At 48.7% G+C, this 144,179-nt stretch overlaps 1 protein-coding gene across 2 annotated transcripts; it reads right to left on the bottom strand.

Moving 5' to 3' along the window:
- Positions 1-44,533: 44,533 nt before the first annotated feature.
- Positions 44,534-117,594, bottom strand: COL6A3 (collagen type VI alpha 3 chain). Of its 2 annotated transcripts, XM_079783228.1 has the most exons (43): positions 117,383-117,591; positions 105,144-105,261; positions 97,777-98,379; positions 93,076-93,660; positions 90,723-91,322; positions 88,751-89,311; positions 86,421-87,029; positions 83,871-84,476; positions 81,875-82,489; positions 80,376-80,975; positions 79,387-79,724; positions 78,728-78,806; positions 77,635-77,780; positions 76,473-76,565; positions 76,002-76,055; positions 75,085-75,156; positions 74,298-74,324; positions 74,146-74,190; positions 73,976-74,029; positions 73,459-73,521; positions 72,801-72,866; positions 72,331-72,384; positions 69,759-69,794; positions 69,099-69,161; positions 68,268-68,330; positions 66,897-66,959; positions 65,976-66,038; positions 64,437-64,487; positions 64,221-64,256; positions 63,716-63,778; positions 62,622-62,684; positions 61,408-61,440; positions 61,288-61,324; positions 61,176-61,187; positions 60,589-61,082; positions 59,024-59,120; positions 57,609-58,307; positions 55,940-56,042; positions 53,000-53,574; positions 51,489-51,752; positions 50,388-50,486; positions 45,999-46,163; positions 44,534-45,253 (listed from the first exon to the last, which is right to left on the bottom strand). In XM_079783228.1, exons 2-43 carry the CDS (start codon positions 105,229-105,231, stop codon positions 45,213-45,215), a joined length of 9,078 nt encoding a protein of 3,025 aa, XP_079639354.1. In that variant the 5' UTR covers positions 105,232-105,261; positions 117,383-117,591; the 3' UTR covers positions 44,534-45,212. The 2 variants fall into 2 exon arrangements, with proteins under 2 accessions (XP_079639354.1, XP_079639353.1); XM_079783227.1 differs by lacking the exons at positions 44,534-45,253; positions 45,999-46,163; positions 50,388-50,486; ... (5 more) ...; positions 60,589-61,082; positions 97,777-98,379 and having other exon boundaries at positions 61,106-61,187; positions 117,383-117,594.
- Between the last annotated feature and the right edge of the window lie 26,585 nt (positions 117,595-144,179).

The raw sequence follows: 144,179 nt of genomic DNA on the forward strand, positions 1-144,179 counted from the left end.
TCACTAACTAGTTCTGTCCTTGCTGCTTGTAACCCTGCCTGTGCCTCTGCCTTCAAACCCAACCCCCCTCACCCCACCCCGCCTGAACCTGGCACAGACCCCCCACCCTGTGTCCCATACCCAGAGAACCCCCAGGATAGCTCTTGTCACTTCTCAGATCTCTCCTCTTCCCAGTGGATAGTGAACCCCGTGGGACACAGTCCAGTGATCAGCAACATGTGATTTTTGAGTGAATGACGTGAATGAATGAATGAAAGAAAGAAAGATAAATGAGTTAGTTCTGGATGACCCTTTTGCCTCAGATGACCTGGATGTCCAGCCCAAATTCTCCTTTCTCCTGATGCCATTCAGACTTTGGAATCCTGACACTGTCCCCACAGTGAGAAGCAGAGCCTAAAAGCATCATTCTGGAATCAGCCACCACAGCCGCATTCCTTCCCCACCGCTTCTTAACCGCTGTAATCTCGGCTCAAACTCAGTTTTCCCATCTGTAAATCTGACATATGAAGAGTACTAACCTCATGAGGCCATGGTACCCAAATTATGTGCCAAGGATGTCACTGCAAACTCACAAAGGCACCAAGAGACACTGCACATTCTCAAGGAATCATGGAGATGTCTGTCAATATACAAGGACTCTCGATGGACCCTCGATGGGCGGTCCTCCCAGGTCTCTATCACGGAACTGCAACTCCTGAGTGGCGTAGACCCAACAACAGGTAACGGTTTGGTATTTCTCTGGTTCCAGGGGCCCTGGGACAACTCTGAGAAAGGTTGGGGATCCATGGTTACTGTGGGATCTCAGGATTACTGTGAGAATTTAATGACAAACTATAGAACACATTTGCTACTTGTTCGGTGACCCTCAACATGACTTATAATCCTTAATCACCCCCATTCTCTGGACAAACTTCATCATGGGATTCTACTGGTCATGTAAGTCATCATTTAAATGATGATCAAACTAAAATTTAAGCAACAAAATTATAAATAACTAGTAGCCCGTTTGCACGAAGATTCGTGCAATAGACCTTCATTCACCTGGCTGCCTGCACCAGTTTTCTGCTGGCACCGGGGACCCAGGCCTTGGCTGTGGCCACCGCCTTCTGCCTTCTTTCAGGGTCGGGGCTTGGCCCCGGGCGGTGGCCTTGGGCTCGGCCGCACCCAGCATCCCTGCTAAGGATCGCAGGAGCCGACCCCCAGTGGTTTCCTGCGATCCGTGCAGGCTCCCCGCTGGTGCCCAAGGCTGGGAAAGCCTCGGGAGGCTTTCCCGGGCTTGGGCTCGGCCGCACCCAGTGTCCCTGCTATGGAACGCAGGAGCCGACCCCCTGGTCGTTGCCTGCGATCCGTGCAGGCTCCCCGCTAGTGCCCAAGGCCGGGAAAGCCTCCGCCACACCCCAACGTCCCTGCAACAGTTTCCTGGTGGGCGTGGCTTGGTTGGTGGGCATGGCTTGGGCGTAGCGAAGGTGCGGTCAATTTGCATATTTCTCTATTATAAGGTAAGATAATTCAAATGTCCTTATCTTCCCCAATTACAAATTGGAATGACAAAACAGTTTAAGAAAAAATATCTACGTGGGAATGGGCAGGCAGAAGAACTCCACAGGGCGTTTCTTCTAGGAAATAAAGCCCACAGCACTACCCAGACTTCCCGGGGCACAGACCACAGAGGAGAGTCAGTCACCCCGAGCCCGCTGCGCTGGGAATGCACACCAGAAATAGCCTCAGTCCAATGAGAGAAAGTCTCTGGACACAGACCATTCCAAACAGTAATCTGAATAACTTGCTGATTGTTATTAACCCAAATGTCAAGCGCTCTGCTTCTACAACACTAAAAGTCCTAGAAACTGTTTATTCCATTACCTTTTTTTTTTTTTTTTAAAAAAGGGGGGGATGTCTTGTTTGTTTGTTTCCAAGGTATCCACCATTACGTTCACTGCTGTTTTTAAACCGAATGCCGTGACTTGGTCAGTGATTAATAATATGTAAACGGTGTGGGCTTAGGTGGGAGTTGCCATGTCATTTTTACAAAAAGATGCTCAAGAATCACTACAGCCAGAAATTAGCTCTTGGTTCAAAGGCACAAGCACCAAACAAGACGTGCTGGCTTTTTTCTTCCCAAAAATGTCAAACTAAGTGCTTTGTTAAGTCTTTCTTTTAAAATGGAAAGACTAAGCACATTCAGTTATCTTGGAGTCCTGACTCTGGTCCGAGCCCCTGAGGAGCGCAGGCAGGAGTGGGAGGAGCCGGCCTCTCACTTTCCCTGCAGGCTGTGCTGCCTTGGGGTTCTGGCTGCTGCGTCTCTTGTCTCTTTGTTAACTGTGCAGAGACCCTTCCTTTTCACAGGCCAGCAACTCCTTGAACCAGGAGTGCCAGACGTGGAAGATAAAAACCTTAGATTCAGCCCTAGCCAGTTCGGTTCAGTGGATAGAGTGTCAGCCTGCGGAGCAAAGAGTCCCGGGTTCAATTCTGGCTGAGGGCACATGCCCGAGTTGCGGGCTCGATCCCCAGAAGGGGGCATGTTGGAAGCAGCCGATCAAAGATTCTCTCTCATCATTAATGTTTCTATCTCTCTCTCCCTCTCCCTTCATCTCTGAAATCAATAAAAAAATATTTTTTAATTAAAAAACAACAATCTTAGATTCAGTTTGAATCTAAATTGACCTTGAACGGTTAGTTGGTGTTTGTAAACACTCAAACATTTCCAAACAGCAGATTCTTATATGATAAACTGTAAGTGTGAGGAGCATGCACACCTCAGAGATCTGAAACCTCTACTCCAGCCTGTTGGTTCTATGTTATTAATCATCCGGTAAGCCCCGGAGACGAGCCCATACAGCCACAAATATATACTAAGGGTTGAAGCACCCTGATATCTGAGATTTCAGTGCTAGAACCAGTTCTGAAATCATTGCCTCTGAAAAAACCACTGGAAGTTATGCAGTCATGCAGGGAGCTTGTGTACCTTTGCCTTATGACTTGTGTCATCAGAATGTAAGGATGTTGAGGGTGTGTGTCACGCCCTCCTTTCTTACTGCCAGGGGTCTAATGTGTGAGTAGCATCAGGTCCATACTGAATGCTCCATAAACAGTGGTGAGGTCAATAGTGTTGGAAAGCAGGTTCCAAGGTCATCCATTCAGGCCTGAATGCATCGCTTCATTTAACATTCACAACACTCTAAAGGAAGTTAACATCATCTCCATTTTGCAAATGATAAAGCTAAGATTCAAGAAGGCAGTGCGACCACCCTAGATCACCCAGCCAGCAAGCACCAAGCACGGGCCCGGAGCCTGCCACATGCTCGAAGCTCGAGAAAGCTCTGTGGACATGAAAAGAACCATCCCTGCAGGACCACACATCTCCTGGTTCCACGGCTGTTTCCATGAGTTAGGGTCTAGAGCTTGTGGAGAGCCATAGCCGGAGGCAGAGTAAAAGGAGTGGGAATATGGTGAGGAGGCTGGTGAAGGGCAGCCTCTCCCCGCGTGACTGGGAATCGGGAGACACATCTCCCCCAACGACCTTGTTTCATAACCTGTTTCTTTTTTTTTTTTTTCTTTTTTTTTGGAAAATGGCAGGATCTGGCTAGATTGTGAGGGGTTCCCAGGGCTGGGGTCTCACCATCTCCTAAGAGGATTGGCACACTCCCACAATGCACTCTGAGGGGCTGAGGAATGAGGCACAGCAGGGTCTCCCAGCAAATTCTCCAAATCCCACGGGAACTGTGCTTGCCCCCGTGGGAATGGCAAAGCTCTCACCTGCCCCTCCCCCCTCACAGCCCACAGTGGACCCACACCTGAGTGCCAGCTGCCCTCCGTCCCCAATCCCGACCCACTCGGAGCCTTCTGCCAGTGGACTTCCAAAGTCTTGATCACACACTTCACCTTTCCACTCTTCACAGACCTCCTTGGGGAATAACGTCCTTTAAAAACGTGGTCATCTTTGTCCTGCGGGTTGGCATAGGGGAACGTGGTGTTGCGCACATCTCACAAGCTGCGCTTACCGTTGGCAAGAGGAATCAGTGGCTTGTTGTTGCCACGGTCTTTCCAGGGTGGAGTTCTTGACAAGGAATTTGGGAGCAAACATCAGGTAATACCATTCCCGAGCTCGAAGGAATCCTAGCCCCTCTCATTGCCAGTGTGGACACGGCGCAGAGCAGGCAGGCAGCTCCCCAAGCTCGCACGGTGAGTTCACCAGGGGGGAAATTCATATTTTCCTCCTGACACACCACACCCTCGTCTTCCCAGAAAAATCCCAGACGCACTGGGAAGAATGACAAGGCTGCAGAAGGCACGTGGACGTGACCTTTCTGGCCATCATCGGGGAGGTGCTGACCCCTCTCGTTTCAGTTCGCTCACCTGGCATGCGCGGTCTGTCCCCAGCTCGGGAATAGACACAGCACACGCATCCATGTTTTCTGCTTCTGATTCGCAAAGCAGATGAGAAAAGGGCTGTGAGCTGATCAGAGGGTGCAGACAGGACCTGGGGCGGTTCAGGCCCATGAATTCTACAAGCAACACAGCTCCCTTAAAAAAAACAACAGTGACAGATAGTATTTTATTTAGCAGGTGGGAGAAAGTAATGCCAGCCTCCCTGGGAGAAAACTCCCAGAAATCCAAATCAGAGGTCTGTGCCGGCCTGGCTGCCCGTGAGGGGGGCTCCCACCCTGGCAGTCGCGACGGCGGCCTCAGAGGCCGGATGTCACGAGTGCAGGGACTTCCCAGATTCATATCCGGTACAGCTGTGCGGGCTTTGCTCTCAACTGCCATCCACCAAGAAATTAATAGGCAATTTTCCTTTGAAGTCCTGGGCTTTTTTCTTCATTTAAGACTACAGCTGGAGGTCGGAAAAGGAGACACGAGGCTTTCACAAACACGCACGCATCCTCCACACCCCATTGTCAATGGTGAGGGCCCAGATGGCTGACCGCTCGCCACGCTCAGACCTGCACGTGCTCGGGGGAGGGGCGCACCGCGTGTTCCTGAAATGAAGGGACCTTATGCATCCCGCTGACGGATGCTGAGGAAAATAAAGCCTCGGACAGCCCTTCAATCGTATTTTGTGAAGCTAGTCTAGAGATCAGAGCAGAGCAAATCACAAGTAGAGCCCCTGAAGAATGTTTCCCCTGGCAGCCCTGTGAGCACCAACCACGTTGCCTGTTCAAGCAGAACTGATTTTTAAATTTTTCAAACTTTCATTTTTTTCTCCTCAAAAGATTATAGTCTTGTGTCAATTATAGCTCAAGCAGGAGACAGAAACCACATAGCAATTTAGACAGGGAAAGTCGAGTTTAAAGAATTAAATAAAATGGGAGGTTGGAGTAGCAATGGATTGGCTAGTAAAGAGTAAAAAGGCTCCTGACGAACATGGGATCAGCAGGCAGAGAGGGCACTCTGTCCCTGGGGCTGAGGTCCAGCACTCAGGGAAGTCCTGGCCCCACCAGGACTGAGGAGGCCCAGGTTTGTTGGAGAGGGCAGAGTCCTGTCTCATTGGATAGCAGAGTGGTTGCTGTGCTGTGAACCAGTAGAACTTGCTGGAAACCAGCCTCTAGGACTGGCTGGAAAGGTGTTATGAGACCGTGTGCTGATAGAGGTACTGCTGTCAAACCACAAACACCGCGAGGGAGGTGCAGAGAGGGCGTGGTGGCCGCGGTGCGTGAGCAGGCACCAGGAAGCTGTCCCAGCTGCAGAAGACGCAGGACAACCCCGCATGTTGCAGGAGCTGGGATTCTGGGAAGCCACACACAGCAAGGGAGCCTGCCAAGAAGACATGCTAGACCCACCAAGGAAAGTCCCTTCCTCTGGAAATGTCTCCCCAGGGGTTCTACTCACAAATATTGTGATAAATATGAGCAAGGAAAAGTATTTAAAGGGTCCCGAAAAGGTAGATTTGGAGCTGAGAGGCAACAAACTGATAGCCGACACAGTCCACCCCTTTGCCTACTCAGCTTTCATGGGCACCTTCTGCACAACTGTAACTACTGTGTAACCACAAAGCAAGTCTATATTTCTTCCTACGAAATGCAGCTATGTGTCTCATTCTTCAAAATGTAGAGGCATGTCATCCCAATGCTTGCGTCAATTGTTGGCTATTTTAGCCATTTCTCAAATTCAGTCACAGCCTGAGTTTTTTTGCATAAATTATCAAATTAATGTCCAACAACTTGTACATAAAAAAAATGGGGAAGGGTGTTAAAAATTATTAACATAGGCTTGGCCAGTGTGCTCAGTGATTAGAGTGTTGACCCACACACCAAAGGGTCTCAGGGTCAATTCTTGGTCAGGGGCAAGTACCTAGGTTGCAAGTTCCATCCCCAGCCTGGTTAGGGTGCATGTGGGAGCCAACAATCGATGTGTCTCTCTCACATCAATGTCTCTCTCTCTCTCTTTCTCCCCACTCCCTCTTTTCCACTCTCTCTGAAAAGGCAATGAAAAAATTTTCTTCAGGTGAGGATTCACACACACACACTAATAACATAGAAAGAATCTATAATAATAAAAGAGTAATATGCTAATTAGACCGGACAGCCGAATGACCTTCCAGACATCACTCCGGACATCCTTCTGGATGAAGCTGTCATGGCAGGGGCCGAGGCAGAGGCAGTTAGGGGCAATCAGGCAGGCAGGCAAGTGGTTAGGGGCAATCAGGCAGGCAGGTGAGTGGTTAGGGATGATCAGGAAGGCAGGCAAGTGGTTAGGGGCGATCAGGCAGGCAGGCAGAGGGGTTAAGGGCGATCAGGTAGGCAGGCAAGCAGTCAGGAGTGATCAGGCAGGCAGAGTGGTTAGGGGCAATCAGGCAGGCAGGCAAGAGGTTAGGAGCCAACAGTTCCAGATTGTGAGATCCCACTGCGGGATAGGGTCTAACCAGCAGTTGAACATCCCCTGAGGGGTCCTGGATTGCAAGAGGGCGAAGGCTGGGCTGAGGGATTTCCCCCCTGCCACCCATGCACAAATTTCGTGCACCAGGCCTCTAGTACTTACATAAAGAGCAAATAGAAAACATACAAAGCACCTCAGTCCTGTTTCTGTCATTGGTTATGAAGTCTATCGATGTCCACGGCTTCTTTCTCCCACTAGCTCTGGAGAGGCTGCTCTGGGCTCTCTCTGTGTCTTCACTCCAAAGGGTACAAGTCCTCGGCCATCCTCCCTTTCCTTTGGTTTCTCTAGTTTTCCATTAAACTTTAACGTTAGTTAGTTCTTACATGGAAGAACTAAGAGGCACTCAGAAGATCCTTGGTTCCAGACTCATTCCTTGGAGCCCCACTGGGGTCTCAGCAACCCCATCTACCAGTGACCATCAGAATCAAGAGCTCTGGCCAGGAGACTCACTCTTTTCGGCTGTGGTCCAGTGGCATCAGGACCTCACAATGCCCACATGCAAGTCTCCTCTTCCACTTGAGTGGAGTCGTTGTCATGTCCCTGATGGAAGCTCTCTCACCTGGGAGCCTGAGACCTCCACGCCATCAGGACTCTGAGTGCCAGGATGTCAGCTTTCTTCTTCGGCCCAGAATGGCTACCATAGTCTCTGATTCTAAGCACATAGGGGCTCCCCTAAGACAGAGCCCTGCCTTTGCATAATACTGATGACGCTCTTTCACAGATGCAAGCAGAACAGGAAGTGACTATGAAAATCACTCAAAAACACTTCAGATTCTGAATGTTGTTCACTGGTGCTGATTTTTTAAAATTTCAAACTTGTGTTTTTCCCCCTCACATCACCATTGCCTGTAAAAGGAAACGCTGAGACAGCCTCCATCCCGGGCTCTGTGCTTTGGTGCCACATTTGCCATCTTATTTTATCATCATAATCCCACCTCACGAACCAGCACCAGACTCCAAGTTTTGCAGAAAACCAAAAGGCTCTCAGATTAACTTATTATTTCTGTAATCATAATTTATGTCACAACTTGGAAAAAATAACATAAGTAAAGGCAAAGTAAGGTCAAATTTTAAAATATGGTTTCATAACTGCAGACTTCTGGGAACATTTTTATGATTCTGGCCAGTGATCCTGACAACCATGGCTCCGAGTTGCCTTCGGTAGGAGTGGTTCTATCAGCAAAGATTTGGGTAAAAGGATGTGGGCCGGGCTTCCACAACCACATGGACCCTTGAGGAAAGGGGGGAATGTAAAATGACCTCACTGGGGGAACTCCTTTGATGCACGGGGACGCCATTTACTGATAAGTCTCCAAAGCCTGAGGATTCCCAGGATAAAGTGTTTCTCATTCTATTTCCTTCAAGAGGTAAAGGAGGAGAAAGTCAGGAAAAGAGGGAGGAGGGGGAGAGAAAGAAGGCAGGCAAAAGAAGCAGGTTTGCTGCACCTTGGCTTCCAGCCAGACCACTCACAGGGGCTGTTCTGCTAGAGGGCATGTGCCCATACTGCTCAGGCAGTTGTCACTACCCAACCCGCATCTTGTTAGACTTTTCTGTTATATTTTCAGACGCACTGCTAAGAATTCCCGTCTCCGAGAGATTGGATCACTTCCTAGGAGTGGTGGAGCCATAAGTTATAACCTCAAGCCCGTCAGAGGCCAAACCCGTCTTCATCTGCCCGTGGCTTGCTCGGTGGGTTGGCGAGTTGGTTTCCCCTCCACCCTGCTGTCAGTGCCGCACTTTACAGGGGACTATCCAGGGCTCTGCACGGTCAGCTCTTTCAGGACCACCTTCCATAAAACGATTAAAAGTGAACAGAAGGTGAAGTGGGGAGGCAAAGGGACAAGTGGCTTCCAGGGTAGCTCACTAAGGCATTTATGGTTTTGTACCCCGTGGGGTATGACAGCAAAGCAAAAAGAGGAGGAAAACAACATGGGTGAAATCATGCGGTTCTTGACTTTTTCTAACTTATTTTGCTTGGCATGCTGTCCTCAGGGTCCATCCATGTTGTCACAAATGGCGTATTTCATCTTTTCTGTGGCTGAGTAGTGTTCCCTTGTGTGTATGCGCCACATCCCTGTGTCCAGTCATCTATGGGTCGTTTCCATGTCTCCCTGCACCTTGGCTTTCAGCCAGACCACTCACAGGGGCTGTTCTGCTAGAGGGCATGTGTCCATACTGCTCAGGCAGTTGTCACTACCCAACCCGCATCTTGTTAGACTTTTCTGTTGTATTTGGCGTTATTGATGGGATCCCTCCTCTTTCAAACTCTAGGGCCTTGGTTTCTGAGCACCAGTCTTGTGGTTTTCTTCCTTCTCTGACAAATCCTTCTAAATTCACTATCTTCTACCTACTCCATAAACATTACCATTTCCCAAGTTTTCCCTCCAGAGTGACCTCAACCACACTCACAGTTTTAGTAACTATCTGTTCTGGCAACTCCCCAAATCATATCTCACCTCTGATTTCAATTCAAACAAATATTCTTCTAGCCTGCAGGACACTGAATGCATCGTCAGTCCCCAAACCCATTTCCCATCAATAAATGTCATCCCCATGCATCAAAGAAGTTTCCCGAGCAAGGACATTTTACACTTCTCCCTCACACACAAAAAGGAGGAAGAAAACAACAGCTTATTCCAAAACACACGTGGAGAGACCCAACAGCAAAGGTACTACAGGACAGAACGAACATGGTGGGCGATGGCAGCCTCATGCGTGAGCTGGCCCTCACTGATGAAGAGCTAGTTTCTGACACCCACCCTCAGTCTGGCCTTCAACGATAAACTGAACCCTTATGTTTTACAAAATAACAAAACTGGGCATCTACTCTGAGCAAGGACCTTCTGAAGCTGGGGCCACCCAGAGTCCTCAGGGATAAGTAACGCTTTACTTGCTCCCCAGTGGTGGGTATGAGTATATACCGTGTTTAGGAGAGAACGAGGGATGATAGCTGAGTGTCAAGGGGACGCCACAGACCAGAGCAGGGTAAACAGCCTGTCTGTAGCTTCTCCCTTCTGGAATGAGCAGTCATGATTGGGGCGGGTTGGGCAGGAAGAGCCCAGAGGTCCTTCATGGCCAAGAAGATGCAATACACCTGTTTCTCCAGCAGAGGTGACAGAGCAGCTCACTTTAGAGGTTCCTCTTGCACATCTTGAATTGGAGAACAAGTCCAGCATTTGGAAGAACTATTGAGGGCCCCCAGCCCGTGATCACATACATTAAGTCTGACCAGCTTATGTTAAACTTTAAGATTATTCTCAATATTTCAGACCAAGCCACTTCTCAGACAGCTGGGCCTTCTTACATGTGGCTCCAAACGTTCTGTACTCACAAAGATTCTCCCTGACACCGGGAATGAATATGGCTTCCTGGGAGCATTATTTATATCTGGACCTTCTTCAGTTATTACAAAATGCTGCAAACTATTATAACTTCTTCTTTCTTTTTCTTTTAACTTGGACTGTAAGTTCTTACCATGGTTCTATCACACTGACAGCAATATTTCAGTTATATTTACATTTCTAAATATTTTTCTCTGTGCAGAACATATCATTTCTGCTGTGCTCAAGCAACACTCTTTAATGAACTTGCCATCATATCTGGGTGATTTTTCCACTTAATTCATGTGCACATTGCCCAGCCACATCAGTTATTCAATTAAAATTAAAAGGGCAAGTCAGAGAAAGACAAGTATCACATGATCTCACTTATATGTGGAATCTAATGAACAGAATAAACTGATGAACAAAATAGATACAGAGACATGGAAGCATGGAACTGACTGAGTAATCTCAGAGGGAAGGAATAAGGGGTAAGGAAGACATTAACCAAAGAACTTATATGTATACTAGAGGCCCAGTGCATGATTTAATCATGCACCTGGTGCACCAGCGGGCTGGCTGTCCGCCGGTGCCCCAGGCCTTCCGAAAGCCTCCGGCGCTGCGGAGGGTTTCGAAAGGCCTTGCGCTGGAGCAGACAGCCGGCCAGGTCCCCCGCTTTGGCCTTTGATCGCGGGGGACCTGGCCGGCTGTCCGCCGGTGCCCCAGGCCTTCCGAAAGCCTCCGGCTCAGCGTCCTGCTGGCCCAATCAGCTACCCCGGCCACCCTGAGTCCCGCCCCCTGTGCCTCCTGCTGGCCCAATCGTGGGCGTAGCGGAGTGATGGTAATTTACATATTACCATTTTATTATGTAGGATATGCATAACCCATGGACACAGATGATAGAGCAGTAGGCCTAGGGGTGGGGTGCGGGGTTAAAGGGGTCAGTGGGGGGGAGAGGGACATCTGTAATACTTTCAACAATAAAGATAATTTTTTAAATTAAAAATTAAATTTAAAGGGCCTCTTAAAATTTTCCTTCTTTATTATTTATTAAATTTTCCATGATACATCTCTTCCTTATATTGATCATAGGTCTTATCCTCATTATTTGTTTCATGCTATCTTAATTTGAATTCATTTTTTTATTTTTGCACATCACTTGGCTTGCTCTAATTTTTCTTCTTGGAACTTACATTCTTCTTGTTCTTTTATTTTTGCATTTTTAATGGGGCTCAAGAGTATATATGAAATATCTTCTCATTCTCCTTTTCACTGCATGAGAAACCGTTTTTAAAAAACACAAAATGAAACATAAAAGGAGGGACATCAAAATGACACCTAGAGCCAAGGCTAGGTTGTAGAATTTGGGCTGCTTTTTATTTTCTCTTTCGTGTTCTTTATTCTTCCAGTGTTCCTCAATGAGTATTTATTACTAATAAAAATATTGTTAAAAATCCTTCTTACCTCCACTTCTTTATAAAAGGAATGAAATGGCCTGGGAAAGGACACAGGCAGCATTTGCATAGTCATGGGAAACAAATTCTACTGTTCATACGTTTACAGGTTTTCTTTTCATCCAACAAGTTGTTCAGCCTCTAACGCATGAATCTCACTTTTCTTTGATATTCAGTCCTTACGCTTCATCTGCAATAAAATGATCAATCACTTTCTTTTGGAAGGTCCTTCAGATCCACAAGTGTGATGAGAATTTATATACTTGGTCCTCATGCACACGGGCAGAGTCTCTTATTCTTCTACCAACGGACAGAAATGCCTGCCAGTTGCTTTATTCAGGAACAAAAAAAAAAAGGTGAAACGGTTCTATTTCTGTCCCAAGTGACCTCAGGCAGTTTCTCTGGTAAAGAGTCTGTTTCTATGGAAAAGGTTTGCAGAGAACACTGGGGCTGCCCAGCTCAAACGTGGTGCCCTTTTTGGAATCGTTAGGAATGGATGATGGTGCGTTTGGATCAACTTCAAAGTATCATCTGCCAAAGAAAATAACTCGGACGCTGTCACGTCGGGCAAGGCATTTGCCTCTTCTGGAAGTTTCCAGACCTCCTCTCTTACTTACCAGAGACAACCCTTGACACCCTGATCCAGCTTCGGTGCAGCCAGCTGCCCTGTGAACAGGAACGCGGGGACCTCTTCACTGAGCAGTCACCCCGAAGCTCCTCCTTTAGTCAGGTCCCAGGACTCTGTGAAAACCGGCTCTCCTCTCTAGTGCCTCCCCAGCCCCTGTCCCCACTCCCCTTCGCACCTCTGGGAACAATCCTCCCCAGCGCCCAGAGGCCAGGTCTGCCTTCCTCTGCAGGCACAGTCTCCATTCCTGTCTCTTTTGCACTTGACTGCTGTGTCCCTCGTATTGGGTCCTTCTGGCTGGTTGTGGGGTCCCTTACCCAGCAGACTGCTTGTTTGCATAAGCTCCTGAGAAGGCAAAGAGCTGGGGCTCTGGGGTCAGATCCTGGCTCAGACCCTCAGTGGCCATGGGGTCTTAGGAAAGTCCCTCAGCATCTCTGGGAAAGGGGATAGTGATGGGCCCCGCCCCACAGAATCGCTGTGGGAACAAAGGTGAGGAAGCTCAGAGCGCTGGACCCGGGGTCTGAGAGCGCCCAAGACTGCGCCAGCTGGAAAGAACGAAGCAGCCAGCGTTTACTGAGCATCTAGTTACGTTTCATGTAGTTCTAGTTCATTCCTATAAGCCTCCTCTGAAATGTGTGTTACCGAAATGCTAAACAGAAGACTGAGGTTCAGCGAGGTTCTGTGAGTCTCCACTCCCAGTGACAAGAGCTAATGGGGTTGCAGCTACACCTTGTCCCAGACTGTGCTCCTCTCTGCTTCTCTGTGCCCTTCCACTCAATCAGAGGACGACTTCCCAACACCGTGTCCCCCAAGCGCTCTGCTGGGTATAATTAGACACAATAACCATCGATTCATTGGGTGCAATTACTATTTATCCACTTGGCTAATAAATAATCACAGCTATGTAAAAAAAATCCCAGTTAATGACTATGTAAATGCAGCCACGAGGAAGCACCGCCTGGGATGATGGTTGACAAGGTGAAGTGCAGTGGCCTCCTCTAGTCACAGTTTCACCTTCCGAGGTTTCAGCTCCACGGTCCCAAAGTATTAAATAGAAAATTTCAGAAATAAGCAGTTCTTAGGTTTTAAACTGCTCACTGTTCTGAGTAGCATGATGAAATCTTGCCCTGTCCCACGCCATCCCGCCAGGGACGTGAGTCACCCCGTCGTCCAGCGTCTCCACACTGGACGCTCCCGGCCGTGAGTCACTTAGTAGTCGTCTCAGCTAGTTGCCAGGAAGAGAACGTGAGAGGCCGCATTTAGATAACTTTTATGACAGTGCGTTGTTATAATTGTTCTATTTTGTTATTAGTTATTGTTAATCTCTTCCTGTGCCTAATTTATAAATCAGACTTTACCATAAGCATGTATGGAAAGGAAAAGCATAGTACCTACAGGGTTCAGTGCCATCTGCGGTTTTGGGTGTCCACTGGGGGTCACGAGACGCATCCCCTGTGGAGAATGGGGCTCCTCCCCGTGAACACAGGCTCGGGGGCTGCTGAGCTCCGGTGGCCTGCCCCTGGCCTTTGCATCTGTGCAAGGCTGGCTGCAAAGCTGTAAATGGAAGTTTGGCTTCTTTCCCATGCTGGGCGCTTTGCTGCCAAGTGGGGAAGGAATTAGCCTCCTGGTGCCAGCTGGCCAGATCCCGGGAGGCCATGGTGTCCAGTCTGGGAGAGGAGAGAGCGTGCTCAGCCCTCACCCAGAGGTCAGGCTACCCAGGCTTGCGAGCCCCTCTTCCTGTGTGTGCTGGTCCAGGGAGGAGCGGGAGTCCCGCAGATGGGAGAGGACCTGACAGACTCCAAGGAAGCCACAGACTCAGAGAGGTTTCCTCTGCCCTCGGTCACGAAAGGAGGCCGGTGCCTGTGTCCGAAATGCTGACCTGTGTTCATTTGTGACCCCCACTTCGGGAGAACAATTTTATAGAAAGAGGTGTGCCTACTGCACGTCGCTTTGTATGTGACCCCGCAACGCTGCCTTGGAGTTGCTTTGCAGTGTATTTAAATACCGAGTGGGCCGTTGCTTCACGTCACACATCACATTCGCAATCCTCAGGTGTGTACTGAGTGCTGCTTCCTCCGCCGGGGCATTTGTGACTTCAGAGTGGGGGGGGAGACCTCTCATTCTATCTCTTACTGCCTCTCAGATCTGGGGCTGGTTCCAGCTACCCCAGAACCCCAGTAATGGCACAAGTCCTCCATCCCTCCGGCACAGGGAGTGAGAGGAGACTAGAGACCCACACACAAGCCCGATGGGGCAGGGCTGTGCAGTGAATGGGAGGAAGAGCAGGAGACAGCAGTCATGGCCGCTGAGGGAGGAGGACTTCAGGTGGTCAAGGGCACTAAAAGCCACACAGTTTAGGTAAAATGACAGCAGAGTCATATCCATGGAGTTTGGTGACATGGAGGGCACAGGTGATCTAGGAAAGAGCCACTTCAGTGGGCACAGAAGCCCGAGTCTAGCAGCTATTTATAGCAGAGCCTAGAGGCCACAGGTAGCTGGAGAAGTTTGTGGAATTAAAGAAATTGGCCGCACATTGTCTTGTTTTTGTTTGTTAATTTAGGACAGGGGACACTAGAGCTCATGTTGCGGATGGAATGATGGGAAGAACATGCTGATGGTGTAGGAGAGAGAACCTGTAGGATCCAGTTTCGCAGAAGGAAGAGAGGAAAGGACTCAGAACTCTGATGGGAGCAGGCGCCACTGCCAGGTGAAGGCGGGCACAGGTCTCCCATGAAGGCGGTGAGTCCTGAGGCGGCACCGTAAGAAGGGCCTCTCACTTCAGGTGCCGGCTTTTGTCAGAGATGGCTGTAGACTCATTCATGTGATCTGAGCCAGGAGCCTATGGGAGGGGTATTTAGCCCTTTGTGATGGCCTGTGTCACGCCTCCATTAACTAGCATTCATTATGATTGGGTTTCTGGTTCATTTAACTGGGTGTTATTCAAATAACTTGTTTGTTTCAACCTATGCTTAAAAATATCTATAATGTTTATACACTTTCAATCATTGGTGACACCATCTTGGGTTAGCTCTCGCTGAGTGGAGGGACACGGGACACAGGGCCAGGCGTGAAGGTTGGAGGTGAACTGGAAGGATGTTGGCGTCATGGAGATGAGCACCATGGAGACAGGATCCTTAGTGCAATGCGACTTCCCTTCAGTAGCTACACAATAAATATCTGTTACATGAAGCCGCTCCTGATGTTAATCTTGTTTTTATTTTTTTTCTTCTAAAATAGAGAATAATTAGTAATGTTGATATTCTAATAGGTTGAAATAATTTAGGTTCTTACCATCTTCAGGAATTAATACCTTTCAAATGGAAAATCAGAATATTCAGAGAATGACCATCGATTACCCTGTCCACATAAATCAAAGGGTAAAGTGAATTAAGACCGTTTAAAGCAATGAATACTAATATCTGGCATTATGGCAGCAAAACCCAGAGGCTCTCCTGGGCCTGGGGCAGGAGTCAGGGTCCGAGTGGAAATGTGGGCGTGAAGTTGGACATCCACAATGGGCCAGGTTAATGATGAAGATGAGAAAAGTCCAGACAGAAAGAGTCCCTAGGAAAGCCATCCTAGAGGAAATTCTAGAGGCCTGAAAAAAATTGTCTGCATCTTCTAATATCATACAGTCAGCATCAGAATGAAATTACCCTAACTTTGAAACAATGGAACCAGGCAACAAAAACCTTGCCCTAAGTGTACATGAGAAAGGGTCCCGCCTTAGCATCAGGGTCACTTAAATGTCGGTTTACTAATAATGGTTCAATGTAAAATGTAAGTCATTTTGCTTTCAGAATGGTCTCAGGCACCAAGAGTGTAAGCAAAGACATATGGTAAGACTATGGCTGGGTCCTTGGCACCTTCCCCGAGGAGCCCCCATGACCACAGCTCAGTCAGAAGCTCGGCCACTGCTGCAGGGTAGGGTTTCTCAAAGACAGGCGGGCTTGGAGGTGAGCCCAGGAAATGCATGTCCAAGTTCCTTGACCTCAATTTGGAAATCACTCATGTCTCATCTTACAGGCAAAGAAGCCCACACACAGGGCACTGGATTATAGGATCTAGACATCCAACCACCATTTAAATGCCAGAAAGCTCACTAGATTGGCAGTTTCAGCTATGTCTACATGGGTAATAACATACTAACTTGTGAGCTGTGCACGCAGTTTCAGCTATGTCTACACAGGTAATAACTTCCTAACTTGTGAGCCGTACACGCAGTTTCAGCTATGTCTACACGGGTAATAACTTACTAACTTGTGAGCCGTGCACGCAGTTTCAGCTATGTCTAGAATAAAATTATGGGACACCTCAATGCTTAGGGTTTTATTATTGTGGCTTTTTAAAGGAAAAGGGAGATAATATATGGATCATAAAGATTTATTTTCGGTTCCTTTGCACCCTGCACATTTATGTCCCAGCACTTCACACTGAGCCTTTCTACGTTAAGAAGCAATAAAGACGGTGGGCAAGAATCTGCTCTGAGACCACGGCCCTGCCTCTGAATGGCTAGACGACTTTGGAAATGCTACTTTGCCTCTGAGTCTGTTCCCTCAGCCTCACAAGGTCATTGTGAGAATTAAATGTGATAATTCAGGGGAAGTGCTTAGCTCAATGTCTAACACGATAAACACCCACCAATTTTAGTTGCCATTAGATAAATACTGTTTTTGCTTATTACACTATTATTCTCATCATTATTAGATCAGAATCACTTGCGTCTAAGGAAGCATATAATCAGGTAACTGCCTGTCTTTGTGTGCCTTATTCTTCAGGTCTGTCCAAAGCCCAAGGCCCATTCCCTGGTGACTTTCAGGCCCCGTTCTTCATTCCCGTTTATGAGGTTTGAGAGGCGAGAGCCAGCTCTGCACTTGGAGCCGGCACAGCTCTGCACAGACCCGAACAGTGTGTGCTTTCCCTGCGACCCCAGAGAGGACCTCTCCATCCTGCCTCTCCAGGAGCCTGCGCTGCCTGTCAGTCTTGCCCAATTTTGAGAACAAAGCACAGTGCCTTAGCATGAGGTGAGCAAATGAACGTTCACCCACCACGCCCTCTGGGTCTGTAAAAGGATTTCTAAGAACCATTTCATTTATAGTCATTATCACGCTGGCCGACGACACATGCTAGCTTTCCTTGCCATGGCGTACATTTCAGACCCAGACCCAGGGTTAGTCAACTTTCCTACAGAGGATGAGATAGTAACTATTTGGGGCTTTGCAGGCTACACGCAATCCTGTTTCATCATCTTCGTTTCTTTTCCCCCACAGCCCTTTAAAGATATAAAACCGGTGGACTGCATGTAAACGGTCTCTGGGCCAAAACTGGCCCACGGGCGACAGCCGCGACCCCTGTTCCAAAGCCCGGTTTCCTTTGTATCAGACCGCTTGGCCCTGGAGGGGAAGACGCACTGAAGTTCTTCTCTTTGCCAGGTCACACTGAAAGGCAGTCTCCTTGCAGCGGCAGGAAACGGGGCCCTTCAGAGATTTAATTGGAAGGGAAGAGGTATTTCATTGCAGTGCATTCTGAAGCACGTGGTGTATCTTCACACGCGCTCGCACACATATGGTCTCCGTCTTCCACGTGAGTAGAAACATCTGACCTTTTCCAGCTCGTTTCCCTGGGAACAAATGTTAAAACACAATGTATATTCTCAACGAGCTCCAGGCTTCTGGCTGATGCAACGTTTTACGAGTGGACCCTGGAGGGTGTTTCATTTCCATTAGTGCCTGCCTGGCTGGCTCTCCCTCCCACCCCGTCCTCTCTCTGTGTGTCCCTCGGTCACATGTGCTCCTCCCATCTCCCCCCTCCATCTCCTCCCTCCTCTCACCGCCTCTTTGTGCTGCTCGCTCTGCGGCCTCGGAGCTCAAGGGCCCACATCTGGTTTCCATCCACCGCGCTGTTTCACTGAAGCCCGGCCGACCCAGGTTTCCTGTTCATAAATCATTACTCATCTGGAACGCACTCGGGACCACTTTCGGGGGCTGTTTACTCAGCGCAGCTCCTTTTTTAGAAGAAGTTTCCCTTCCCCAGCATTTCAAGTTGGCTGCCATCTTCTCCGTTGATCATTTTCTCAATTTTCAGTTTTGAAAAGTGAACAAAAGGGGAATTCACTTGGATAAGGCGTTAGAACAAATTGCATAAAAATTAGAGCTGGGTAAAACATAAGAGTTTATAATACTAAAAGTGGTAAAAGAAAAAAACTGGAAGTACAGATACTGTACGGAGGAGATGTGATATTTGATATTTTAAATAAACTTTTCGGAAGTGGAGGTCGTTAACACAATCATAGCTTTGTGCCAGGTCATGCTGGAACTCATTGAATTCTCTCAAGAACCCTACCCAATAGGCACGATGGGCCTTACTTTACGGACGAGGAAACGGAGGCACAGAAACGATAAGTAGCTTGCCCGTGCCGCTGGTACGTGGCAGTCCTGTGGCAGGTCCCAGGCAACCTGGCACCAGAGCCCACGACCCCAAGTGCCTGATGTGGTTTCTTCAACTGTATGGCTCAACGTTTGGTGTTGTCTCTATCCTGACCTTTATTTCTTCAGTCTCTCTCTTGCTCTGCAAATATCTCTTTCATTGGTTTGGTTTCTTTAATATAATTTGTGCCACTTTTACTGTGTTAAGTGGGGTGCATAAATCAGGGTGAAGGATGGACACGTAGAATAAAAGCAGAAAATTAGCTTCTATTTATTTATACAGACAGTATCCAGATGGTATTTAGTCTCTCTAGTCTCTAGTTTCACAAGCCAACTCAAGAATCATCACAAATTCCTCTATTGCTTAGTGATTTCTGTTATTCATAAGCAAAATATTTATAACTAAGAAAAATCAGCCATTAGTTATCAGTAACTGATTCTAACATGGGGAACTGGCTCAGTAGAGGTGGGGCAATAGTCCTCCAGGTTTCTCCACCTCGGAAGGAGAGCTGGCAGCTGCTGTGATCCCCTGGGGCTCGGATGGCATGCCTAGGACTTCATAATACATGATAGCAAATCGTGCTTCCTTGCTATCCATGCACTTGGTCATATTAGGAGTGGGTAAGTAAGTACTTGACCCAAACCAGGCAGCTGGACCACTTCATCATTCCCCAGAAACTGGCACGAGGGAGTCCCGTAGCCATGGATCTGTCTCCCAGTGGTGAACTTTTCGGATGCAGGTAAGACAAGCCATGTGTTAAGAGGTTCCACAAGATGAAGGAGGAGGACACTGATGACTATTACGGGATTTTGTGATGATTGGGGCAAACTCATACATAGAGCCTGTTTTTCATAATAACAATTGATGGTGACTGTCTTTTTACTGAACACACACAATGTGTCAAGTGGGGTACTAGATACTTCACTTGCAAGAATTCTAGAAATAGATATTATTGCTATCTCCACTTTATACATGAAAAAACTGACTCAGAGAGGCCACACTAACCCAAGTGGATTAATATAAATTGATGCTGTAACAAGTACCACAGAGGTAGTGGCTTCAAGCAACACAAATGTATTATTTCACAGCTCAGGGGGTCAGAAGTTCAAAATGACCTCACGGTAAAGATTAAGGTGTGGGAGGAGCTGAGTCCCTTCCCGAGGGCCCCAGGAGAGATTCTGTTCCCTTGCCCTTTTCTTCTCTAGAGTCTGCCAGCATTCCTGGGCTCATGGCCACCTCCTCCACCTTCAAAGCCAGCATCATAGCACTCTCTGGCCTTGCTTCCATTATGATACCTCACTGACTGACTCAATCTTTTGTCTCCTTCTGCCGCTTTGAAGGACCCTTGTGATTGAATTGTGTCCAACCGGATAATCCAAGATAATCTCCCTATGTGCCATCTAGTGAACTTAACTCCCCTTTGCTATATAATGTAACATATTCACGGGTTCTAGGGATTAGGACATGGACCTCTTTGGGAGGCCCTCATTCTATCTACAACACCAAGGTTGCATAGCTAGCACCTGGCAGAAATTAGATTCAAACACAAGTCTGACTACAAAACTCATATTCAAAACCATCCCATTCTCCAGCCTCTCATCTGGTTTCCACACTGCTCCTTATGCCCCTTGGGTGACTTCCTGAGACACTGGAGCATCCTGCATCCAAAGCCTCCTCATTCCTTAAAGTCCCAGGTGACTCTCATCTCTGCTGTGGAGACTTTCCTGAGTAAACTCTCCCACAGAACGTCCAAGTCATGCAGTCAAACCCCCGTCTGCAGTCTTCCAAGTGTTTGTAGAGTCTGGAATAAAGGACTGGTTGGTCTCTGTGCTACACACCCCATCTTCTGCCATCTAGTCATCTGGCTTCACGCCTTAGAGATAAAGAGAACACAAGTAATCTTTCTTCGGCAGGAAAGCTATTCACATCTATGAAGGAAATGGCCAATGACCTCTCACCCCGCATCTTCTCTTTGCCACATGGGAGAGCTCTGGTTCTTTCAGCCATCCACAAGGCCAGGACACATTCCCCTGCACACACTACAGTTTACCAGTGGCTCCTTACAGAGTAACAATTCCTTAGGTCGGTATAATCAGACCTCCACTTAGATACCACATTTCTATAAGCCATGTGAGGGCAAACTAGCTGTTCAGTGGGTCTATCATGATGTTTACTCAAATTTAACTAATACTAACATGAATTAGAAGCATTAAGATATTTTCAACATGCAACCACTACAATACTATTTTTTATCTTATATTGGGAGGTAGTTTATTTGTGGGGTGAGCAGACCTAAATAAAAGACCTTACATTTATGCCTAGTAAAATGTATTTTTTCAGAGTCAGCCCCCTTCCACCAACACCTGATCACTCTCCCTCCCAGCTTCACGCCATTTATAAATATGAAAATCATGACTTATGTGTTTCTGTCCATGAACAGTTTGGAATTGGGTCAGAGCTCTATAACGGAAAGATCAAAAACCTTTGGGTTACTGAGTCAACAATTCCACTGGACCATCAGCCAGTTAGTAATTCACCTCATTCTACCAGCCTCCACCTCATATTTCTCCAGCGTGTCCACAAGTAGATCATGAGAAGCTCTTGTCAAATGCCTTGATGAAGAACAGATGGTGCCCTGTGTCAACCCCATTCCCAGCTAAACTTCTGTGAAAGAAGGAAATGAGATCTGTGGGTAGTGGCAGCTGGAATTAGAGGAGTTATTTCCCCCAAATCTCCCACAAAGTGAAATGCACTGATAGGAATGATTGCCAACCTTACACAAAATGACAATTATAACCTTTAACATTATGGAAACGTATAGAATCAATGAGCACAGTCATATAACCAGCCCTGCTTCCTGTGCCTGTGGACATGTCCCAGAATATCTTCGGTGTCCTGTCAATGAAATAAGCACAGTCAGCTCTTCCTGTCTCTCTGGGTTGTGGCATCGCTTCAGCTGAGATAATGAACATTTGCTATAAAAACCACAGACATGCCCTCCAGCTCTGTGTATTTGAAGCAATCTTGACATCATTCAAGCACACCTTTCATATCATCAACCAGCTCAGGAATGCCATACATCTGGCTGCAGACCTCAAGGAAGTTCTAGATGCAATAACTTTCTTCAAAATGCACTTACTACTTAAGGACAGTTTGGAGGTGAAGAACAATTCATATAGCTGGAAGAACAATTCATATAGCTGAAAACAAATAGAAAAGCACTATTCCCAAGAGAAAGTTAATGTCACTTTATTTTAATAGAACAACTTTCACACTTCACAACCCAATTTGTATTTATGACATAGCTCTGGCATCTTTGGAATGGCTCATCCAAAGAAAGGTATTAGCCAGTCACATTGAAAGGACACTTCTCAGATATGCTCTGTCACACCTGGTAGTTAGTGCCAAAGAGATGATAAACACAGAGGATGAGAATGTGTTTTCTCCCCTTTCATTTGAACACACAGAGCAGTTAACTGGAGGTGTGTGAAATATGGTGAAGCAAAGATCATAAGCAAAAGACCAGCATACTTCACTCATCAAGTGTGTGACCTTGACCTGGCCACTCCAAGTCTCAAAACTTAATTTCCTCATCTGTAAAATGAGTTCTTTGTACCTTCTTTACCATGCCAGCTTCTTCTTCATAGTACCTTCTTCATCATTCCACATTCTTTACCATTGTACTTCTTCACCATTTACCTTCTCTAACATCTTAAGGAAAACATTTGTTGCTGTGTTAGTCATGGAAAGTCCTGTGGTGTAGCCTGGCTTTATTTACCTTATCCCTCACAACACTACTGTACTTTCTCCAAATTGTACCTTCTCCGCCATCATACTTCTCAACACTACTGTACTTCTCCACCATTCTACATTCTCCACCATCGTACCTTCTCAACACTACTGTACCTTCTCCACCATTCCACCTTCTCCCCTATTGTACCTTGTCCACTATTGTACCTTCTCCACCATTCTACCTTTTCCCCCATTGTACTTTGTCCACTATTGTACCTTCTCTACTATTCTACATTCTTCGTCATTCTATTTTCTCAACACTGCTGTACCTTCTCAAAACCATTCTACCTTCTCCCCCATTGTACCTTGTCCACTATTGTACCTTGTCCACCATTGTATATTTTTCACCACAGCACTTCTTTATGGAACTGTTGTGAGGGGTAAGTGAAATAATGTATATAAAATTGCCAACTCTAAAGCCAGGCTAGACCACAGGACTTTCCATGACTAACACAGCAACAAATGTTTTCCTTAAGATGAATCATAGATAATTCATACAAGACCAGCTTCTGCGGATGAGTGAGTATTGCCTTTGATCCCAAGCTCACCATTTGTCATGCTGTCAGAGCTTTCAGTCATTATATCATAATCTCAAGCACATTGACTTTTAGTTAAAATAGAACCTTATATGATGTATAAGCACTGCAGGATAAACTGAGCATGTCTGTATTTACAATAACAAAACTCCAAACTTAAGTAATTTGCAACAACATGGGTAGATCTGAAGGGTATTATGCTAAATGAAATAAATCAGACAGAGATAGACAAATACCATATGATTTCACTTATATGTAGAAACTATAAAACAAAATAAACAAACAAGACAAAAATAAACTCATAGATACAGGAACAAATTGATGATCGCCAGATGGAAGGGTGGTTGGCAGGATGGGTGAAAAAGGGGAAGGGATTAAGAAATACAGATTTCCAGTTATAAAATCAGTCATCTTACCTTATAATAGAGAAACATGCAAATTGACCGCACCTCCGCTATGCCCATGATTGGGCCAGCGGAGGCTGAGGGCGGGACTCCGGGTGGCCTGTCAACCGTTGATAAAATCAAGATGGCGGTGCCCAGTGGCCGCGCCAGAGCCGCTGCTCCCCGGGGTGCCTGGGGCGATCGGCACCCCGGGGGGCGTGGCCGTGCCCGTGCCTGCTCCCTGGGGGTGCCTGGGGTGATCGGCACCCCGGGGGGTCGGGGTCGCGCCCCTGCTGCCGCTCCCCGGGGGTGCCTGGGGTGATCGGCACCCCGGGGGGGCGGGGTCGCGCCCCTGCTGCCGCTCCCCGGGGGTGCCTGGGGCGATCGGCACCACCGGGGGGCGTGGCCGTGCCCGTGCCTGCTCCCTGGGGGTGCCTGGGGCGATCGGCACCCCGGGGGGGCGTGGCCACGCCCGTGCAGCTGCTCCCCGGGGGGGCCTGGGGCGATCGGCACCCCGGGGGCGTGGCATGGGGGCGTGGCCGCACCCCAGGGGGCGTGGCCGCACACCTGCTGCCGCTCCCCGGGGGTGCCTGGGGTGATCGGCACCCCGGGGGGCGTGGCATGGGGGCGTGGCCGCTCCCTGGGGGTGCCTGGGGCGATTGGCACCCCGGGGGGCGGGGCCGCACACCTGCTGCCGCTCCCCGGGGGTGCCTGGGGTGATCGGCACCCCGGGGGGGGCGTGGCCACGCCCGTGCAGCTGCTCCCCGGGGGTGCCTGGGGTGATCGGCACCCCGGGGGCGTGGCATGGGGGCGTGGCCGCTCCCCGGGGGTGCCTGGGGCGATCGGCACCCCAGGGGGCGTGGCCGCACACCTGCTGCCGCTCCCCGGGGGTGCCTGGGGTGATCGACACCCCGGGGGGCGTGGCCACGCCCGTGCAGCTGCTCCCCGGGGGTGCCTGGGGTGATCGGCACCTGGGGGTGCGTGGCCGCGCCCCTGCTGCCGCTCCCCGGGGGTGCCTGGGGCGATCGGCACCCCGGGGGTGCGTGGCCGTGCCTGTGCCAGCTCCCTGGGGGTGCCTGGGGCGATTGTAACCCCGGGGGGCGTGGCATGGGGGCGTGGTCGCTCCCTGGGGGTGCCTGGGGCGATGGGCACCACGGGGGGCGTGGCCACGCCCGTGCAGCTGCTCCCCGGGGGTGCCTGGGGTGATCGGCACCCCGGGGGCGTGGCATGGGGGCGTGGCCGCTCCCCGGGGGTGCCTGGGGCGATCGGCACCCCAGGGGGCGTGGCCGCACACCTGCTTCCGCTCCTCGGGGGTGCCTGGGGTGATCGGCACCCCGGGGGGCGTGGCATGGGGGCGTGGCCGCTCCCTGGGGGTGCCTGGGGTGATTGGCACCCCAGGGGGCGGGGCCGCACACCTGCTGCCGCTCCCCGGGGGTGCCTGGGGTGATCGGCACCCTGGGGGGGCGTGGCCACGCCCGTGCAGCTGCTCCCCGGGGGTGCCTGGGGTGAGCGACACCCCGGGGGGCGTGGCATGGGGGCGTGGCCGCTCCCTGGGGGTGCCTGGGGTGATCGGCACCCCGGGGGGGCGTGGCCGTGCCCGTGCCCGCTCCCCGGGGATGCCTGGGGCGATCGGCACCCCGGGGGGGCGTGGCCACGCCCGTGCAGCTGCTCCCCAGGGGTGCCTGGGGTGAGCGACACCCCGGGGGGCGTGGCATGGGGGCGTGGCCGCTCCCTGGGGGTGCCTGGGGTGATCGGCACCCCGGGGGGGCGTAGCCGCGCCCCTGCTGCCGCTCCCCGGGGATGCCTGGGGCGATGGGCACCCCGGGGGGGCGTGGCCACGCCCGTGCCCGCTCCCTGGGGGTGCCTGGGTTGATTGGCACCCCAGGGGGGCATGGCTGCGCCCATGCCCGCTCCCTGGGGGTTCCTGGGGTGATCGACACCCCGGGGGGCGTGGCATGGGGGCGTGGTCGCTCCCCGGGGGTGCCTGGGGCGATGGGCACCCCGGGGGGGCGTGGCATCGGGGCGTGGCCGCTCCCCGGGGGTGCCTGGGGTGATCCGTGTGAGAGGGATGTCCAACTGCAGGTTTAGGCCCGATTCCACAGGGATCGGGCCTAAACCTGCAGTTGGACATCCCCCGAGGGGTCCCATATTAGAGAGGGTGCAAGCTGGGCTGAGGGACACCCTCCCCAGTGCACGAATTTCGTGCACCGGGCCTCTAGTAGGGATATAAACTATAGTACAGGAAATATAGTCAATAGCATTTCAATAACTATGTGTAGTGTCAGGGGTACTAAACTTATCAGGGAATCACTTCATAAGTTATATAAATGTCTAATCACTATGTTGTCCACCTGAAACTAATACAATATTGACTGTAAACTGTAATTGAAAAATAAAAAATATTTTTTTAAAAAAGTCGAGTGCAGTGAGATCATTCACTCTTAACTAAGGTATGAATTAACATACCTTAGTTATTGATAATGAGGAAAAATAGTATTCTATAATAGTAAAATATTTAAAGTAAAAATTATACTGAACTGTGCAATACAAAGAACATTCCACAGATATTAGCTCTATGAACAGCTTTTGCAGCTGGGAAGACTGAAGCTTAGAGAGGTTAGGAAGCTTCCTCAGGGCCACAGAGAACTTCTGAGCCAACCTTGGGATTCAAACCCAATCTGTCCTGCTCTGAAGCCCTGGCCTTTCTGCTCTGAGCTTGCACTCCTCCCAGAGGTGAGTTAGAGCTGCCTTCAACCTCTAACTCACCTCTTCCCTGTTCCTTAAAATGCCTACCTGAATCCACACCATTGTTGTCTCGCTTTCTGGTTTTTATCAAGAGGACTCAGGCACCAGGACAGCTGGAGGTTAGGATATTAGCCACACTGAGACATGGCTGGAGGCAGCCAAGAAGACCATGCCCAATGTCCAAATGGAGGAAGTGTATTCAGACGTGTCCAAGCAGATGACACCACCCAAGGATGAGCTGTCAGGTTGGTCCAAAAGTGGATCGGCTTCCTTCCCGAACAAGTGGAGTTGGTGCTCCTCACCCACCTGGTTCAGGTAATCCGCAGACAGAGACTGGAGCAGAGGAACCAAGGCCCCCATTGTCCTGGGGAGAGCAGGAGTCAGGCCGGAATCAGGACCTGAGCCAGGAGACGGTGGTTGGGGCTAAGCTCTGGAATCAGGTGAATGGCAGCACCAGACAGACAGGAAAATAAGAAGGTGCTGTCACACCCCATAGGTCTCACTAGAGGCTGGAGAAGCAGGAATTGGATATCAGTCAGAAGAATAATTCAGGAACCTGTGGTGATCAGCCAAGGATGCTGACATGTCGCCTGCCCTGGTCAAATCTGGCACAGGAAGAGTGAGAACTGGTCCATCCAAGGAAGGAGTCAAGGTGAGTACAGCTTGGACAGGTTGAGAAAGGAGGGGCTCAGTGCTCATCCTGCCCCCATGACCCTCTTCACCTCTGCCCGGTGAACACTGTGTGTTATTATTATTATATTGAATTATATGTTCATTTATCAACCAAGAGCCATTGAGTTCCTACAATAGGCCAGGTGGAATTATACAATGTAGCGGAAGCAGACATGGTCATGTGGTTTTTGGTTTTCTAATTAATAGACTATTTTTTAAATATATTTTTTATTGATTTCAGAGAGGAAGGAAGAGGGAGAGAGAGAGAAACATCAATGATGAGAGAGTGTCATTGATCGACTGCCTCCTGCATGCCTCCTACTGGGGATCAAACCCGCAACCCAGGCATGTGCCCTTGACCAGAATCAAACCTGGGACCCTTCAGTCTGCTGGCTGATGCTCTATCCACTGAGCCAAACCAGCAAGGGCTAGACATTATATTTTAGAGCAGCTTTAGTTTTATGAGAAAACTGACCAGAAAATACAGTGTCTATGTATCTCACTTAGATTCCCTTATGTTAACATCTTGCATCAGTGTGATACGTTTGTTACAATTGATGAACTCAGTTGGTTGAGGTTCCTAGCAAAGGAGGAGCCTTTTCCTCCATGAGTGAGGAGTCTGAGCCCTTGGTGGTCCTGCCTCCATGTAACTGTGCTCAATCCCTGCTCCTGATGATCCAGGAGGCACCACGGGGAATCCTGAGGGCTGCATCCGCACTCCTCTCCACCCAGGTTGGGGAACATCTGGTTTGAGACTGGTACCCTAACTGACATGGCTACATATCACCCACTAGTATGACAGCAGCTGTTTCCAAAGGAGAGTCCTTATGTGCTCAAGAGGGTGCGGATGGGCTCCCAAATCACAGGAGCACTGCTGTGACTCACCAGTCCAGGCTTGTCACGGCTCCTCGAGGCTCGCTCACACCCATAGTTTCGGCAGGACGCTGTGCTGGATCAAAGAGACACAGCACGGCCTCCCAGCTGGTCCCCATCTGCCACCTCCAAGTGTCTGTCACATGATCAACCAAAAAGTCTTTAAAGAAAATAAGCTAATAGCTGTACAAATAAATTTAAAGATACAAGCCCTGAAGTTCACAAAGTTAATTTTCAAAGAAATAAAAAGAAGTAAACAACCTAAAAAGTGTTTCAATTTAGAAAGGCAAAATGAAGTAGCATAGACTGAGGTTATGAACCACCAAGACACCATTGGAAAGGGTGAAGAGGTTGCCCAGGTAATGCTTTGAAATGATTCAGAGGATAGAATAAAAGTAATGTGAAGACTAAGGGTTATGGAACACTGCTTAAAAGAACAAAGAGACGGTAGTCCAATACGATGGCAGGTCTAATGCCAACGCTTTACTTGATAAAGTAACGGTCCACACGACCCCTCTGACCTCTGGCTTAGTGAAGGGCCCAGGCACAACTCTCAAGTTCGGGTCAAATCAGATACTTGGCTTCCTGCCTCACCAAGGAAGGATTTGGAAGCTGACAGCCTTTGCAGTTGAGGCAAGTATGCCCTCAGAAGCACTTTGCCTCACATCCCAAGTGTCCCTGGAGAGGTCCCTATGGCCTTCAGCACCTAGAAGCCTGCGTGCGCTCATTCGCTCACCATTCTGTGCCTGTGAGCTGAGCATGAGGCTCTGTGGGTCTGTGAGGGCCATGCACAGGGACTAATCCACGCCCTGGCTCCCAGAGAACCAGGAATAACAAGAAAAACCTCATATATGAAAACTACTGAAACCCAAGTGTTTTTACCCACTGGCCTTCAGCCTGAATCTACTCCCATCAGCAGCGTGTTACTTTGCTTTGGTTCCACACCAACTTTGAACTAATCAATGTTATCGAGTTACTTAGTTTTACTCAAAATCCATGGACTGATAGGGGGCAATCCATTCTTTTGGAGCATGTCACTGGAGCAGTCCCTTCCTGACACCTTTGCACCAGAGCTCCCGGCCAGTGGGTGTGTCCTTACACCACAGGTCAGGCGTACAGACCCGCTATCTGAGATGGAATCTGCATCAGAAAGGCACTGGGATGTGCTGGGGGGAGCAGTGCTGTCATCTTCAAGGATGGTCACAGGTATTGGGGTGGAGGAGACGCGGTGAGGGAAGTGGCAAAGAGGCGGGCAGGTGATAGCCATCAAGTGGAAGAGAGTGGTATCTATGAGGTTGGGGGAGGGGCGGTGGCTCTGGGAGGTGGTGATGGGGAGAAGGTGGCAAGTCCCTCCTCTGGGCGGCATAGTTGAGATTCTGCTCCTGGAAGAGGTACTCGGAAGGCACAGTGGAGAGGAGGGAGGAAGTGGGCGCAGAGGCCAATTAGGAGACTCGGGCGCTGATGGTGGATACTCCTGGCCCCTAATGAAAGGGAAAGAAACCTAAGCTCTGAGGTGTGGGAATCAAGAAACAAACGATACAAGTGGCACCAATGGCACCTTCCCATGTCCCCACCAAGGACATGTTCTCGGTCTGGGCGTCCTGCCAGCAGGGCCGAGGCTGGGACGGATGCTCTGCTGTGCTGTGTCTGTTTCCGACCCTGTTTTTCGGCCCTAGCAGGCCATTGAGAGCTGCGGTTGGCCCAGAGACTTTGGTGCCCCCGATAACCTGAGATGCTGAGACACCTGAGCCTCAGTTCACAGCACCTGGGGTTTCCCTGCGACAGGACCTTGGGGAGCTGCCTCGCAGCTTCAGCTGTGGTACCCGTGGTGTCTGAGCCAGGACCTGAGACCGCTGAGTCAGCCACTCTACATCCGCATCGACCGCCTAACGTGACAATCAAAATTCACTTTGCCTCAGGTGGTTAGCTGACCCTTTTGCCCTTTGTTGCTCTTTTGTCCCTGCTGTGGTTTCTTGAGTAAGACAGGCCCTCTGACACTGGGAGGGGGGACCTCAGGTAGGTGTCAGAGAAAGGCCCTGGACAGGAGCAGATGTTCCAACAGCAACTACTGCACTGCTTTTGAACAGGAGCGAGAGAGAGGGCATTTGTGAGCGTGGCAGCAGAGAGGAAGTGTGTAAGGGGAAGAGCAACAATAGATATGAGTTCATCACGATGTAAAGCCACATAAATAAAAGAAAAAATGCTGCCCTGGCCGGGTGGTTCGGTTGGTTGGAGCGTTGTCCCGTGCACCAAAGGGTTGCAAGTTCGATTCCTACTCAGGGCACATTTGGGAGGCAACTAATCAATGATGTTTCTCTCTCACATCAATGTTTCTCTCTCTCCCTTCCTCTCTCTCTAAAAATAAATAAAAACATATTGTCAGGGAGGATTTTTAAAAAGAAAGTGTTAAGTATTTTAAAAATGTTTCTATGAAAGTCATTCAATAAGTGCAGAAATCTTTAAAATAGAAAAATAAGTATGTCCAAAAGAAAACTAGCGCACTGGCAAGACAGACGTTCAGACTGTTGAGTTTGTCCATTTAGAAACTGTGACAAACTGCTCTGAGCCCCTGCTGGCCTTTCTGCAATGCGAGCTGGAGTCAGCGTGCGGGAAGGGGGGAGCGCACTGTGGGCCAGGCCTGGAGAGCAACCTCTGGCCTGGAAAAGCCAGCGCGTGTGTTCCTGTTAGACTTTTACAGCTGTTTGGGACACATTCAGTTTGCTTCAAATTTTTACTTCACTGGCAATTTCAATAATTGAAAATAATGCAATATAAATTCTCATATCTGTAATTCATGTATGCAGCAAAAAGGTAATAAAATGAGCACATCCCTAGCAGACATTTCGAAGAGGAGACATTTTAAAGAAAGTTGGTAGGAATGCAAATTGGTGTGACTTTTCTGCTAGGCCATTTGCTGACGCAGATCAGCAGAGCAGAAGCGGTGTAATTTTACCATATATTCTATTCTTCTCATTTGTGCTACGGTAACAGTTAACTGTGTTAACATCTACACAAGAGGTTGCTTATCACTGTGTTCTTTCCAATAGCGGGAAAGTGGAAACAGAGTAGGTCTACTCGCCAGCCACAGCAGGCCAGTCCCCAGTCCCTCACTCTGTCCCTCATGGCTCCCAGCCCTCACTCCCCCCGCTGCAATGGCCCAGCCCAGATCAGGGCCTTTCCCTACTCCTGCTAGACTGTTAATAGCCTCCTCTCTGCCTCCCTGCTCCCATCTACATAAGCCTAACGGTTCATGACAACAGTCAATGTGGAGTAGATTGTCCTGCTTTACCGAAATGGAATGTTTACTCAATATCCTTCTGACTTCGTTGTCTTAAACATGAACCCTTATGCGTGATGAGCGGGGCCCTTCAAGATCAACCTTGTCTCTGTCGTCTCAGGAAGGGCCCACAGTGACAAAGTTCACATTCCCTGAATACTTCCTCCCGCAAAGCCTCAAGCTGTTGTATGCTCAGTACACACTGAGCAGGGACACCCCTTCTTTCAAGACCCCCTCTGTCTCCCCTGAACCCCGGGGTGATTCAAATATACCCTCCTCAACTCCCACTCTTCTTAGTCTCACCTCCGTAGGAACAAATGTTACCTCGTGTTTACTTGCCTGTTTATCTGCCTCTAAATGCTGGTTAAGAGCAAGGGCTATGATGTTCCATGTAGTCATCCCTACTGGCTTTCCCAGGGCCTGGTTGTAGAGGGACTCCCGGGGTGCGTGTGCCTTTATCAGAGCTCAGCCTGTCGCACAGCAATGCCTGTGTACGAGGCTGGACAAAGACGATCATTCCGTCCTTGTCCACGCAGAGTCCGGCAGAGCCCTGGTGGAAGCACTCACACACACCAGCTGGTCTTAGACGTTAAAACTCACGTATGTCCTCGCCTTCTAGCATGGCCGTTCTGCAATCTGCTTGGCTTATGGAATGAACAGATGTGCTGAAGGCCAGTTTGAGAAGGAGGACCTGGTCTGGACGTCACCCCCAGAAGCATCTTCCTCCAGGGGCTGCATTGATGACAACGTTGTGGTCATTGGGCCCATGTTTTAGGTTAGCCTCCTCTTCCCTGGTGGTCCCGACTGCCCCGCATGCCCGGGACACTCGCTGCATTGCACCAGGTGCTGCTTGTTCTTTATGAAAACAGTGCTGTGAGCACAATGACTCTCCTGACAGCACCGGTGACTCTCACAGTCAGGCCCGTGTTCACAGTGAGACCTCTAGCCTTAGATCTGCTCCTCCTGCGGTCAGGGGTGGGGTGTGGGGATGTGGGGGAGAATCTACTTTCAAGCTAAAGCTTCAACCACAACCATGGATTTTAACCCCGTGCCTCTAAATCAGAGGTAGCGGACTGGTGCCCAAAGGCCAGATGGGCCTAGAGGACGCATATTTGCATCAGTGTGTTATGTTAAAATCTTCAAACCTGAATGCCTGTAAGATGGACATTTCCCCTGTGAGCCTCAAGTCCCAGCAGTGCCCCCTCTGGCCTTACTCATCTGTGAATCTGTGTGCCCTTCATGGCATTGTGTCTGTGTCTCCCCTAAGCCAAACCTCATCACTAAGCTCCACACACACAAGGGACTGAGCCCACGGTGGCCTCTGAGGTGCGGCCACAGTGACTGATCTGGCTGCGGATCCCATGTCCTCGGCACTGTCCCATCCTGCCCTCTTCGGAAGCTGTAGTGAGGCAGGTGGGGATCCGGGGCCCAGGAGCCTAAGGAAGCATGAGCTTTGCTTTTGGGGCCATAACAATGGGGAGTGGTCTGGGGGCGCCCAACTAATGGAGCACCTCTCTGAAAACCAAAAATTAATTTGGGGTGGGGTTTGAGTGAGAACTTCTGCCCAACAAGAAAGGACAGCGTCCCAGTGAGACCCGGCCAACAGCTCCTATATTTTCTCAGCTGATGGAGACCAGCGGCCACGGCAGAGCCTGGAGAACTCTGCCCACTATTTTTAGCCCTTCTCCCTGCCACGCTGGCAGAGGCTGCCTGTTCACTCGATGGCAGGCGATGGGTTCCATGTGTGCGAGCTGGAATGGGGCTGCTGTGCCCCACCGCCCAGCTGCTTCCTTAAAAGGCAGGAGAAAGTCCAGTGGGAGGCTACAGGGACCAACCAGCGCGTGGCCCGGGCAGAGGAGGCGCTTCCATCCTCCAGAGCCCTCACTCCACACTGAACTCCCTGCGTGTGAGCATCTTCAAGTGCAAATGTGTCTTTATTTTGAAACTCAAATAAGGACAGGGATCTGAGCTGACAGATATGTTGCAGCCTGGTCCCCTGAGGAAAGACGATGCCTGCGTGAGTCATAGAACACTGTCTAAATTCCCTTCAGACATTTACGTTACAAATCAAAGCTGCTGGGCCACTGGGTTAGAGTGTGAGGCTAAACAGACCCAGTCCTCAGCTCGAGCCTTTCCCAGGGCAATCTCACAGAAGGAGACAGTTTACTGAATGTAGTCCAAGATGGATAGAATACAATAGAAAGGACAGAATACAATAGAACAGAATCTATAATAATAAAAGCATAATATACTAATTAGACTGGACAGCCGAACGTCCTTCCAGACAAAGCTGCGGCAGCTGGGAGGGCCGAGGGCAGGCAGCCACAGCAGCCAGCAGCAGTGGGGTGATGGGGGCAGTGCCTTCCCCTGATTGGCCCAGTCGCCTCCCACAGAGGGAGGCCAGCTTAGGCCTTCTACCTGGGCCATCAGTAGGACATCCCCTGAGGGCTCCTGGACTGTAAGAGTGGGCAGGCAGGGCTGAGGGACACCCCCCAGTGCATGAATTTTTGTGCACCAGGTCTCTAGTTAATATATAGTCTAATTTGGGAGCTTTAGTCTGAATAGTATAAAATGTGTGTAAATTTTTATTTCTGGAAATGTTAATATTTATTTCTTGTTCTATTGAAGCTGTGTCTTATCCTGAGTAGCTTCAAGTCCCTTGATGAGTTGGAAAGTCCAACAAACTCTTTATCGTGAGTAACTAAGGGCCATGCACTCCATTGCCAGTTCCCTCTTTTGCCCACTGAAATACAGAGCAGCAATATGGAGACATTTTTGAAGTCTTCCCACACAGCCCTAAACACAAACTCAATCATTACACGGTTTTCCAAGATGCTGTCATAGGTCACAGTATTAGCTCTGGCCCCGGGATTAGGGATGTCCATCAGAAAGTCAAGAGGGTGGGGAATGAGGTGTGGGCTGGAGTGTTGGGCACAGACCACTGATGTGCAAATCAAGAGAAGCAGAAAGTGGTGCCTCACGGAAATAGTTGAGTTGATGGTCACGTCAAGGCTGTATTATTGGCCCACAGACCACACTAGGCTGGAAATGTGAGTAAGTCCCATTATTTCAAGGGCTCCCCTTTCACAGAAGCTATAGAGTTTGCTCCTGTTGTTCTGGTTTTATTCTTTGGAAAATATCATGAGAGTTCATTGGTACGAAAAAAAGCTTACACCATCAGGTGAGCTACACACGGCTTGTTAAATGTCACGCACATGCAAACCGACACCCCCAGCCACGGACATGGTCAGCCCACATCCTCCAGAGCTGAGCCCACTGATCCTCGGAAGGGAGATGGGCTTGTTTGTCAGTTCTCTTGCCAGTGATTGGCATAGGGAGGCCTGGGAGCTGAATCTGGCCCACGGAGTGCTGGGGGCCATGCTGGAGCCATTAGGAGATGCTTTCTCGGTCCTGAGGCAGCCCCAGACAGTGGTCTTCCTTCTCCCTTAAATATTGCGGTGTCCGCATGAGACCAATCTTGTTACCAATCTTGTTACCAATCCTCAGGATGGAGCCCAACCTGAAAATAGCAAAGAGAGATGGAAGGAATCAGGGTCCTTGATGACATCATTCCACCATCTATCTCAGCGGTCACCAACCTGTGGTCCGCAGACCACTGGTGGTCCCTGAGGTCCGAAAGGTTGGCGACCGCTGATCTAACCAATCAATCCCACTGCCCACACTCTGGACGTCCTGAGAGCTGGGGATAAACAATGTCCCTACAGGCAGGCCAATTCCAGACTCCAGAGAGGGGTTCAGTTCCTGGCCGCTGAGAGCATCTAATCCCCCACCGACCCCACACGAATTCTCTCTAGACTCCCCTGCCCTGGTCTCAGCAGCTTTCAACACAGGGGAGCACTGTTTTCTGGAAGCGGTTTCTTTTCCTGCTCTCGGTGACACCTTCTCTCCTGGTTGTCCCTATTGCTGCAGCTGCTCCGTCTCAGCCCCTCCCGCTGTCACTGAGACCAGAGCCCTCTCCTGACTCCCTTTTTCTCCTTCATCCACACTCAAAGACAAGGCCTCCCATCTGCTCTCACAGCTTAAAATTGGATATATTGCCAAACTGCCAAATTCCTATCCCCAACCCCAACCCCTCCCCTGACTTTCCACTACCTTCCCATCTCCCCACGTGAAAGTTCACAGGCTCCCAAATCAAAAGCACAGGAGAGATTCTTGATGACCCCATCCACCTCTAAAAAGAAGCAAATGGTACACCAAAATGCCATTCCTTCCCCATTTTTCCTCGTCACACTAGAAGGCATCATCAACCATTTAACTATATTCCTTACCCCCCTGTCTAATTCAGAAGCAAGTCCTATGGTCTCTACCTCCAAAGTAAGTTTAAAGTCATCCTCTTTTCTCCTACCTCATGGCCAGCGCCTGGTCTAATCTGCATCTTCTCTAATCAGTGTTGCAGTTCCTAATCCTTGCCCTGTTTGCCTGGCCACATCCATCATCCTGCCCTTTCTCCATTGTCCCAGACTCCACACAGCAGGCTCGGAAAAGCCTTGGACCCAATGCTTCTCTCAGCCTGGAGTCCCCTCCCTTCAGGTCGTCCCATGGCTGGTTTCCCTTGCCTTTTGGGTTTGAGGATCTGCTGAGCTTATTAACCACCCAGGAGCTCATCAGATCCTCTCTGCCCCCCGAAGCGTCCTTGGTCATTGTGTGTTTGACACCTATCTCCCTTGCCACTGAGGTCCATGAGGGCAGGGAGTGTGCCCTGTTCACCCTGCAGACCAGCGCCTCATACCACACCGGGAAAAGGTGAGGTGCTCAACAGATGTTTGTTGGGTGAGTGACTGAAAAACTTAATGTGTACCAGTGAAGGTCCTAGGTTGCAAGTGATCAAAATGACTCTGGTTAACAAGGACAGAATATTATTTTATTGGAAGGATATTTAGTATCTTAGAGCAACAATGGGAAAACTAGAAAACCAGATTTCGTTCTGAAAATGGACAGGAACCAGGGAGCTGAGCAGCCAGAGCCACAGCCAAAATTCACACCACTATGGCTCTCTCTGCACCCCTGGACTGCTGGACATCCTTTACAAAGTTTGCTGACCCCCTAGCTGATGGAGCGGTAGGCCTGCAGCAGGCCATGGCAGAGCTCAGAATATCTGCTCAGTCCGTGAATCTCCATTTCTTCCCACCAGAGTAACGAGGAGTATAGGGTCTATTATAGACTCCCCTCTATCGGGACCTCAATCTTATGTCTCTGCTTCAGTTCTGTGGGTTCATGTCCAAAGGCTGGAAGGCAGTGCTGTCTGTGCCGTGCCCCTCAACCCACCTCAGAGTTCACCTGTGGCCACAGCGGAAGTTCCAGGTGTGCAACAGCTCTCTACCTCAAGGGCTCATGTCTCCCTGCTTCTTGACCTAAGGACCTTCTCTAGCAACAGCCTGGGCAGAGAGTCCAAAAGTGTGGGGACTTAACACCCCAGGAAACCCCAGCCAGAATATGAGTCAAGAGGTAAGCACCCGGGGTCCCTCTCCTCGTCACACTACCTCCCATTCCACTGGTCCCCAGCAGGATGGGTTGGCCACCACCACTGCTGCTCAACATTAGTGATCTTCTGTTAGCTTCTCTCTGTCTTGCTTCTCAATTCCCTCTTTTGTGTTTCCCACATTTCTTCCTAAACAAACTATCTGCAACCAAAAAGCAGTCAGCACCTGGTTTTAGGGAACCCACGTGAAGTCTGGGTCACAAATGACCGGGAACTCCTGGCACCAGAACCCTGTCAGACACACTGGTCTCATTTGAGTCTTTAAAAACAGAGATATTGTTTCTCAGGGATATAGGCTCCACCAGTTGTGTGTGTGTGTGTGTGTGTGTGTGTGTGTGTGTGTGTGTGTGTGTGTGTGATGCTATTTCTGTTTCTAACATCTCCTGGAAAATGTGTGAACACTGTATTCAGCATTCCTCTGGAATGCAGACACACATGGCTGCTGTCCTGTGCCAAAGCCCACGTCCCTTCCACTGGAGGACTTTTGCAACAGCGGCTTGAAGGTCTTCACAGACATCTCCGATGTTGTCCAGGTTGAGTGTCACTTGGCAGGTGTTCCCACTATGCACAGAAGCCTTTTCTTTCTCAGATGTCTCCCATCAACCACAGCCAAATGTCTTCGGGCTCTACGGACTGGATTTTAAAATACTCCTTCTTTGGAGTTTTACTTTTTGGCAATTTTATGCCTAGTGTGTGGGTCCCAGAATCAGGAACGATGTGGAAAGGGGTCCTTGAACTGGCTCCACGCTGAGCCTCAGGACCTCCTGGTTTCCAACAAACAGGAAGACCCCCTGGGGCCCCGATAGGGCTCAGAGCAGCTCACCACCAGCACTTTGGCTCCAAGGGAAGGCGGGAGGCACAGGCAGAGGCAAGCTCAGACCAGGGGACTAAAGTCGGAGAAGGAGCAGACCCTGGGGCAGCCTCTGGACGTGGCCCAGCGGCTTGGCACCACCAGCAGCGACAGCCTCTCCAGAAGTTGCGCCCAGATGAGTGAACCAGAGAACCTGGCTCCTGAGGAGCAGCCAGGCTCAGCTGGAAAACCGACAGCAGGAACTCTGAACTAATCCCTAAAAATGAGTCACTGTGGGGGAGGAAGTTTAAAACTGACCTTGAGGGTTCAGGATATTGGCTTCCATCCACAGTCACTCTGACTTTTTATGTAGAAAGTTGTAAAGGGTGGTGGGGAGGGGAAGGGAGTAGAAGGCACTATGTTCATGAATCCAGGAAGATGACAGTGATAGGACTGAAATGTGCTAATGGTTGAGTCCTAACAGATGTCCCCATGACTCGGCCCAAACAGGCCATCCTCTGCAAGCCCTAAACACGAGCCAGGACGTTGGCTTCTCCTTCAGATAAAGGCAAGGGGGAAAACTCAAGGGGCAGGACAGAGGGACTCTCTGTCCCCTGAGAGGAACAGAAGGAGTTGGGTGCATGCTGGGCAGGGCACCCTTTGTGCTGAGGGGAGACAGAGCCATAACTCACATCTGACTTCCAGGGAAACAGTCCGAGGGCCCTGGGAAATGTCAGTGAGGGTCCCACAGGAACCAACCCATGCTTGCGAGCTCTAGGAGAATGTCTGGGTCATGGTGATTTGCCCAGATACAGCCTCCAGTAGGTCATTGTTGGATGAACTGGACACTCTGACCCTCTGCCCTTTCTCCATTGTCCCAGACTCCACACAGCAGGCTCAGAAAAGCCTTGGACCCAATGCTTCTCTCAGCCTGGAGTCCCCTCCCTTCAGGTCATCCCATGGCTGGTTTCCCTTGCCTTTTGGGTTTGAGGATCTGTTTCATCATCTGAGAGCTAGAATCATGAGCGCTACCAGACAGCACTGCCTGACATGGAGTGTGTGAGTCACCTAATGCAGCTCCTGACATACAACCGCTATTGGACAAAGGTGAAGTGTGTTAACTGAGGTCACACCAGCTGCTATAACAGCCCAAAACCTCAGGGTCTTACCCCAGGAGAAGTTGAATACTTGCTCACAAAACCCAAAACGGGTGTTCTTTACTGACAAGCCACCCTCCACACCAGCCAGTCTGGGAGTTCTCTGAGTCTTCCCCAGAAAGACCTGGGTGGACACTGGGCTAGGGCCATGCCAGTGTTCGAGGAAGGATTCGGAGTCCCTGGCGTGGTCTGGCAAAGGCGGTCGGAGAGTTTTCAGGGCAGGAGTCCACGTTTCGCTGAGCGCAGAGTCAGGACAGCTGACTCGGAGTTTGCTTTTAGTTTCTTTGTGGGAGTAAATGTGGAAAGCTGAATAGGATACAAAAATGATATCAGTTCTTGCGTATTTTGGATCAAAACATACCCGGAGCGCACACTTCATTCCTCTGCTGTTGCTCCGGTCTTGGCCGCTGCCATCTCTCACCTAAATTTCTGCCACCGCCTCATCGCAGTGTCATCGCCTCGCTGCTCTGGCATCTGGTGCACGCACGGCAGCCAGGGATCCTTCCACACTCACAGAAGATCACGTCAGTCATCTGGAGCAAGCCGCTGAAGGATGGCTTGCCTACCCAGCCACCAACGACCCCTCCGGCCCTGCCCTCCATCTTTAGAGCTCCTCCTCCCTTGGGGGCACACTCCTGCTCCTTGCTCTTGGGGTCCTGTCTGACCACAACTCTCTCCTCAGCTCTCCCGGTGGCCGCCTCCCTCACTGTCTTCGTGTGTTTCTCCAAAGTCGCCTTCTCAACAAGAAGGATGGTCACGCTATCAAAATTTGATGGCCGCTGACCACAGCACTGTCAGCCTCACCTTCCCTGTCCCACAGCCATTGTCATCACCCAGAGCAACACGTCATTTGCGTCTTCATCATATTCCTTACACTTTGGCTGCCTCCCACCATGAGAATGTAAGACCCTCTGGTTTACTTGCTAATTTACCCCAAAAGCCGAGTGGCGCATACCATGTGCCCTGTATCTGTCAAGTGAATGAATATCACCAACTGTGTCTATTGAACAAAGAGACCCACGTGGAAATGGGACCTTCATGTAAAATTGGAAATCTGGGGTGGCTGAACCCATTCTTTACTCCTCCAGTCCATTGTGTAACCAACACTGGGGTGAAAGCAGCTTTGTAAAGGTCTAGAAATGGGGAGTGAAAGCCCTGTCGCTGCTGGGGAAGCAGCGGTGAGCGTGTCCTTGTGGCTGAGTGGGGTTCTGACAACAGCCACCTTCCCTCCAGCAGTCCCCTGCCCTGCACATCCTGGACGAGGGTGTGAGGTATGGCCACATGTGGCACGTGTGTCCCAGAGCTCTCCTGAAGTCCAGGCTTCCTCTTGCTTGGGACCTCCACCTGCTCACTGTGTAAGGGAATGGGAACGGCGGACATGCTACCTTTCTCCTCAGCTCTGTCCTCCTAACATTCACAGATGTATTGGTGTTGTCCTGTTCCCCCACCCACCTCAGTTCCAGGAGGACTGCATTTCCAGTGCCCAGACCTGTGTCTAACTCATGATACATAGTCAACAAACATGCGGACAAAGGAATGAATGAATGAATGAATGAGTGAGTGAATGAATGAATTAATGGTTAAGTACATCCATACAACACAGATTAAAACATAATTTCAGTTTACAAGTACTGCAATTCGTGTATGAAAACATTGTCAAGTTTAAAATAACTGATGAAGGTAGCATGTTTATTTTTGAAAAAAATTAAGTGTGGGAACTTTTAAAGAACATTTAAATCACCTCACCAGAAATAGTCACAGCTTGAATTTTGTTGTATTTCCTTTCAGTATTTGTCTTTGCAAAAGAGAAAAGTATTATTTGTGTGCATGTAAATACATATGAATGAAATTATCATATTAAATATACAGATTTGTATTTTTTAACATTTTATCATAAACATTGACTGGTTATAGTAGTCTCTTGTTATCCAGGGTTTCCTTTTCCATAGTTTAAGTTATCTGTGGTCAACTATGGTCCAAAAACATGAAATGGAAAATTCCAAAAATAAACAATTCATGAACTTTGAAGTTGCACATGGTTCTGAGTACCTCACTTCATCTCATCATCATGTAGGCACTGTATCATCTCTCATCTTCACACGAAGAGTGCTTTCAGCACAATAAGATATTTTCTAAAAGAAAGACCACATTTACATAACATTTTTACAGTTCTATCTTATTATAGTCATTGTTGTAAATCTCTTACTGTGTCCAATTTAAAAATTAAACTTTATCATAGGTATGCAGTAAAGAAAAAGAAAACTTAGTATATATAGTATTTGGTATTCTCCATGGTTTCAGGCATCTACTGAGGGTCTTCGAGTGTGTCTCCATGGGTAGGGGACCACAATAATTACATGAACCATTTACCAACTTATGGGGTAAATAATGGCTACTCATCTTTTTCTTTTGTTGGTGAAGCATGATGTATTTAAATATCCTCCTCTTATTGGCCATTTTGATGATCTCTAATTCTCTTCGTCATTGCAAATAATGACAGATTGAATATCCTTGAACATAAATCTTCATACATCTCCAGTTATTTCTTTGAGATAAATTTCTACATGGAATGTACTGGGGAGAAAAGCTATGAAAACATTAAATGCTCTTTACACACATTGCCAGATGGGTTGTCAGAGATGTTTCACATCATGAGTGGTGAGGGTTACAAGGCATTCATTTGTTAAAATTCATCAAACAGTACACATCAGCAGATGCACTTTATTGTACGTAAAGCTAATTATTTTAATTGGGGGTGGGGTGGGTAGATCTCATGTGAACTGGGCAGGAAGCAAGACGCCCACCGTGCCGCCATCTCCCGGGCTTTTGTTTTCCTGGTTGAAGCGCCCACGCCGGGAATGGCCTGGGCAGCTGTGGAGGGGATTTTAGGCAGCTGCTGGGGGGAAGAGGAGGAAGAGGAGATGTGAGCAGCTGTGGGGCTGAGACAGCTTGTTAAAGGGCATCTGTATGAAGTCAGTCCCCTCAAGGACTCTTCAATAAGACACCCACTTCTCACTAATGTATGGTGAAGGCAGATTCATACTCACTATCAAGGTGCCTTGGGGATGCAGTTTTCCTTCTGGGAGAGTTAGAGGCATGGAGGGGAAGTGCAGTGTTGAGCCCATCGATAGGGGACTGGGGCCCGGAGCTCTCTGATCATTAAGTTCCTGCACAAGGCTGGTGTTAGGTGCCTGATGAGTCCTGTCTGCCCAGAGGTGATCACCAAGGGCCCTACTCCGAGCACACTGCACTGAGCACACACAGTCACCACTGCAGTAGAAGAGAATCAGGACAAGGTCACGGTGACCTTCTGAGGGCCACGCAGCACCTTCTCCCCTCCTGTGTGGAAGTCAGGGAACTCACTGCCAGTGGCAGCAGCAAAGGGCATTCAACTGGCCCTTCCTTGAAGACAAAACCCTCAGAAAAATACTCCAAGTTGGGGGAGGGTCACCACCACCCCCAAGGCAGGGGCTGAGACCAGCTGAGCATGTGCCTGACCACTGGACCTGTGGGAGGAGCTCAGTGGTTGAATGAGGAGACCAGTTGATGTGGCAAGGTCATTAGTTTCCTGTGGATTAAGTGACCCAAGAGGGTGGCTGGACTTGAGTCGACTTGATTACATTGTCCCCCAAGAGGGTGATCTATTGGATAAAGATGCCCAGCACCAAGAGCCTGTGAGGAGGGATTCCCCCAACAGGGAGCTCCAAAGAGGGAAGGAGGAGGTTCACAGAAGCCAGATTGCCCAAGAGAGACCCCACAGATGCTGCCAGGGAATCAATATATGCCCGAGAGAGGCAGCATGGGGGCCCTGCTAGAGAAGGGAGACAAAGGCAGGCAGGGTGAGAGAGCAGCACCCACCAATACAAGGTCAACCCCAACTTTGCCCCAGGAGTCCAGTTAGGAGCTTCAGTGCAGAACTCTACCAGCCTGAAGGATACAGAGGCATGCAGGAGAGTCAGCCCTGGCCTTCTCCACACAAACCCCCTCCACGGCCATGAGTCCAGCCTGCGCTGTGGGCAAGGAAAAGGCTTTGTAGAGTATTTAGGATTGAAGTTTTAAAATGAACAGGACCCCTCAAGGTCCAGTAGGGATGCTTTTAATAACAAAGTGACTGAGAAGTGACAGAATTCGGCTGAAGGGTCTTCACTGGAGCTGCTGTCGAGCTGTCAGCAGAGCGCCCACATAACAGAATTGGGAGCAGGTACTGGAAATACAGAGACTCTGCTAGGGGTTGAATCATGTCCCCCAATAAAAACATGTGCTGAAGTTCTAGCCCCTAGCACCTCAAGATGCGACCTTATTTGGAAATACATGGCAGATATAATTAGTTAAGGGGAGGTCACGCTGAAATAGGGTGGGTCCCTCATCCAATGTAAGAAGACGGCCTTGTAAAGGCAAAGACACAGGAAGAAGCCATGTGAAGACACAGGCAGAGATGGGAGGCTTGTAGCGGCAACCCAAGAAATTACCAGAAGATAGGAAGAGGCAAGGAGAAATTCCCCTGCAAATTTTAGGGTAGCTCAGCCCTGCCAACACCTTGAGTTTGGACTTCCAGCCTCCAGAACTGTGAGAGAGGAAATATCTGTTGTTTGAAGCTACCCAGTTTGTAGTACTTGGTTGTGGAGCCCGAGCAAACAGATAGACTGTTTCCTGCTATGCCCCCCTTCACCCCAGTGCACCAAAAACAGTCCTTTCCCTAGCCCCTCTACAAGCATGTTCTTGCTCCAATGGGATGGACTTGGATGAGCCCGAGGGGAGGTGTACATGCACATTCATGTGGAAGGGGCTGTTCCCGTGGGGCTGGAGACTTTGGGTGGCTGTCGCTGAGAAGGTCCCAGAACGTATGTTTCCCACCCACGGGGAACATGCGTCAGTACCCATTTGAAGGGAATTCATGACCCCACTGGGCTCTTTGTCGGTCCACTGGGTTGGTCTCATGCTACAAAGGAGGCCCTTCGAAGGTTATGAGGGTTGGCGTTATCTAGAGGACAAAGGTGGTCCAGGCCCTCCTGACTGTGGGAGCTTCTAAGGAGTCCCCAGAGCTTTGCATGTCCCCTGAAGCTGCCCTGATGTCCAACCAGGTCCTCTCAGTCACCATGGGATGCCGGTAAAATCAAATCCCTGATGTCATGGACTGTGGAGTCCTGAGTGCTCCCCCAGGTTCCTGCAATTCCCAGCAGAGGTGTCCTACTTCCACTGGTCAATGTGCTTTGACTCTCTCCCGCATGGACTGAGGCAGAGAGCTCCACTTTTCCACCAGTTCTGTGCAGGTGTGCTCACCTTGAGGGCACTGTGAGAACTTAGAAACCTGGGTGACGATTGCAAGGAGTGGTGTCTGTGGTCCCTGGTCTTCTCTCCTGAGCCCAGGCCAACATACTCTCTCCTCCCAGCTCCCTTCTCAATAGAATAACTGACAGATTCACGCCGGATCTCACATACAGCAGGTCTGCCCAAACCCAGGTCCCTGGAGCTCTGTTTACCAGGAGAGACATGTTCTCAAACAAATCCCGTCTCCTTTCTCCCTGGAATGCAGGGACCACCTAAAGATGCATTTGTTTGTTTCTTTTGTGTTATGTCTGAAGACAGGAGGAGACAAAGGTCTTTAAGGAAGAAGTTGAAAGACATTCTGCTTTCTCTTTGAGACTCCAGAAAAGGGATGGGGTGCCCTGGGCCACCTGCACATCATCTCTCAGGTACAGGTGGGGGGATAAAAAGGGAAGCAAATCAAACAATTCTTTTAAAGAGGCCAAGAAGGAGGCCAAGGCTCTGTGGCCCCACCAGAAGTTAGAGGAGAGAGTGAAAGCCTGCCTGGTTCTTAAGACCAGAAAGACTCCAGGAGTCCTAAGCCAGGAATGTGGTCCAGGTGGTCATGGTATGCTGGAGCCCTGGGCTGGACCACCAGCTGGTCTGGCACACTGTCTGAGAGAGCTCTCTAGCTCCCTCCACTGGAAACAAAAGGTTGGTACTCCGGACCACCAGTCTGGCCCCAGGGGTGATTCTAGAAATAAGACAACGAATAACACCAAACCCTAGACACTTTCCATATACTTTATTAAAAAGTTTCTTTGTATAAATTTCCTAAAAACTTTAAAATTAAAATTAGACCCCACCCACCCCCGCACCAAAAAAATAAACAAAAAACACAACATTAGAGGAATGCCAAAAATATTCTCTATTATGACTTTCTTTTCATTCTTTAATGAAGGCATTGGTCCCGTAGCAGTGCATAGAGATTAAGAGATTCTGCTTCCTTCCAACCAGATGGTTTGTTAGAAGCTTTAGAAAAAGAAAATTCTCTTGGACTCTAATCCAGGATTTGGGGAGAAAAATGGAAACGTTGGGTAGTTGTTTATTCGCCAGAACAGGCTATCCATCTAAAGTCATGCTTAACTGAGAAGGAAAGAGACGAACCAAGCGGAAGGATAGAAAGTAGCTGTGAAGTTGGGGGCTATTTTCTAGACCTTACGTTTGCCTGGATCAGGCAGAACGTGAAACTGCAGAGGGAATTTGAATGTATAGACATGTTCACATAGACACCAGCAGTGGCTAACTATTACACACGTTGCAAGTATACGCGGTCACTGCCTGGGGACCAGAGCATGGGTCCACAGGCACACTAGCACCATGTTGATAGGTCGTGCGGCAGACGGCTCCCCAAGTTCGAGTGTAAATCAAAGCATGAAATGGTACGGTGCCAGGGAATCTATACCCAGAGCTTCTGTGAAGATGGCTTGGACTGGCTGACTCCTTCTTCTTCAAGAGGTATGTGTCCCTGGTCGGCCATGCTTAGGTCCCGATCACAGCCATGACTTTGGGGTTGACAAGCCCTAAGCATCGACAGATGGGGCGGACAGGCAGGGAGAGGAGGAAAAGCCATATTACTGACATGAAATGATCCCACAGCCTCTGGTTTTCATCACCCATCTCTCACGGTCCTGCTCAAAGCCTTCACTGGCTCCCTAGAGCTTCTAGGCCTGGGAACAGGGGCTCTCCTTCAAGCTGAGCATTCTCTCACCTGCACCCCTGGCCAAGTCTTCATGCAAACTGAACACTCACCCCTGCCACCGTCCTGACAGGGCCCAGGCTCTCGGTGAAGATGGCCTGTTTTATTACCAATCAAATTGCCCAACGTAATGGAGATTTTGGGTGGCCCCAAGATCAATATTGCTTAGAGGAAGCAAAATTATTTAAAGATGAATAGATGGGATTAGTTATCTTTGGTGTTATCTACAATTGTTCATTATACTATTTCCCTAATAATCATGTGTATTACAATATTTTATGAACAACAGGGACTTTATAACATTTCCATTAGTGCGGAGTAATTGACCATGTGTTTCTTCATTGGCAAAAATATGAGGACATGAGGAAGTATTTAAGAAAATTAATCATTCAGAAAGTTCCTTTCATGTGCTTTATTTGAATATCTCCCTTATCTGAAGATACAATCTATTTTTTTGCTTCATATCTACCATAATTATTGCAATTCAAATACCTTAAAAAGGTGAATTACTGCCCTGGGTCTCTTTTATCTTGTTTAGAACACCACAAACTCAGAAGGCAGTCACTTACCAGGAGAGCAAACCTTCTCGCATTCTTCCTGTGAATCGAATCTGTTTTCGTTTCCGCCGCACCCTCTATACCAGAACCGCCCACAGGTCTTAGTCTGCGCGTTGTGGTACCATTTCAACACAAAATTTCTGCACGTTCCTTCCTCTTTGGGCAGCTTACATATATCTTTAACAACGAGAGGAGAAAAGACATCATTAGAGCCCGCAGGTGACTATCCCAGTGCCAGGGGCTGAAGGTCTCATCACAAGGCTGTTGGAGGGAGAAAGAGAAGAGTGAGGGGGGAACTCCCGAAAGCTCCCAAGCCTGTTTCCTTTCTGTCAAAAGGACTTTGTAACCACCCAGAGCTTCATAAGCAACAAATATAATCGTACCGGCGAAAGGACTCAATGAAATGCACTAGGAATCCCAATGTCAGCTCTCCTTCATTACTGGATAATTTAAGGTAAAATGAGCTGTGTTTCCCTTTCCAACCCTGGGCCAGCCACTCTCAAATTCCCTCACCGCTGAATCCTCTGAGAAGAAACCGAGTTTTCCAACCTTGGAGTGTTCTGCTCCCTGGCAAAATAACAACTAATACTGTCAGAATATAGTTCAAAAATAAGGCTGTCCATTTCACTACAAGCCAACTAGATTGAAAATAAACCTTAAAGTGGAAAAAAATCTTTATGAGAGTGTGTATGTATATACCTGAGTATCTCTGTGTGTGTATGTATGTGTCTGCATGTGTCTCTCTGTATGTGTATGTGTGTGTGTGCGCATGTGTGTGTGTGTGACTGTGCCTGTAGCCCAGTACCTTTGTGACCGGCCAAATTAAACAAGTAAGGAAAAAGACATGTTGACACGAATGTAAAATTCACAACAGCAAAAATGCCGCAGAGAGGAGCTGCTCTGAAGGCAGGAGGCATTCTTTGTCCAGCTAAGGAAGTTAATGTTTGCATGCACACGCCTGATGCGGCCCAGCTGCCCGCTGAAGCCGCGCTCCGCAGAGCCTGGGGGGAGGCGCCCGCTCACACTCAGGGAAACGTCTGTTTACAGACTTCCTGGCAAACTGCAGGTCCTGCTGGGAAAGAGAGGCACTAATGTCAACTGTTATCTGAGAGTCTGGAAAACGTAAACCTTTCCACAAAGATCCCTGGCGTGGACGGTGCCACGTGTTTCCATGAGTGGCTAACGTGCCTGACTCACTAGCCCTCCCCACACAGGGCCTTTACCCACCGCTGCGTGAGCTGCCCCCAGCAGAGGTGGTCAGCAGAGTTCTGACAGATATCAAGAAAGAAAAATGGAGTCTTGGGGAGAGAACCAAAGCTGGGTCTACTACATAATGGACCAGACTCCGAGGTACACGAGGTCTACTACATAATGGACCAGACTCCGAGGCTCAGAATCCCGTGAGGATCAGTCCCACAGGACCCCGATCTGAAGCAAACCCGGGAACTCGTGTCTGCACGCTGGTGTGAATTGCTTGGTGGGAAGCCCACCACGTGAAATGGTGAGGGCACAGTCAGGTCCTGGGTTTGACGATTATGGCTCATCAGGACGCAGGACAGAGGTTTAGATTCATCCAAATAGACTACTGGGAGCCTTGAGAGACACACAAGCCCCAATTTTAAAAACTCTTTTCTCTCTGTCACAGGGAGAGAGGAGACCTAAGGGACAAATGTCTGGATTGAAAACACCCTCTTACTTCTGAATCCGTGTCTCAGTCTTAAAAAAAGAAAGAAAAAATGAAAATAGCCAGCCCAGCCAGATTCATGTTTAAAGATTGTGTTGTTTATATTAACTAAACGCTGTTTATATATTCTTGTCCCTTCTGGACCACACATAAGAGAGCCAAAAAATCCCCAAAATTGCTGCGCAGTTTACACCCAGTCATTTTCTCTCTCTGAAGCATGGAATTTGCTAGAAATTTTACATTTCACATACTCTTTAAGGAGAAAACTTACCAATGGCTGAGAAACAATATACACAGATGTCAGTGACTCTGAAGTTATCATCCCATCTGTCCTGACCCGTCTCTTTGGGGGATTTCTATAAGCTCTTTGTGGCTTCTCTCAGCTCAAGCACCTTGTGGGGAAGCCTCATGGAGGTCACTCGGGAGTGGAGCTGGAGTGGGCTAGGAGCTCAGGTGCCCAGTGCAGGGGACAAAGGCTTCCCCAGGTCCCTTGATGCAGGACTCAGACAACTGCTTATGAGCAGAAATCAAAGGGTTGAAACTTAAGTTTTCTTCTCCAACCCACCCTCAACTCCACATTCCTACTTCCACTATTTTCCATTTGAGTTGAAAACCATAACATTAAAAGTTTTTATAAAATCTGCCATGAACTCCCGAATCATTCCATACATTTACATCCAGAGGAGACAATTTCTTGGTTTTCAATCAATTTTTCCATTCAAAAGATTTGAGGAGCTTGAAAAACGTGGCTGTCCCTAACACAGACAAATTTCTAAACTTGTTTCCAGAGGCAAACTATTCTAAACATTTTTTTCAGTTCTCTAAGTAGTTCATTTATTTCCCTTATTATACACACCAGTATAGATGCATAACAGTTTCACAATTCCTGTACTGACTCAGTTACCTTCTTTCTTATGACTGAGGCCACATGTCAGTATGGATTGTGGCTATATTAATCGATGATAGATAGATGGTGGAGAGAGAGAGAGAGAGGGAGAGAGAGAGAGAGAGAGAGAGAGAGAGAGAGAGAGAGAGAAACAATGTAGATGTATACATGTAAATGTAAATGTAGACATAGTATAGATTATAGATTATAGACATAGACATATATCCATGGACATAGGGAAAGTCCATTGAGGAATAATGTATTCTAGCGACAGAGAAGGTTCTCACTAGAAACAATTAAAGAATCAAGAAGCCTCTACTCCCAAGTATGGAGTCAGAAACCATCCAATTTTATTTAAACACAGATGAGACAGGGTACAGACCCTACAGAAATAGGGTCTGTACCCTGTCTCATCTGTGTTTAAATAAACAAATGGATAAACAAATAACACCTTAAAAACTTACAGTGGAAAGAATAAAATGAGGAATCCTGGTAGATCTTCTCTGGATGTAAATGTATGGGAATGATTCAGGAGTTCGATGTGAGGGAAAAATAATGTGCTGTTGCTGCTGACGATGCAATACATATGGAGAAAGCGCAGCTGCTTTGAAATCCAGCACAGTACAGAAGCAGCTGGGCCCCAGCAAACGCCTTTTATCATAGTCGGGTACAGAAATAAACCCCAGAAAGAGCTATGCCTTCCTCATCCTGATTGTGGCCAACACACTGAAAAGTAATGACCTGCCACTCCTAGGAAAACCTTGTGCTCTGGGGCCTATAAAACATGGAATTTGGACTATGGATATTAGTTGCTAACATCTTTTGGGAGAACACTCGAAAGCAAAGCATGTCGACTATGTCAGTCATCAGTTCCTCGAGGGTGAATGACTGGAGCTCGTGTTCTGCTCAGCGAGGGGTTACAAGTCTGAGAGAGTCCCACTGACCAGGAAAAGAAGCAAGGAACAGTGGCCAGTCCAGAAACATGCCCAGCTGGTCCCTGATTAAATGTCAAATGTGCCCTCACTTGGCTCAGGCACACAGAGAGTGGTATGATAGACTGAGCCAGGTATGTTCTTAGGAAATTGGGACCAGAACACAATCCCATGGGACATTTCCAAACCCATCTGCCATGGGTCCTCATCTGCATGTCTTGAGTCCTTCTGAGCAGTTTTGTTGTTGTTGTTGTTGTTGTTGTTAATCCTCACCCAATGATATTTTTCCATTGATTTTTAGGGAGAATTGATTTTCACAAGAGAGAGGGAAAGATAGAGAGAAACATCAATGTGAGGGAAACACATTGATTGGTTGCCTCCTGCATGAGTCCCGACCAGGCCCCGGGCTGGGGAGGAGTCTGCAACCAAGGTGCGTGCCCTTGACCAGAATCAAACCTGCGTGGTCTGCAGGCCGACGCTCTATCCACTGAGCCAAATTGGCTAGGGCCTAAGCACTTTTTATTAGATTGGATCACTGAATGGGTGACACCCCACTCTTTGTAGCATCACAGACCACACAAATCCACACTAGTCCCAATCTGAGAAAAGTGATTAACAATACATGGATTTCTGACTGCAGTGCCCAAAGCAACTCCCATCCAATTTTCTCCAAGAGCCTGGGGATCGGCAAGGTAAGTTTCCAGGAATAGCTTAGAATATGCAGAATGAGTCCAGGCTGGGCTACACCAAGTGGATATGGAACTTCCTCTATATAAGTCATCCTGCTCTGAGAGTTAGAACCTCAGCAGGTGACAGAGTATCCAAAATGCAAGGGCTGTAACTGTTTGGGAGAAGGCTGTACTGGTGCTGCTAATGGACCGAATGTTCTCATAACTCACCTATTTCATTCTCAGCCAGCGGTTCTGTGCTCACCATGAGATTGACCGTTGCACTAGAGGCCGACCTTGCTGGTTGTGGAGGTGGAGGCTGAGTTTTCCCTATAAAAGAAAAAATGATTACAACTAGTAGGTAACTCAGACACTGAAGGGCCAGGGAATCCTTAGGGATGAGGCAAGCTTGCCTCTCTGCATTAAGATAAGGGTGGGCCACTGAAACACTGGGACCTAAGAAATCCATACACAGAGTCCTGGTGTCTGTTGTCTGCTAGTTCAAGTCATCCCAACAAGCAAACAGAGCAAATCTCTGCGCTTTGAACAAATCTTCTCATTTTCCCACGTAAACGCTTCTGTTTCTAGCCGAGAAAACAGATCCTGGGGTGGAAGGGTCTTTGGACTCTTTATCTTCATGGATTACATGATGGCTGGTGGGAATCCCCTTCCCTTGAGCACCATTCTTTGATCTGAATAGCACTGGCCCAAAGAGGAAGAATGTGAGCCTCCCCCTCCATACCCCAGAGAAGCCAGGGTCAGGAAGAATGTGGGGGATAAGAAGAACTTAGAGAGGAGGTGGGGCATGAGTAATTTCGAGGCTGGAGAAGCTGCAGGGCCAGGCCTTGGGGCTGTGGAAGAGCCAGGGAACAACAAAGGGCAGAGCCCGAGCATGGTGGGGGGGGGGGGTGGTAGAGTAGGGGAGGGAAACTCTGAGGTCTTTTCTGCAGTGGCCATGGATGCCTATAGCCCCCCAGCTGGTTACTCCCTAAGGAGCCAGGGACCCTGGGTGGTGTTTTCTGTTCACTGAACATGGAAATGTGCTTCTGAAACACTGATGTGGTGGGCATCGAGCCCAGCCAGGTTACACGGGGATTATTTCTTTCTCCCAGGGGCAGGGCGGCACCCAGGCCAAATGGATCTGGTTTCCTCCAGGACCCCAAAGGCAGGGCAAGAGGTCACAAGGAACCCCATCTTTCATTCATAAAGGATTTTGTTTTGACCTTGTTATTTCAGAACAGAGTCAATGAATACGAACTGTTCCCTCTATGTCCTGTCTGCATTCATGTACAAGTCAGGTACCAACTTTTCTTAAATGGACCCCGTACTCACTTGTACTGAAACTTCCATGGTAGATGGCCTTAACCTGAGACCTCAGGTAGCAGACCACCACCACGTGGTACGTGTGCCCGGAGCGCAGGCCCCCGATGGCACGGTCCGTGACTGTGAGGTTCTGCTTCAGAACTAGGGACTGGTCATGGGCCGAGGTAACGGTGAGGTCGTAAAAGTAAGGGCTGGGGGGCTCCGGCCTCTCCCAGTGGAGTTTGGCGCTGTTCTCGGTGATCTCCAGCACCTGGACCTCTCGGGCAGCCTTGGCTAGAAAAGACCAAACACAGTGTGGAGACAGATAAATAAAACCCCATGTGATGGAAACAGGCAGGCAAGAGACGAAAGCTGAGAGATGTGTATCAGTAGACAGTTGACCAGAAAGTAAGGTGAGGCAGGGAACCAATTTCTCATTCATGTTCCCGGGAAATATTGGTCTTCTACCAATGTAGATGAGATGCGAAATGATTCATAGTAATCAAAACTTGCATTATTCATCAGCAAGGTACATAACTCCCCCTTTTTCCTTCTGACAATCTCTCTTATTAAGGGGATACTATGAAAATTCATGGTCTCGTGTACTATCTGAAATGTGTTCACTATGGCGTGAACCCCAGGATTTTAAACATATTGAATCATTAAACCTTAGGGCATGACATGAAATTCTTCTAAAGGAATCTCTGCTCTCTGTTCATAACATGAAGACTACTTCCATGACCTTTTTAGGAGCACATGCATTCTGCCTTCACCTTTCTGTACAGCTTGTGATACTCTATAGTATCTCCTAACATTTTCTTTGAGGAAAAAATAAAATAACACCCTTGGGCCTCATAGCTCCCTTGCCCCCGATTTCTCCTTCAGGCTGGAGCCTGCTTTTCCCATGGACAGGCCTGGCACAAGGTTCAGCCTGTGGGGTGGCTGACTGTCCAGGTTGCTGAGCTAACCACCGGGCAGTGAGGGGCCTCTTTGCAGCAGGACAAAGTCCGCAATCACAAAACTCCTTGCAGATCTTCTGGAGTCGTATCTTATGGGAGGCAGGTCTGGCTCCAGAATCCAAGCACAGCCCATGGCTCAAGAGCCGACAACAGGCTTTTTCTTTCGCTCTCACTCTCTAAATGGGGCCCCAAAACTCTGCTTCTGCTTAGAACTCATCCCTTTTGCTTAAGACCTGGGTTTCCAGGATAGAGGGGTTATGCCCTCCTGTGAACTTCCCAGAGAGAACGAACAGGTGTGGACTCGGGTGGGAGTGGGGGAAGTGGGAGAGCCCTTTTGCCTGTTCTGCATGGAGCTCACCAGCCTCACATGCGGTGAGAGATCTCTTTCTAATATAGAAAACAGGCCATGTTTTGACAATTCCCTACTCTGACCAGCACCTTTTAGACGTACACATCACCCAGGTGTATAAAACCCTGATCAGTGACTGCATTTCAATGGCTTTGTAAACAGGCTTTGAGGGACATGCCCTGGACACAGTACACGAGGGTGTGAGGGGGCAGCCCTCCCAGCAGCTTGCTTACCCACAGGCTTAGCAGTGGCTGACTTGGTGGTGGCCAGTCTGGCTGCCTGGGGCTTGGGGGCCTCAGGCTTTGCTGCCACTGGTTTGGTAACGGCAGGGGGTCTTGCAGCTGCTGGCTTTGCTGCTGCCACCGGCTTTGCTTCTACCACTGGCTTTGCTGCTGCTGCTACCGGCTTTGCTGCTGCCGCCGGCTTTGTTGCTGCCACTGGCTTTGCTGCTGCAACTGGCTTTGCTTCTACCACTGGCTTTGCTGTTGCTGCCACTGGCTTTGCTGCTGCCGCCGGCTTTGCTTCTACCACCGGCTTTGCTTCTACCACTGGCTTTGCTGTTGCTACTGGCTTTGCTGCTGTCGCAGGCTTTGCTGCCGCCGCCGGCTTTGCTGTTGCTACTGGCTTTGCTGCTGCCGCTGGCTTTGCGGCCACTGCAGGTCTGACTGTGGCCATCTTTGAGGCCTCAGGCTTGGCAGGCACAGGTCTTGCAGCTGCAGGTCTCGAGGCGGCCGGCTTTGAGGCCGGCAGGTTGACCACGGCCACTGGTTTAGATGTAGGACTTGAAGTAACATTATTCGGTGTGTTTCTGTTAAAACAAATTAAATTTTGCTTCAACCCATCTATAGTTTTGCCTGCTATCTAAAATGGACAGAGACATGTCCTAGTGAGCTATGCAAAGCATGCTGTCTTATTAAATGCATGCAGTAGTTTTATGTATTACATATAGGCCTGCGCATATCAAATTCCTCCTTTATAGGATCTGTGCCACAGAGAACATACTGAACAGCATGGAAAATAATAATCCCTAAAAATGAAGCATCTATTGTACAATAAATACATCTGACATCTCATCTTCAATTTATCAAATAAAAGCAGGGGGAGAGTAAAGAGACAATAAATATTGAAATGATGAGAATTATTCTTATTGTTAACAATAATAATCAGTTAATAGCTGCTGTCATTATAAAAAGTGTCCACACAGCAAAATGCTGTGTTGAGCTGGAAAATTATAAAGTTGGTGTATGCTTTCACTTCCAGGCTCATTGTGCATTTTAGTTTGTATTAAGTTTTGTATGTGTGGTTTTGTTTTGATTATTTTTTTTATAATTTCTTATTCTATTCAAGTCCCCAAAGAAAACAGCAACATAATTAAACACAACAGCACAGAACCACCCTTGTTCATTTCTTGCCCTGACATGAACATTTGTTATTTTATAGATATATCACACTACATGTGATATGCAGTACATTTTCAAATTGTTATCATACAAATTCAAATATTAGATTTATTTATTCTGTTTTCCTGGATAAGGTTGAGCCAACTTTTGCGAATGTTCTAGAGGAATTATAAAGATAATTAAGGCTAGAAAAAGAGAATCTATGAACCAAGATCAACAGGGTAGCACCATAGTGCCGGAAAAGCGTCATGGCTGCCTTAGTAATGATTCTCAACTAACGAGGCTGAGATCTGAAGCATCCCCCCTGGGGACAAAAGCGAGAGCTGAGGGACGTAAGGGGTGATGGAAAGAAGGGTGTGTAGGAGGAAGAGATGGGCTCTCTACCCACCCTGAGGTCAGCGGGAGTAAGACAGACATTCCTATTTCAAGGATAATTCGAATCCACACATCATCTGGGTGCCACAGTCAGAACCCCCCTTCACACACACACACACAGAGAGCATGGCACACTATCGCATTCTCTTGAAGGGTACCAATTAATGGCATATTGCCTGTGCTCGGTCCTGCCACCACATTCCCCTCACCAGGCTCTCAGTCACACAGCCAACTGCTCTCCCGTCTGCTCCTGGAATTGGCACAGATGGAGCTGGGCATAAGGTCACTGAGCACTTGCCAGGTGGCCAGCATCACTGTGGGTACCACAGTCCCTCCCATCTCCCAACCCTCTCATTAGCCTTCATGGTGGAGCATCATGTTGCCTCCACTTGCTACCATCACCTGTGTGATTACAGCATTAATCATTTTAAGAAGATCTAGAGTCCATTCTTTCCTGAATGCATCCAATCCTTTTACAGGAAATCATTTCACACCCAAGATAGTTGATTGCTTGGACACAGGGCCTCAACTGCCCACCCTCTCAGCACCCATGCCCTGCAATGTGATGTGGCAGGTCCTCCCACCAAGTCCAGCTCCCACCCTCGAATCTAGCAAGGCTGGCCTCTGGACATGCTTTGACCAAAAGAAAGTGGCAGAGGTAACAGTGAGCCAATCTTAGCCCAGGCCCCAAGAGGTCTTGCATACTTCCACCTTCTCTCATGACCCTGCCCTGTCACCTGTGGACAAACCCAGTCTTCCCCACTGGAGAATGAGAGACCTTGTGGAGCAGAGATGAGCCATCCTGCAGAAACCACCCTAGACCACCAGCCCACAGCTGATGAGTAGCTGACCACAAGCATATAAGTGAGCCCAGTAGATGCCAGAAGAACTCCCCAGCTGATTCCAGGCAAAAATTGCTAACCCACAGAATTTCAAATTAGAAAATATTGTTGTTTTAAGCCACTAAGTTTGGGGTCATCAAAAGCTAAAAGATACAACAGATTCTTCTAAAAGATACAAAAGCTAAAAGATACAACAGATTCTTCTAAAACAGTGGTGGGAAACCTTTTTTCTGCCAAGGGTCATCTGGATATTTATAGCATTATTCTTGAGCCATTCAAAATTATCAACTTAATAATTATGCTTCTATGAAAAAAGCTCTGAGATTTGTTGAATTTCCAGTCCCACCTGCAATTTCCTTGGCAGGGCCAGACCAAATGATATGGCCCGTGGGCCGGACATTCCCCACCCCTGTTCTAAAAAAAAATGTCTTACGTGACCTTAGGGAAGTCACATTTTCTGAATTTTTATGTCCTCACCCCATAATGTTAAGCATTGGAGGACCTCGGCATTCCCCCTAGCACTGTAATTTGTGGGACAATTATTATAATCACTTACACTTGTTTGTGACCAAATTTCACAAGAGTCTTTGCCGGTTGGTCCCCTTGGAACCAACTGCACTGTTTCCTGATATCAGGGGACAAATAAAAAGCATTTTCACCTAGAGAGAAATAGAAAAAAAAATTAAGTGTATGCAAATCCCTTGCAAATTAAAATTAATATGCTAATGAGTTCAATGAATCACATAGTGTTTAGTCCATAAATATTTGTTGACTTAATTAATTCTTCCAGTCAAGTCCAGTGAGTTTTAAACACTAAGTATAATGGTACTTGATCCATAAAACCTATTAAGCCAATATGTTGTATTTGGCAATATTTGGGTGATTTAGTTAAAGATAATATTTACTCAATGTGATCAGGAAGATAGGAATAAGAGAAAACTCAAGTGCAGAACTTAACAGTTCCAAACCCTCAAACATCAAACTATAACCAAGTTACATTTAATATTTTCTCAATGCTGTGTTTAACAAGTGTTTTGGGTTTGTTTTTTTTCCATCTTCTGCAGTTAGTGATGATGGCCTGGGTGAACTTGCTGCCTTACCTTTGTTTCATATGTTCTCCCGTAAAACTTTTGGGGCACAGGCTTCACAAAAGTGACTGCTGTTTTCAGGGACTAGACCTTACCCTGAATAATAAACTCTCCATATATGCATGTTTATTCGTACTTTATACATCTCTCTCATATGTTAAATACAGTGTACCTTCCTGTGACAACTCTGAGCCCAGCACTGTGCCAGGCTCAAGGGAACACAGTGAGTTAAACACTTTCTCGCCCTACCCGGTTTGGCTCAGTGGATAGAGCATTGGCCTGCTGACTGAAGGGTCCCAAGTTCGATTCTGGTCAAGGGCATATGCCCGGGTTGCGGGCTCAATCCCCAGTAGGGAGCATGCAGGAGGCAGCCGATCAATGATTCTCTCTCATCATTGATGTTTCTATTTCTCTCTCCCTCTTTCTTCCTCTCTGAAATCAATAAAAATATATTTAAAAAAAAAACAACAAGAAACACTTTCTCCAGGACCATGCAGTCCTCTGTGATCATAGATCCCATCAATGGATGACCAATGGGCCATGCGATAAATGCGGTAAGTGTGGCATCCAGATTAATGACAAATAAGCCTTGGGAGTGGGGACATCCATGGTGAGCAGGGGCAATTGGAGGTGAGTTTTGAAGATGAATGTGGATTTGCTGTTGAAGCAGAGGTGGAGGGCACTCTGGGAGAGCCACATCAGCAAAGACCCAGAAGTTTCCAAGGGTGGGGTTGGTGGCAACTTCTTCTAGAAGCTTCCATGAGCCCCATCAGCTTATACTTCTCTGTGACATGCCAGGATATTACATCATACATAATAAATGTGCACTTGACCCATGTGTCATCTGGACTGTAAACTCTCAGGGACACTGTCTATGGCTGGGAGGTGCCCAATGGAACTTGGTTGAAGAAACAAGTGAACAAGGACAAGGTCTCTGTCTGTGTGCTCACTGCCAACCCTGGCAACTTAAAGTGTGCCTGGGACTTGTGGGTGTTGATATCTACCTATTGAATGAATGAAAGAGTAAACATCATTACACTAGTTGTCTTTCCCATGCCTATGCCCTTCCACCCCCCCCATTGCCCGAGGGCGTGGGCTGGCAGAAAGCCCGGCCCACGATGCTGACTCAGGACTTACTGCTGACAAAAGACGGCAACAGCCTCCCAAAGCGCATGAGAGGCTCCTCGTTGAGCTCAGTGGACTTATCCACGAGCTTGAAGAAGACATCACTTGGCTCGCTGGCGAAGCTGTATACCTCCTTGACGTTGACCTTCCTGCCAATGCCCAGAATCACAAAGAAGTAGCCCTTGCACTTGGCCTGCAGGATGGCTCTCTGGGCCTCCTCCAGCTGTTGCTTCTGTACCTCCCCCGTCAGCATCAGAACCACGATTTTCAGGTCCCGTGGGTTGGGCGCATTTTCAAAGACATGATCTATGGTGTAGTCAATGGCACGGCCCAAGGACCTGGATCCCTGCAGCTGTACCATCCTGTTGCCCAGGGCATCCATTAGCTTCTCCTTGGAGCCATAGTCAGTCAGGGAGAATTCCACCTTTACAGGTGGCACACTGGCATTGCCCATGGACTCATAGGGTGCATGCTGCACCACGGCCACTCGGGCAAAGTGCTGGGAAGCCTTGGGGTCGGGGCTCAGGTCCAGCTGTCTGACCAGGTACCCTATGTACTTCTTCATCTCATTGAATTGGAACAGAGTGGTGGACTCAGAGCTGTCTAAGATGAAAGCCATGTCGATGTCCACATCGCTGCCCGCTGCTCGCCGGTCCCTGAAGGAAGGCCTCCAGCTGCCGAATCCACAGGATGGGTCGATGTTGCAGATGTCTAGAAAGAAGCATGGTAGCCATTTATAGCAGGACTCCACAGCGAGATATGACCAATCAATCTGCTGGGAGCCCGGACAGCTGAAACTAGCACAGAATGTAGAAACCTATTTATATCTTGTCAATATTGTTGTGGCCGGATTCCCATTTTCATCATAGAATACTTATTAAATAAAACAAGTTAAATTCTGTTGGTATTCTGTGGCATTGGCATTAAAAAGGAAGGAAGGAAGGAAGGAAGGAAGGAAGGAAGGAAGGAAGGAAGGAAGGAAGGAAGGAAGGAAAGGAGAGGAGGAGGGAGGGAAGAGAAGGGGAGGTTAGGAGAGGGGAGGGAAGAGGAGGAAAAGGATAGGGAGGGGAGGGAAGGAAAGGAACCTTACTTTTTTTGCCACTGTTTGAAGAAATATACTCTAGAAAGTCCCAAAGCCAGATCATTAAAATCTAGGCTCCAACGTCAAAATTGAAGTAGAACCCAGGTTCTCCTTCATTACCTATAAAATGAATCATTTTCCATCTAAGAGAAGCTCTGTTTTGAGGTTCTACTTTAAACATGTAAACTACCATGTAGTGTCTACACGGTAAATAACAGGCTCCATGAATCTTCACTTAACTCAAGCCCTTTACCCAGATGACAGGTATTTGCTCAAATGTCCCTCCATGGACTGTATGTTCTGCAGTTGCAACTGGACAGATGTGCCCGTTGGAGAAGCACCTTACCCAAGCAAACGTGACAAGTCAAGACTTTTTTCAGGAAGTCTGTGAGGTCCCTCCTGGCAGGCAGGACCAGTGCATGCCCCACAGCTGTGTTATTGATCTGGTCAAAATAAAAGGAAACACTCAGTAGGAATGTTCAAAATCAGTAACTACTTACAAAATATAGCTGAACAATAAATTAGAGTCACATCCATAAAACAAACTTCCCAGAGGATCAGTATCTTCTCACTGTTTTAGAGAGGAGGTTAGAAGAGGCACTGAGTTTAATAGAAAAACACAGGTTTTCTTCTGCTGAAATGAGCTGGAGTTTGAATCCCACTCCTGCACTTTCTGCCAGACCTGAAGCAAGATTATTTAAGCTCTCTGGGGTTCAGTTTCCTTGGCTGTAAAATGAGATGACAGTAAATTCTCAACAGAATTATTTGAGGGATTAAGTTTGGTAATGTATGTAAAATGCCTGGTCTAGCCTTTATCGAATAGTGGGGGCTTAAATAATATCATAATTTTCTACAATAATAGTAACAACTGGGAAACACTAGCTCCATTCCTTCATCTCTCTCCCAGGTCTCGAAAGGGATTTAATGATAAAGCAGTGATTAAATCATTTCTAGAAGATTCATAATTTCCGCCCACCACAGCACTAACTGTTTATTTAGTGAATAATTAAGTTCAATCAATGAATGAATAATTCATTTTTCAAACTTGCGGAACTATGTAGTTAGACACAAGTGTGGTCCTGAGTCCCTTGGCCCACACAGCATGCCCCTTACAAGAGCGCACGGCTGGTGGCCCATGCAGGATCCCATGCCTGGTGCTCTGGGCCCCAACTGGCCTGCAGTTTGGAGAATAAACCCTGAGAAATGGTGGCAATGACCCAGCTGCCTCTCGCTGACACAGACAATGGGAAACCATAGAATGTCCAGCTTGGAAGGACAAATGTTGGAGCCCGTCTCAACCCTGCCTCACCTTCTACAGGTAAGAAACCTAAGCCACGGAGAGGTGAAATTAGGTGACCACATTACTGTAAGAGACCTAAAGCCAGATGCTGGATAGACTGATAACATACCCAGGGCCTCCTCACTCCTGGTCCAGCTCTCCCTTCGTGCCCACCATCCACCCCCTTGAACAGGAAGCCCAGAATTTACAATGAGAAAATAATCATTGATTAAGTGTAACAAACAAGTTATTCAAGCAAATGACAAGGGTGCCTTTTCCGTGTCACAAGCTGACCCTTGGATGCCAGCCCAGCTGAAGAAAGGTTTGAGCAGTGGTACACCCTCGGGAGCTGGACTCACAAATGTCTGGGGACCTCACTAGGAGATGGAAGACTCTAGGATCACCCTGGGAGATTCCCTTCCAACACGTGAGGAGGGAGCCTAGGACCTGATGCCGGAGCCAGAGGCTGTCCTGGAAACCCCACTAGAGAAGTTCTCAGCATACCAGCATCCTCCAGGACCTTCTAGAAACTGTGTGTCATGGATACACCATGGGGGGCAGGAGCATGCCTGAGAACCTTCCCAGAACCCAAGAAGGACAACAGGAGGTGTCACAGAGCAGCGGGCACAGACCTGCAGGGCATTGACCAGCTGCCGGTCCTCCTGGCTGGTGAGGAACAAGGGCGTGATGCCGGCATCCGACAGCTTCAGCACAGCCTCCCTGAGCTGTGGGGATGCCCTCGTGGGCTTATTGCTGAAGAAAATGGCCACTTTCCTCATCAGAAATCCATTCCTCACTCGCTTGAACGTGTTTCTGGCCACAAAGGACATGGCAGTCTCCAGGCTCTGCTGCTTGGACGTCAGAGCCACCTGAAGGTTCTTGATCCTGTCCAGGAGGACGGACTTCTTCTTGGAGTCGGCAAACCGGATCTCCGTGGTCACCTCGTTGTTATAGGTGACCACCGCCACGCGGGCCCCCCTCGGGCAGTTGCTCTCGGCAATGGTCAAGTCGCCCACGATTTTCAAGAGCACGTCCCTCATTCGGCTAAAGGCATCTTGAGTGACCCCCTCAGAGGTGTCCAAAGCAAAGGCCAGTTCTGTGGGGAACACGGGGCACTCCAGGGGCCCTGGGAAGGGGGAGGGTTTCAAAGGCAAACTTTACTTACTGGAAGAGGGGTCTTCTTTCCTCGAAGGAAGTCACACCACCCAAATGAACTTACCATAGCAGCAAGCTACAAAGGGAACAGAGAGAGGGAAAGTCACTCCACCATGTGAGAACTTCAAATGTCAAAATAAAAGTGTGCCCCTGACAGCAGGAAGCCAGGTACTTACGACATTTATCTTTGATGCTCTGGACAAGGGCACATTGCTTTAAAAGGGAGAAAAGAAGGTGTAAGGACAGCAGACAAAAGACTCACAAACAATGATTTGTGCTGCATGCATGCAACTTACATCGATCGAGTCGCCTCTGTTGCCTTTGTGACCCTGAAAAACAAGGAAGGACAGGCTGACATGGGGGATGTAGGATGCAGGGAACAATCTTCGGTTCACAAAAACATGACAGAGGAAACAGAGGTGGGACCTGAGCCAGTCTGGCTCATTCTCAGACTCCCCTGTACACTAGACTTGACAGCTCAAAGGGCAAAGGGGAGAAGACTAGGAGGACAAAGAGTGCTCCCCCGGTGAAGGGAGTAGCTCCACAAATTCACATAAACAACACATTTGAGTTTCAGTCCAACACCATCTCTCCGAGAGAAGGGCTTCCTTTCACCTGCTAGCCCAGTCCACCCTGTCTATGAGAGGACAGTGGGGAGTCTCCTACCTGCCCATCACTCCAGGTCTAAAGCACCCACTGATTTCACTCATGAAGGGACTCTCTGCTGCCCTCATCATCACATCCCAGCATTTGTTCCCCTGATGGCCAAGCAGTCGCCTCATGGGCCACTTGGGTATCTCTCCATGAGGCTGTTCCTACTGGCTCGTCCCCACAGTAACTGACACATTGATCTCCCATTGAATGCTTTACTCACTGAACACCCAACTCAACCTTCTTCTCCCAGGTTCACCCAGGGTAATCCCTTCACCTTTTTCTAGGAGTGACTTTCCATTCCTGAGTTATTGGTTCATTCTTCTTTGAACTTCATCAATGTCAATGTAAGGAGACAGGAGAGGGTGAATTCAAGTAAGGAAACAAGGAGATTGGTAATGAAGAGATTTTATGGAGGGGCCATAGAGGGACACCTCCTGGCTCCAGGTGGCCAGGTGATGAACGGGTTCTAACCATGAATCAGTAGTTCACTTGGGGGTTTTACAAAGGAAGTATTCCCTAAACCAAGGTCTGACATAATTATAGTCCTCCCACAAGGTGCAATCAAGAGCTAATATGGTGTGTTCTCTTTCTTTTGTTCCCTACACAAGTCTCAGACAAGGAAACTACACCAGGGAATCGTAGAGGCAAATTGCAGTATGCCCTGGACTGCAGAGTGCCACGTGCTCAAGAGCTCTTTTCTTCATTGTGGTATCAGAAGGGAAGTGGTTAAAAAGAAACAACAATAACAGCAAAGATGCAGACATCGTCTTTGTGAGGAGATAGTAGAAAGTTTTCTGGGACCACACACAAGGCACCCACCCCACAGGCAACTTGATGGGAACCAGCAGGTACTTACAGATGGTCCCGGGTAGCCAGGGTCTCCCTTCTGTCCCACTGTCCCTGGAGGTCCTGAATTTCCCTGCAAGGGGTAGAAAAAGCAGTGTTCAGTTGTGGCAAAGGAAGGAACATTCGCAGCTCCCACCGTTGGAAAGGGGGGTGAAGGTGATCTAACCCGACGCCCCCCATCACCACAGGGAAGCTCTCATTTTCAGGATTCCCATGTCTCCAAGATTCAAATATAAGGACAAGAGGCTCTCACAAAACTGATGTGCATCTCCCACAACTGTGCTCTCTGGGAGGTTAGGGAAGGCAGATGCTTACTAAGAACCATGAATGAGACTGTCCAGGAATGCACAAGAAATCGGTAACTGATAATTAGATCACTGTTGGTGTAGACAACCAATTTAATGTTTATAAACCCCACCTTCATTTAAGCAGTAACTGATCTAATTTGACTGTCTTCACTGAGCAAATGAATAGGACAATTACGGTGAATTTAACTATATTTTAGGCTAAAAATAACTGTTAGAAACTTTTACCTGTATCTAGACCACAATTGGTTCATTCAAGACTCAGTGCAATTTTAAGGGGGTGAGTAAACGTCCCCTGAATAGAGGAATGCAGAACCAAACACAGCTTAAGGAAGAGGAGTCCTATCATGGTGGGAGGCAGGAGCACAGGGTGCTAGCCTGGCCTGCCTCTGAGCCCGGGACCCTCATAAGCACAGCACGCACCCCATGACACCCTGTTGCTTCACCATCTGGTGGGCAAGACCAAATGTGGGCACACGGACTCTGACATTACTCGTTCTGACACCTGAGTCCCCCTGGTGCCATGCAGGGAGAGGACCGTGGACTTGTGACCCTTGAGATGTGTTAGAGGAAGGGGCTCTCGGGGCTTCCCCTTAAGGGGGAAAACACAGCCTTACCACAGGTGGTCCTGAAAACTTGGGCCTTCAGCTTAGGATTCCTTTGCTCCCACCCCATGCTAGCACTGGCCAGGTTGCAGGTGGCAAAGGAGAACTTTCACAGAAGTGGTGGAGGCGTCAGGATTGGGCCACCCTCCCACACCTTCTCATTCCTATGGCAGCTATGGTCCAGGCAAACTTACCCTTCGACCTCTGATGCCTTTGGGTCCTGGTGCTCCCCCTGTTCCTGGGTTGCCGGAGGTACCCTGAGAAGAGAGCCAGGAAGCAATACATTAGCTCTAGAATGGAAGGTGTAGCTGAGGGTTCCTGGGGCATCTGGACCACACTTCCCAGAGCAGCCAAAGGGTTGACTTTGGTTACTTTCCCACTGGGTTACTAGTGCATGTGTGTCTTGCAGATTTAGCCTTAGCTTGCTGAACAGTAATAATAACATCGTGAAGATACATCACTTTAAGGTCTACAAAGTATTTTATTTTCATTTACCCATCAGAAGCACCATGACAAGTGTATACTGTCATCTCCGTTGGACAGATGAGGGACTTAGAGAGAGTGGGGACTTCCCAAGGTCACTCAGTCCATAAGCGGCTGACCCACAACTAGAACCAAGATATTCTGATTTGCAGCCCATGGACACACTAGACTCATCCTAAAGCAATGGCAACATGTTACCACCAGGGGAATATTTACCTTTGGACCTGGGTATCCAGGAAATCCTCTTTCTCCCTATAAAAGATAAATAAATGACTCAATATTTGGTCTCAATTTAAATTCATCTAAAATAAATTATTCTTGAGCAGAAAAAAATACATATATCCATAGAGTCGTCAAGAGAAAAAATTCACTATATCACAATAAAATTTTGAGGAAGGGTTCTGTACAAATACAATATGTCAGATTACACACCTTTTTGCCTTTGCGCCCTTCACTGCCAATCCCATCTCGACCATCATCTCCCTAGTTGTGGAAAGACAGCGTTACTGCAGGTCACCACATTGGGCATGCCACACCCACCTCTGTCTAAAGCTCTGAGCAGGGTCCTTGAGTCCCTGAAATGTTCCCAGATCGAGGTATAGCTTAAGGCAGTGTTCCTGTTCCTACACCATCTTCCAGGTGTGAACAAGACCATGTCTGTAAGAGGGTGGGCTTAAAGCACTCCTGTGGCAAATGGTACTGGTGGGCCCACCTATTTAAAGATCCACTATGGCTGTTGGTTAAGATACTGCTTGCAGGTGGAATCAAAGACTTATTGAACCTGGGAATCTTAGAGTTAAAAGGACTCTTGAAGGTCACCTTGACTCTGTGCATCTATGAGTCTTTGATTCAACTTCAAAGCAAAAACATGGGACTCACTCTCCCATACCTTCCTGAGTGGTCTGTGCTCAGACCTTTCCCCCCCCCCCCACCCACCGCCAGCCCTGTATCCCTCCCCTGCATAGATCATCCCACTAGACTATCTTCTTTCCAAACACCTCCTTCCCGGACTCTCACATCTGTCCCTGTCACCTTCTCATAGGGGCTTTTAGAATTGCACACAATTACTTCACTCAGAAGTTATGTGAAACATGCATCAATATCTCTAAAACATGCATGGAACATGCTACTTAGTTAATTTACAGTTTCAAATGGACATCAACAGTGAAAAGAGTCATTGCCCTCAAATTTATAGAAACAGAATCAGAAAGATATTTTCTTTGATAGTTTGAATGGATTTTAAGTTTGACTTTTTTCCCTCTGCTTCTGAAACTAAGAGTAATGGAATGGATTCTTAAAAAAAAACAAAAAAACTTCAGTTCTCTGTAGAGAAGTTATATGCACAAGGAAAATATCGTAAAGCTTTAGGATCATAAGACAGATCAACCTAGTCAGTTCTTCTAGTTTTTATGTATACTGGCTTATTTTAGAAAAATTACCAACATTCTGCAGATTTCTTTTTCTTGCATAGAAATATATCCTGCAAGATCATTTTAAATAACAATTTTTAAGTGAGTTATCAAGGTAGTGATTTCTATTCCTGGGATGTCTCATTCAAGGAACTGTTTCGAGCTGGCTTAAGACCTTATCAAACCCAATTCCATTTGAACCCAATGACATGTATTTCTTGCAGAAAAGCTCCATGTGGAAGTGCTCACAAAGCGTTCATAAGCCCGAAGGTTCAAGCTTTAGTGAGCAGCACGTTTACCCCAAAAACGTCAGAAGAAACGTCTTTACCACCCCTCCCGCCAATGAAACAAACCTTATTTGACACTTATTTGCTGGTTATAAGCAGCAGGTTTCACTATTTTCAATCACATTCCCAATGACAGGAGAAGCAACTACTGAGTTACCTCTGTTTGGAACGAAACTAATCTGCACTGGCAAAGGCTAGCCCGGCACAAGCCCCACCTCCCGCTTCCTGGGCGTTTCAGCAAAGAGCGACAACAGCACAGCGTATGTTGATCTTACCGTCTCCCCTCGGGGACCCCGGTTCCCGATTCCTCCCTTTGGTCCTGGATCTCCGGGCTCGCCCTGCACACGAGAGAGAAAGCTGAGACACCTGAGGGCCCAGGCCCATTTGAAATGAGAGTCCAAGCCCCAGCGTTCTAGGTGATGCCACTGCCAACTTCAACTTTTGGATTTTGATAAAAATGATGTCTTCAGTGGCAACGTTCATGTGTGGACTCCTGGAGAAGAATCGGGGAGGCAGGTGTGTGGTCTTTTCATGAACATGGCATGGGGACATGCTGAGAGAGAGAGAGAGAGAGAGAGAGAGAGAGAGAGAGAGAGAGAGGAAAGAAGACACAGGGAAACCCAACACCAACAAGAGGCAGAAAAAAAATTCTGGACTCACAAGAACACATTTCTTTTGCAGATAAAATGCTGCCCTTTCAGACTGGTTATGTTAAATTGTGGTTTTTCTCAAGGTTTGTAGAAAGCAGGTTCTCAGATAGTCAGTGCTCTTAGATTAGCTCACCATGGCCAGCAGAGCAGCCATGTGGACCACTAATAGTCAAACCAAATGTGTTCAGCAAGTCTGGTGCTGTGCTATGTCCCCCGCCTCTCCCCACCCCATTTTGATTGCCCCGAGATGCTGAACTGTGGCCACGGTTCACGGCAGGAGCAGATCAGACATCCACAGATGTTGGCAAGTCCTGGCTCCTAGAAAGCCAGCCCACTGAGCATGAGCCATGTGTTCCCTCGTGGTGGGACAGGGGTCCCACTGGCCAAGCGGCTCTCAACAAGAAGACTGGGTGAGAAAGACCAGAGGGGAGGCGAAGGGGTGTGTAAACGAAGCAGGTAGACAGGCTGGCAAATGAGAGAGAGGCTGCCTGGGGGGCTGGCCGGGCCTGACCTCCGGAAACCAGCTCCGCCTTTGTCCAGACAAACCTTTCTTCCCAGGGGACCGGTTCTTCCGCGTTCTCCCGGAGCACCCGCGGTCCCTCCGCTCCCCTGCAGTGGGAGAAGAGGAATGTCAGTGAAATATTCGCCTTCCAAGCCTAAGAGTCCGAATCCCACCTCTCCCCCTGGCCCCGGGGGTCAGAGGCCCCAGTACTTAGTGCCACCCACGGTGCTGGAGACACAACTGCAAACACACATGGCTCGTGCAACCCACAGTATTAGTGTGAGCCTCAGGCCAGTTTGCACAAACACCCACACGGTGCAGTTTTCCACGTACATTCATTCATATCCCGAGTCCCTGACTGGAGGACAAGCACCCAGATTTTATGTGGCTTTATCCTTCGGCCTGTCCACACCTCCACAGGGACACCTGGTTATACAGGTGTGGAGACCCGCGCACACTTATCCGTTGAGTGAAGGAAGGAATCAGTGTTGCTGCGTGTGGCACAGCCCAGTGAGCACAGGAATGACCCCCACAAATACGGCAGAAACCAGCTCTCGGTTATCAGTAATTATTGCACGAGCTCTGCCTCATCCGTATTCTGTCTTAGGTTCTTGATTAATAAGAGCTAAAATAAATATTGGGGAAAAAACTAAAAGCTTTAAAAATAGGTAAGTGTCAGGTTTCGAAGTGGAGAGGACTTTCTAAGTACACAACAGCTCTCGCCAAGTTCCTGCTTCCACGGCAAAGCACATCTGTGCCCTGAGGGAGCACAGGCCGGTTCATTGCCAGGTTTCAGTCACTGCTCTTTTCTGTAACAAATGGTAGGGTGGCTCCCAGTATCCTATCGCACACCAGAGACAGCAGGTGTGTAGGACTCCTGGTCCCAGCTCGGCTGAGGTACATGTCCACCCATCGTCACTAACAGCTGAGATGTTGAATTCTGCAGTCACAGCAGGTTTAAGGAACATCTTCTGTGCTGAACTGGAGGATGGGGAACTCCATCCACAAAATAGCGAACCTCTGAGCCAATCTCCAGGGGCGATTATGAAACCATTTGTCATAATCTGAGCATTTCGGTGGATTAGGTTACATTTATGCAGTTTCACGCTGAGACCTCGGGGACAGGCACATCCTGCCTCGCTGACCCCAGCTGGCCTGTGTTGGGAAGGAGCGGCATTGGGGCCTAGATGCCCCTGGGGCACCAAGGAAACAGGGTTCTTACTTCCTCACATACACTCGCTATGAGGACTGAGGTTAACCCAGGATCAGTGTCGCCAAAGAGTCAGGCAAAAAGGAAAGGTCTGTCCTCAGCAACACACACCCCCCCGCCGCCCCGCCTGCCACGCAATCTCAGCCTGCTCAGGCCCTGTACGGTCCGCTTAGCCTCACAGAGGGGTGGGCTGAGATGCACTTACCCGAGGGCCAGGAATGCCCTGTTCTCCCATCAGGCCTGGAGGGCCGGTGGGACCAGCTGGACCCTGAAAGAGGAGAAGGCCAAGGTCAGTGCTGTGTTGAGGAGACACTCCAGGAGGAAGCTCAGATGACCTCTGTACTTTCTACGGAGCCCAGAGCCCAGAGCCTCACTCCCACTGCCAACAGGCCCCCAGAGGTCACATTTTATCTCCACTGTAGGAGCAGCAGCCCCAGCCCAGAACATGAATGAGGAAGCTAGTTTTTAAAAACACAAATGTGTACATGATATTCACGGCAGCAATATTCACAGTCTCCAAAAGGTGGAAACTACCCATGTCCATCAACCAATGAACAGAGAAGTAAGCTGTGGTCTATCCATGTAATGGAATATTATTCGGGCATGAAAAGGAGTGAAGCCCTATCACATTCTTTAACATGGAGAACCTAAAAAACATTATGTTCAGTGAGAGAAGCTGGACACAAAAGGCCACCTTTAATGTACATGAGATGTCAAGAACAGGCAAATCCATAGAGACAGAAAAGAAACAAGTGCCACAAGGAGCTGGGGATGGGGAGGGGAGGGGAGGGGAGACAAGGGGTGACTATGTAACAGGTACAATGAGGGTCTCCTTTGGGGGTGATGAAAATGCTTTGAAACTAGATGGAGGTGATGCTTGTACAACATTGTGAATGTACTAAACCCCCCTGAATTGTTCACTGTAAATGATGAATTTTGTGTTCAATTTTGCAAAATTGTCACCTTGATTTAAAAAAAAAAATACAACAGCATCTGGGGAAATAGCAAAGGGCATGCAATCTCCCTGGGTACCAACCTGTGCACCTCTGGTCCCCTGCTCTCCTGCAGAGCCCGGCTGGCCTGGACCACCCTTGTTGCCCTTGAAAGAAGAAAGAGAAGATGCAGGGTAGGGTCAGGATAGTTTATACCAATGTCAGCTCTCTGTTCCAAAGTCCCATCTGGGTGAGGGGACAGGGCCATGATCCCAACTCTACAAGCAGCTTCGAAGCCACTGACCCCATCACTCTAGCTTGAAACAGTCAACATGTAGAGCCAGCTGTCCCTCTGCACTGTCACAACTATTTCCACTCTTGCCTCACCTTTTCTGCAGGATGGCTTTGGGAAATAAGGATGCTTTGCAACCCAAACCTGTATAGCACAGGTGAGAAGACTAAGACACAGAGATGTTGTGACTTGCTAATGACTTGATAAGTGGGCATGTTGTGAACAAGATGCCTAGGAATTGCCTCCTCCATCTGTCTTTTCCCCTTCATCTCCCCGCCAAATCTGCTCTCACTCTCAATCATTGTCACAAGTTCATTAGAAGAGGCCAAATTTAAGGGGCTAGAAAAAGGTGGTAGCTGCTGGTTGAGCTACAAGCCTTGATAGCGAAGGAAAAAGGAGGTGAACAGGAGGACAGTCCATTAGAGCACATAGTGAGTTCCATTGTGCTGACGGAGAAGAGGGGCCAGCTTACCTTAGCTCCTGCAGGTCCCCTTCGGCCATAGCCGCCCTGCAGGAGAAGTCACACACACCATTAGGGGAGACGGGACCGAGCCCAGACTTTGCCCGACTTAACCCACACATTCATCTGCCACCCACTGAGTGCCTGGCCCTGTCAGCCCCAAGGAAACTCCTTCCTGCCTCATCTCAGTCAAGCTTTGCCTCCATGCTGCCCTGTTAGTCACCCAAGTGAAAGTTTTGAGAATTACTTCAGACCTGCCAAGCAAAATAATGACTCCTGGCTGCATGGTCCCAGCCAATTTCAAATAAGGAATGTGAAAGGGGAATGTCAAGCTGTCTATTTTTCTACCATTTTTCCAACTGTCAGGAGAAGTCATCATAATACGTTAATTATCATGGAAGGGAGTCGCAGACCTGCTGGCCAAGTATAACAGATCCTCTGGTAGGTGAGCAGCCAAAGGCACATGTGTGAACCTGCGAGCCCAGGGGTGCTTAGCTTGGGCTCATGTCTTGGGAACATCTGCGTCTATGCTCCAGGGGTGACCCTCAGTCCAAATAAATGTGGGCTCGCTGTGTAAGTAATCTGCTAATTCCCCCGTTGTGATTGCTTCCTCTGTGGTGGAGAGGTTTGGGTTGGGAACATGGGAACGTCCTGGATAAATCTTTGCAAGGTGAGGAGTTGCGTTCTGGAGACGGTAACAACCAGCGGTTACTGGGCTTGACCGATTGCTGCATCACCCAAAGACCACAGTCTCCACTCCCAACAGACCAGCCCAGGGATCTTCTGGGACAACCGTCTTTGCTATTATTCACTGTTGTGGCAGCTTCTTTAATGGAAGACTTGGGCCTCCTTCCATGGACAACATATGGACAAGTCGGGGGCCAGGTTAATCTTCCAGAGTAGCAATCTGGCTGGCCCCTCCCTAAGGGGACAGCCTAGAGTATGTCCACAGGCCACCAGTGCTCAATGACTCATTGCTCAGGCCAGAGGCAGCTTGTGGAAGCCCTGGCGGGGGGGGGGGGGGGGTGATGTGAGGAGCAAGGTGGCCCCACAGAAGGATGCCCTTTGTCTGGACCTGGGCCTGACACAGTGAGGTCCCAGGGAAGGAGGAGGCCACACTGCCAGGCCTCACCCTGCTGCAAAGGAAGCAACTGAGTCCACAAGAGCCCTTGACTGCATCGAATTCAAACCCAAGTGTCCACCTGTGCATAGAATGAAAACGAATTATATGCATGACTGTCGGTCACGAAAACCAGTTTTGGCCCTGCTCACCAGCAGTTGCATGGCACATTATAACAATTGGTTAGCTCCTCGTTGCTTTTTCATTATATAGCTCAGCAGCATTATTCAAAAATAATACTCAGAACTATTAAGAGACCATTTTCAAATATTTCAAAAATAATACTCAGAACTATTAAGACCATTTTCTTCTTCTGAATTTTAAAAGCGAAATTATGCCCACAGCATGTCATCTGACTATGGATGAGAGTCATTTCTTCTGAAAGCCCTCATGTCACATGCCCTCTCCAACCGTCCAATGGATTAACCCTTAACACATCACTGCCACCTGGAACTGGCTGCACAGCCCCAGCTAGTCTCTGAGCAGAAATATGGCTGGGCACCCACCAGCATCCTGAACGGGCCCCTGAGAATTACAAATTCCAAACACTCCTCCGCATACAGGAACCATCTTCTCCCACATTAAGCTCTGAGTACCCCTGGGCCCTAGGAGTTTCCAAACTACTTTGTGTCCCTTTGACTTTAGGTAGGAACTCATCAACAAGACACAAAGATTAGGCATGCAGTGAGCTACTGCAGCTCACATTTCTGATGTGTCTTAAGAAGCCACTGCAAGCCTGGCCAGTGTGGTTCAGTGGTTGAGCATCAACCTACGAACCAGGAGGTCTCACAGTTCGATTCCCAATCAGACACAAGCTGAGGTTTTAGGCTCCCTCCTCAATGTGGTGCATGCAGGAGGCAGCTGAATCAATGATTCTCTCTCATTATTGATGTTTCTATCTCTCCCTCTCCCTTCCTCTCTGAAATCAATAAAATATATGTATTTTTAAAAGCCAGTGTAAGATGCAATTCTCTGGAAAACAGAGTCTAGTTTCATTGCTTGGGTTCCAGCAGAACACACACACACACACACACACACAAACACACACACATAGCATCACACACAAACAGTTATAAAACCAACAAGCATATGACCCCGTCAGCCTTCCTGCCCTCTTTCCCTCACTCCTCCCGGATTCATGCTTCATTTAGATCTTTTAAATATTTAGTGAAATAAAACCTGGCCAAATTTCCTAAAGCAGTAAAGATAATATTTTTAAAGCATCTGTTCAGTGTGTTTTCTGGGATGGGAAGGAAGCAGGTCTGGGGGAGGGAGAAGAGACGGAGTATAGAACAAAAGATAAGAATGAGAGATTTCTCTAAGCAGCATGATTTGGGTGACAATAGTTTCAGAAATTTCTTAATAAGAAATAGCTGAGTAGCTCTGCCCCAGGCAGGGTTTGGGGGTTTAGGATCTAGGTGGCACTCTAATATCAGGGAGCCCATAGCCCTCAGAGACACTCACATCCTTGCCGGGATCTCCAGGCCTTCCAGCCACACCGTCTCTCCCAGGAAGGCCCTGGTGTGGGAGAGAAAACGGCGTGAGATTCTCCTCTGCAGAGAAGAGCATCTAATGCGGCAATATTGCCCAAGACACCATGGGAAACGGTATTGATACACAGAGTAGGTCACCCAAATAAGTAACTTTGTGGGTGCATCATGCTCAGGCGCATTCCCACAGCACAAGCCTCTGGCTTGACAAGCGCTTTCTGTGAACATCTTGGGGTTGGAGGGCCTCTTGGAAGGGTTGTTCCATTTCCCAGCGGAGACTTCCTTCACGGGGACACACATGGGCTTCGGGGACCCTCTGCTCCCGACCTCTTAGGTCTACAGCCTGAAAGGCCACTTCCATGGCCTCCAGGCTAGGGACAGCCCCGTGTGGGTTTTGTGTCTTGGCCCTGAGCACAGGGAGCCGAGGAACGTGGAGCATCGTACCATGGGCCCAATGTCTCCGGTTTCTCCTTTGGGTCCTCTCTGCTGGCTGTCCCGTCCTGAGTCACCCTGAAAACAACACAGGTCGGGGGAATGAGCCTCGGGGGGGCAGGAAAAGACACCCTAAGTTTGCTTTAGGAAAAGAAAGGTGTTTGTAGCTTTTCTCATCTTTGATTCTGTAAGTGCAAGCAAATGACCATCCCTGGGCCAGGCTTCTGTCCTCCCAGACAGGTCTAGGCAAGAGGGCCCGAGGCACCATTTTCCCTGAGGCTAAGAATGATTGGCCGACCCACAGTCAGGGCCAGGGAGGGAGGGATGGATTTTGTCTGAATGGGATGTGTCTAGTGGGGCTGGTACAGAGCCTTGCATTCATGTCCTCACTCATATTTTTCCTGACCACCCAGTCCAGCTGGATTAAAGAGTCCTGAGACCACATTTTAGGGAAATCCTCATGTCTTCCCAGGACAGGACTTGCAAACACTTATCTCCATAGCCAGACAGCAAACATGTCCCCAGCAACCCCAAAAGTGAGGGGAAAGGACAAACCACATCTTTTATCAACAAGTTTTAAAGCAGCATCAAAAGTAAAATTCCTCCTTTCAGCCCTCTGTTCCCACAGCCCCCAGACTCGGGGCTCAAATTGTCCATGAGGAATTCTTACCGGGTCCCCTCGAATTCCAGCATCTCCTCGTTCTCCTCTGTCCCCTTTAGGTCCTTTGTCACCCTAACAAAAAAAACACATGTGGAGCCTAACCATTAAATAGAATTACACATTTTTGTCTCATCCTTAAAATCCCATTCTTCAACTCACAGGTCTTAAATGGACCAATGTCAAGCATTTACTCATTTGGCCATGAAGGTAAAATTACTTCCACATATTTATGATTTGTTCAGGTAATCCACAAATATTTATTAGGGACCCCCTCTGTGCAGACACTGGGATTTATTTGCAACAAAACAAACTCAGTCCCTGCCCTGTGAGACACAGTCTCCAAACAAGACAATATAATGTAATCTGTCACAGCTGCCAGAGACATAGGGATGCCAAGGATGCAGCCCCAGAGGAGGTCAGGGGAGGTCTCGGAGGAAGTGGTCTTAACATACATCAGTGAGAGACATAGTCCCTCGGTGACATGTTTATAGTTCCTCCATCCCAGCAGCAGTGGAAATGCACCTACCCTTCTCCCGGGATTCCCTTTCTCTCCAGAAGAACCAGGCACGCCTTTGTCTCCCTGCCAAAGACAACAACAACATGTCATTCCTGGCACAGCGGCTCCCAGAGGCTGAGTACAGTCCCTGGAATCTTCAGGACCAAAGCTGCTAAGACTTAGAGCACAAAGTCACTCACATCTTCCCCGTCGAGACCATCCAGTCCGATTTCCCCCAATTCACCCTGCGAGGGGACAAGACACACAGGTGAGTGTAGATGGCCTTCAGACAAAAAAGAAATGAGAAATGCTGGGAACGTTTTCAATAGTAAAGGGAAAACAAGCTGAGTACCTTCTCTCCTGGGAATCCTCGAGAGCCCTGGAAAGTAAGGGAAGAAGACACATTAGCTCCTTTTGGAGGCTGGTCCCTGAGCCACAGGATAGGGCTGTCCCAACCCCAATGAAGGCCATCTTGGCTGAAAATTCAATATTGGAGATTTATTTGGTTGGGTTGTCCTCTCACCATCACACAGAGGTCATAAAGCTAATTTTCCTAGACCTGGGCACTGGATGGTTTGGCTCCCTGGCCAGGGGAGTGGTCCCTGAGAGCCAGGAACCAGGAGGCCCCTCTGTGACTTTGCAGTCTGGTGACCTTCCCTTCAGCACCTGCTCTCAAACTTCAGCAAATGGAGGAGAATGTTCATCAGCCCTTGAATCTAAGTATTTCATGCAAAGGACCAGCGAGTGCAGTGGTCTCTCCCTTTCTTTTGCTGCCCCATCTCCCTGGCTCCTCCCGGGGTCCCAGGCTGAAGCCACGGGCACTGGCCTTCTCCCCGTCCTGGCCCACATCCTGTCTGTCCTCGTGATGGTTTCCTGGCGGCTGCCTGTTTCCATAGGAAACTATTTCTGCATTCCCAGGCTCCCTTCCCAGTGCAGCCTGTGCTCCGAACCCACCAGACTGCGGGCTCCCTTCCCAGGAGAGGCCCCAGCGGCTGGATGCTGAGAGCAGAGAGACCCAAGCACCATCCTCCCCCTGACACTTGGAGAAACTGTCCACTTTTGCACGTGCTGCTGACCCTCCCCTCCCCAGATGGGCCAATGCTGTGGTCCCCCCACCTGTGGGGCCCCCCACACTGTACCTTTATTCCTCTCTGGCCGGGACAGCCCTGGAAACCTTGAGTGCCGTTCACACCAGGAGGACCACGTTCGCCCTGTCAGGGGAGACAAAGGTTTCGGTCATCACATCTCCACCGGGTCCACAGCTCGGTGACAGCCCTGCCTTTGAAGCAGATTTGCTGCCAGGAATGCTGCCTGAGCTGAGGGACCCCAGCATCCCTGCCCCCCAGGCCCGGTGCACAGCCTCCCTGGAGGAAGGGGGCCTCCGGGCACCATTTCTGGGTGGGACCTGGGCCCCCTTAGAGAATGCTTGGCCCGACCTCCCCTCTGTGTGGCCCTGGCTCCTGACTCTCCAATGAGGCTGTTCTCGCTGGCACTGGGAGCTGGGACCCCGTGACCTCACCTGCTCCCTGTGGGGCCCTTTGACTCCAGGGCTGGGCCTTCTTCCAGGGTCTCAAAGCCTCTCGGACCATGTCTGTCCCTAGTACCATTTCCCAAAGGCTCTGTACACTCTCAACGGGACCCTGAGGCTATGGCCCATCCAAACCTTCTCTGAGAGACTTTCCCTAAAGGGCATCACCCTGATTACAGCCTGATTAGGGCCCCCCCTGACCCCCGCTCCCACTCACTCCCATCTCTGCTTGGGTATCAGAGCTTAGCAGACACTGAATATGCCAGACCCGGTGGCTCTCTGCCTCAGAGGCACTAACCCCTCCCTGAGGAATGGAAGGAGTGGAAGCCCACACTCAGTAGCCACTCCTGTCACACTTGGAGCATCACGCTATTTCCATCCTGTAGAAATCTGAGTAAGGATGCTGAGGAAGTTAGAAATTAATGTCTTCCCAGTGGGATAATCAAACAGATTGTGAACTCTGAAATCCAACTCCAACAAGGGAAAAGGAGGGAATAACAATTTCAGGAATAAAACAACTTCACTTACGGGTCCACCCTCGTCACCAGGATAACCTCGGTAGCCATCTTCTCCAGAAATACCCTAAAACAAAGTACATCGGTTCCTGGGTTAAATCCATGGGTTTTGAAGGGGTCTGTTCTGTATATAAGCATCTCCCTGATCCCCACCCCCTCCTCACAGTAGAGTAGTGCTAAAATTCAGCATGGCTTTAGGTGCTCCCCTGAACTTCACAGTTTTTTACACATTATTTCAGTGAAATTATTCTTTCTAGCAGGATCTTTAAGGCTCCTGATCTACCCAGAAATCCTGTCAATTTCCTGTAACTGAGGCAGATGCTGAGCATCCCAGCTGCCCATCCACAGTGAGTCTGCTCGTCGGTCGGATCTTCTGTCCTATAACCTGGGGCCCACTCCCCTCCCCTTCCCCATCTCTAGCCAAGGTGAGGACGGACTTCTGAATTCCAGCCTCAGGTGTAAGAAAAGGACAAAGCTGCCACACCTTTGGCCCGATGCTGCCGATGGGTCCTCGGTCTCCTCTTTGTCCAGAGCATTTGCAGGGCACCCCACAGCAAGCTTTCTCAGCGATGTTGTCCTGCCAAAAAGTAATGAAAAAGTTCAAGTATCAATAAGCCTCCAAAAAAAACATACATGTGCCCTGAAGGTCAAGATCTAATGTGGATTCCATGGTGAGATGAAGGCACTCCCACACAACACTCACTCACAGATCAGCTTAGTGGTTTAACCATCACGATGGTGGAGGGAAGTCACCAGTAGGAGACTAAAGAGCAACGAAAGTAGAATATATCTTATTCACAATGTCACCTCAGGCTGGGCCTTATTTCTAGAAGGTTCCGACATACATATTCAAGTTTCAAATGGCAAGCATAACTTATGTATTTTTAATCTCCAAGGAGCAAAACAAATGAATTGCAGATAATCAGGTCAGAAGGTGGTTCCAAAATGAAGATCCATGTGCTCTTCCTCAGAACCATGGTCAGGGCCATGGACTATGGCGCCAGCCTGGAGGAGGCCTGGGGGCAGCCTGGGGTGGGCAGACACAGGCAGTGCTGCCTCTAGCCACAAGCACATGACTCTGGGTCACCAGTGCCTCTGTGGCCCATCACAAATCGTGGATGCCCCTTCCCACCCCAGGCCTGGACTTCACATGGTGAAGTGCAGACTCCAAGTACATGTCCATCTGCTAAACCCATGGTGGTCAAATGTGCTTCTGACAATGAGCTTCCTAGTTTTCACTGGGTCGGCTATCAAAGCACTTCTCTGCCCAAAAGTGATCCTCCTTTCCTGCACATTCTTGTTTCATCGTGCAGGCTTTCTGAGGACACTTCCTGTTTGGGAACAGGCAATCTCAACCCTTTGCCTTCTCAACAATTAGGCATGAAAACATTCAGGAAAGGGAGCCGAGGAAGTGCCAAGGCGGCAACATCGCACGCCTGGGGACCTGTGGCCCAGCTCACTGCCTCTCCAGCTCCCGAGTATCTCCAATCCCAGGACTCATACGTGTTATGGCAACAAGGCAGGTCCCAAGTGTATTTAATGGGTTAAATCACCCACCCAGAGGCCCATCTCCCTGACTTCATTGTCTTGAGAAGCCAAACGCTGTGGCATCTGCACTGATCTGTGTGTGGAGACGTAAACCTCACCAGCTGCTCCGCGAGCTCGTAGTCCAGGTCCAGCAAGTTGAGCCTCAGGGGCCTGTTGTACATGAACCCTCGCCCAAACTCCAGATGCATCAGCTGCTCCAGGTTGGCCACGCGCTCCAGGCCCACCAAGATTAGGGCTTGGACACCTGTGAGGACGGGCACATTTCCAAGGGCTCGCTGAAGCCTTGAGAGCCACAACGTCTTTTGGGGTGTTTGGGTTTTGTTTTTGTTTTTTTAAGAAAACTTCAGTATGTAATTTGGCCTGTAACTGGAACATGTTTAATCAAGCTAGTCAACCATTCTGAAGTGCTTGGAACTCCTCAGAGCAATGGTCTCAGATGTGTAAGTCAACTGGTTAATATAAATACAAGAAGCAACACCATCAAGTGTATGCATAAATTCTCAAACTCTGGTCCTACCTCACACAAGTATACTGTGGAAAAAATTAAAGTGCCACATCCCCAAAATCAGGTAGGAGCAATCTTATCTCCATGGCTCGGGGGGGGGGGGGGGGGGAAGCAATACACAAAATGTTCTTATGATAATGTATGCTTCATAAGTCCTTCTTAACCCTCTGGTGTGGACACCCACCTTTTGGTAGTCAGAGCTACCAAATTCCAAAGCCATGGACAGACAAATATTACATCTGGTAACAGGCACCACAGCTTATCCAGTCACCCTAATTTGGAAAGTATGCTGTTATTTACTTTATATTAAAGTAAGTGTTTACTTCATGCTGTAGTCTTGTTGAGCTGTGATAACTGCAAACTGCTACAAAATTAATCCCTAGTTTATGGGATGTAGCTAAATAAAGCAAATCTTCGTATTCTTTTGCAATAGCACCATGTTTTCTAGATGTTGCACCACCTGAATGAGTCTGAGAACCTGCGGGGCCCATGCCAGGACTTAGTCTGTGGTACGTATGGCATCCTTGGTAGCCCCTTCCCATAGCCCCAGACAGGCAACTGAGAGCCAAGATGCCGAGGAGGAGCTCGCCCCAAGGACTCTGTAAGCAATTCCTGTCTCCCCAGCAGAGCAGTGTGTCTGCCTCCCCGACGTCTCCACTTCCTGTTTAGAAAGCCCCGGAATCTACCTTCTTGTCGAAGTTCCTCCGATGTCTTTTGTAAATCAGCCATATCTCCGTCCACCCCATCAGTAAAATGAATGACCACCTGAAATTAAAAAGAAGCATCACAGAGCCTGGTAAGGGAGCTTAGCCAGTTCCAACCTCTCATCTTACAGTTGAGAAAACTGTGAGGGCCAACTACCCCATGTTCATAGCTCTTTGCTCTTGTGCAGTTAGTCAGGTGGAAAGTGAAGGGATTGCAGTGCTTGATTTATTCAAAAACACAAGCAGCAATGAAAATAAGAACAGTTATCTCACTCTCCTAGTATTGTAATGTCATTTCTGGAAATCATGTGTGTGTGTGTGTGTGTGTACATACACATAATAAATATATATGTATGTACACACAGGGAGAGAAATGTGTATAGAGAACAGAACTATTTAATAGGTAGGACTATAAATATGAATTAATCACAAATTGAAGTTATTCAAGCTTAATTTCTGATTGCAAATATTTTTTTACAGCTTAAGTAAAATTATAAAAACAAGGGAGAAATTACATTTCAGAATGTGATGAGTTGAATACAGGCACGAGCAACCCATCAAATGTGAAGAGTGTTTAGGGCACACTCCTGACCAGGCAAGTCCAAAAATGGCACAAGAAGCTGAACACGGGCCCTGCTCACCTTCACACTGTCCGGCGAGGACTGCCTGAACTTGCTCTGATAGGCCTTCAGCGTGTCTGCAGTGAGGACGTAGGGGTGCTGGCTGCGCATGTTCCGGAACTTCTCAAACAGCTCCGGCTGGTACTCGGCAAAGTCGAAGGCCTCCACAGGGCCCGATGGCGTGTTGGCCACCACAGACACCCGCACGGTGGGCATCTGGCCGCCACTGCAGCTGAGTCTTTGCATCTGGCTGATTCTATTCAGGATGATGTCCACCTTAGACTCGAGGCCTTTCTGAGTCACAAAGACATTCTGATCTCTTGAACCATCAAACCCCAGAATCACATCCAGATTACAGGCTATAAAGGGAGAAAGCAGGCAATGAGCTCTACGATGGGGCTGCACAGGTGAGTTCAAGGTATAGGCACAGCCCCAGGACATGGGCCAGACGTCATGCTCAAGGGCAAAATGAGATCTTCTACGGATGAGCTTTGAGAAGAAATTAGACCAGCCTGTCTCACAGGGAACACCAGTTGAGAAAACTGTGAGGGCCAACTACCCCATGTTCATAGCTCTTTGCTGACTGTTAGGAACCAGAATGGTAGTCCATTTTAATCTGTTGCTCTTTTCATGATATTAATCAATTTTGGCATGACATATAGTTGCTGTTTACATGCCTCCAAAGTTCCTGAACATGAGAACTAAAATACTCTGGTCTCACATAATTGATATAATAAGCCTACAAACAGAAACAAGGACCATCTGAATTATTTGGGGGATTAAAGAATAGGGAGAAAAGGTAAATCTTATAAGGGCATGAAAAGCAGGCTTCCACTCTTTGAAGAACATCTGAGACCTGGCTAGGTGCCTACCAGGCCCAACCCTCAGGGAGATGAGGAAATGCCTGAAGTAAACAATGCTTAAGGAAGCCACAGGCCAGTGCTGGGGACCTAGGTCACTAAGTCACATCAGCAAGACAGGATGGAAAGCATGCTCGGGAAAAGGATTACCTTTGGAAACATCCGTCACCCCTGGACATAAGATCTCATTCATGGCATCGTCCAGAGTTTCCAACACCTGCTCCTTCAACTCCGACAGCTCCTGGATGTTCCCTACACGGAAGGCTGTGGCACTGTTGGACGCAATCTTCCCAACCTCCACTGAGTCGATGTTTCCCAGGCCCACTGCGAACACTTTGACACCTCTCTGGGTGAGTGCCAGGCTCGCCTCCTGAGCATCCTCCGTGGACTTCCCGCCGGTGATCACAAATGCAATCTGAGGAACCCGCTGATCTAGGCGGCTGCCCGCGTCCGGCACGAAGTGATTCAGCCGCAGGTGCTCGATGCCCACCTTGGTGTTCGCGTGCCTCCCCCCTTTGTAGATCACCTTGTTGATGGCATCGATAATCTGCTGCTTGGTGGAGAACTCCTTCAGGAAGAACTCGTCGGTGGGGTCGGAGTTGTACTGTACCAGCCCCACCTGGATGGAGTCTCCTTGTCCATAAACCGTGTCCACGATCTCAGACACGAAGTGGAGCACCTCCTGGAAGCTGCTCCTCTGGAAGTTGATGGAGCCGTCCAACAGGAACACAATGTCGGCTTTCTTTTTATCTAAGAGGGGCCAGAATGAAAAGGAGGAGAACTTTGGTTTCCATAGCCACATATTAATAAGCAAACTATAAATTAAAATAATTGACATAAGACATTCCTGTAACTCATTACACTGAATACCTTAGCTCAATCCCATGCCTCTACAGCTTCTGAATTCACAGCCCTCAACACATTATGCTAAAGACAAGAAGATACAATGATAAATCACTGAAATAAAAAGGAAAGGACACGGGAACTCCATGAAACTGAGTCCCCGTTATTCCATACCAAATGGTACTCTACTATGGATTCAGTGGTCCATGGCCTCAGGTGTTTTAGGAAATACCATCGAACACTTTCTTCTGGTCAAAAATAAAGGTTGACATCTGACAGAAGTCAGGGGCCATGTGCTAGAGGCAGAGCAAGGAAAGGCTTCAGATACAAATTGGAAAATGGGAAGCAGACCCCCTGCCTTTGGAGGGTGGCCTGCCAGTATGCTGAGAGCTTTGTGGGACCCTGCTGAAAATCAGTGGCATTTGGGGTAATTTCCCAATTATATCAAGTGGTCAAGATCAGAGTAGAGAAGGTCATGGATTGGCCAACTTCAATGATGTTGTCCTATTCTGAGAGCCAACGAGCCTGTGGTTTCCCCTCAGTGCACCTTCATAGAACCTTTCAATGGGACTACATTAGCCTTACTGAAGCTCGTGGAAGTCTCATGGAAGAATCAGTGACCATCTGCTTCCTGGGATATTTCCTTCTACAATTTCAACTGATTTTTATGCTAGTATTTACTTTCTAATACTATCTGCAGCAACAACCCTACGAGATGAAAAGTATTCAAATAAATGCTATTTACATTTCTCAACTGAAAAACAATTGATGTCATACTCTGCAGTCATGGGTTCCACAGTTCATACCTGTTCGAGGGGGAGAGGGTATGTCCACTCCCGTTGGTGCAGGTGTGACCCCCGAGGGTCCAAATGAGTTCATGATCCTCTCTTCTATGTTGGGAAGATCTCTGAACTCTCGCACTGTGAAGATCAGTCTAGGGTTGTTGGTGATAGTTTGCATCTCCGTTCTGTCAATGTTTCGGTCTCCGACCCCTAAACTCACGATCCCTGAGTTGCGTATCACCTGTGAAAACTGGGAAACGTCATCCTGGGATTTTCCACCCAGAAACAGAACCAGGTGTTGGGGCACCCCATCTTCTATCCGGCTCCCAGCAGACTTGACAAAGAAATTTCTTGCCACTTGTTCCAGAGCTCTGCCCGTGTTCAGTGGAGACCCGCCTCTGAACCTCAGGCGGCGGAGGGCATCGAGCACAGTGGCCTGGGACTTATAGGTCTTCAGGTAGAATTCCGGGAAGACATCATTGCTGAACTGCATAACCCCAATTCTCACTTTATTGGGGCCAACATTGAGCCTTCGGACAATCCTGATGATAAAGTCTCGGATGTGTGCAATGCCTTCAGACCTCACACTGTCGGAGCTGTCAATGAGGAAGACAATGTCGGCAGCATCACTCTCGGCAGCTGGGGAGAAAAGCAGAGGAAAGCTCAGTGCATGGCTGGCACCCATGTGTCTTGATTTCTGCCTTTGTTTCTGAGGTTTGTATTTTATTCTGGACTTGGCGTGGTATTGCACCATAATATTAACATTAAAACTATCATCTGAGTCATTGGTGTTTATTTCTTGGACTTTTTAAAATTAATCATTAAAATTGGGCCTTTTTCACCTAAACAGTATCCATTTCTGGATATATTTTAAAATCTCCAAGACGTTCTGAGTTTACTCAATTTTAATTTTGGCTTTGGGGTCTGGGTTACAATTCGTTTCTAAAATAAAAGTGATATTTAGAAACAAATTCCGGACCCATAATCTACAGAGTCATGAACTATTACCACCATAAGGAACTGAGATCATCCAGACCAACATCTTTGTTGTACAAGAAGAGAGAGGCAGCTGAGGTCAAAGGTCCTCTCCTCGTCCATGCTCACCACTTAGCTGCTGACCACCCAGGTAATCCCAACTGTCCCCCAGGGGGCCACTACAGCTCACCAGGTGTTATAGTCATAGTATTTCTTTTTGCTCACATTTCTCTAAGGTTTATAGAAAGTTTTTATTTTCAATATTACCATTCCTATTTCTTTACATGAGTCCATTTTTTAACTATAAAACCAATAAGAAAGTCCTGTTTTCCCCTTAGTTGGTATTCAAGGTACTTCTTGGATGCCATGTATTAAACTACTCATATGTTTCCACTCCACAAATTCAACCTGTCTTTCGCTTCATAAATCACTGGGCTACTTATAGTGGAAACAGCACAGCATAAGGTGAGCAAGTCATGGAATTGAAACGTTTATACTGAGAAAGAGGAAATCTCTCCTGGCGCACATAGCCAGGCCTCAGAGAACATCAACACCAGGGAAAGCCACACTGTGGCCACCATGGAGCAAGACAAAAATGAGGTCATGCTGGAATCCTATGTGAACACTGACAAAAAGAAGACAAAAAATAACCAAACACCCCTCTGTCCTGGCTCATAGGAATGACCACTGCTTCTTTACCAATTACAGCGTTAGCCATAAGATTTAGCAAGACACCCAATCACAGAATTACTTTCATTTCTTGACAACATCTGATCCTGGCAAAGTCCCACTTCCTTAAGCTTTCCACAGACTCACCTACCATAAGCTTGAGACCTATCAGAAATCCTTTCTAACACTGAGCTATCCGTGGTTCACCGTCCTGCGCATTCTTCTTCCTGGCCACAAGCAATAGGCCCAAGTGGCTCAACCACAGGTGTGCCCTTTTTTAATTTAACTTATCCTGAGGACAATGGATCTTTGAACCTGTTATTTTTTTATATCAAAAACACTCAGAGAGCAGCAACAACAATACACTTAAACCCACCAGGAGGAGGGTAGGGAGCGCGGGCCAGCATCTGCTGAATCTGCTCTGAGGTCAGGGTCGTGATGGGCGTCAGCAGCCTCTGCTCCAGGCTGGGCAGCTCCCGGAAGGTGTTCACTGAGAACACGTACTCGGGGCTCAGGGAGATCTTAACCAGCTCCTCCTGGTCCGCATGCCTGGCGATGGTAAATGGTGCCACGCCATACTGCTTGAGCTCTGCTGCCGCGTCGTCCACCTCGTCCCCGGATTTTCCAGATGAAATGAGGACCAGGAACTGAGGAACGCCCTCTTCAATCCGGCTCCCCAGTGGCCTCTTGAAGATATTTTTTGACACAAACTCCAGGGCATTCCCAACGTTGATCTGCCGACCGCCCTTGGGCCGCAGCCGCCTCACCGCATTCTGTACCTCCTCCTTGCTGGTGTATTCGTTGAGCAAGAACTCCACATCGGTGCCCTCACTGAACTGGATGACTGCCACCCGGGTCGTGTCAAAGCTCACGTCCAGCGAGTCCACCAGTCTCTCAATGAGGTTGCGGATGTACTGAAACTCAGGGCCAGCACGCTGGGACCCATCAATGAGAAAGACCACATCCTTCTTGCTGCCTGTGCCTGCAAATCAAACCATATACCATGGGTTTCACCTTCATTGGCACCTAATTCTCAGCATTAACAAACCACCTCCCGGGTTGTCATGGAATCACCACCTGATGAGCAAATATCCTAATTCTGAGTCCTGGCACAGCAATGACAAGTCAGGGAGGAGAAGAGGAACCAGCAAAGGATAAGGAAGGGTAACTGAGGGAGGCAGAGACTAGGCATACAAGACACATGTGTAGACGAAGTGGGGATGGTATTTCGGGAAGGAGGGAACCTCAGCGGTGACAGCAAAATGTCACTTGTGAATTGCCCATGCGTTGGAGGGGCCTTGAGAAGAACACTCTGGGTGGAGTGGTGAGAGTGAGGGGCAGAGGGGTGGGTTCAGAGCGAAGGTGTAGGGAGTATAGGAACTTACCTAAGAGGAGACTGAGGTGCTGCTGGAGGGGATGCAGGGCACCAAGAGAGAGTGTTTGACACAGAGAGAAAGCGACAGGTTTGCAGCATGAAGGAAACCACCCTTCCTATCCTCAGTGGAGAACTGGTGATGCAGGAGCAAGAAGAAGCAGATGAGCAGGTGTCAGGAGAGCCCGGGAGCAGAGGCGGGTCACCACGGGCACAGGAGGGAAGCTGAGATGGGGATACCGGTGCTGGGGTGGACCACATGGTGCTTCTGGGAGTTCTTTTCCAATTTACTTACATTTCTCAGTGAAATGGGATTCCAGCCACCATCTCAGACTAAGCTGAGGGAGAAGAGCATAGAAGAAGCGGGTGGGAAGGAGGAGGAAGGATATAGTCACTTGAAAGAGGGAATGTGAGTGGGCAGGAATCCTGTTATTACAGAAATATGGGCTTGCGCTTCAGGTAAAGGAGACACACGTTCCGATGCCGACATTTCCAAAGGGCGCTCTCAGGAACACTGGCGCTGCAGCCGTGCTGTGCAAAAGGCTCTGGCCCCACTGCGCTGCAGGCACCACGCACGTCGATTAGGGGAAAAGCTCTTTTCCTTTGTTTACCTCACTGATGCCTACATTCATCTGGTGACAAACCCGTTAGAACAATCCACGTGCTGCTCTCTGCCCTGGACACCAGCGAGGAGAAGCTGACACCCACTCCCTCGCACTGTGTCCATCAGCCTCACCTCCCTCGTCCACCCAAAGGCATGTATGCTGCATCCCACTTTTCTCGCTGGCTTTTTCTCTTCCCTTCCTTCCCCCTGCTCCATGCCATGAGGCCACGCCTGTAGAACGTGAGCCGCAGGGAGAAGCCACGGCTGTCTCTCTACCACTGTGACCATCCCCACCTAGGACCCAGGGAGGACAGGCCCCTGCTAGGTATTTTTAGAGGGGGTGGCCATATCTCAGTCCCCTTTCTTCTCAGTGGTCAGGCTCCCACCGTTTTCTAGTTTATTGTAACCAGGCCTAGGAAAGCAGATAGGAAGTAGGATAGAGGATAAATGCCATCACACAGCCCTGTGGCCTTCCTGCCAGCTAAGACACATCTCAGCACCAAGCAAATTCAAAAGCAATCCTCACACTTTGGCTCTGGAAACACCAACGTTTCAGAGACTGTGTTCCAGCTTGACAAAGAGCCTGTGCTCTAACCCCGTCCCTGGTCATGGAAGGCTGCCGGCTGACCTCCCTCCGGCAGCTCAGAACCACACTGAACTGCTGTTGTCAATGAGGTGGCTCCGCCCTTCGGATACCTACACAAAAGCCTTCATGCAGAGTCAGAGCACCTGCACTGACAGCGAGGCACATGCCCTGCCTCAAACTTTACTTTGGCCAAAAACATGAATCTCAGCATCTCCCCAAGCCTCTGCCATTTCTGAGACCAAACAAGGTTCCTAATTCTTAATGGAATTAGGTGTAAATAGAGGAAACAAAATGTGCAGGCCACAGTCCAAACAAGTAGTGCCAGATGTTTCAAGGAACGATGATCCAAGAGTCCCCTCCTTACCTGGCCTCGATGGAGGAACCAACTCCGGCTGGATCTCGGTCAGCTTTTGGCGGCTGAGCTGGGTCACCCTCTGGGAGATGTCCTGCTGGACGTTCTCCAGCTGCCTGAAGGTGGGAACGGCCACGGCGAAGCCTGGGATGTAGGAGATGGTCTGCATCTCCGTGATGTCGGCGTTCCCGATGCCGATGCCAATGGGCACGGCCCCGCCCCTCTTCAGGACCACCGAGGGGCCTCTCACATCATCCCCGGACCTGTCTGCTGTGAGGACAATCAGGAGCTGGGGAACGCCTTCTGCTATTCTGCTTCCGGCAGAGCTAATCAGGATATTCTTCAGGACAAAGTCCAGGGCAGCCCCGGTGTTGGGGGTCGGCCCTCCCAGCAGTGCCAGCCTTCGAATGGCACTGACCACACTCTGCTGATCCATGTATGAATTCAGGTAGAACTCTGGCCTGGTCCGGTCACTGTACTGCACCACGGCCACACGCACTCGGTCTGGGCCCACATCCAGGCTCTCCACCACTCTCTGGACAAAATCCTTCAACAGGGAGAAGCCACTCCTGACACCATCAGAGCCGTCGAGCAAAAATACCACATCCTTTTCAGCTGAAACTGGAAGGAAGACAGCCCAAATGACTCACACAGGATATGAGAGGGACAGTTTCCTACCGATGGTGGTGGGCTAAAGAATGTCCAATTCAGAATTCCCAGAACTTGACTTTGGGGATGTCCTTATAGGTGGGAGACAAGAGGATCAGATTTAGAGGAAGAAGATATGAGGATGGAAACAGAGGTCAGAGAAGAAAAAGACACTACGCTGCTGGCTTTGAAGCTGGAAGATGGAGCCACGAACCAAGAAATGCAGGCGGCCTCTAGGAGCTGGAAAAGGCCAGGAACCTCCAAGAGGGACACACCCTTGCTGACACCTTGATTTTAGCCCAATGAAACTGGTTTTGCATTTCTGACCTCTAAAACTGTCAGAGAATTAATTCCTTTTGTTTTAAGCCATTCCACTTGCTACAGGAGGAAACAAACTCACTAATTTATACAGATAGCCCCAAATTTTAGAATTGTTCAAGGCTTGAGCAATAAACTTTCAAAGGTGTACTCAAGAAAAACACTGAGGGCTAGAGAGATCTGGATGGAAGAGACTGCATAACCAATAACATTTTATACTTGGGCGATTTCAAATAAATTGCTACAAGTCACAGTGGATCAATGGGGGAAAAATGTAACCCAGATGTCCAGGTTACAATCCAAAAACAACAGTGTGTGGGACCAATAGTCAATGTAGAAACTCTAGATTCTCAGCTTTTAATCAAAAGGAATGTAGATGAAATTAATTACTCTTTTCACTGCATTTGTATCAGGAAATGGAAAGTGGTTAAACACAAAGGCATGGTGCTGTAGATGAAACAGTTTCATGCAGTGTGTGTAGTGGGAATGTATCTGTCTCTCATCATGCTTTATGTCCTTAGTGTAGGAATGAATTCTAACACAGGGACACCCACTTAAAATAAGACGGGGGGAGGGAGCAGGATATGAAGATGAAGACTGGCTTAGCTACATTGTAAACAAGGCATGTGGCTTTTATTATGTATATAGTAAAAATCGTGTGTCTTGAAAGGATTTTTGACCACTAATATGTCTAAATTTTTATCATGTATCTTACTGTGAAACTAGAGGCCCAAAAATCTGTGCACTTGGGGGAGAGGGGGTCCCTCAGCCCGGCCTGTGCCCTCTCGCAGTCCAGGACCCCTCAGGGAATGTTCACCTGCCGGCTTAGGCCCGCTCCCCGGGGGAGTCAGACATCCCTCTGGCAGCCCGGGAATCCTCGGGGGATGTGTCGGACATCCTTAGCACTGCCGAGGAGGCGGGAGAGGCTCCTGCCACCACCGCTGCGCTCACAGCTGTCAGCCCGGCTTGTGGCTGAGCGGAGCTCCCCCTGTGGGAGCGCACTGACCACCCGGGGACAGCTCCTGCGTTGAGCATCTGCCCCCAGGTGGTCAGTGCACATCATAGTGACCTGTTGTTCCTGGTCATTCTGCCATTAGGGTCAATTTGCATATTACCCTTTTATTGTATAGGATACTCTCATGTCCTTCAAAATAATCACCCTGATTCTCCTGCTTTGCCCTAAAGAGCAGTTAGAAAATCCAAGTGAGGAAGGAAAAGTAATATTTCATTGTTCCTACAGAAACCATCTATTAGTCTTCCACCTTCCCTGGAAACCCAAGGACGGCTTCGATCTCAGGACCTGGAGCCAGCAGCCCACATCAACCCACACCCTGGAGAGCTAAGCTGCAGGCACAAACAGAATTCCTATGCCATACCTGATGGAGGCACTGTTTTTAGGAGATTCACAATCTGTGGTTGAAGTTCTCCAATCTTGGGAAGCGACTCCGCAGCCAGGATAAAGGCGGGGGATGGTACTACCAGCTCTAACTGGGCAGGGTCTGCGTTCTTGGCCTGTAACACGAAAGGTACCACCCCACTCTGCTTCAGCAGGCGTGCCGGCTCTTCCACGCTATCAAACGAGCGTCCCGCCACCAGCAGCACCAGGAACTGGGGCACCCCATCCTCCATCCGGCTCCCGGCAGACTTCACGTAAATGGATCTGAGTGCATCGTCCAGGGCATAGCCCACGTTGAGGGTTTTGCCAGTCTTGATTTTCATTCTCTTCACAAGATTCAGGATTTCGGGCTTATTCTGGTGCTGATTAAAATGAGACTCGACCCTGACATTGTCGCTGTACTGAGCCACCGCAATTCGGGTCCCATCCGGCTTCACATCTAGCTCATCGATCACCTTGTAGAGAAAGTCACGGACAACATGGAACTGGCCCACAAGATTGGCTGAGCCATCAAAGAGAAATAGAATGTCTCGCTTGCTCTCTACAAGAAAAAGAAGGTTAGGACACCATGAGGTTCAAGAATATAACAGGCACCAAACTGACATCAGCCCAGCACCACCAGCATTTGGTAACAGGAGTTCACACAATTCATCTGATGATCACTGTACCAACAAGGGAGGCAGAACCCTCGCCAGCTGTCAGTAAAATGTCTGTTTCAGCCCGGCTGGTGTGGCTCAGCATTGACCCATGAACTAAGAGGTCATGGTTCGATTCCATTTGGGGCACATGCCCAGATTTCGGGCTCAATCTATAGTAGGGGGCATGCAGGAGGCAGTTGATCAGTGATTCTCTCATCATTGATGTTTCTATCTATCTCTCTCCCTCTCCCTTCCTCTCTGAAATCAATAAAAAACATTTTTTTAAATGTCCGTTTCAAAGCAGTGCATACTTGCAAAGGACCAGAATAACAAGCCGATCCACCCAATCTGAGAGCTTCTCAACAGAGCGAGACAAGGGTTCTATTCTTACACCAGGGGCCATCACTCTGGGAGAACAGACAGTGTTTTCAAACTATATACTATCAAACATGTGGTCCTTATTGTCCTTTTGCCTAAAAATTGACCTATCTCTAGTGACAAAGGCCGATGTGGGTTATTTACACAAGGATAACTGAGTTGACACATTATCAGCTGAGTCGATGATCAGCTCTAACTGGATTATCTTTTCATTAAATTGGAGGTCACGAATTAGGACCCAAAATGGTGTCTGTCATTGCTCTGTGGTCAGGCAGGCTATCTGTCACTGCTTTCCAAGCTGCTGTATTTAGACAACAAAAAAGGGTGACCGCCCATACGGGGCTACAATGGATAACATGAACGTGATTTTCAGTTCACACAGTGGGAATTCATTCGATTAGGTTTTGGTTGTCTCAGTCTTGCTACCTGTCCGTGTGATGTCAGCTGCAAGATCCAGTACTCCATCTCTCACCACCAAATTAATTTGCAATAAGAACAACTATCCAGACTTCCTTTGGAAATCATGTTACCGTCACATAAAGTGGCAGCCTTTGTTGAGTTTACAACAAATAATTGTCTAGATACAGCAGATTTTGTACATAACAAAAAAAAAAAAGCCATATAAAGAACCCTCTCACTTCCACCTGGATTACACCCCAGAACCTTCACAGGCATTGGGGGTGGAGGAGACAGCTTTTGAATAAAGGGTGGGATAAGATGCAAAGAATGTAAGCTGAATTTCCTAGACTTACTTACATCAATGAACACCCTTTAGATAGAGAATGTAAACTTGCTGGTACAGTGTCTCAGACCCCCAACCAAAATACTTCAAACAAAGGGAGTCAGTCGAGTTTCTAGGGTTCACCATGCTCTTGAGTTCGGATTGGGCCACCTGCCTGCCAGGGGAGGGAGCCCCGAGCAGTGGGGGAGCTTTACCTGGCTGGGCGAGTTGTACTTCCTCCACACCTCCACTAACATATGTGGTTAGGGGCTGAATCAGCTGCTGCGGCAAAGCTGGCAGGGAGCTGAAATCATCCATGAGATACACCAGGCTCGGGTTAAAAGCAATCTGCTCAAGCTCGGCCTTATCCGCCTGGTTAGCTCCCACACAAAAGGTCAGGATGCCCTCACGGGCTAGTGCATTGGCAGCTTGCAAATAGGAGTCCTCAGACCGCCCCGCCGTGAGCAGGAGCAGGAGCTGCGGGACGTGTTCGCGGATCCTGCTGCCGCCAGCTTCGATGAAGTGGTTGGCATGGACATAGCGCAGGGCCGAGCCCGTGTTCAGGCCTGACCCCCCCTGGAGCTGCAGCTGTCTCAGGTGAGCAAGCAAATCTGACTTTGTCTGGTACGTGTTTAGGGAGAACTCCGTGACCGGAGTGTCACTAAATTGCACTAAACCCACACGAATATTGTCACTTCCAACATCAAGGCTGTTAACTACATTCATTACAAAGTCCCGCACATAGGGGAAGTTGGTCTTTCCAACGTTGAGTGATCCATCCAAAAGAAAGATGATATCCCTTGGGTTTACGTGAACTGCAGTGAAGCACAGAAAAGAAAGTGAGACACAAACACTCATGTGTGCCCGCAATCGGTGCACACATGCCAACACACAAGACACAAGACATCGGTGAGGCAAAGCACATCCGTCTGGTAAAATATGGCAGAGGGGCGCATATTTTCCTCCGTGGCGACCGGTGCTGTGAGGTATGCCATAGCCAAGTTTACAAGACCAAGTTGGCTCACAGAGAGACACAGCGCCAAAGGTAGAGTGCTTTCAACCAACAAAAGGATCGGAGTCCTTGAACCAGAACATCCTTCCTCGGGAATGAATTCCGCAAGAGTGCGGTCAAATTCTGCCTCACTCGTGTCTCTGAATCAGGTTCACAGCCAAGTTCACCTGGGTCCTCGGGGTTCACCTCTATGCATTCACAGAGATTTCCCTTACTGATAAGGTAGAAGCGTTAACCCAAGTGAACCTGAGAACATGAGTTCCTTATGACTAAAAAACTCAATACTGTTAGTCTGTTCTCATCTTGAGGGATTCCTAGGGGCACCCATTTGTCATTTCCTACTGTCCTCTTTTCCTAAAAGGGCGTCACGGGGTTGCCAGATGTTAATACAAAAGGGTACCTATGGGAATCCCTCTGGGTGAGATCACAGGATCCCAGAAACATGTGAAAATACAGAGTCTACGTGCTATGCTTGGCTGAGGCTGTACATATGAAGAATCAAAAGTATAATTCTCAAATTAGAGTGTTTTCCCAACACATTTAGTACATGTCCTTTGAAAAAATTATTTCCCATCTCTTCCCTGGTGTCTCACTGAAATTTAAACCTAACAACTAATTTTATCCTATGTTCTATCAAATTGTACTTTGGCTATGAGAGGGTGGGTTAGAATTTTTAAGAAAATAAAAGAGAGGGAGAGAGACAGGCAGGCAGGCAGAAACAGAGAGAGAGAGAGAGAGAGAGAGAGAGAGAGAGAGAGAGAGGCTTTTAGAAGACCAGAGAGCATGAAGAGAAAGCATGCACTCATGCAACATGGGTCATGCAACATGGGTCATACAACATGCAGCATGGGTCATGCAACATGGGTTGTACACCGAACACTCTTCCAGTGGAAAAGTGTTTCCATGGTATTCATCTTCACTGAGGACGGCAAATTATACTTATTCAATTCATAAGCTCATAGACTGCTAGAATGTGTTTTAAAATAACTTCCCACTGACAGTCATATTAAATGAGCAATTGGAACAACCACTGGGATTTTCTCTTCACGCCCATTCATTCACTATACTTTGCACTAAAGGAAATCCCTAAAGAGAGAGGAGAGAGGGTTAATGTTCTACCCTGGTCGGGAAGGAAGATTCCAGGCTACAGGTTGGTGGTGGGAAAAGGAGGCCAGACAGGTGTAACCAGGAGAAACAGAACACTGGGACCTCATGAGGGACAGGAACTGAGAATTGACCTCCTCAGCTAGAAGCTTCAAAGACAGGTGGCCCTGATCCTATAATTCGAGTCAGATGGTTCTTATGACATTTGAAGGCATGCAATCTCCTGTGACATCTTAAGACATGAAGTTGTATCATAGGTCATCTAAGTCTTACAATTCCCTGCTCAGAGTAAACGGAAACCTGAAATAAATCTCATGTGTGGCTCTTGCTTCCACCATTTCAGAGTCGTCTCCTAACTGAACACAAGTAAAACTTCCTTTTGTTTTGTTTCTCAAAGGCTCGGCCCTCAGACCATCCTGTGGTGTGTCTGACACCTCCCACCCTGGCCGTACCTTCCGTGGTTCCAGAGAGGGTCCTGAGAGGTGCCAGCAAGCTGGGCAGCATGCCCTGCAAAGGGGCAGTTTGGAACTCAGCCGGGGTGAACACCAGCGACGAATCGAAGGCCATGTCCGCCAACTCCTCCTGGTCAGCAGCCTTGCTCCCAACCGCAAAACACAGGATGCTGCTCCTCTTCAGCTCCTGGGCCGGCTGGCTGACTTCGTCTAGGGACTTACCACCTGTAATCAGCACCAGGAGCTTGGGGACCCCCTCGGCGGCCCGGTGCCCTGCCGCACTAGTGAACAGGTTGTTCCGAACAAAGTCCAGAGCAGCACCCGTGTTCAGGGCCGAGCCTCCCATGGGCTTCATTCTCCGCACAGCAGTAATGACTTCCCTCTTCCCAGGGTAGCTACTGAAGTAAAACTCTGGCCTCACACTGTTTGCGTACTGAGCCACTGCCACCTGGATGAGATCCTGTCCAATTTCCAGCCTCTGGATGACCTTGATAATGAAGTCACGGATGGCATTGAAGTTGGACAGTTCCAGTGCTGATGAGCCATCCACCAGGAAAAGTATGTCCCGCTTGTTGACTTCGATGACTGTAGGTAGCAACATGAGAAGGTGAGTAGAGCAGTCTTACCAACCACATTCAATTATGACTCTACGCAGTTCATTCTGTTCAAAGAACTTCCCCATTGGTTCTGGCTAACATGACGTCAGGCAGGGGAGCTTGTCATTACACACATAGGAGAATGACAGCTAGGTCCTTCCCTATGGGATGGCACATCCCCCACCCACTCGGCACTTTTGTACAAAATTATTGCCTAAAACAGATTTCGTTTCAGTAGTCACCTGATTAGCATGTTGTCACTGAAAAAGTCAGGAAGTCCTTTCCTGCCATAAATCTAAGGCTTGGGTTTGCGAGGCCAGAATGAGGCCATAGCTTGAGTAATGGAGGAAGCAATCAGAGGGGCTCAGAGGCCCCTGTGGCACGATCGTGAGTTCATGAGCACTTACTGCCAAGTGCAAACGCTGAGAGCGAACACACCCATTCCTTCCGTTCTAGCCTCCATGCCTTGATTTTTCAGGCAGAGGGGGAAGTAACACACCAATTACTTGGCATCATAAAACTTATAAAAAGGAAACCAGTGTCAAAACCAGTAAATGGCACAGAGCATTTTCAGTCAGACTCCTGTGCTGTGAAGGCTCTAAGTCTCGTGGTAAGCGTGCGATTACTTAAAGACAAACCACAAAGCAAGGACACCTGGACAAGGCCTCTGTGCCCTGCGTGGGCAGTGCCTGAGTCACGGGACCGAAGACTTGAATCAGCCCACCACACCCCACCCAGAAACCGGCAGGGCGTCCAGACTTACAGGAACACCAGTGCTGACAGCTAAGGCCGGAGGGCTCCGTTTATTCAGTCATTATTTGGCCACAAGGATCCCCTGTCACTCGCGAGGTCAGATCAATAATATGTAGCACTCTAACCTACTTGCCGTGTGACTACACTGACATTTACCGGCCCACACTCTCCTCTTTAAGAGAAAACATGCAAATGCACACAGACACCAAGCATTAGGGGCAGGCACGAGGAGACCATGGCTTTGGTGCCAAGTTGTGGCATCAACAATACATTTCAAGTCCTCAGCTCTCCTGGACACCTGCAGATGCCTGGGGATCTCACTGTACCTGCCGCTGAAACACAGGAGTGTCCCATGCCTGCCTTCTCTTTCTCCCCCTCCATTGCTCTGTGGAAGACATGTATGAGCCATATGCCCGCTTTCACACACAGACAAGGACAGCGAGCACACCTGGGTCTATATGCGCTCACACACACCCGCCTTATAATCACAGACGGAGGAGCTGATGCTAACACCCTGTGCGCAGTTTCCTTTGCTCAGCTCGAGGTGTGCACCGCATGTGATGAGTGACTAGAAAGCCCACCCTGTCCCAGCCCACTCCCGACATCTGCTGGAGTGGCAGCCCCTTCCTCGAGAGATGCCTACCCAAGCGGAGCCTCTTTGCTCTTGCACCATGTTCTGCTGGGACTGGGTTTGCCGTACCCTTGCTGGGAAGTGAGCCTGAGGTTCCACTAATCTGTCGGCTTCAGCTCCCTGTTGACCGACACCAGCATGGTCCCCCAAGACGTGGCTTCCCTGCAGCCTTGACAGCCCTGATAGCTCAGGACAGATGACTGTCTTCCCACTGTTTCCAAGCAAATTCTCCTCAATTGTCCAGACCCCTGCCCCCTTTCCCAGGCTGTCTCCTCTCTACCCTACATTAGAGTGATTTGGGGCTACTCTTGGGCTGCTCTTTTCAGGGACTCGGGGACCCTGACTTCTAATACAGCACGTCCTCCTGTCCCCAGTGCCTGTGTTTAGAGCCACGGGCGGCCAAGTCTTCAGGAATGGTTCTGAAATCTCTCACTCACCGCCCCCCTCCTGGCCTCATCCCTCCAGCTCCCTCAGGCTCCACTCTCCAGCCACACCTGAAGCCCCAAATCTGCTCACCCTGACTCCCAGTTGGCCCCTTGCCCACTTCACTTCCCTCTCTTTATCTTCAGGGCCCTGGTCCCAGCTCCCTGGCCCTTCCCTCAATCAGACACTCCTGGCAAGCTTTGCACTCTGCTCAAAGCTGTCTTGCCAAGCACTGCCACACAGCAAATTCAGGTGGGGGGAGGCCCTCAGCTCCCATTGCACCCACCACAGCCTCCCCTCCCTCCCCCACACCAATGACTCCATGTCTTCATCCTAATCAGCTTCTTTGCAGTTCGGGCCCCAGGTGATCTCTGTCTCCCTGGATTCACACTGCCCTCCCCCGGCTTCCAGCACCCTCCCTCTATCACTGACTGCTCCCCTAGGCTTCTTTCCAGAGCATTCCTTTCCTCACCAGTTGTACAACACAGTGCCGGCAGCCTGGTCCCAGGCCTGTCTCTCCCCATCCACACTCCCAGACCTCTCCTCTCAGCCCACAAGCATGTCAGCCCCAGCGCATGCTCCTCTCACTCACCCTCCGCGTGCCCACAGGAAAGCTGTTCTCCCACTTGTCAAGTAATTGCCAGCCCCGCTGGGAGGCACCAGGCTTCTGTGTGCTGCAGGCAGCCACCTGGGACTCTCTCCCCTCTGCTCCTCACCTGCTTGCCTCCTTTCTTCATACCCCTCTTGGGCCAGCCTTCCCCGGTCACCCCATCTGAAGCTCTTGGCCCCATTGCTCCCACTCACGGCCCCCCTCCTGGCCTCATCCCTCCAGCTCCCTCAGGCTCCACCCCCCAGCCACACCTGAAGCCCCAAATCTGCTCACCCTGACTCCCCTGTAGTGTCCTCATCTAACTCTCCACTTGGGGAATATTTGGTGTGGTCGCTGGTTTATAGTTTTGTCATCTATCTCCCCGTTATACTCTGACGCACCAACAGCCACGCTGGTCTCGGTCACCAGCCCTGAAACTCCAGGGCCTGGCATACCGTCCGGCTCATACCAGAGAGCCAAGAATACTAGTTGAATATTTACAAACTAATCACAAAGATTAAAGATGATGTGTAAACGAGGAATTAACATTTAATCAGCTAGTTAGCTTGGGAAAACTGAAATGAGGGCAACGCGCTGCCTAAAATAAAAAAGTTTGAAACTTTGCCTGGAACAGAACTATATCTTCACTGAGTGTGATCCCTACGCCCCCAGCCCAGCATCATGCAGCTGGTGAGCGTGGGATTCAGGCCCAGAGGCCATTTCACCATGGCGTTCCTGCAGTGTTTACAAAACCTGTGAAAATCGGGTGTTTGTTTCCAAAAGTGTGCAAGCCCAGAGAAACCTTAGTGGGTTGTATTCCCATCAGAAGGATGTCTGGAAATGTCAAGAGGATCTTCAGAATGTAATGTCGCATTGATTCTAATTTACCTGCCCAACTACATGCCTGGAGCCATTGTAAACAAGATCTCTGATGGACAGAGGGCATCCACAGCTCATATCACTTGGTACACCTGTGTGCTGGTTCTTTAACTGCCTTGCACCAAGCACCACCGCATTCTTATTTAAATTCTGAAATCCACTTCCCACAGTTGTTACATGTGTACTTATGGGACCTGGTTAGTTCTATATTTTTTAAATGGTTCCCATTGGGCTTTCTGCCAAACACCCTCATTTGTATGTGTGTCATCATCTCTCCATTCAGAAGAACTAGTCCTAAAGTTGACAGGCACAGGGAAAAGTTTCTCCTAAATATTATACCTTATTAGGGCTCTGTTATGCGTTACCGGCGAAAGCGCACCTCTCAATACTCAGCACACAGAGGACTTTGGGGAGACAGCCCCCCAGGGATCTGTGAGAACACCTCTAACATGCTGGCTCTCAGAGGCCCACGCCCTTTCCCTGGAGTCATTTTCTCAGGACTGTGATGAGCCCTTGTGGTCCACCGCTAGCATGACTGCATGATGAGGAGACGACACAATGATGTCTGACGTCTCAAAGGAGCAGGTCTGTTGAATTGGCCTCATAGTCTGACAAGGGCTTTCCACTCACTCGTACATATTCAGCTTTTTAGAGACGCCCACCATCCCAGACATGAGATCCAAGAGCCAGCTCACCTCCAGAGGGCTCGGCTGTGGTACTTACAGGTCCTCCTCAAGCAATTCATTCTGTGAGGTGCCCGCCTTCCTTCCACGAAAACCAACACACAAAACACCCCGAAACCCCTCAGATGGCGAGAAGAGCATACGTACCTTGTGTGACAATGGTTGGCGGTTGCAAGACAATGAGCCTTTGGGCCACGCCAACAATGTACGACAGTAATTGCTCCTGGAGGTCCCCAAAGCTACGGAATTCCGGGACAGTAAACACCAAGTTGTCATTGGTAGCTATGTACTGAAGCTCTGCCCTGGGGGCGGCCTGGGCTCCGAGGGCGAAAGAGAACACGCTAGCCTGCTTCAGCGCCACCACCCCGTCGTGGATCTCGTCACTAGAAGGCCCGGCACTTATAAGCACCAGCACCTGGGGAACCCCTTCGTCCACACGGCTGCCCCCTGCCCGGGTGAAGTGATTCTCCACCACGAAATCAAGGGCAAAGCCGATATTGGCCAACTCCCCACCAATGAACCCAAGGGCTTTGACCGCATCCAGAACCTGAGCCTTGGTGGGGTAGGTGTCCAAGGAGAACATGGTTCTGGGCTCATCGCTATACTGGACCACCCCCACTCGGATCTGCTGAGCTCCGACTGACAGTCTCTCAAGGAGATTGACAAGGAAGTCGCGAATGACTGTGAAATTGACACTTCCGGTGTTGTTTGATCCATCAATAAGGAAAATAATGTCAGCAGAGTCTTGTGCTTTAAAAGAAAGAAATGCAAAAAATGTGAAAGCGTTAGAACAAGTGACCACATGCATTGTTCAGTGTTCTGACATGTTTCTTTGGAAACCAATAAGAAACACGAAATACAGACAAACAAAACACATGTTGATTAGGGAACGTGGAATTCTCTTTTCGTTCTGCATTCGGAATGAATAAGAGGCAACTTCTTGGAAATGATGTGAAATAGGGACCTTTATCTTACATTTTCATTTGTGCCGTCTGTATAGGGATCACATTCACTTTTCTGTGGGTGAAAATCATGAGTGCATATTCTAAAATTTTCTGCTAAATTTGGAGGGAAATACAGTATCATGGAATTGTGCGCTACCATACCCACAGGAGAAAATAAAGGAGGACATTAACAAAGGTTCAAAGCTGAATTCTAATTTGGGAGCATTTCTCTTATCATCCTCAAGTGATTGTAAGAATTTCTTATCCAAATCCACAGCTACAAAATGAAATGTCAGATTCAAGGGCTGGTGACTCATCACCCCAGTATGTTAAACTCTTGATTCTTGAGCAACTGTTGTGTCTTCTTTTTTTTTTTTCTTTAAAAACCAAGATGGCTGCATACATGCAACTTTGTTCATTTGAAAGGTAGACCTCAAACGGCACTTCAAGTTTTAATTTTCAAAATACTCTGAAAAAGTTTTGATTTGAATTTATTTTTCTCATAAAATGATTAGTTGTGTGAAACTCCAATGCAGGTCTGGGATTTGGCTATATGTTGTGTTCATGTAGTTCTGCTAGTGCCTCTATATTCAGTCACGTAATGCAGAACAAGGTTAAGCAGAGTGATATGAAACCAGTCATGACATAATTATCCAACTTTGTTTTTATGACATCCTAAATTGCTTGCCTAGTGGGACCATGTGCATCTAATAAACCCTTAATCAGAATTAGCTCTGGGGTTATATTAATGGACATAAAAATGGCCAATAAGAAACTTCCGATACTAAGAATTGGGATTTCATAGAAGCACTGAGCAATCAATAAATCTACAAACCTGAGTAGAATATTTCAAAGGCTCAGCTAAAATATTGAAATCAGACTGATTTAAACTACAAGAAAAGCAAAATTATTCTGGTAAGAGTTTGTTTGATAACTTAAGTGCATGACAGAATAGGAAGAGATTCATATGAACATATATGACATTTACATTCCGAAATTTTAGGAACCTATATTTTGGGTATAATTATAATATTATAAATAAGACCATTCATTCTGATCTTCTTAATGACAGTGAATATTTTATATTTAAAACTATTTTTTGTACCAACAAAATTGCTTTTATTTTCACTGCAGAAATGGAATACAAATCTTGTCTCAGGAAATTGAAAAGTTTTGCTACAGTGAAATTATATTCTCACCCAAACTCTCTTATTGTATAAGCTGAGCCAGTGACTGCTCAAATCAGAACGTCTCTCACCTTTTCCTCAAATACACACAATCCCTGACAACATCTTTGCAGATAAATTTCTGGTATAGGGAAAGATATTAACTTGGAAATATCTTATAAGATCTTTTAAGATTAACTGGATATAGGATCTAATGAGAATAATTTTTCACTAGAGTAATTAAGATCTTGCATTTTTAGTCATTGCATACAGAAGAATTAAGACTGGGCCTTTGCTAAGAATGCAAAAACATTCAGCACTCTAGCCAAAACCTGGGATTCCTTAAGAATCTGTGGGAGGGTGGTACCAGCAGTGTGACTGCGGAGCAGGCCAATGAGATGTCTCACGTCATCACATGACTTGAGGTTCTGCCAATCACATGGCAGAATTCCTCAACATATCTCAGACCTAAACCAATGACCCTGAGGGACCAAGGAAGGTTTGCCACATATGTAGCATAGGGAGACATTTAAAAGAAGAATTAATGATGATCCCAGGGTCAATAATAGAAAATATCGCAGGATGATGTATTTCTTACTAATCTATTACTTACTTTTATTGCAATTTGCAATGGTAGAGATAAGAGCAATAAACCCTGAGGGAAAACCCTTGGATATTTCTCTTCTCAAAGGCTGAACAGCTGCAGGTCATAGAAAAATGTTGGATAATTTGTCATCACTGAAAAAACAACCTTGTCCTCTTATGCACACATGATGGGACACACACGGGCATGCTGTGTTATCCAGGAGAGCCGAAGCCTCAGGAAGACACAAGAGCCGGGTTCTTGTGTACGGCAGGCACACCAGTGATCCATGGGGACGCGAAGGGTAATTAGCCCTACCTAGAAGTAAAACTGCGAACCTCTCTGGTTTCCTGCCTCTGCGGCTCACATCTCACACCCTCCACGGCATTTTCTACAGAAAAGTTTTGCAGTGTCCATGCTCCTAATCAAGGGCTCCTTCAACACTGCTTTCCTGAGCACGTGAGCATGGGCACAATGCCTTCCTTACTCACGGGTTGCTTCCTTTTTTTTTTTTTAAGGTAAATTTAAAAGCACCTTTGCATTTCCTATGCAAATGCAAAATGGTTGATAGGTTCCATGAGTTCTTGAAATCTTTATATTTTTCAGAGAAAAGAAAGCTGGAATCCTCACTGAATATAGATCACATTTAACTTTCGCTTTAGTTTGAAGCTTTTGTGACCTATATCCACTTAAAAACACAACTTTTAGAGATTGATTGAGTAGAGTTCATTTAGAACAGTGGCAATCATTAACATTTTACACACACACACACACACACACACACACACACATATTTCTGGGGAAAAGTTACCTGGTAGACATGTAATGGAAAGAAATTGCCCCACCTCATTAGACATCTCTGTAATGCCTTCCTATCTGATTACCTTTCCCCAAACGATAAGCAAAGAATTATTATTATTATCTTACTGTGGAGCATGCAGTGGGACATGGTTCTAGAGAAATTGCAAAGTGAAGTTAATTAGAAAAGACAACATAAATGGATTAATAGTCCACCCTGGTGCTGCTAGTGGCTTGGACACTAGAAGACAGAGATGCTTTCTCGGCATAAAAACAAAGGTTTATCATCAGTGTGGAAACATGCTGTGCTGATAGCTCACTTAGCATTCAGACTTTAATTATCTGTTCATTTATATAATGATTGAACATAAAGGCAAATTCATCCACTCTTTTTCCTGATTTGGCCAAAACATCAATAAAGATGCCCCATTTCTCTACTGATCTTCTTTATTATTTTTGACATAAATTAGTTATTATACCTATATTCAGAAATGCAATGATCAGTAAATTATTGATTCTGAGGATAGTGTATCGAATGGAATAGGTCATTTTCTTGCAACCTGGACTGTTTGGTTTGGGGTGCTCCGAGGGTCCCATGCTCTTTTCCTATAATCTGGCAGGATGAACACGAGCACAGAAACGAAGCATGTCATTCAAAGGAGAGGAGCGTTTTAGTGTTAAATAGAAATAATCCAGCCTGTACTCATTCCCCTCTATTAGAAGTAGGCCCACTGGTAGGGCATTAGCCCTCTCATGCCATCAAATCTGAAATCATGGGGAACCATTGGGGGAACCATTCTATGAACAACCTAATGAAACACCTTGGGGTTGGTCAGTTCTCAAACTCTTCTCGTAACCAAACTCTGCCTGCCCGAGACAGCTGGCTCTGTCCTCCTGACACCGAGTCTCCCTGCTTCCCTTTCTCCTCCCTGGCCTCCATCTCAGAGGACATGCGTCTCTCCCCTGGAACTCGTCTCTCTCCTAAGGTCCTGGATTCCCCCTTAACTTCCTGTTCATGCTCCTAAAATCCTCTGTTCTCCATTGTCAATTGACTTCATGGACCAGTTCTCTCCACCCTCCTATCACTGATGAAGAAGCCTAGCCATGGGTACTGGTCAAAATTGCCATGTACAGTACACTTGACATTTTACTTGTCAAAATCCTTCCCTATTGTCTTCTAGACACTCAGCACTGCAGAGAGAGCTCACGGGCTTGACTGGTTAAATAACTTGCCAGGCAGTTCATTCTGCACATGCCCCTGTGCGATAACCCGCCAGTGCCGTGTCAGCGTTATCAGTACTTGCAAGTGGCACTAAAGGGGCTTTTGAGTCAGGAGACCTTCTGTGGGCACAGCCATGGTTGTAGCATGGACATGTGAGAAACCAGACTCAGAGCCAAGGCCTAAGGGCCTCCTGCTGGACTCTCTAACTGCGTGTCACTTACCTTCTAGGACTCAGTTTCCTCCAAATAGACTTGGACTGGATCATTTCTAAGGCTTCTTACAATTCTAACTCCATCAATTCTCTGGAATAAATTCCACGGAGCAAAAGAGAGGAACTCTCTTGTTATCCTACCGAACACTAGAGCAGATACCCTTTCTCTCTCCATCCTCACTATTTCCCACACGGAGCGTTCTTTAAGGATATAGTCCCTCTATTCCCATCACAAGTGGCCACACTGATGCTTTCTTTTGTGGGAAGTGGTTTTTTGAGTTAAAGTGTAATTGTTTGATGTGGGTGAGTGCTCTGTCTCAGAGGGCGACTACAGAGACTATTCAAACCTTTGTTTTTAAACCTGCGAATGCTCATTTCCCTGATCCACCCGCCATGGTTTAGCCATAGTGGTGCTTTAAGGCCAGCAGGAGCCAAGCGTATCTCAAGGAACAGCAAGGCGGGCAGCAGCGTGGTGACATTGCCATTACCTGTGATGTCTTTAAGGGCCTCTGTGCCTCCAGCCCTTTCTAGAGCCACGGATGAACGCACACAGGACACTAAGTTGCCTACTATGTCATGAAGGGAGGTGAAATTCTCTAGGTTGAAAACATGCATATTGAACGGTTCGCTTGCTATTTCTTTTAAGGCTCCTTCATCTGCATCCTCAACTCCAATTGCAAACACGTTAACGTCAGCAGACTTAAGTTCCGCTGGGGGCAGAGCAAGGTGGTGGTCCGAGTGTCCAACGGTTAACACTACGATAACCTGAGGGACTCCATCCCTGGCCCGGCTTCCAGCAGCCTCAGTGAGGTGGTTCTGTGTTACGTATTCTAATCCTGTTCCGGTCTGATTGCTTCCCTCAATATAAGACAGGTTGGAAATATGAGAGAGGACCTCTTGTTTGGAACGATACGTATTTAACAGGAACTCGGTATGTGGGTTGCCGTTGAACTTGACCAGAGCAAAACGGAAATCATTTTCTCCCACAGCTAAAGATTTTATAACATCATATAGAAACTCTCGAACAAGTTGGAAATGTTCCTTTCCAATGCTCCAAGAGGAATCCACTAGAAATATTATATCGGCAGCGGCACCATTTCTGACATCTTTAAAAAAAGACATTGGTTTAGATTTTTCTCCTGTTCAAGCAGTTACTTCGTATCAGCGCAAAGCCTTCCTAAACTAAGTTAGTTTGCACTATGCTCTCACTAAACAATCCACACCTCACTGGCAATGCAGACAGGCAGGCTGACTTACCTGAGGAGTGGGGACCTGGACCTCAGACTCAAAGGCTACGGTGCACAGTCATTGGCCTGAGTTCCCTACACAATCACTGATTGCACACTGTTCTGGGGCAGGTCCAGGATGGGGGGAGGGGGGAATCCCCCAAGGTGTATTTTATCTCAAGCACCATTTTTGTGGCACTTTGAGCCCCAACACTCACTTGACCAAGCTGGAAGGATAGCCTATCACAAATGAGTAACGATCATTTTATAAATTCAGTCTTCACTTTTGGGATCTGAAGCTGAGCCCTGATGAGAAGGAACGGTGAAAACTACTGCTGTCTTACAGTAACTAGCCTCCAATGCTTTGGGTAGTTCCAAGAAAAATACACATAGTAAATAAGTCTTCCTTAAGTGAAGATGACTTGTGTTACTCTAGAGAAAGGCAAAGCCTCATGTTTCTCAGAAGGTTTAGCATGAAGAAAGGGACCTTAACATATTTATTAGGGCCAGAAAAGCCTTCATGGGTGTTGGTGATAATATCTCTCTCAAAGATGAATCCAGTGGGCCCTCATCAGTGGGAGCTGGAGGCTGAGGGTGTGGGGACTGCCCTTCTGCAGCGGTGGCCAGGCTGGCTGATCACAGCTGGCTCCTGGCCTCTACTTACCTCGGGCTGATCTGATGCCCAACCAATGGTCCCCTTCCACTGAGGTGGCGCCCACTGCCCTCCATCTAACCGCTAGCGGGCCTGGCTCTCTCAGCAAAGGAGAGGAGACCTAGTCATCCTCTGAGCTCACAATGCATGAAACATTTCTCCGTTTTCTCAATCTCTGCAAGCAAATTCTTAATTGTGTTCATCAGGATGGATTTTTTAAAATAGTTTGGGGAAACTGGTTTTTAAAAGATTAGATGACGGCTGATGACAAATGTTTCTGAGTCCAGACTGCAGAGAGAGAGTACTACTCTCTGTGTTTTGTTTCCAAGGAAAACGATGTTTACTCTCAATGGTTGTCTTCTGGTTTTAAGCACTCAGCGACCAACAGGTGCCAGAAACGTGGAAAAGCTGTTCCGATGGTAAAATATTTGTGATACAAACTTTCTGCTCATGCTCTGTGTAAGAATCAACCACTTTTAAACCAACTTCAAGATATCAAACCCAAGTTCTAGTAAAAGCAAGCCGTCTCTCACTGGGGAGAGTGTCTGAGAAGGTCTGTAAACTAGATGAATATTCTGCAGTGAAGTGATCAGCTTAGCTGGCTCCTAGAGGCATCTCTAAGCTCTGCAGCAAGCTCCTGAGGGCTAAGGGCTGAAATCAGAGAACCCTGCTCCTTTTATAACAGCTTTAAGAGACAGTTCCTGGATCTTACCTGCTTGTTGCTGTGCACGAGTTAATGAGAAGCCTGAGAGAAAAAGGCAAAAGATGGCCACCAAGGGCAAATGTCGGTGTTTCCTCATTTTGAGTTTGTCTAAGCACCACGTGTGAACCTGAAAGAGAAAATAGGGCGGAGGAGAATGAACAGCGTTTGACTCTTAGATTACTACCCAGTGAATTAAGGACTTGTCGTTCTTAAGAAAAATAGTTTTGACTGAATATGTAAATGAGACTCTTTAAATCTAGTGGTTGCATTACTTTGGCCATAGCTAAAAACTGTGCTACTAAACCTTTTTTCCTCTCAAACAGAGGCAGGCAGCAACAACGTGTCAGAGTGAGGAGTCAGGGGTAAGGTGCCCACAGGCTCAGAAGTGGCGTTTTGTGGACACCCAGCTTAACTTTGTGATTCACATTTAGAGCAACCCCACACACACACACACACACACACACACAGAGAGAGAGAGAGAGAGAGAGAAAGAGAGAGAGAGAGAGAGAGAGAGAGAGCGCTTCATTTAATGGAGTAATGGAGGGAACCGATTTCACCCAGCTCATGGCATATGCAAACACAACCACAGCAGCTGGGACCACTTTGAATCTTCCCCTTATTCTCTATTAATATTTATACAAAATCTTTGCTGCTCCAGAGCACTAGCTACGGCCATCTCTCCCTGCCCAGGTCTCTACTGGACCCAGGTCAGCAGTTTATAGGTGTCTGTTCCCTTGGAGTCCACTAACTGCAAGTGGGGATCCATGTCCCTTGATGAAGAAGCTCACCACTTCCCTGGGACTGAGTGGAAGGATGGGATGTGCAGATGACCAAGATTTCTTCAAAGAGGCTCTGGGAGGGGCCAGAACCAATTCCATCATCACCGTGAACTTTCAGGGGCTAGATCATATCATTGGCTATTCTTTCTGAGCATTAGAAAGTATTCTGGGGTATTGAAAAATGTATAGAGTAGACTACAGTTAGGTGGGAAAAGCCCATTTAGTTGAAGAAACTTAAATACATTTAATCTAGAGAGATTGGGTTACCACAATTGATCTTTCATTGTTAGGGTTTGAAAATTAAAAAGAAGGTCTTGTGAGTGAAAACATGAAAAGGCATTCAGCTTCAATGTGAATAAAAAACCAAACACATCTCTCTCAGTTTTCAAGTATATGTCAGATTTTTTAAAGTGATTCTTTTTTCATCTTCTAATCCTAACAGTCCAAATCCTTCTAAATTGCTTTTATATCCGCCTGCCTTGGGAATGGTTTGACTCTTCCTGGGAGAGCTAAAGGGAAACAAGAGCAAATGAGACATGTAGAACAGCTTCTGAAATGTCATCACTGTTGACAAAGGGAGGACACTGATGAGACTCCACGAGCCTGGAAGAAGTGATGACAGAAAAACATCATAAATTGCATGACCTAGACGAAGTGGGTAAATGTCTAGAAACACACAACCTACCAAGACTGAATCACAAAGAAACAGAAAATCTGAATAGACTTAAAATGAGTTAAGAGATTATTTCAGTAATCAAAAATCTCCCAATGAAGAAAAGTCCAGGACCAAATGGCCTCACTGGAGAATTTCCCAAACATTTAAAGAAGAATTAATAATGATCCTTCTTAAACACTTCCAAAAAAATTGAAGAGCAGGAAACACTGTCAAACTCATCCTATGAGGCCAACATTACCCCAACACCAACATCAAACAAAGATACTACAAGACAATAAAGCTATATACCAACATCCCTGATGAGTAGAGATGCAAAAGTTCTCAACAGAGCACTAGCAAACTGAATTCAACAACACATAAAAGGGTGATGCATGATCAAGAATTCCTGGAAAGCAAAGATGGTTCAATACATGAAAATTAATCAATGTAATACACATCATTATCAGAATGAAGGACAAAAAAAATACAGAAATATCACATTATAAATTTAACACTCTTTCATGATTTAAAAAACAAAAACAAAACAAAACAAAACACTTAAACTAGGAATAGAAGGAAATTACCTTAACATAATAAAGGCCCTATATGAAAAGCCTACTGCTAATTTCATACTCAATAGTGAAAAAAGATGAAAGCTTTCCCTCTAAGATCAGGAATAAAGCAAGTATGCTCTCTCTCACCACATCTATTAACATAGTATTTGAATTCCTAACCAGAGCAATTAGGCAAGAAATACAAATGGCATGCAAAATAGAAAGGATGAAGTTGAATTGTCTCTATTTGAAGATGACATGATCTCATATGTAGAAAACTAAAGGTTATACACGAAAAAAAATAATAGCTATTAGAGCTAATAAACAAATTTAGCAAAGTTGCAGCACACAAAAGTTGGTTGCATTTTTATACACTATCAGTGTATAAAAATCAGAATCTGAAAAGGAAATTAAGATAGGAAAAAAATCTCATTTGCAATAGCACTAAAAGAAAGAACACACTTGGGAATAAACTTAACCAAGAAGGTAATAGACTTGTACACTGAATAAACATCTGAAAACTACTAAACATTGCTTTAAAAAGAGAAAACACAAATAAGTGGAAAGATATGTTGTATGCATGTATTAGAAGACAATATTGGTTAAATGACCATACTATTCAAACCAACATACAGATTCAATGCAATCCCTATCAGGATCCCAATAGCATTTTTTTGTAGGAAGAAAAAAAATGCTAAAATTCATACACAATTTCAAAAAAAGAGAGAGAGAGAGAACCATAGCAATTTTGAAAAAAAGAAAAATAAAGCTGGAGGCCTCACATTTCCTGGTTTCAAAATATATTAAAAAGCTACAGTAATCAACACAATATGGTACTGGAATAAAGACAGACAATGGTCTCAGTGGAATCAAATAGAGATCCCAGAAATAAATTCTCACATATACAGTCAGATGGTCGTTTATAAGGGTGCCAAGGCTACACATGGGCGGAGGATAGTCTCTTCAAGAAATGGTGATTGGAAAACTGTATAGCCTCTTGCAAAAGAATGTAGTGAGACCCTTACCTCACACCATCTACAAAAACTAACTCAAAATGGATCAAAAATCTAAATCCAAGACCTGAAAATATAAAACTCCTAGAAGAAAATCTTCAAAACATTAAATTTGGCAAGATTTCTTAGCTTTGACACCAAAGGTACAGGCAACCAAAGCAAGAATAACAAATGGGACTTAGATCAAACTTAAAACTTCTGTGCAGAGAAGGAAACAATCAACAGAGTGAATCCCACTGCCTGGCTGGTTAGTCCCCTCTCTCCATGGAGGGTGACCCAACATTGTACCGTTCACTCTCTAGAAATCCCTCAAAAAAAGAAAAGCAAATGCAAAGTCTGCAATTTGTGTGTGTATGTCCTAGTAATTGAGGACATACGCTTCAGACCAAGGTAAAAGGACATTGTACGTGTGCTTTTCTTGATTCTTTGTGTTGAAATTAAACATTGGGATTTTTATTCGCAATATGCATCCTACTGAAAAATGATTTTATGGGGAAATTGTCTGTCCACATGATTTAAATTTTACTGGATCCTTTTGGAAATATAGTCTGTCCTTTCCAAAACAACCTGTAATATTATAATTGGTCAACAACATTTTAACATGGAACCCACAGATTTCAAAGGATCTGATAGCTTCCCACAAATGTATGCAAAACTGTATGTGTGACAGGGGTTTCCTGGGGATAGAGTCTAGGTTCCCATGTGACTCTCCCACTCAAGTTCAAGCACCACTGTGCCAATGAAAGTTTCTGTGCACATCTTCCAGGGGGTCCAGCTCAATTGCTTTAAATATCTGATCCAGACACAAGATGCAGGACTCTAAATAGGATTCCAAAATAATTCTGTAGTCTGCACTAGAGCTCAGTAAAATCAAAGTCGTCCTGGGATGAAAGCTGGAACGTCTTTCTGAGACATTACGTACTTCAACTATCTTCTAAGGAAATGAGAATTTTAAATTGATTGAAAATTATATGTAAAGATTTTTATTTCCGAGATGTTAATCTTTAAGACAGCAATCTCCTAAATTAATTGCTTCCTATTGGGACACAAAGTAATGGAATAAATATACAGTGCACAGGATCTGTCTTTTCCAAAATCTATACAGCGATTGAAGAGAGGGGAGGGGAGGTGGAGAAGAGAGGAGGAAAGAGGACAAGGGGAGGGGAGGAGAGGGGAAGGGGGGGGAGGGGAGATAGAGGAGAGAGGGGAGAAGCTCTTCCAACTCTGAAAATGAAGGGCAGGAGAGAAGTTTGTGAGCTAATGAGTTATCCAGGCTCCGCTGGTGACTAATAAACTCACATGATTTGGTGGAGCTGAATTCCCAGGTGGGAAAAACGCCTTCCTGCCACACACTTTTCCTGCCATCCCACTTAGGAGCAGCCATGTGGCTCAGGCTTCCTAGCCCAGATGATGAATATTTGTTAATGCTTCTGTTTGCAGTTAAATCTACTCTATTGTTCACCATGTCATGGAGTCCCAATTTTTTAAAACTGAAGTTCCTCGCAACAAATCTTGGAGAATTTATTTTTTCATTTAGATGATTAAAAGATGTCCACATCATCGCCCCCAAATGATCACCTGGCTTTTCCATTAATAAGGGGGAATGAGGCAGTCACTGCCCCGTTATCCTCCTCCAACCCTTCTCCTCCCCACCACACCGGGAAATAGAGACCAGTGAGTCCCAGGAATATTTACTGGTCTCGCTGTGGGACTTCATGCCAACAACCCAGTGGCTGCTTACACCTCTCCCCTTTCATAGCTGGGGAACTAAAACCAGGTGAGACAAAGTGACTCCCCCACAGCCAGGTAGAGCAAACAGGACCAGCATCCTCCCCAGAAGCAGAACAGAAGCCTGTGTGTCCAAAGCCTCCCGAGAACCCAGGAAGCCCTCAGAGGCTGTGCCCAACTTGGCCCAGATCGAGGGAACTCCCCACGTCTCTTGGGAGAAAAGAGACTTCTTTGGTGGTGACAGACCATGGAGTCTGTGTCAACAGAACCCGTTTGTTCACTGCTGTCCTTTCAAATATGGAACAAGCTGGCTGCTCGAGACCCTTGGGTTGGGTGGGGCGATGTGCCGCTTTGTGTCATAGGCTCTGTCCTAAAGCAACAAATTTAATAATAGAACTTCAATGCAGTTTTATTCTTTCTGGTTTGCATTAGTAATTCCTCTTTTTTTTTTTTTTAAATCTGCTTCCTTCTCAAAAAGCATCTTTTTGCTTTTAGTAGCTATCCACTCGCAACTTTAAAAGATGCCTCATATCATAGAGGTGGTTTTGCACGGCCGTGGACTTGACTTTGTGGTCAGTCATAGTCCAGAGACTTTCCCAGGCTATTTTTCAATTCCGTGGGTTTAGTTTTCATGAAGTTTACTCAAAAGCTTCTCCATTTTCCACGTCTGGAAATCTTTTTTTAAAAAGACACATACACATGCACACAAGGAAACAATTTTGAAACCAAGCCTTAAACACATCCAGAGCTCCCATTGTGAAGTCATTTATTCGGTCTCCTCCAAAGCACCGCCTTTGAAACTAGGCTGGACCTCCTATCAAGTGCTAGGACTTCGGTTAACTCCTAGCTGTCCTGACTGAAATGGGAGCTGCAGAAACAGTCAGAGACCCCCGGCGAGAGAGGGGCCATCTGCTGCGAAATGAACAGTCTCGTTTCTGTAAACCCGAGGGCCCCGAGCTGGCAGCCCCTCCTTCTCGCTCTTTTGCTCACTCTGCCTCCCTGTCTGCCTGAATCCTGCAAAGGGAGCTCCCATTCTTAGCACCAGAGAGGAAGCTAAGAGGGGCTTATTGGGTCCATCTGTTAGGAGGAGAGTGGACATGACATACTACTGTCATTTGAAAGAGCTTTGGAGGATCCTCAAAAGCAACTGATTGGGAACAGCCCCGAGAAAACCCCTTCAAAGAAATACATCAGAACCTGCACTTGCATCCTTTGAAAACTCACTAGATAAGAAACATCAGTGACAAGTTCATATCTGTAAACAGGGATCTACTTGACCCAGGCTCTGACTGTTTCCTGGGACAACAATGTCTTAAGGCGTCCAATCCCCTGTGTGTTGACCCAGCCTCGCTGCCACTTGTTGGTGTCCTCGTTAGACACTGAGTGGCTGACTCAAGTCTCCATCTCTTCCTGGTAAAATCAAGTGAAAGAGTTCTGATCGTCAGCTCAAGTACTGGAAGAGAGCAGTACAAGAAATGCAGGTGGGGAGGTCCCCTCGAAAGCAGCCTCCTCCTGAAGGAGGCCACGTGAGGGGGTGCTGAGCACACGGGGGTTCGCTTCCTTCCCCATTAAAGGCAACTTAGAGAACCTCCAGGGGAACTGCCCACACAGTTGGAAATTTATATGAAGACATAATCCCAGGGTCTGAGGCAATGACCGGCAAGCAGAAAGCTCCGTTTCTGCTGTCGTTGGAAAACCTTGATGCCCGATGCAGATGTCAAAACATTTACCCTCTGAAACAGAAGGCCCCAGACAAGGCTTCCCCAACTTACACTGCTAATGACAAACATTGGGCGGAAACTGGCTCAGAGTAATGGTAAGGTGGAGGATGCCTTAGGAAATGGTGCAAAAATGGCACAAACACCCGTTGCATCCCAGCCCCATGACACAGGCCGCTGGTGGCCCCAGGTTAGGGCTCGGTGCACGTCCCCCTCACTTCCTTTCCTGGCCACGGACTTCGGGGCTGCAGGCCTCTACGAACCACAGTGTCCCATTGTAGAATTACTCAAGGTGGCTAAAATGTTCTCATATTTTAAGGAAAATTAAACATTTTGGTTTGTTTTCTGGTCTGATTCATAATCAAGTCTAAAAGAAAAGCTTATTTGAAGCAGAGACTCTAAAAAATTAAGTCAAAACATCTGATAAGATATCATCAACTCTGGACTGAGTGTACAGGCTGGGAAAACACTCCTTCGTTGCTTTCTCTCCCAGGAAAGGTCAGTGACCATCTCCCAGCCTCGCTTTTGGTGGAGTGTGAAACAAGGTGAACTGCCCGATGATCACGTCCTTCCATCTGTCCCGCTAGGCTCTGCCCAGTGACGGGCTTCCTGCCACCCCCACCAGAAACAAAGCAACCATCCCCCCTCCACCTCACGACCATCAAGGGCTCAGCTGAGCTGGCTCCCGCCCCAGTGCCGGCACTGGGCTGCCGAATCGACTGATGGACATTCCAGAAGAGACAAACCAGTTTCCTGGAATGGCTCCCCCAGAGACCTGAGTCATCTCCAGCTGCCGTGCAGTTTTTAATTTTGAAATTAAACCAGTCCTTCCTTCCAGTAGCCCGTTTTCATGCTCTGGATCCTTGAAAACTGGATATATAGCACACACGAGGAGGGGGACATACAGAGCCTTTCCCGCTGCACTTTTCCCTGGCCTCTCCTCACTCAAAATGTTTCTCTGCATTTCCGGAGTCTTAGCTTTCGGGAGAACAGCAGGATTGCATTATGCTGGATGCAGCCAGACCCCTTCAAAAGACTAACAATTTGCCTTTGGGAGAGGGTTTGGCAGAACTTTTCGTATTTGTCTTATTATTCTTCTCTCCTTTTTCCCTTCCAGATTTTTTAACAACAATTACCTCTTTGCTAAGTAAACTTAAAACATGCTACTCTACAGAAAGAAGTGCCTTTCTTCGCAGGATGCTCAAAACGATACCCCTGGGCACCGTGCTCCCTCGATAGTCCTGGGCCCAGCTGTCTGTGCGTGGTACCCACTGACGGGTGGGAGCACCCAGGAAATGGTGACTTGGCTTTGCTACCGGATCTGTGACCTCAGGCCACTAATTCACCATTTCTTCATCTGAAGTGTCAAGGGTGTGGAGAAAGCACTGACCAAGGTAGCAATTTTCTGATTTTTTAAATGTGTTTTATTGATTTGAGAGAGAGAGAGAGAGAGGAAGGGAGAGGAAGAAAGAGAGACAATGATGGAAGAGAGAAACATCGATGTGCTGCCTCCTACACGCCCCTACTAAGGATTGAGCCTGAAACCCAGGCATGTGCCCTGACTGGGAATCTAACCAGCAACCTTTCAGTGCATGGGATGAAGCTCAACCCACTAAGTCACACTAGGCAGGGCTCATTTTCTGATGTTTTAAATAACCAAATGGAGGTCAAACTTACCAACCAGAGAGAAGGGCCTATGTCTTAGTCATTTTTGTCCCCTCCCTGGACCCCAAAGCTCCCCTATGGAGGGTAACAGGGTTTATTAAACATAAATGAATACGAGCACACAGAAGCCAAATACAGGGTTAGATTTCTTCTCTAACCCTGTATTTGGGGCTCTCAGCCAAATTCTGTAACTCAGAACCCGAACAGTGGATTTCTCAGGCTAACAACCAACCCTAAGTCTGAGAGTATGTAATCTATTTTTTATTAACAAACATTTTAAATGGGACATTCATAATTATAGTTTGTGTGCATTGTTTAAAATATGTTCAAACAAGTTGCCTATCAGAAGAGACTAGCAATGTGCAGGTAATGAGAAATTTGAGTTAGTGGGTCCGTTCATCTTAACATCCCATCCAGTTCTAAATTTCAAAAATCCTACCCAGATACAGTGTGCCATAAATATGCAAACTTGCTTTGGCTCTGAAACACCTTACTGTTAATTCAAATTATTCTTACTAGGTACGGGAAAACGTTTCCTTAAAAGTTCTTCTTTGGTGAATGCTCTTATAATGGAATCATCTTAGAGTGAAGAATACCTCATTTCAAGGCATACTTTCACCTCAATACACTCATACCTGAGTTAGGAAAAAAGAAAATCTAAATTTACTTCGACTTCAGATACTGCAGTCACATCTTTTAATTATGTATTGAAACCATCTCTCTGTGGTTCCTTAAGTTACCCCCCAGCCCTGTTGAGATATCTACCAACTCTCCCTACAGATCCAGAAACCCCACCCTGAGGACTCCAGCACCACTGGGAGGTTTTTCTGGAGCTCGGAGGGTTATACCGCCCTCTAGAGGAAAGAAAGCCAAACTGCACTTTCAAGAACAGTTCTAACTCAAAATTTCATCTCCTTCCCAAAATAGACCTGTGAGACCAGAAGGTATTAAAAGTCATGTTTTCGAGAATTAACATAAGTAATTTCTGAGGGGAAGCCCTCTTTGTAAATCAGGATGGCGTGTGTGCTCGCTGAGTGTGTTTAGGGGACAATCAGCATCTTTTCTGTGAAGGCAAAGATTATCTCTGGAATTTTTACAGCAGAAAGAGAGAAACCATATCTAGAAACATCTCATTCAAAGCTGTCTGAATTAGCAGGAATTTTTTAAGCTTCCTTACTTTAAAACTTGAAGCACTTAGGGTTTTCAATTTGCTTAGCTAGAGCTACTAATAAAAATGTTTTAAGTGTCAGGTCGTGCCTCATATTGCCCACTATCTCTGTCAGCAGGGGTGTGTTTTATTGCCCACTTTCTACAGCGAAGACACCATGAGAAGTCTGCTCCCACAGGTCACGATGGGAAAGCTGCCTGGGACAGACACAACATCCCATTTGGATGGCTGGGGACATCCTAGTCAATGCCTGACTCTCCTCCGAGAAATAACAAATCCTCAGGTTCTTCCAAAGAGAAGAGTGACAGAAAACAGTTTTCAAATAAAACTTTTGGCTGAAGTCATTAACATGTCTACAAGACAGTCTTACGCTACAGACATTGTGACTTGCCAGTGAATTTTAAATCCTAAATGCGGAATTTCACATAAAAGTGGGGGGTGGCGCACACTGCTGTTAAGGGCCATGCTTTATCCCATTGTCTGAACACTGAGCGAGAAGACATAAAGCCCCGATGGCAAAAACTATCCCAACTTTCACAGGGGAAGGAGATCTGATCTAAAGCTGGCTTCAGGCGGTGGCGCCTGTGGCCTCCTAACCCAAAACTAAGGTCAATGGGGAGCCTCATTTGAGCCACAAATTGATCGTGGATTGGCTAGAGGGGTTTCTTGCTACTTTATCATCAGTGATGGGTTAGGTTCTAAGCTACGAGATCACAGACGACACTATGATGGGAGAAAGAGGCACAGTGAATCCTGAACACTTTGGAAATTAAGGGAGGTGCAGAAAACAGACAATTCCTACCCAGAATGATACGTTTCTTCTATCAGAAATGTCCTTAAGACCCAAGTTTGCACATTCACCATATATCTGATCACCTGAGAGCTGCAGGCATGGTGGGGTGAGCACACACCCTTCCAAGTGCCAGAAGAGCCGGAGCCAAGGACTAATATTCCAGAGGCTTCTCCAGCCACCTCCCAAGAAGGTGGGGTGGGCACACCCTCCAGGTCCCCGACTGGAAAGGGGCAGGACAGCCACACTCCTCCACCCTGCTATGGCATCTTTTCCCAAGTCCTCCCTCTACCCCATGTCCTCCCAATGGTTTTCTCACTGCCGTGAGCAGGCAATGAGACAAGTAAACCCATCATGAAAAACCCTCCTCTTAGCAAAGAGCATATCAAGACCACGTGACCATTCTTAGATCTTGAATTCCTACAAAAGCCCCTCAGCTCCCCACCCCTATGCCTTCACCCTCAGTAACAAGCCTTCACAAGAACAAAGCAAAACGTAGGTCCCATCTTTCTGGGCCCCCCCCACCCACCCCCCCAGACCTGGCCTGAATGAGGGAAGCCACTCAGGTGGTCCATCCCTACGGCCAGCTCACTCGCCCAGCACTTTGTTCTCCATTCATTGGAAGGGCTGTGGGAAGCTTACACTTCTTTCCCTTTACTTTTAACAGAATAGGAGAGGAGGACATTATCTCCTGGGCGAACGAAGCAGATAACACATTTCCAATGTAGACGTAAATTAGCTCGGGGTCCCCCATGGTAGGCCATCTGCTTTTCTGAAATGGTCAAAATTTTATGCCTTCTCAGCCACCTACTGGCTCTGTGGCCACAGCAAGGAATTCAGCATCTCGGGGCGCCCCACTCTTCATCTTTGAAACCAAGGGACCACGCCCCAGAGGCTCCCATCAAGAACCTCTCCCATTATCTGTGGCCCAGCAGAGAACGCAGAGGTTTCAATGACACCCCACAGCCACTGGTTCTCAGTCTAATGCTGGTTAGAAACATAAAATGCCTGATTTTAAAGCCGTCTCTGTTCAAGGTTTCAAAGTGTTAAGAATGGGTAGGTCCTTGGGAGGTTGGGGGATCTCAGGCCGAGAATAACTATCCACATGAGCTCTGAGCACCCTCGCAGCCCTAAGATCCCACAGCTCTCGAGGCGCTGCCTGGCATGAGGCAACACCCCTGCACTCAGAGCAGTTTTTTCTTGGGGTTCAAAGCAGCCTCTAAGTCTGCTCCTTGGGTGACTGGGAACTGCTGATTTTTTTTTTTTTTTTCATTCCCCAATACTCCATGAGGCCCTTCCCAGAGCCCCACCCCCACTCACTCCACACCACACTGATTTCCTAACACAGTGAGCCCTTGAAACAGGTCCCCAAACAGGCTGGCAACTGTCAGGGAACACTTTCCATCCTGGGTGAGAGGACCGAGCCCCACCCTCCGGCCAGGGGACAGGCCTGGGCCTCCGGCTCGGCACCCGCCCTCCATCTGAGCAGCACAGGCCGTGGCCCCGGGGGCCCTGCCTTATCCACTGGGCATGCGGCCCAAACACCCAATGCCTTCTCCCCGCCTGACCCTGCAGCTCCTTTGAGCAACCGCAGAGGACAAAGGCTTCACCAGAGGCTCCTGAAAAGATGAAGCCCCGGTGATAACGCTGACTCTTGACTTGGCCCTGATCCTGGACTCCAAAGTCTCCAGAGTCCCCCAAAAGGACACAGATGTGCTCCAACAGCCCAGCCCCTGTGAGGACCCGGCAGGAAACCCGCCTGCGGCACCTGGGAGGGCTCAGAGAGGCCTCCCCAAGGAGCAGCCCCGCAGGTAGCTCCCGAGTTCTCCCTGCTAACAAACAGACTCCCGCCCAGTTTCAGGAGAAGATCACAGCCAATAAATGCCTCGTGAGCCCAGACACACGGCTGCTGGCGGGCACAGACTGAGACAGAGACCCCAGGGCCCCACAGCCCAGCCCAGGTACCCCCATTGGCAGCCCACGCCTCCACTGAGTTAGAGACAGCCAGTGGTCACAAACCGAGAAAGGAAAATCAGCTGAATCCTCCAGAAACCTGCAACTTATAAAGAAATCTCGACTCTAAGGAGCGACCCTGAGACCATCTGGATATGGTCACCAGCTCCTAAGAGATCCCTTCTTCCCACGGACTCGGGACCACAGAGGGGAGGTGGCACTTACCCTGAGAAACCTGAAGAGGTGATGTCCCTGGGCTTCTGTGCTCAGCTCTGTTGGGCCTGGCGCATGTTCTGCCCACTCCCGGAGGCTCCCTTCCTTTCCGCGGGAGGAGCACTCCCCGCGGTCCCTGCAGGAGGCTGGAGCACAGAGGACTGAGCGCCTTTGGTGGAAGATCGAGCTGCAACTGGCCCGGGTCCAGGGGTACAGTCAGGGCTTCCTCCAGCTCCTCCCCTCCTCCTCCCTCCCCCACCCCTCTCTCCCCCTCCCCACCGCAGGCCTGCCCCACACTGTAAATGAAAACCAGACTCCCTCTGTTGCTCCTGGCCCACTGCGGGCTGATGTCACCCTCTGAATACCGTCTTCACCCTACAGCGTTCAGCTGGGCTCCTGCAAACCCTGACTCTTGAAAGAGAAATTCACCACTTCGACTGGTCACCTTTTGGGCCCGGCCCCCAGTGGCAGAGAGAATGAATTTTAGAATTTTTTCTTGGGTATCCATGGTTTTCCTGCAATGTTTTCCAACACCATCGGAAAGGAAAACAGGAAATGCAGTCGCCCCTCCACCCTCACCAGGCCCGCCCGCTTCTTCTTAAAGTTTCTGAATTGAGACTTCTCCTAATAACCTCCCCTTTCAAAGACTAAGACTAGCAATGAGAATCACCCAGTTTTCCGGTTTTCTGCTAACCAGAGCTCTGTTTGCCAGTGAAAAGGAGGCTGCATCTTTTTTTTACAGTTCAGTATATAATGATTCTGATTGTGAGGGTTAGGACCCCATTCTCCTCTTGCTCAGAGTTTCAAGAAGGTTCTTGAGAAAGAACTCTTGAGAAAGAACTCGCGTTTCCTCGGGGCTTTGCACAGTTCACAACACTTTGATATACAGCCTTTCTTTTACCTCAAACATCAGCACCCCAAGCCCCTTGCAATGGATGGATATGTGCCATTTTTTGCTAGGTGAAATTATGGTCCCATTTTACAGATGAGGAAAAACCTGGGTTAAGTAGCAGAGCTCAGAATTGAACTCTGGCCTGGGACAGTCCAAAATTTCTCACTGCTCTCCTGTCACGTGACGCCTGTGACGAGTCAGTTAACGTGAAGTATTAAGAGACACCTGAAGGATATTTTGGCTTTGAGATTCTTCCAAAGCGAAGTTTGAGGAATAAGGACATTGTGAACTTCTTTTCACAGATTATCTCCTTCAAGTCCAGGGAGCAAGGGGAGACAGTACCAGAGAGACCACGCCCACTCCCCTCCTGCAGCCCCAGGGCACCCTAAGGTTCAGCTCAGAGAATGTTGGGCTAAGGGACAGGGATGGACACCTGGATGGTGGTGATTCCCTGTTCATCATCTGTAGATGAAAAGAAAATGAGCAGAGACTCTGAGTAGGAACCACATTGCCTGTGTGATGTGAGAAAAGACGACATTTAAAATAACTGAGAGCCCACCCGAGCCAGTTTGGCTCAGTGGATAGAGCATTGGCCTGCAGACCCAAGGGTCCTGGGTTCAGTTCCGGTCAAGGGCATGTACCTCGGTTGCAGGCTTCTTCCCAGCCCGGGCCCTGGTCAGGACACATGCAGGAGGCAACCAATGGAGGTGTTTCTCTCACATCGATATTTCTCTCTGTCTTTCCCTCTCTCTTCCACTCTCTCTAAAAATCAATGGAAAAATATCCCCGAGGGAAGATTAAAAAATTAGAATAAAATAAAATGAGAGCCCTGGCCGGATATTACACCGAGTGAAATAAGTCATACAGAGAGCTCTGGCTGTGTCCTGTACTCCAAGAGGTTGCTGGTTCGATTCCCAATCAGGGCACATGCCCGGGTTGCGGGCTTGATCCGGGTAGGAGGCATGCAGGAGGCAGCGATTGATGTTCTGCTCTCACATGGATGTTTCTCTTTCTGTCTCCCTCTCCCTTTCTCTCTCTCTAGAAATCAATTAAAATACTTTTTAATAGCGGAGCATATACCTCCCTTGGTATTAGGAGAATAAGAGTTAAAGAAACCGGACTCTAACATTTAACTGTAACTAGTCACTGATGACGTAGGCCCTCTCCAGCACTGCCCCTGGCGCCAGGAGCTTCGGGGGCTGGTGGCAGTTGGGAGCAAGCCTCCAGCATCCTCCCTTGTGCTCACTGAAGAGAGCATTTTGGTTGCTATGGTTTTCCCTCTCGTTACTGAGATTTGGGATCCTCACTGGAATGTCCCTTCCTCTCTGCCATCTGGTCCCAGGGGAAGCCATCTCAAATGTCAGCACTGGGTCTGCTTGGCCGCCTGGGGGGCCTCGCCAGCCACCTATCTCTCCCTCAGTCTCGCCTTCGGTGTTGGGTTGAACAGGTCCTGATGCCCCCTCTCGTTTCCTTCTGCACAGTTGGCAAGTTCCACTCGTCTCCCAAGCTCCCCTGTGCAGGCCCGGGTCGAGGGGTGGCGGGGAGGGGAGGGTTCCCTTAGACACACTGCTGGGACGTGGGGAAGGTGGACAGAGGTGCTGGTGATTATTCTGCTACTCTGGCTGGTCTTTTTGCTACTGGCAAACTCAGTGGGAACCCCTCCCAGACCCCCTCCGGGCTGGGAGCACCCACTCCAGCAGCCACTGTGGGTGTCGGCAGCTAAGGGCTCACAACAGCACCCTTTGGGGAGAATTGCCGTTGGCCCTGGGAGCTGCCTCTCCTGGGGATGTTGGGATGAGTGTGGAAGGCAGAATTCTAAGGGAGTCTCCAGCTTTCCCAGTGCTGAGGGGTGTGGAGAGGGGCAGCTGGGCTCAGAACCCAGAACCCCTGCCCTGGCTCCCAGGAGCTGAAGGAAAGCTGTGAACAGAAGAGCAGCAGCCAGACTCCACACTCCAGCTGAGGACACCACCCCTATCCTGGATCCCCACCCCCACCCCCTGGATTGCAGCCCTGCATACATGCGCCAGCACAGGCTCTCCAATGCAGCCCCTGGGGAGGCGGGGAGGGCTGGCCTGGAGAGCGCCCGCCCCAGAGCCCACAGCCAGGGCCTACGTCTGTAGTCATGGTCATAGACATGCTTGTCGTGAGGCTGGAGGATCATCTTACTGGAGGGGGCTTGTGAGATTTCAAAGTCAGCTTAACGTGACCTGCTCCAAAGAGGCAACCCTGCAACCCTACTATTTCAAGAGATGGAGTGTGAGCACAACCAAGGAGGAGCCGAGCTTCCCACTGACCCCGCAGCTGGGACTCCTCCATCCATCCCTCAGCCTCCTAAAGTGGCACAGGGCAAAGTGGAAACCAGGCCCTCGTGCCTTCTTGCCGCTAATGAACCACAGGCCTTGGGCAAATCTGGTCTCTGGGCTCAGTTTCCTCATCTGCAGAACCCGTGGTAGCCGTCACGACAATGTCAGGACCAGTCCAGCACTGACCCCCAGGGGTCGGGCTGTATCAGTTATATTTGCCTCTGCCTGACCTCCAGCCCCAGGCTGCACGCTCTGACTGTCCACCCAGCCGAGCCCCAGGGCTGAGGATGGGAGCCTGTGGTGAGCTCGCTGGCCTGCCCTGCGCCTACACGGGGTCCGTGCATTCCGCTGCGCTCCTTCCACTGGGCTCTCTACTGCTCAAATAATGCTGCTGCAGCAATTTTCTGAGAGTCTGCAGCTCAATGACATTTCCCCTCCAATCACCAAAGCACAGCCAGCTGTGAAGGGAAATATAGTGCCCATGGGGGACATCTGTTAGGGCATTTGTCTAGACTGCACTTCCCTTGGTTTGGGAAAAGCCCTTCCCCTAATTTCATCACGTGCTTCAAAAAGGAGCTGCCAGCTTCCTGCAGAGCCTCAGGCACCACCTCCACTGCTGGATCCGGGGTAGGCACGGGACACACCGGACTCCGCCGGCAGACCCCTGCCCCAAGGTCTCCAGCTCACGCCCACAGCCAGCTGGTGTTGGGACTCCCTGATATGACCCCAGGAGCTGCCATATTTGCAGCCACGTGAGGGAAGCCAGAGGAGAGAAGGAGACGAGTACCATGGATCCTGCTTCCAGACCGGCTAAGACCCAGCCCACCCACAGTCTGGTCCCACCCACCCATCTCAACGCTCCCTTTGATTCCGTGAGCCAACGATTGTTCTTTTTTCACACTAATTTGAATTAGGTTTCCCAGACTTGCCACCAAAGCAGCCCTGCCTGGTGCCTCTATAAAAACTGTTCACAGGGCAGCTGGCCACCTTGGAGGCCAGCAGACCGTCAGGCTGTGGCGATAATCACTGCTGCGACTCCATGGTCATTCCCACCGTGGTGAACATCTTCATCTGGGTTTTCTTTTACTTTTCTTAAACTATTTTTCTAATCAGACAGCCAGGAAGTGAGGTCCTTGTCACCGAGTGGCACGTGAACAGCCTGAAATGGAAACAGAGACATTCAATGGCTTGGCTGAGGCATCCACCAGCGAGGTGTGGGGGAGGGCTTAGCCCTGAGGCTTTGACTCAAAGAGCTTCGGGAACGTGTAACAATATACATTCTCCAAAGGAATGCCAAACAAGAGGAATTTTGTATTTACCTTGAATCCGTAACTTGTGGGGAACACGTGAGCCCCTTCGCTTGGGGAAATGAGAAGATTGCTTTCAGTAGAAGTATTATGCCAGCTCTGAGCTGGCTCTCGGAAAATTTGTGTAAAATTGCCCAGTTAAAAATATAGCATACTTCCCAGAATTTTGTGAGCTATAAAGCATGCTCAGCTGATTAATTTTAAGGGTGGCAAACCCAAGTGTGAGACGGTCCAAGAAACTGTTTGCAGTTGATTGGAATTCAAAAATTTTAGCAAGGAGATATTTGGTTTTACAATTACCAGGCTACACCAAAGTTCCAATTTGACTCATTTTCTTTTTGATACATAAATTCCATTTGAAAAGGATGGGTGGATTGGTTCTTTCTTGAACAGTCTTAGCCTCAGGATTGATTTTTCTCTCAGGCATAAAATCAAAAAACGTCTACTCCTTTTAGCTTCACTGTCACCCTCTGTTCCTTCGTTTATTTAGCCAGCGTGTACTGAGGGGCTATTGTGTGAAAAAGCTGCTCTTGGAGGTGGAGGTGACGCCCAGAGGAATCAGAGTGGAGACTTCCCTCCCTCCAGGGTGGGACCTCCCATGGCAGCCAAGACCTAGGGGCAAAGAAGAGGCCTGGGGACGCACCAAGGAAATGCTGGAGGAGGCCAGGAGAGGGCGCCCTCACTTCCACCTGGGAGAACTCAGGGGTTCTGGGAGCTGTGACCTTTGGCTGAGGGACTTGAAAACTAGATGTTTAAGATGCAGAGGCAGGCCACTCAGGAGCAGGAGGTTCCATTTAATTTTCAAGAGTGAGCCGAGGCAGACGCACAAGGATGAATTGGGAATCTGAGTCAGGAGGACGCAGGCCCCTAGATCCTGCCCCAGGCACATCAGGCCTCCTCACCCCAAGAGGAATCCGGAGGTTAGCTTTGAGAGCAGGAAGGATGCAGCGCTTGTGGTGGGATCGCTCTCCACTTTAGGGACTCACCCTCGCCTTATCAGAATAAGGGAAGGGTGAGTCCCTAAAGTGAAACTGAAGGAGGGGGCATGTTAGTAAAGTCTCTACATGGAAGAGGACCTGTCCCCGGCAAGCCCCTTGGCCCCTCAGCCTCTGTAGCAAGCCGCGGTCACCACACACTCCCTGACACAGTGTCCTAGAACTGCTATACCCAAGTGCCACAGTGGGAGACTCAGACAACAGAGGTTCAGTCTCAATGCTAGAGGCTGGAAGTCCAAAATCAAGCTGTTTACAGGGACACCCTCCCTCCAAAGCTTTTAGGGAAGGTCCTTCCTTCCTTCGTCCAGCTCCAGGGGCTCCGGGTGTCCCGTGGTTTGTGGCAGAGTCACTGCAGTCTCTGTCTCTGTCGTCACATGGCTTTCTCCTTGTGCGTCTCTGTCTTCTTTTAAATACGGTATATTTTTTTATTGATTTCAGAAAGGAAGGGAGAGGAAGATAGAAACATCTATGATGAGAGAGAATCATTGATCAGCTGCTTTCTGCACGCCCCCTACTGGGACTCGAGCCTGCCCTGGCATGTGCCCTGACTGAGAATCTAACTGTGACCTCCTGGTTCATAAGTCAATGCTCAACCAATGAGCCACACCAATGAGGTTCTGTCTTCTGTCAAGACAGCAGTCCCATTGAATAAGGGTTCCATGCTACCCCTGCGTGACCTCATCTGAACTAATTACATCTGACACAACCCTATTTCCAAGTAAGGTCACAGTTAGAGTATGGACAGAAAAGGGCCACATACTAAACCTGACAAGCTCAGGGAAGGCCTGCATGGCGGACTTCCTGAAGTAACCACACAGGAAATTAAAATTCCTAAAAGTGGTTCGTGGCAGGTAGTCATGTCCTAGGCTGTAGCTTCCCTGACAAAAGTCAGTCTTTACCTTAACTGAGCCTGTCTGTTGTCTTTTGCATCTAAGATAACATGCCTCAGAATAACCCCCCTTTTCCATACCATCTCGGGGAATACCCACCGCAACAGAGGACAAGATCACAGAACCTGTCCCCACATGCCATCTCCATGTGCATAAATGTTCATTGTTAGCTATCCTGTACCCTGCAATGTAAAAGCAGTGTGTGTCTCTGCCCTGGCTGGGTGGCGCAGCTGGTTGGAGTGTCATCCAGGACACCAAAATGTTGCGGGTTCAATATGCAGGCAGGGGATGTACCTAGGTTTCAGGTTCGATCCCCAGTTGATGTGCTTATGGGAAACAACTGATCAAAGTTTCTCACATCGATGTTCCTCTCTCCCTCCCTCTCTCTCTCTCTCTAAAATCAATTTCAAAAAAAACATATCCTTTGGTGAGGATTAAAAAAAGGTATGTATTTCTCCATTTTACTCTTTTTTCCAAACCCAGAGATTTCCCCAATTTACTTTATCTTGCCCCTTAATCTACCACCAATGAGATGCCAATGTATAAAATAAGCTGCAAAACTGCCATTCTCTTGAGCATCCATTGAGATCTTTCCAGCAATTGTCTTCAGTTTGGCTCAAATAAACTTATAAAAATTCTCTATGAGTTGGAATGTTTTTTACATTGACATGAGGTACTAGGGGTTAGGACTTGGACATACTGTTTGGGCGAGTCACAATTGAACCCATAATACTCTTTCAGCAGAAAACTGGAAAGTTCCTCCATGGAAAAACTCACTGGACCAAAAGAAAAGATATTCTGATGCTACATAGAGGTCCCACAGAACAACAGGGAGGTTCACCCAACTGTGACAGCTGTTACTCAACAGGCCCCATCCTTGAACACAGAGCTTCAACTAGGTTTTTGTGCCCATTCTTAAATACTAGAGGCCTAATGCACGAATTTGTGTACAGGTGGGGTCCCTCGGCCTGGCCAGTGATCGCGGTCAATCAGGGCCATCTAGCCTAGTCCCGATCGGCACTATGGGGGTCAGCCAGCTGGGGATGGACCACAGGAGGACTCCAGGGCATGTCTGGCCTGTGTCCCCAGTCCCAATCAGCTGGACCCCAGCAGCAAGCTAACCTACCGGTCAGAGTGTCTGCCCCCTGGTGGTCAGTGTGCATCATAGCGACTGGTTGAGCGGTTCACCAAAGGGTCAACACTTAGTACCATATTTTCTGGCGTATAAGACGACTGGGTGTATAAAAGATTTTCCTGGGTTAAAAAGTCGTCTTATGTGCTGGAAAATACGGTATATTAGGCTTTTATATATAAGGATGAACAATGAGTGGAGCCCTCTAGGAAAACCCTTAAATAAGAAACAGAAACTTAAGCAAACATATTCGTTTGTTAATTAAAGAACTCTGAGGAGAAAGAGATGATGCAGGGAGCAGGGAACTGTTTCTACAGAGCAATCATGAATATTCATAGGAATCCAAGAATAAATCTTGCAGCCGGGAAACAAGAAAAGAATTCTATTTTTTAACTGGGAATATTTGTTGAATAAGAAATCTATTTAGAAGTGAAAAATACCAGTGCAAATCTCACTTATATATGGATTCTAAACATGTCAACCTCACAGAAGTAGAAAGTGGAATTAGCAACGGGAGCTGGAAAAAATGAGGAGATGTTTGTTGGTCAAAGATGTTGGGGAGGTGCTAGTACAAACTCAGTTATAAGTTAAGTAAGTTCTGGAGACCTAATGTACAGCATGGCTACGAGATTTAATAAATCTATATTGTAACCTTGAAATTAGATGGGAGAGTAGATCTTAAGTGTTCTCATCACACAAAACAGTAATTATGTGAGGTGATCAATGTGTTCATTGTAGTGGTGATCATTCCCCAGTTAGACATATATCAAAACATCACATTGTACACCATAAATATACCCCATTTTTATTTTTTAATTTTACCTCCATAAATCTGGTGGCGGGGGCTGGGGGGAGGAAGAGGAATACCATAACAAAACTAAAACATTCAGTAGAAGTTTTGGAAGACAAACTTGAGGAAATCCCTCAGAAAATGTGACAAAATGTCAGAGATAAAATAAAACAAAAAGACAAGAAAATTGCAGGCCTATCCAGGAGGTCTCATATCCTATATAATAGAAGGGTGATATGCAAATTAACCATCACTCCGTCAAAAAGATGGCGGAGCCCATAGCCACACGATGGTGGCGCCCAGTCCTCTCAGCCCACCAGAGTCCCCTAGTCCCAGGGGTTGGCGGCTGCTGAGAGTGGGCAGCATGAGAGGCCTGGTGGAATGCTTGCTTCGTCGCCGCAGCGACTAGGCAAGCACTCCGCGCCCGGCTGCAGATGGGCCACTGGGCCGCAGAGAGCCTCTGGGCAGTGGGCGCGGAGCGGCCAGGCCCTGCAGAGATCTACTGGTGCACGGATTCGTGCGCAGGGCTACTAGTCTGAGAAATAAAAGTAACAGAATGGAAGAAGAGAAAACAATAGAGAGAAAATTATTAGATAAATAATATGAAAAAAACAGAATGGAATGGAATAGAATAGAATATAACAGAATTGAATTAGAGTTAGAATTAGAATGGGATCCTTCCTGCCACAGGGTCACCATGGGTTTGTGCTTGACTCCCCGTGTCACCACCGGTGGGCACCCAACAGCCTGCCCTGGGACAAATGGGACAGGAGGGGAGCACGAGCCCTGAGGAAAGGAGGGCCAGCACCCTTTGGGGGGAGAGATGAGAGACCACGGGGAGGAGGTGGCTGCACAGGACTGGGAGAGGATCGCAGGTGGGTGAGACGGGCCTGAAGATGACACGGCAGTGAGTAAGGCTGGAAGCAAGCAAAGGCGAGCCAGCTCACCAGCTGCCCACCCACTGCAGCCACGGAGCGGGAGGGGCTGAGACACTGGAGCGGAGCAGACAGACTGCAGGGCAGCCGTTCACGGCGGCTGGACAGGCACACCCGTTTCAATGCCCCCTCAGCCCTCCCTCCAGGGGCAAAGTGAATGGGACACTCACAGAGCAAGCCGTCAGCAAGGGCGGCTACTGATTCACGGTTTATAAGTAACGGTGAGGTCCTTTTTCCACTGGCTGCACCGGCCTGGATGCTGTAAACAGTAACGGTGACCACGCCAGTGGTCCCCACCACACCCTCTCCTCGTCGCCTCGTCTCACCTCTCCAGCTCTGAGCAGTAACTGGGGATGCAAAAGCTGCCCCATCACTTACCTACATGGCTGCTGCTGCGTGCTGAGGAAACACGGTGACACTTAAAAAGACACACAGACTTTCGTGGAATCTGCCAGCCCAATTCTGAGAGGGGTGGGGGGAGGGCTGCCAGCCTGTTTCTTAGAGAGACGGAGACATGGAGGCCTTGGTCTTCCCCAGCACAGTTCCAGCAGCAGCATGCCCGGGTAGCTGGTGGCAACAGGATGCATCATTGCTTCATTCATTTGTTCATTCATTCATTCATACAACCAAGCCATCCCTGACGCTTTCATGTGCCAGGACCTGCCCCAGGCTAGAGACACAGAACACAGACAGACACCTGTGGCTCTCGGCTCCTTTTTAAGTTAGCAATGCCTAAAATGATTGAAACTGGTCCGCATGACAGTGTGCTGTGGGCACGTCATAGTGTTGTTTCAATAAAATACTAAAGCAGCCTAGGGAGAGGGAGGAAAGGGGGCAGGGGGGCAGCAGTCCCCTCTGGGGCTGTCCCTGCCTGTGGTCAGCGAGCAGATGAGCAGAACAGTGAGAGAACTTCCTAACTTCACCATCGCTCTCAGCTCGGTGGTGGGCTGCTCTGCTGATGTAAGTGTTCCTCCCACTCACAGTCCCGTGACTCCGCCTGAAAAGCTCACAGCTCTTCCTGTGCGGAACATCCTCCCGACAGTCCTAATAAGGAGAGGGAAAGATTTTAACACGTCGTTTTGCCAAAATGCTTCAGAAAGAGGCATGGAACCAAAACGGAACGAGGTCTACAGCGAAACCTTAACATGTGTTACTCCATGAACTCTGCCGCGAGTTATGACACCATGTGACGAAAGGCACGGGTTTATAAAACCCCTGTCATTACCCCGAACCGATAAAAGGAATTTACAATGTCATGATAAGCTATTTCCCCTTAGGATTCTTCAGGCATTCTGCGACCCCATGATTTCAGAGGCACCCTCTAGGGAGTGATGGACACAGGGGGCTCTGCAGTCTCCAAGCCCATCTTCACCTCAAAGGGAACCCCAGAAAGCTGCCCCCTTGGGCTCCACAAACCTGACCCCACAAAATGCCTTCTTCGGGAATGCTCAGCATCTTCAGGGCCAAGCTACAAGAATACATCACTAAGACCTTTTTCTGCAGAAGATACCTCAAGACAAGAACTTTGTCTCAGAAGCCATATGGTTGGTTCCTTCTATAACCAACTTTCTTGATCTTGATCAGGGAACCCCTTTTCCAGGTGACCTTTTCTTTCTTCTTATTTTAATTACTTTTTATAAAAGGGTAAGTGTTACCCTGCCAACATGGCTCGGTGATTGAGCATCAATCTATGACGGTTCCATTCCTGGTCAAGGCATATGCTTGGGTTGTGAGCTTGATCCCCAGTGTGGGGCATGCAGGAGGCAGCCAATCAATAATTCTCTCTCATCATTGATGTTTCTCTCCCTCTCCCTTCCTTTCTGAAATCAATAAAAATATATATTTTTAAAAAGGTATGTGTTTGTAGAGTAGGAATCTCAGTTGCTTTAGCACAGAAATTCCATATAGAAATGATCAAGTATTATATTTTACATAATCGTTTATAATTATATATACATTATATTTTGTTATATTAACTAATATATCATTTAATTAACTACTAGAGGCCCGGTGCACAAAATTCGTGCAGTGGGGGGGTGTCCCTCAGCCCAGCCTGCACCCTCTCCAATCTGGGACCCCGTGGGGGATGTCTGACTGCCGGTTTAGGCCCGATTCCTGTGGGATCGGGCCTAAACCAGCAGTTGGACATCCCTCTCACAATCTGGGACTGCTGGCTCCCAACCACTCACCTGCCTGACAGCCTGATCACCCCCTAACCACTCCCCTGCCAGCCTGATCAACGCCTAACTGCTCCCCTGCCGGCCCGATCGCCCCCAGCTGCCCTCTCCTGCTGGCCTGGTAACCCCCAACTGCCCTCCCCTGCTAGCCATCTTGTGGTGGCCATCTTTGACCACATGGGGGCGGCCATCTTGTGTAAGGGCATCAGGGTCAATTTGCATATTACCTCTTTATTATATAGGATATGATTCTCAGAAACCAGTTCTAAACAGTCATTACTGGGATGTTTTCTCTCTGGAGGTGCTGACAGATATTCGCAGCTTTCTGGAACCCTAAAGGATTTCAGGCCAAGGCCCAGCTGCTCGGGGCTGGCCATGTACTTCTTTCCCCACAGGTCTAATGTGGCATGCCAGGGGATAGGGAGGTCAGCTTCTGCTCTTCTCACCCCAATTGGCTCCATACATCTGACCCTAGATGCCCAGGACAACTTCAGTTATATCAGTTATACTAGTACTAGATAAATGGATGGATGGATGATAGATGATAGATAGATAGATAGATAGATAGATAGATAGATAGATAGATAGATAGATAGATATGTGTGTGTTTGTGTGTTTGTATGTACGTATGCATGTAAATATTTTCCAGAGACAAGTTTGGGGTTTCTGGTTTCTAGCCTCCCCGTCTCTGGCCCTGGCCCTCCTTAGAACCCTCTCCCACACCCTGCTTCCACCGTTCCATGTGGTTAAGTTGTGGTGAAAACCATGGGACCCAAGGAGAACCTCCCCACTCCCCTGCAGAGGTACCCACCCAGGGCCGCCAGAGCTTCCAGAATTTTAAGAGAAGCTGCAGATATTACTTTTTGTGTGCAATATTAATTTTTAGATATCAGAGCAAATTTTCTTTTAAATAAAACACATCCTGCAGGCCTTCTGTCATGACCTCTGTCACAGAAGGGGGACACTGGGGTTGCAGACCTGAGGACAGATCTCAGTCCTGTCTGGGCTCCTCACTGCAAGGTAGGGGTGCGTCGGTGGGTGAGTGAGTGGTCTTCCAGCTCCCTCTCAGCTCCACGTTTCTGATTCCTCCACCCTTCCCACCCACAAACCCCACAAAAAATCCTAACTTAAAGGTTCTAGCCTCCCCTCAGTGTAACTTTTTAGAGCATTAACTAAATTATGGCCACTGAAAGTTTAACCAACTACCAGATTTCCAACTGTTTTCCATTGACCCATATATTAAAATAGTAGAAGCCGTTGGTCTCCGGAGGCTTCTGGACAACCCTGGATCCAGCGGAATGACGCACGGTTGTGGAATGTCACCAGGGCAACAGGCCCCAAACAGAAATGTCAGCACTTCTGAGGAATAAGGCAGCATTTCTGGTACACATCCCTCCACCCCTTTCTTACCCAGCTCCTCCTCTTTTCTACCACTGCTTTTAAGTGTTCATGTGTGTTTTTATTACTGCAATTTAAGAACTACTTAACTCCCTAAAATGACCCTTTCTGACTCACCGCGTTGCCTACAATGATTGTGCTGGCCCCGTCTCTGGAGCAAGGCTCTGTGGAAGTGCCCACCTTGGAAAGGAAAGGAATGTGTGCCTCACCACTGGGGTCTGGTGCTCAAGGAGTCGTTCATGAGGAGATCAAGGCTTTGCTCGACAGCCAACTAGTCAGCCCCAGAGGAAGGCCAGCCCAGGAGAGAGCAAGGCCAATGTCAAGGTCCAGCCAAGGGTCTGTGAGCACGAAGACAGATTCAGGCACCAGCATCATCCAAAGGAAGGCTTCTTCCCAGGAAGAGCCAGTCTACCCCTCGCTGCCTTGCAGTGTGTAAACATCTGCTAAATGAATCAAGATTAGGAGACGCCTCTCCTTCACATAGTGTGTAGTCCCTCCTTGTAGGGTCATGGAGCAGAGTGGCCTCCTGGAGGTCCAACAAGGTGGCTGTGTGCCCTGGTCCTCATCTGTCAGACTCCACAGAGAGCGCATACTACAACAAGCATGTTGAACTCACGGCCGGCGGGCCACATGCCTCACCCACCAGCCACGAGTTTGACATGCTTGATCTAGAGCCGTGGTTCTCAACCTTTTTAATGCCGCGACCCTTTAATACAGTTCCTCATGTTGTGGTGACCCCAACCATAAAATTATTTTCGTTGCTACTTCGTAACTGTAATTTTGCTACTGTTAATGAATCGTAATGTAAATATCTGTGTTTTCCAATGGTCTTAGGCGACCCTGCTAGCGGTTCTCAACCTGTGGGTCGCAACCCACAGGTTGAGAACCGCTGCTGTAGAGCCTAAGACCATCGGAAAACACAGATATTTACATTACGATTCATAACAGTAGCAAAATTACAATTATGAAGTAGCAACGAAAATAATTTTATGGTTGGGGGTCACCACAACATGAGGAACTGTATTAAAGGGTCGCGGCATTAGAAAGGTTGAGAACCACTGTTCTAGAGGGACTGAGCCCAGAAAAGAGGGTGTGTCTGCAGTTCAGGAAGAGTGGTGTTTGAATGGTGCCCCCCCCCTCAAAAAAAAAATATGTCCATGTTTTCACCTCCAGAATCTCAGAATGTGGTCTTATTTGGAAGAAGGTCTTTGAAGATGTAATTAAGGTAAGGATTTTGAAGAACATCCTGAGTTACCGGGTGTGCCCTACAGGCAGTGAATACTGCCTGTATAGGGACTGAAGAGAGGACATGGGGGTGGGGAGAGGAACACAGAGCCACCAGATGCTGGCAGAGACGAGGACTGGGGGTTTCCTAGAGCTTCTGGAAGAAGCACGGCTCTGCCGCCACCTTGATTTAGGACTTCAGCCTCCAGATCTGTGAGACAGCACATTGCAATGGGTTTAAGCCATGGTGGTTGGTTACTGGTCCCAGGACACTATCAGAGGGAGATGCCCTGGAAGAGGTCTTGTGGGGCCCTCGCCCAGTGAGGACGTGAGCTCATCTGGGGGGTAGGAAGGTCAGTGTGGACTACTGACATTGAGGGTCCCTAACCAACAAACCGCTGACCTCCAGGTCACCCCAGAGTGGGGCTCACAGTCACCTCCACACGGGAACCTTCCACCAGATCCTGCGGCTCCAAATGCAAATATGTGCCCGACAGAGTAGAAGACAAAGAAAAATTGACAAGTGTCGAGAAAAAGGGACTCGGACTTAAAGTGAACAATACCGAGAGCAGAATAAACTTCTGGAACCTCAGAGAAATAGATAAAATAATGTATTCTTAAAACAAGTACACTGTGTATCCAAAGAACATACATTTATAGCCTGTGAACACAGACAACAGTGTGGTGATGGCCAGAGGCAGGGGCGGGGGCTACGTGGAGGTGTGTAAAGCGGGGGGGGGGGGGGGCGCTGGGAGGGGGGAATGGGGACATCTGTAATAGTGTCAGCAATAAATAAAAATAAAAAAGTAAACTGATTAATAATGACCACTTGACAGTTAAACATATGAGGATGAGAACAGGGGAAAAATGGTGACAGAAAACAAAACTGAAGAACTCTCCAAGAAAGAAGAAAAATAAGTACAGTGAAGGAAGAAAGATACATGTAAATGTATTAAAGAATCAGTCAGTCCCAGAAGTCGTGGATGGAGAGGGGAAATTATGAAAGAGATAACACAAGAAAACATCCCAGAATTGAAAGAGTTGAGTCAACAGCTTGAGGGGCCTTTTAGCAACCCTTAGCCATGGGGGTGACTCTTGAACCCCATGTTGTGAGAGGGCGAGATGTGTGTCTCCTCTCCTGCCATTGGCTGGGGGCTGCCGGGAAAACACAGCCTGGGCCTGAGAGCAGGGCAGGGCCACGGAGGCCGCCAGGGCTGTCGGAGAGCACAGTCTTCCTGGGAGGGATCGCAGACGGCACACCTCACGCAGGGCTGCCAGGCCCGGCCCTGAATGCTCTTTTCTTCTGCTGTTTTTCCTGCGCGCTTTTCTTTGCCCCTCTCCTTCACCCTGCCAGCTTTCCTTACATGTCTGGCAGGTACTGGCTGGGTTCACTACGGGGCGTGGCAATGGGCGCTGCTTGGGGAAGGGGCTGGCAGCTGGCAGACCTCGCACTGGGTGATCTGCCGGGACAAACAGTAACTGGGGACCACGGGCGCAGTGTCCGGGGAAGGCGTCAGTACCTGTCAGACTGCCAGCTTGGCTCTGGGCTAGCCAGGGCAGGCCATGCCAACTTCAAGCCTCCCAAAAAAACTCAGTGAATTTCTTTAGAGCAGAACCTTCAGTGGACTGGTTGATCCGTTGATGGATTGATTGGTTGAATTTTCAGGTGGAGGTGAGATGCTCCGGGAGCGACAGCAATGTTTAAATGTCAGGTGTTCTGGGGAGGGGAAAGTCAAGAGGTGTGCTTCCACTTAACCTCCCTCCCAGGGCCGCAGCCTCCTCCACACCCAGCACCCTGAGTCTGGGCATCTCTGGGCTCTGTGAAGTGACCACCCCCCTAGGCCCGTGGTCGGCAAATGGCGGCTCGCGAGCCACATGCGGCTCTTTGGCCCCTTGAGTGTGGCTCTTCTACAAAATGCCACGGCCTGGGCGAGTCTATTTTGAAGAAGTGGCGTTAGAAGAAGTTTAAGTTTAAAAAAAAATTGGCTCTCAAAAGAAATTTCAATCATTGTACTGTTGATATTTGGCTCTGTTGACTAATGAGTTTGCCGACCACTGCCCTAGGCCTCCCCATCTATGCAGGTGTCCACACTAGGATCCTCCACCACCTCCCCAAATGTGTTGAAATCTCTCATCCTCTGAAGGACCCCCTTCCGTCTCATTATGTGTGTGAGTTTATACCTTTCAGCAATCCCACACTATCCTTTAATGGACTACAGGCTGGGGACTGAGACAAAGCAAGAGGGTCCATCCCCCATCCTGACCTGGGAGCCTTGAGCTTATGTGGGTCAAGCACGGTCATCATAAGCCTTCTCAGATCCTATTTTGTAAATAAACAAGTCATATAACTTGTATTTCTAAAACTGCCTTGATGGAGCTCACAAATTTTTCTCTCTTTTGCTTGCTTCCTACCGCCTTCCTCCTGGTCCTGCTCTGGGCTTCACCCTGAGCTCCTGTCCTCACCACCAGGCGCCCCCTTCTGACGGGACGGGGAGCCTCAGGAGCCCCACTCCACACATAGTCCCATCCAAAGAAAGGCTCCAGTGGCCCAGAGGTTACCGGAAGCAGCTGTGTCTCTCAGAATTGCTCAGAACAACAACAACAAAAACTCCCTAGAAAGTCGCTCAGCCTGGTCCCTTTGTAGTTCTGTCCTTTGGATCTCCTGCCCCACAGCCTGTCCCTGCAGGCCCCTCAGCGATGCCCCTCCTTTCTCCTCCAGGCTTGCCTCCTGGGACCACCCCCACCCCACCCCCCCGCAGCTCAGCAACTCAGCAGCCAGCTGTTCAGCCAGCAAAGCCAGTGTCATCCCACCTGTCCCAGAGGGGCAGCTTGGCTGGGGCACCTTGGGGACGCCAGAGATGGGACCATTCTCACCCATAATGTCTCTAGTCAGGGGTGACCAAGGAAGTCGCAATGACCAGTGAAGTCACAATAACCAGTGTCCATAGGAGAGGGCTGTGCCGGGGGGTAGATTGGGGGGGGGGGGCGCGGCGGGCAGGGATGGCATCCAGTGGAGTCCTCGATCCCCACCTGGAGGCAGGACCTGGAAGAAGAGACCAAGGGGGCCAGGCACACCGACCCAGCACTGCCCCATGCCACACAGCCTCCCATCATGGGCCCACAGTCAGTCCCGGCAGAGATTAGAGTCACACGCATAAAAGTTCAATGCATTAGACTTTGGATGCCCACACAGAACGGGGTTGCATTCTGATACTTTTGTAAATCCCCAGATCTGCTTCTAATTGTACAGCATGCAATTCATTCCATCACACGAAATATGACTTGAGTGAACATGTGAATGGTGCCATCAGATCCATCATGAATACATTCAAGATGAAAGTGATTCAAAAACACATCTGGCTTATTTCTGGACCATCCGTTGCAACTGAGAAAATTCTGTGCTACTGCCTGGGAGTGGCTGTGACCCCTGGGAGGGGGAGGTTTCTCAGCCCAGGGGCAGGCAGGTGGGAACTGGGTGAGGTTTGCCCTGAGTCCTGCCCCTCCCCCACTCCTCTATCCCCACTGCTGCACCCCTCCTGGCCCCCAGGCTGCCTGAAGCAGGAGCGTAGTGCCTTCCTGGGGAACCCACGGCTGGGAAGAGTCCAGTGGGCAGGATGAGCAGATGGCCCAGCCCTGCTGATGGACTGACCACCATGTGGATCGTGTTCTTTGGAGAAGGAAACACTGCATTTTTTCCACATATTAAGCAACACCCAGTCCTTATTCTCCAGCAAAAATTTCCACAGATGTTCCTTTGGGCTTGGTTGTTACTATGTTGGGAAGACAGCTGAAATGGAGCAAAGGTATTCAGGGGCAGGGGTAGAGCTGGTGGCCCTGCAGAGAAAATACCTGGGCAGAACCAAAAGGTGAATCACAGTGAGACAAGCTTAGCCAGGGAGGAAAGGGAGATGGGGGAGGGGAGGAGAGGGGAGATGGGGGAGAGGAGAAGAGAGGAGATGGGGGAGGGGAGGAGAGGGAGATAGGGGAGGGGAGGAGAGGGGAGATGGGGAAGGGGAGGAGAGGGGAGATGGGGAAGGGGAGGAGAGGGAGATGGGGGAGGGGGGTGGGAGAGGGGCAGAGAGGGGAGATGGGGGAGGGGGGTGGGAGAGGGGCAGAGAGGGGAGATGGGGGCGGGGAGGAGAGGGAGATGGGGGAGGGGAGATGGGGGCGGGGAGGAGAGGAAGATGGGGGAGGGGAGGGAGGGAGGTGGGGGAGGGGAGGAGAAGGGGAGATGGGGAAGGAAGAAGGAGAGGGGAGGGGAACTTCAGGGTGTCAGCCTGAGAATAAGATGCAACATGGCAGCAGCATTGAGCAACCTCCGTGAGTGAACTTTGGAACCGGATAGGGGTCAGATGTTCTCCAGCCGAGGGCGGTTTTTATGTCCCTGCCACACACTTTTCAAATATTCCTGTTTTATTCCAGCAGTTCGGTCCTTTGGAGAAGCTGAGTCCAAGGAGAGAGCAGGTGTGCAGGAGAGTCACTGATGGATGCCTGCACAGGACCAAGGGAGAGGGCGGCAGGGGGCGGGCGGGCCTGCAGACAGGGAACCTGGGCTGACATTCCTGGAAGGAGAAGGGGAAGGAAGAGCCTCAGACTGCAGCGCAGTTCTGAGAAAGTTTCATCCAGGCTGGGAAGTCCTGGAGACAAAGCCTGCTGTTGGAGGGGGCCCCTCAGCTCTCGGGAAGGGGCCTACATCAGGATTCCAGGGGCTGAGAGCAACCCGGGAAGTGTGGCCTTAGGAAGTGAGAGCCCCCATGGGAAGGAACCCCATCCCAACTGCTAGCTCAGCCCCTCGAGCATTCATCAGGAGCATTCATCACGATCAGAAATTACCTCCTTGTTGCAGTTCACCTCCTGTCCATCAGCATTCCTTCCGCGGGAATGTCAGCTCCCTGAGGGCGGGGCTTCATCTTCATCTGAACCTTCAGCCCCTAACACTAGGCCAGACACTTAGTAGGTCCTCAGATATTTGTGGAATGAAGGAATGCATGGAGGGAGCCCTTCGCTGGACAAATTACTATATTGAAACGGGAGTTTTGAAACCAAAGAAGCTTAACTCATCAAATTAGAGTAACTATTCCGATTTTTTTCTTAATTGGTATCATGCAAAAAAAATTATGTATTTGTATTAAAAATAAAATCGCCTGTGTACTCATGGTGAGGGTAGCCCTCAACACCATCGTATTGAGGACACTTGCAATTTTATCCTTTTCAGCAGAGGGTTTGTGATAGCGACACTACACGTGGTGTTATTGTTATGCCTCTGTTAGGCTTTCCAAATAAAAACATTCCTCAGTCAAGGAGGGGGAAGAGATTGGCTATCAAGGCACGCAGCCTAATGTTCGGCTAAGGATACAGAAGTAGAGGAAAGTTTGGTATCAATGCGCAGGAATGGCCTCAGGCCTCCAGGGCTGCGCAAATCTAAACACACAGCTGCCTTCACTGTCCAATGTGCAAACAGAGCCCTCCCCTGCCAGGGCGAACACCAAGCATTTAGAGCAGAATCATCAGACAAACCTGAAAGCCCTGTAATCAGAAACAGCCGGGAGAGGGCCTCATGTGAGACAGTGTGACATTACGGGTTTTACAAATAGGCTTTACTTTTTCAACTAAGGGGGGAAAACCAAAAGCATGTGTTCCTAACTAACAAAGTTTAAAGACTTTTTCATGACTCTTCAGTCCTGGATGGAACATGGAGTCCTTGAAATGCAAATGACCTGGGGGCGTCCGGTCAGCTTGCTCTGCTTGGATGTGAATGACTGGTTACTTGTATGGTTTTTCATTTCAAATAGTAGGCGGAGCAGAAGGACGGTGGCCTCCTCCTCCAGGTCCCTCGTCCCTCTGCTCTTCCTCCCTGGCTTCAGGCCGGCTTGGCGGACCCCCCACATGCTCCCTTGAGGTGCCCTGGGCTCTCTCAGCAGCAGTGACCGGACGATGTGCCCCCTCTGAGATACCCCTGCTACAGCTTCCAAAGAGCCATGTTTCTCTACCAGCCTGTGGGCACTTTCCCCTGGTCCCTCTGCAGACTCCCCTCAACAACGTGTGTGCCATCGCCCATTGTTGCCCCATGTTCCCAACAGGGAGATTGAGGCTCAAAGGTCAAGAGAGAGGCCTGGAACCAAGGACTGGAGGCAGTGCGGATTCCGGCCCACGCAGGGAGGTTCCAAAGGCTTTTTCTCTCATGCACACGTCTTCCTTTCAGTCTGGACTTGCTTCGGAGCTGAGGGTGCTCAACCCTGAAGACATGGAGGCAAACAAAATGGGAATATGCCTGTCCCGCCGCCCCCCCCCCCCCCCCCGCCCCCGCACAAGACCTTGAGGAGCTCTGATGCTGGTCCAGCACAAGGAGGGTGAGGAGGGTGTCCCTATCCTCCCATGCACCTCCACTTCTCCAGGGGCCACTCTCCCCTCCCCTGAGAGTCACCCCTTGTCCAGGTTTGCCAGCGCATTGGAGCCTCACTGTCCCCTGGCCGGCATCTGGGCGGGTGATGAAGCTGACGGAGGGGTTTCAAGGCCTGCGAGCCCCCGGCCATCTGGAGAGGGCAGCCCCCTCAGGATGGCCAGGTAGGCTGGGCCCAGCGCACCCCTGACCACAGGAAGGACAGTTCCCTGCCGCTCCCGACCAGGCACTCCTCCAGCACCTCCTGGGGCAGGAGCCACATGGCTGAGACCTTTAGGGTGTCCTCTCCTGTGGGAATGGCTGGACAAGGGGCTCAGGACACTCACTGCCCTCCAGGAAGGATTCCCAAGACAGGGGCTTCTCTGGGCTGGCGAGGGGGCCATTTCAGGCCTGCCCGTGGCAGCAGCTGCTTGAGAAAATGGGGGAGGGAGTCAGGGCATGGAGGTACAGGTACAGGTACAGGGTGCTCAGGGCCCAGATCATGGCTCCATCAGTCACCAGAAACGGTTACTCTCCCTGTGACAATGTGACCCAGACTCAGGGTCACATTGATTATAACCCTTCACAAGCGTTGGCGTAGCTTGGGCGATGGAGGGTGCCCAGCAGTGCTCCGGAGCCACCTTGGCCTTGGCCCGGGACAGTGACAGGGAGGCCCGGGCACAGATGAGGCAGGAGGAGGAAGAGGCAGCCAGACAGAAGGCTCTGCAGTCATGTGGTCCTTCTTGTCTAGCTGGAAGAGAGCACCCAGAAGAGAAGGGAAATAAAACCCGCCTTTGGAATGCCTGAGCAGGAGGTTTATCTGTATTGGAATAGTATGATAGGTCTGAGGCCCATTGTTGAGTGGAAAGTTGTATTTACTCAACTGCACCTTGCGATCTTCCTTCCCACGCTGACAGAGTGCGGGCAAGTCTGTCTGTGGGACCCCTGGAGCCCCGGGAGGGGGAGCAGGACAGGGCCATGGCCTTGACCTGCCTGGCAGCCCCACTCAAAGCGACTCTCCCCCTCCCCCGCCCTCCAGGAGACTGGATAAATGTTGGTTCCATCCTCCTGTTTAGACCTCAGCTGAAGAACACCATGACCTGTCATACAGGAGCCTGGAAAAAGACCCCGCGTGCGAGTGCGAGTGCAAGTGCGAGTGTGAATGCGAGTGCGAATGCTGTGGCTTCCATGGAATTGCCATCTCACCCCCGTTCCCCGGAGTCCACATAACACCCTTGAGGCGCACTGTTATCTGAAATTGTAAAAGCATTTTCAGGAACCCCGAGTGTTTCCTGTCTGGCACAGGCCATGCTGAAACGTCCCACCGGAGCAGACTCAGCAGAAGTATTTGGGGAGTCGGCGGGATGTTCCTGTTAGGGCATCGGAGCCAGGGCCACACACCACCGCCACCCTCCTTTCTGACACCTGTCAAGTCAACTTTCCTCAGTGGCCATGTGGGGTCCCCTGTGGGGCCTTCAGCCCCAGCTCTGGGGTGCCCTGGGACATAGGGGGCCAGGCTCTGCTCCAGATCACCACAAGGACTATGAGGAGTCCAGCGGCCCTGACTGCAGTAATGTCGTGGAAAGTTCCAGAAGGTGGGGCTGGGAAAGGGAGCCTGGTTTCAGGGTCTCATGAAGGCCCTGCCATCCAGTGTCAATACAAAAGATATACGTCAGTTCTGTACAATAACTAAATTACATCCCATGCCCTCCAGCCTGTCCACATGCTCAGAGACAAACTTGCTAACTGATCATGACCCTCGAGCATCCTGACCACTTAGCCATGTCTGCCTCCCATAGAATAAGTGGGGGGATGGGAAAAGTGCCTTGGTATTTGCCATTCCTGCTCCAGCCCATTGGCTTGTAGAGCTCACAGAGCCAATCAAAACCTGTCACTGTCATAATTTCACCAGTTTCTGAAATGGCTAGTTTTCCTTCCTCCTGGCCAGCCTTGGGAAGAGTCACATGCACAGAAGTGTCTGCTGGAAAATGCGAGTCCCCAGCTGCCCAGCCATTCCACAAAGGAAACAGGGGTGCCCATAAGGGGGGTGGCAGTCAGCTGACACCTGGCCCACCTGCATGAGTAGGCTGCTAAAAAAAGACATGACTCACAGTTGGCTGGGAGGGCCCAACCTTAGTCCAGCAAGCCCTCCCTCGCCTTAAACGCCACCTAAGGCGTCCAGAGGAGCAGACCATGTGTCTTCCCTGGTGTAGAGCTCAGCACGTGCACACCAGGCAGCCGCAGGTGCGCCCAGACCCCCTCTCACCTAGTCACGTGGCTGGGGGAGGTCCTGAGAGCTCAGCACTCCTGCTGCATAGCACACAGTCCACACCATATGGCCAGGCCAAGTCCACTCGGAGTCCCTGCGTAAACACATCCCGTCACTTAGGAAAACAGAATTACATTTTCCATAGCAATGAAATACCTCTCTAGGGGGTATTTCCAGAAATATACGCTCTGCACAGGGACAGTGCGGTTTTTGCCAATCCCCTGGAACAGGAAGTTTTTGCATAGTGACATGAAAAGAAGAAAGTGAGTAAGAGACAGAACCGGAGTGAGGAAAGTCCAGGGAGGTCCATGTTCAAAATAAACAATTTTTAGAAATACAGACAGTCCCTGATTTATACTCAGGCTGAGTTCCAGGATTGTATTTCCAAGTCAGTCATTCGGACTGAGATGCACTTTCCCATAGAAACTGGGTTCAATGGTCATGAAATTAACCCAGAGCTGTCTCTTCCTCTAACAATGTATGGCATTACCAGTCAAACTTTCCCGGTTCCCTCAACATCATCGCTGGTGTTGCTTCTGTGAGAAAGTAGGTTCTGATGTACAGAGCAGGACAAAGGAGCCCCTCTCCCCTGGGGGTGCAGAGGTGGGGAGGGGTTCCAGTAACATGAGTGGGGCAGCGAGACTTGGTGGGTGGTCATGGCTTTGGTTCTGGCAAGATCCATAACTTCGCCTAGCCTCTGTCACCTCACCTCAGAATACTTCCCACCTTATATTGTTGTTGGCAGGATTAAGTGGCAGAAAGTATGTAGAGCACAAGTTACAGGGCTTGGCCCCAAACAAGAGCTTAACAAGCAGTGGCCGTTACCGTTACTGTTACCTTTTGTGTGCAGGAGAGAAGTGGATCATCAAACCTGAGCATCTCAGGGCTTGAAGGGGTTCACTAACTACTTCCAACAAAAGGCAGGACCACAACTATTTTACCTATTATGATCCTGGCCCATGGTAGGCTCTAAGAAGGATTGGATGGATGGACAGATGGATGGATGGATGGATGGATGGATGGATGGATGGATGGATGGATAGATAGATAGATAGATAGATAGATAGATAGATAGATAGATGAATGGGTGGATGGGTGGGTGGATGGATAAGTGGATAGATGGGTAGGTGGGTGGATGGATGGATGGATGGATGGATGGATGGATGGATGGATGGATGGATGGATGGATGGATAAGTGGATGGATGGGTGGGTGGGTAGATAGGTAGGTGGGTGGGTGGATGGATGGATGGATGGATGGATGGATGGATGGATGGATGGATGAATGGATGAATAAGTGGTTGGATAGGTGGGTGGGTAGATAGGTGGATGGATGGATGGATGGATGGATGGATGGATGGATGGATGGATGGATGGATAAGTGGATGGATGGGTGGGTGGGTAGATAGGTGGGTGGGTGGGTGGATGGATGGATGGATGGATGGATGGATGGATGGGTTTTATTTTCACCCATTTTATTATCACCCATGATTCTGGGGTTTGACTGGGTTCACCCGGGTGATGAACCCAATATCTGCTCCGCCTGATGTTGGCTGGGGAAGCTGTCATCTACAGCCTCAACTGGGCTGGAGCGTCTAGCATGGCTCCCTCAGATGGCTGGCCCCTGAGGAGGGGTGGCCAGAACACTGGGCAGTGCTCACATCTCCCTCTCCACTGGGTGAGCTCGGCAGGGCAGCTGGGCTTCTTACATGGCATCTTGGGGCTCCCCAAGTGGGACAGCACTGGCTTCCAGGCCTCCTAGGGCCTCAGTTCATGACCACCACAGCATCCCTTCTGCCACATTTTGCTGATTCAAGGAAGTTGGGGCCAACTCAGATTTGGCATGGGGATTTGGTAGGAGGGAGGGAAGGGAGTGGCATCATGAAGGATGGTGCTGTGGACAGAATGTCTATTCCCCAATGTGGTGGTATTTGGTGGGGGGACCACTGAGAGGTGATTAAGCCATGGGGACAGAGCCTTCATGAATGGTATTGGTGCCCTTATAAAAGAGCCCCAGAGGGTTCCCTTGCCCCCTCCGACGTGTGAGGACACAGTAAAAAAAAAAACAGGAAGCTCTCACCAAACAAGGACTCTGACAGAGCCTTGATCTTGGACTTGCCAGCCTCCAGACTGTGAGGAAGAAATGTCTATTGTTCCTGTGGGTGGCGTTCTTGCTGTTGGTATTTCTCTAGAGCAGGCGTCCTCAAACTACGGCCCGTGGGCCACATGCGGGTGTTTTTGCTGTTTTGTTTTTTTACTTCAAAATAAGATATGTGCAGTGTGCATAGGAATTTGTTCATAGTTTTGTTTTTTTTTAACTATAGTCCGGCCCTCCAACGGTCTGAGGAACAGTGAACTGGCCCCCTGTTTAAAAAGTTTGAGGACCCCTGCTCTAGAGCAACTGAATGGACTAGGACAGATGGGAGTATTAGCAGGTGTGGCTCCTTGGGCTGTCTTTGAAGAGGAGCTACCACCTTCGCTGAAGTCACAGTCCTCACAAGTCAGTGGCTCTTCTCCACCCTGGGGCTAGCTAACATCATTTGCAATTTGTGGTATCCAGGTCATCACGGCAGAGGAGAGGCGAGGACAGCTGGAAGAAGCAACTCTAATGCTGCTGCCACCTCACTTCTGCCCACACTTCACTGGCTGGGGCTGCTCCCAAGACCCCCAACTTTACTACAAGGGAGGCTGTTAGTCTTCATCGTCTCTGCCACATCATTGAGTTCCTCTAATGGATGGTCCTCTGTGTTGGTGGGCACGAGCAGGGGCTTGCGTTAGCTGCTGGTGGGCATGTAAACCAGGACAGCCTCTGCCCAGCTCCTTGCTTGCTCCTGCCTGGGTGTGGAGACCATGCTGTGTCCTGGGGCCTCGGCTCCGAGACTCAGTGGGCAGTACTGACCCACAGAAGCCAAGGGCTTGGTGACAGCAGGACCAACCTCCCGTCCTCCTTCCAGAGTGTTGTGTGGTGTTGGCCAGAGCAGCTAGGAACTCATTCCTCTCGAGGGTGGAGGCTGCTTGGGCGACTGCTGGTTCCCACCTAGTTACGCAGGAGAACACACAGTATCCCTGTGGGAGGGAGGCAAACTTGGCCGCCCGGAGCAAGGGGACTTGTGTAGCCTTTTCACAACACTGGGCCCTGTTCAGGTCCCATGTTAGCACAAGGATGGAAAACCAGAGAGAAACCCAAGAACAACAAAACTGCTCAACCTATAAATGAAGGTGGAAGGGACTGGGATTAATTCACCAAAAGAACAAGAAACGGCTCAGCAGCAAGTATCTGTGGGTGTCAAATGGACCCAGATTCGAGTACTGGTTCCATCGCTTCATGCTGTGGGGCATTTAGTCATGTTACTTAGCCTCTCTGAACGTCACTTTCCTCCCCTGTAATATGGCCAGAGTCCCAGTAGCTCCCTTCACAGTGCTCATGTGACCATTATGCAGGATCATGTGCGTGTGCCGGGCCCGTGGGAAGCGCTCAGTAAATGTGGGTGGCGTTCTTGTTGTTATTCCTACTCCCACCCTTGTTGGAATAACACGATGCCCTCCCCAAGTTATTAGGTTAATTCAGAGGGGAAATCGCTAGCAGTCGGTTGGTGACAGTGACAGATCCTGAGTGTGGCAGGGCAGGATGTCCTGAACCCCCGTCTCTCTCTCCAGCGTGATGCTGCCTCACACCACACACCACGTTCCTGATGAAGGGCCTGCAGTTTGAACTGGTTAGGGCTCTTCTGGGTGAACTTGAATGAACGTAAGCAAACTGGGGATGTACTGAGATCCAAAAAGGCACCAAAGCAGGGGGATCAGAAAGGGCAGGATCGCCCTAACCGGTTTGGCTCAGTGGATAGAGCGTCGGCCTGCGGACTGAAGGGTCCCAGGTTCGATTCTAGTCAAGGGCATGTACCTTGGTTGCGGGCACATCCCCAGTAGGAGGTGTGCAGGAGGCAGCTGATCGATGTTTCTCTCTCATCAATGTTTCTAACTCTATCTCTCTCCCTTCCTTTCTGTAAAAAATCAATTATATATATATTTTTTTATTTATTTATTTTTTTAAAGAAAGGGCAGGACCCGGTCTCTGGGAGAGGAGAGGATGCCAAGAGGATGCCAAGGTCATTCTACATAC

The sequence above is a fragment of the Cnephaeus nilssonii genome, assembly GCF_951640355.1.
Source record: "Cnephaeus nilssonii genome assembly, chromosome: 10".
Taxonomy (NCBI): domain Eukaryota; kingdom Metazoa; phylum Chordata; class Mammalia; order Chiroptera; family Vespertilionidae; genus Cnephaeus; species Cnephaeus nilssonii.

Bases quoted from the DNA above. Each gene is read 5' to 3' on its own strand.
- COL6A3 (XM_079783228.1), bottom strand. From the start codon at position 105,231: ATGAGGAAACACCGACATTTGCCCTTGGTGGCCATCTTTTGCCTTTTT. The intron at 80,976-81,874 runs GTATGAACTGTG...GGCCCCTCTTAG, and splicing joins ACCCTCTCCCCCTCGAACAG to ATAAAAAGAAAGCCGACATT. The intron at 76,566-77,634 runs GTGAGGTTTACG...ACTTTTTGGCAG, and splicing joins ACGAGCTCGCGGAGCAGCTG to GACAACATCGCTGAGAAAGC.